Raw genomic sequence first — 142,197 nt, 5'->3', positions numbered from 1 at the left:
AGAGTAATCTAGTAACTTTGGTTGTGATGCACACTGAGGTAATTGTGAAGAAGATATTACAACCAGATAATGTTACAGTGTTTCTGCAACAGCAAAACAAGAGGAATGCTGTCAGAAAACTGGTTATCAAATCACTGCCAGAGTTCGACGACCTTGTGACTCGCTTCAATGGGCACGACCTAGATTTGGTGATAAGTGTGATAGCCAAGTTCTCGACAAATATGATGCTGGACAACTACTGCAAGTAACGCAATGACGCGGCTGCAGTTAGAAAAGCCGAAGCGAAAGCGCGAAAATTGAAGACATTGACTTGGAAGTGAAGTGCAGCCGTTATTGTTATTTATGTAGTGTTCATTTCTCTTGTGTGCTTATTGTCGGTGTATAAATGTAAATAAACTCATGCCACCTAATGTGTGCGGCGAAGCTCTACTGGAATAAAAGCGTGTTTCCTCATTAAGCAGCGCTTGCAACCGGACAAGTAGTGGTACTAATAACAATAATTATTCCTATAAAGACTTCATTAACCGACGCGCAAGCTTTCGACACAGCATAGAGACTTGCTGGGCAGAAAACACGTTCGAAGCGGCGCGGCGGCGTCGGATGCCTGCCGTGACGTGCCTGACGTCATGACACGTGACGCGCAGGCCTGAACAACGTTACTAGATTACGTGGGCACTTTGCAAACTCCGCTGCAGTTCGGCGGCGTAACTTGGCCCTATTCGGCTCCCTTTCGTGAGGTGGCGCTTTCGACGCTGTTGGCCCGCTCCGGCCGGTCTCTCGTCACACGAACTATCGCGATGAGACGAGCGCGCCCTGTTTCACGCTACTTTACGCCGGTAATTCCTGTTTAACGAAGATATTTCCAAAATAGGGCACAAATATTATTCTGAATGTGCAACTACATTGGCATTAAGGCTGCGCGAACGGTCCTGGGCGGCAGAGGAACGATCGGGATGTCTGAATCATTAGATATTTCGATGCGACATCTGGTTCTTGGTCGGCTATAGTTTTTGTTTCATTTACTTCCCTGCAAACTTAATGAAGCTTTGCTTACGGCGAGCGACGACACGGTAAACGAGTCGCATGTTGCCGAAAATACCGAAACCTAAGGCCAAGTACCATCGGTTTGAAGCAAGACAGTCAACGATGCATACGTGCTTTTTAAAGGGAGATGCAGGACTACCACCGTGAAGCTTCGACGTTATTAAGGTCATAAAACGCGAAAAATGACGGCAATAGCACAGGTCAGATTGGAAGAAGTTTATTCAATTCATATAGGAAAAAAACAAACATCTTAATGGGAGCCACTTTTAATGGGCTAAACAGTTACAAGAGACGTGCTTTTACAAGAGACAAGAGACGTGCTAGGGAAAAAGTGCATTCTTGTAGCAATAACAAAATTCAGTATCTGACAAGTGAATCCGACACGTGCTCAGCACAACCCAAGCGAGCAAGGCTGCAGTTCTCTAGCTCTTCCAGCACTTTCCAGAAAATGTTTTCAGCCCTGGCGATGGCCACTGTGAATTGCGGTCGCACATTATGTAGAACGGTTATCTTGCCTTGGTTTGGGAGCATAGAGATCGACAGCTCGGCCGCACCGACTCACGGACGCATAGCTGGGGCGCACCGACGCTGTTGCGCTTCTGTGTTGAGCTGCAGCCGGAGCCAACGCCGCACGAGCTGCGTCGCTCGAAACGTACTTATATAAATCTGGCAAGGAAACAGAGGAGCAGCGATGAACTTGCAGGGAAGTTTAACCCAACAATAATAATTGTGTCAGTTTTGCTTCTGTGCAGTTAAGTGCAAAGGAGCGTCATTTCTTAAAATTAATGCCCCAGTAACGGCTGTTGCTAAATGTTGCCCTTCCACGTGTTTTACTCTGTCTCGATAATGTTTGGGTTTTCTTGTTTATGACGTGGCCTGGTTTCGGCTCGACGGCCTTCACCGCTGTCAAGGAGTATCCAGACGTATCACCGTGGTGTTTGTTTTATGTTTGTTCTTTTTCCACGAGTGCCAGTGATGCATTGCTTAAATTTGGGCGCTTCGCATGCAAAATAAATCAGTTGCAGTACGGCGCTTTGTGGTGTGTGTCTTCTTTCAGTCCTCGTTTCAGTCTCGTGCGTTCGTTAAAATTTTTGAGATTTGTAACCAACTAGCCCGCCAGTTCGTCCTGAGCAAATTCACCAACAAAGAAGCTCCTGGCACAAAAACGCTTCGCTGTAGTCTTCGCTGCCGCGCTTACTGTATCGAGAAGCCGGTCGACGGACGGACGGACGGACGGACGGACGGACGGACGGACGGACGGACGGACGGACGGACGGACGGACGGACGGACGGACGGACGGACGGACGGACGGACGGACGGACGGACGGACGGACGGACGGACGGACGGACGGACGGACGGACGGACGGACGGACGGACGGACGGACGGACGGACGGACGGACGGACGGACGGACGGACGGACGGACGGACGGACGGACGGACGGACGGACGGACGGACGGACGGACGGACGGACGGACGGACGGACGGACGGACGGACGGACGGACGGACGGACGGACGGACGGACGGACGGACGGACGGACGGACGGACGGACGGACGGACGGACGGACGGACGGACGGATGGATGGATGGATGGATGGATGGATGGATGGATGGATGGATGGATGGATGGATGGATGGATGGATGGATGGATGGATGGATGGATGGATGGATGGATGGATGGATGGATGGATGGATGGATGGATGGATGGATGGATGGATGGATGGATGGATGGATGGATGGATGGATGGATGGATGGATGGATGGATGGATGGATGGATGGATGGATGGATGGATGGATGGATGGATGGATGGATGGATGGATGGATGGATGGATGGATGGATGGATGGATGGATGGATGGATGGATGGATGGATGGATGGATGGATGGATGGATGGATGGATGGATGGATGGATGGATGGATGGATGGATGGATGGATGGATGGATGGGAGCGCCCCCTTTGAAACGGGGTGGTGGCAATTGCCACCATGCTCAGCTTATCTTTCTTTATTTTTTAAACGTTGTTGTCAGTTCTCATTAAGATTCGCCATCATCTTTACTACGGTTTCCTACACTTCTAACCTTACGCCACATCCCGGCTTTTCAGCCACCAATCCTCCAATCGCTTTTTTGTAACTTCTACCGCAGATTTATTTACATGACCATTGTTATCTTTGAACCCTAGGGCCTCAGGAAGAGTGACTGTGCCTGCATCGACATCCGGATGGATACCATCACATTTGCGTATGAGGTGTTCAATTGCTTCCACAGATCTACCACACATTGCACATGTGTTATCCTCTTCGTTAAATATCTTTTTGTAGCTGCGCGTTCTAAGACACCCTGACCTAGCTTCATAAAGTAGGGTACTGCCTTTTGAGTTATCATAGAAAAATTCTTTCCTGATCTGCCTTTTCCAGTATCCATATAGTTCTACACTATGATTCTTTTCCATTGAATAAATCCAATTTTTAACTTCCGCGTTTTTAACCTGTCGTTTAATGCTCTTTCTTTCTCCGTCCTCATGACCGGCATACTTACTGGTTAGTTTTCTAGTTCTTTCACGACACAGTGAGTCAACGCTCTTTCTGTATGAATATTTAAGTACCTTAGCTGCCCACCTGTTATCGTCCAATTTCCTCAGGCGTTCTTCATATAGTATTTTACTCTTAGCTTCCCGTGCTTCGAACGATGCCCAGCCCATATACCCTTGTACTGCCTCGTTCGTGGTTTTGCCGTGGGCACCTAGTGCTAATCTTCCAACAGCTCTCTGATTCACGTCTAATCCCGACTGAACTTCTGCCCTTAAAGGTGCACTGAAGAGGATTCTGAACATGTCTTTTTGCCGCGGGAACTTGATGTACACGTTCCCAGCATTCTTAGGAGCTGCGACTTATTGCCCTGTGTGGCCGATTTCCTCAATTAAATCTAATTAACGTCCGGCTCCCGCCTTTTTTTTTTGAATTCGGCCTCATACGATGGGCGGAGTCTACTAACGCGTCGAGTGCCTTTCAGCCAGTTCCGTGGAGGCTTGCCGCTCCGTCATCGGCGGAGTAATACGTAGTAATACGCGGAGTGACTTTTTGAAAATGCGCACGTTGTTGGCCGAACTACGTTCAGCCATTTGTGTTTTTGTAAGCCGATGAGATGGACATCGACGATCTCACAGAGCTTGAAAGAGAGATTCTTCGGCGGACGGCAGATTTAGGCGCCATCTCTTACGATAGTACGCCTTTGCGCGATACGGCCGAAGATAGCAGCAGTGGCCATCCGTCCGGCCGTACCACGGACGAAGACTCGGACGCCGATGGCTCCGAGGACGGCTGGCAACGAGTGGGAAACGTGGACTGGTGAGTGATATGAACTCTATTATGCTCGTGGCACGCATCGCTGACATCCGTTTTCTGCGAAGGTGCCAGTGCGACGGCTGCGCTGCCATGCCGACAGCCATCGAGAACGTCTGCTGCCGGGAATGCCCGGCCGCCGTTAAAAAGCAGCCGGGACACAACTGCATCACAGCGCACCCCGAGTTCGGGTATCTTTGCCTGGACGAGGGTGTGCTGCAGCTTGCATATTTAAACATGCGGCATTACCGGCAGCCAGGCATGGGCGACACCGCGAACGAGTAAGTACAACTGCAAGCTTCACGGATTGCGTAATAACGCTACCGGTGCTAGCTCTTGCAACTACGTTTATTGACCACAGTGCGATCTAAAGCGCATACGCATGCGGTGCTGTTCTATTTAAAAAAAACGACAGAGAATGCCTAAAACTTCGTATACAGTGCGGAATCACGGTGTGCTATGGCCATAACCACTGCAAAAGACTGCAGCTGTCCACTGCGCAAACAAATGGGATCAGGATAGTTTGCACTGACAAAGCCCATTACTGTGCAGGAGACAGACTCATTCTCCTTTCAGGAATTAGATTACGAGCTATATAGCATAAGAAGCATGGAACCTTTTTTTACCTTACATGCTGTCATTTTCAGAAAAAGGAACCTTATTTACAGTTTCAGGAACGGCTGAAAATAAGGCAGACCTTATTGACTGCTAGTCTAATACATGTCCGGGTTCAGGTACGTCGGGATTTTGGCTGGTTTAAATTTATCTTTATTGCAGTTGGCAGCAACTGCTGAGCCAATTCGAAATTTCAAAGGAGATTGTCCTATCAGAAGTGGGCTTCTGGCACCTATATATATAAATTTCCTTAGTTGCAGTGATAACATAAATACTAGTAAGTGTGATGAAAAGTGTGCTTTTGGAGCATTTAGCAGAGTTGTAGAACTTGGTTCCCATATATGGAATTGTACATAGTGTATATTGCCGCCCAACACCTATCCTTTCTTACTATCGCTCCCCCCTTTCTTTCCCTCTCCCTGTCCTTTTATTCTCGCTAGCCGCAGCTCAGGTTTAGATGGCAGATGCCGCGGCTAGCAACATCGTTAGCTTCCATTGTTATTTTTTTTATTATCAATAAAGAGCCACTAGCAACAACAAGGGAGGTCAGCTTGAGACATCTAGAAAAGAGTGAACATCGGGCCTCAACCTTGGTGTGCATGCTTACTCAAGTCACCATTGTTTAGTGTAGTTACAGGAATGATTGTTTTTGGTTCAAATGAGTAAATATGCAGAACAGGCACTCTTCTGGCTGAATTAAAAAAATTAGGAGGCGGCTAGGGGTCAGAACATTCTGTCCCCTCCCGACTTGGATGCGCATCTGATCAACTTCATCCTGTGTACTGCTTGCTACATCTAATCATTGGCATTGTTTCAGGCACTACCGGTTTGCTGCCTACAGGCAGTGTGTGCTCTGGCTGTGGGGGCGGCTTGGGCGCCACAACAGAAGGCCCCTGCCCGCCTGCATGGTGAAGGCAATAAGGGCAAAATATCCTGGTGAAAACCATGTAGGTTTTCAGCTTGCAACTCCTTAAAGCGGGTAGACGACGACGACGACCAAGAGCGTGGGAAGAGTAGAAGACGACAACGAAGTTCGGACTGTGTTCTCGGTGCCGCTAGCAGCTGTTCTTTCCTATTTGTAAATATATTCTTTCCCGCAACATATTTGGTGGAGGTGCGGCTTTCCCCTACGTCTACCAACGGCGGAGCTCCGCAGTGGCCGCCAGTTGCCTTCCCTCATCATGACCCAAGACGCCGCCCAGCAAACCTCAGCCCCGGCCATGACATCACTCGTTCTTTCTCCCCCTTGTGACCCTGGGACATTTTCTGGTACCGACAACACTGACGTCGACGACTGGATCAACATGTACGAGCGAGTGAGTACCTACAACCGCTGGGATCCGACCCTTATGCTCGCAAATGTAATATTCTACCTAAAAGACACTGCCCGGGTCTGGTATGAGACCCACGAAGACCATCTAACCAACTGGGACGTGTGCAAAGAGAAACTCCGCGAATTGTTTGGACCGCCGCTCGGCCGAACACTTGCTGCTAAGAAGGACCTCGCCTCCCGAGCTCAAACATCTACGGAGTCCTATGTGTCGTACATTCAAGATGTGCTGGCCCTCTGTCACAAAGTTGACGCCAACATGCCCGAGTCTGACAAAGTCGGCCACGTGTTGAAGGGAATCGCCGACGATGCCTTCAACTTGCTCGTATACAAGAACTGCACTACAGTCGACGGAATTATTAAGGAATGTCGACGCTTCGAGGAAGCCAAAAGCAGGCGTATTAGCCAGCCGTACACACGCCTCCCCAACACGGCTGCGACTTCTTCATGTGAAGACCTGCGACACAGGGAAACTTCAGCGCCCCCAGAAAATGTGACCCGCATCATCCGACGCGAGCTCGAAGCTATGTCCCCTGCCCCCCTGCATCTACATGATGGCGACAACCGCTTGCCTACCATCTCTCTGGTACAAGCTGTCGTCCGCCAAGAGTTTGCAAACCTTGGTTTCCAGCCCGTCAGCCCTGTACGGTCTTCACCACCACCCGAAATCACTGCGATTGCTCCTGGACGACCTTCGTACTTCACTCCACGTCGCCGAAGCCCTAACGACTGGCGGACAACCGACGACAGGCCCATTTGTTTCCATTGCCACCGCATTGGCCACATCTCCCGCCACTGTCGAAATTATTGGTCCCGTCGCAGCACATACCGTCCTCTCAGCTCCCATCGCGACGACGAACAGCCCAGCCACTACACGCCCCCTCAAGCCCAGCACGGTGCTACAGTCGACGGCCAGATTCCCCGCTCCAGCCGCTCCCCGTCCCCCCTGCGTCGACAGTCTCGTTCGCCCCAATGCCGTCGCTCCTCTCCTGGCCCCTACGGACGCTCGCAAGCGGAAAACTAGACGCTGCAGTGTCTGGAGGTTATGCTGCAGTACAGCCCCAGTCCCAAAATCCTCGATTAGCCCTTCGTGCACACCATAATTTGCTCGCCATTCATGTCGATGGAGTGCCTGTGAGAGCCCTGATCGATACAGGCGCGCACGTATCCGTCATGAGTTCAGCCCTACGACGCCGCCTCCGAAAAGTACTGACCCCTGCACCCAAAGCCGTTCTCCGCGTTGCCGACGGCGGAACGCCTCATGTTGTTGGACTATGCACAGCCCGTGTGACCATATCCGGCCGCCATACATCCATTCTGTTCTCTGTTCTAGACCAGTGCCCTCATGAAGTCATTCTTGGCCTCGACTTCCTGTCTGAGCATTCAGCCCTCATTGACTGCGCCACTAATGTTGTTCAGCTTGACCTTCCTCTTTCTGCTGAGTCGCCGTCCCCAGTTATATAGTCTTTGTGCTGTCGACTTTGTTCGTCTACCGCCTCAAGCCGCAACTTACATTTCTTTCTCATCTGTTCCCCTGTACCTGATGGTCACTACGTAGTCACTGCGGAACTTGACGTCGCCCTGACGCGCAGCATTGCGCTTCCACACATTGTATTTACATTGTCGGCCAACCGCGCGTACCTTCCTGTCCTGAACTTTGGTTCATCCATCCAACCGCTCCCGCAAGGCATCTCACTCGCCACGCTGTGCCCTGCTGCCGAATGTGTGATATCAGTGGTGGACAGCTGCTTGCCTTCCACTCAGCAATGCCGGTTGCCTGCGGCCCCATCAACAGTGAACCCAATGGACGACTACCCTGACATGATCGCTTCTGACCTACCGCCGATGCAAGCTCGCGATATTAGGTGCCTCTTATCATCTTTCCGCGACATCTTCGACTTTGATAGCCGTGTTTTGGCTCGGACCTCTGTGGTGACGCATCACATAAACACCGGTGATTCCGCTCCTCTCCGCAGACGTACGTACCGAGTGTCCAGCGCCGAACGCACCGTCATAAATCAAGAGGTGGACAAGATGCTCGCAAAAGACATCATCGAGCCCTCGTCAAGTCCTTGGGCTTCACCAGTCGTCCTGGTGAAAAAGGACGGCAGCTGGCGCTTCTGCGTTGATTATCGGCACCTCAACCGCATCACAAAAAAAGACGTATATCCACTCCCAAGGATCGATGATGCCTTAGATTGCCTCCACGGCGCCAAATATTTCTCTTCAATTGATCTTCGATCGGGGTACTGGCAAATTGCCGTTGATGAAAAGGACCGCGAGAAGACCGCCTTCGTGATGCCTGATGGCTTATACCAGTTTAAAGTCATGCCGCTCGGCCTCTGTAACGCCCCGGCTACCTTCGAACGAATGATGGACTCCCTTCTTCATGGCTTTAAATGGTCCACCTGCCTCTGTTACCTAGACGATGTTGTGGTTTTCTCGCCTACTTTTTCCACGCACCTCGAGCGCCTCTCCAATATTCTGACAGTGTTTCGTAACGCCAGACTTCAGCTGAACTCATCGAAATGCAAGTTCGGTTGTCGCCAACTCACTATTCTCGGACACCTCGTTGACGCTTCTGGTGTACGCCCAGATCCCATCAAAATTCAAGCTGTGAAGGACTTTCCTCTTCCAAGGTCGTCGAAAGATGTGCGCAGCTTTGTCGGCTTGTGCTCGTATTTTCACCATTTTATCAAAGATTTCGCCGGCATCGCTCGTCCCCTCACCGATCTTCTGAAGAACGACACCCCCTTTACCTGGGGCCCTGCTCAAGAGAACTCATTTTCATCCCTCGTCCATTTGCTGACCACTCCGCCCATCTTAGCACATTTTGACCCGTCGTCTCCCACAGAGGTTCGCACCGACGCCTCCGGATATGGCATCGGCGCCGTCCTAGCCCAACGTCAACAGGGTCAAGATCGAGTCATCGCTTATGCCAGCCGCCTACTTTCAGCCGCAGAGCAAAATTACACCATTACTGAGCGTGAGTGTCTTGCCCTTGTCTGGGCAGTAGCTAAATTCAGACCCTACCTGTTCGGCCCTTCATTCGCTGTTGTCACTGATCGCCATGCTCTCTGTTGGCTGTCTTCACTAAAAGATCCCACCGGTCGCCTTGGTCGCTGGGCATTGCGCCTCCAAGAATACTCATACTCCGTCGTGTACAAGTCAGGGCGCCATCACCAGGACGCTGAATGTTTATCCCGATACCCTGTGGAACCACCTGACCTAGAGGACGCAGAGACCCTGCCCTGCCTCTTAGCTATCTCTGATCTTGCCGATATTGCCAACGAACAGCGCCACGACTCATCTTTACGACCTATCTTTGATGGCATCCGTTCTGCAAACCGATCTCCGTCTCTGAACCTTTATGTGCTCCAGAACGGCATTTTGTATCGCCGAAACCTACGCTCCGATGGCCCTCCGCTCCTGCTCGTGATACCCCAACGTCTACGCTCTTCTGTCCTGGAAGAACTGCACGATCTGCCGACAGCCGGTCACCTTGGCGTGTCCCACACGTACGCTCGGGTGCGGCATCGCTTCTTTTGGCCTGCTCTCTATCGTTCCGTCAAGCGTTACGTGGCCACTTGCGACCTGTGTCAACGTCGGAAAAGGCCCTCCACTTTGCCTGCCGGTCTTCTGCAACCCATCGACATACCTCCGGAACCTTTTCACCGTGTTGGCCTCGACCTTCTTGGCCCTTTTCCAACACGTCCCTCTCCGGCAACAAGTGGATCGCTGTCGCAACTGATTATACGACTCGGTACGCCATCACGCGTGCTTTGCCGTCCAGCTGCGCTACCGATGTCACCGATTTTCTTCTGCAAGACGTCACCCTTCACCACGGCGCCCCTCGTCAACTGCTCACCGACCGCGGTCATTTTCTATCCAGAGTAGTTCACGACATTCTTCGTTCGTGTGACACGCAGCACCAGCTCGCGACAGCTTACCAATGGGCTTACGGAAAGGTTCAACCGCACGCTCACCGACATGTTAGCCATGTACATATCGCCAGACCACCGAGATTGGGACGCAGCCTTGCCTTATGTGACATTTGCATATAACTCTTCCCTTCATGACAGAACAGGCTATTCTCCTTTCTACCTTTTGTTTGGTAGGCATCCCACCTTGCCTTTGGACACACTCATGCCGCCTTCTTCAGCCCCCACCACTGCTTACGCTCGGGACGCCATCTCCCAGGCCACGCTGGCGCGCCAAATAGCACGTAGTAGGCTCCAAGCCTCTCAAGTTTCCCAGAAGTCAGCCTACGACCGCCGTCACCAGGCCGTCGAATTTACCCCAGGATCACTCGTCCTTCTCTGGACGCCCTCTCGCAGCGTCGGTCTCTCCGAGAAGCTCCTTTCGCACTACCGTGGCCCTTACCGTGTCGTGTGCCGTGTTACCGACGTGAACTATGAAATTGCTCCCCTTGAAACCTCGCCATCGTCCTCTGGCGCCACCACCGACATCGTCCACGTCTGTCGCCTTAAACCTTATCACGACGCTCATACGTCGCCGCCCTAACGCCGAGACGGCGTTTCAGCAGCCGGGGGTCCTGAAGTGGGTAGACGACTACCAAGAGCGTGGGAAGAGTAGAAGACGACAACGAAGTTCAGACTGTGTTCTCGGTGCCGCTCGCAGCTGTTCTTCCCTATTTGTAAATATATTGAACCATTGAAATATATTGAAAAATAGTGAACCATTTCGCACCTCATTTTTGCTTCCAATGCGTCACAGCATTTACAGATTGCATGCAGACCATTTTTGGGAATGTGCTTAGTTTATTCAGTGTCTGTGTAGTAGTATAGACAAAGTCTCTGCCTGACAGGCAAGGACAAGCTCGTCCTTGTCATACCTCAGCACCATGAGAGGTTGCTCAACTACACTCACACTCACGGCCACTTGCACTCACTTACACTCATGTCCACTCGCATTCACAAGCACTCATTCACGTCCTCTCACACACTCGCACTAATGTTCACTCACATTCACAACCCGTCACCCAAACTCATGACCACTCACTCAACCGCACAAGCTTCGCTTGTGTGGTTGAAGAGCTAGGCCAAGTAGATCAGGCTCATTGCATGGGTCTGGCCCAATAAAAAAAATTATGGCCCGAGCAGAGCTCTACAGTGCACACGGCCGGCCATAGAAAAAAAAAACGAAGCGTCCACTGCAGTACTCGAGATCCCACCTTACGCTAGTTATTGCTGAGAAGTTGACAGTCGTGGTTTCAGCAGCAAGCATTGGAACTCTGTGTACAGAGCTCGAGCCGTGTAGGAGGCATGTCAACAGACATCTGCCTTTCTAGCTGTGGTAATGCGAAATTCGATAAAAGGATCGGACACAACTCGTATCGGTTCACTGCACCCGCGAACCTGCGCCCATGCCAACGGTGAACTAGTAAGGTGAACAACAACGAAATATTTCCATTCTCGCGCCAGCGTAATCCTCTGCGTCATTCGTAAATAGACACCGGTATGGTGCCTTATGCTACCTCGAGCGCCTTCGGCAGTGAATATGTAATTCCCTCAGCTATCAACAGAAAAAAAATAAGCACATGCAACAAACTTCACTGTCACGCGGCATTTGCCTCCAATCATGACCACTCATGCTCACAGACGCGAGTGAGGTGAGAAGAGTGCACTCACGAGTGAGTGTGCCGACCCACAGTCCTTGTAAATCGTCCAAAGGTAGGCATCCTACGCACCCGAACATGGGATTTCAGCTTTCCACTGGCAGGATAAAGAACTGGATCACCTCATACCACATTTTTGCTTGCAGTGCATCAGAGCTTTTGCACATTGTAATTCATCCAGACCACTTTTTTTTGGAATGTACTAAGCTTATTCAGTCTCCGTGTAGCAAAGACTTATTTGTAATTCAACTGCTCTATAAGAGTTGGTTTAAAAGGCTTACAGAACTGTGGTGGTGGACCAAAACTTTCAGACTTCAACTAACCTGCTGATACATGAACCAACAAGGTGTGAACCTTCCACATCTTCACAAAATTTTGTTCTGCAGCTCATCAAACTGCCATACACAACTGAATCGCAGGAAATGTATTTGCCTAGCAGCGTTTCAAAATCAGTAAGTTAGGTGGCTCCATTGCTCTTTTGCAGCATAATGTATAGCTCTGTATTTCAGCCATGCGGTAAAGTACGAAAAGATGCACAAAGCCACTCAGAATAGCAGTTGTAAAATAGTTTATTGACTTGCTTAGATGTATCTGCAGAATCCTTCCGGCACTTGGTAGGTGGCCGGGATCCTGCTCAAATCTGAATGCCTGTTGGTCCGCGGGTGCAAGCACCACTCTTATCACACTTGCCTCAATTGCTCCTCTGCCAGTCAAGGGGAATGTAACTGCAGGTGCACTGAATCAAAGTTTATTCCTGCTAACAGTGTCTTGCAAGTGACTGCACAAATTGCAGAGGAGAACGGCCAGACTGTGATAAGAGCATCCCTATCCGCCAACTGGGATACGCGCTCTCTAGCAGGCAGGTTCTGCCGAGAGAAAAATCTGTGTGATCTGGCTGAACCAGTCATTTTTCTGCAAAAGATGTTGGTTGCCAAGGTGACCATTCAACAAAGGATACGTGTCTTGGCATGTCCATACAATCTGGGGCCGGGTAGACAGGAACCTGGGAATCTGTAGCTGGTTGGACCTGTATGCAAGAAACTTGTAAAAGTATGTGCTGACAAGACGTTCATGTCGACCTCCGTTACAGTAAAGGGGAAACGCACATCTTGCTGCTCGTCAGACAGTTCAGACTTTCAAACACGCTGGATGTTGTCCCCCTCACCTTGACGAAAGCCGATCGTTGGTGCTGGGAAAGCACTTATGCTGGCTTCTGATGCATCAGAGAAGGATCGCTGACTGTTGGCGCTGCTCATAACTTCCTTCTCAAACTTTCAGGTGCGCTCTGGAAAGGAAATTGGCGCATGATATTGTTCGAAAATACGCCCCGAATGTCATTCATGCAGAAGTTACACATGTTACTCACTGAAAGTTGGAAGTGTTTGCATGGGACACAGTGTGAGTGATGTCATTGGCAGCCATTGGTCCTCATTACACTTGCAAAGTAGGATTCCGAGCCCTGCCACGAAGATGCTATGTCGGCCTCTGGTGCAGCAGAAGGGGGAACACACATCTTGCAGCTCGTCTGACAGTTCAGACTTTCAAACACGCTGGATGTTGTCGCCCTCACCTTGGCGAAAGCCGATCGTTGGTGCTGGGAAAGCACTTATGCTGGCTTCTGATGCATCAGAGAAGGATCGCTGACTCTTGGCGCTGCTCATAACTTCCTTCTCAAACTTTCAGGTGCGCTCTGGAAAGGAAATTGGCGCATGATATTGTTCGAAAATACGCCCCGAATGTCATTCATGCAGAAGTTACACATGTTACTCACTGAAAGTTGGAAGTGTTTGCATGGGACAAAGTGTGAGTGATGTCATTGGCAGCCATTGGTCCTCATTACACTTGCAAAGTAGGATTCCGAGCCCTGCCACGAAGATGCTATGTCGGCCTCTGGTGCAGCAGAAGGGAGAACACACATCTTGCAGCTCATCAGACAGTTCAGACTTTCAAACACGCTGGATGTTGTCGCCCTCACCTTGGCGAAAGCCGATCGTTGGTGCTGGGAAAGCACTTATGCTGGCTTCTGATGCATCAGAGAAGGATCGCTGACTCTTGGCGCTGCTCATAACTTCCTTCTCAAACTTTCAGGTGCGCTCTGGAAGGGAAATTGGAGCATGATATTGTTCGAAAATACGCCCCGAATGTCATTCATGCAGAAGTTACACATGTTACTCACTGAAAGTTGGAAGTGTTTGCATGGGACACAGTGTGAGTGATGTCATTGGCAGCCATTGGTCCTCATTACACTTGCAAAGTAGGATTCCGAGCCCTGCCACGAAGATGCTATGTCGGCCTCTGGTGCAGCAGAAGGGGGAACACGCATCTTGCAGCTCATCAGACAGTTCAGACTTTCAAACACGCTGGATGTTGTCGCCCTCACCTTGGCGAAAGCCGATCGTTGGTGCTGGGAAAGCACTTATGCTGGCTTCTGATGCATCAGAGAAGGATCGCTGACTCTTGGCGCTGCTCATAACTTCCTTCTCAAACTTTCAGGTGCGCTCTGGAAAGGACATTGGCGCATGATATTGTTCGAAAATACGCCCCGAATGTCATTCATGCAGAAGTTACACATGTTACTCACTGAAAGTTGGAAGTGTTTGCATGGGACACAGTGTGAGTGATGTCATTGGCAGCCATTGGTCCTCATTACACTTGCAAAGTAGGATTCCGAGCCCTGCCACGAAGATGCTATGTCGGCCTCTGGTGCAGCAGAAGGGGGAACACACATCTTGCAGCTCATCAGACAGTTCAGACTTTCAAACACGCTGGATGTTGTCGCCCTCACCTTGGCGAAAGCCGATCGTTGGTGCTGGGAAAGCACTTATGCTGGCTTCTGATGCATCAGAGAAGGATCGCTGACTCTTGGCGCTGCTCATAACTTCCTTCTCAAACTTTCAGGTGCGCTCTGGAAGGGAAATTGGAGCATGATATTGTTCGAAAATACGCCCCGAATGTCATTCATGCAGAAGTTACACATGTTACTCACTGAAAGTTGGAAGTGTTTGCATGGGACACAGTGTGAGTGATGTCATTGGCAGCCATTGGTCCTCATTACACTTGCAAAGTAGGATTCCGAGCCCTGCCACGAAGATGCTATGTCGGCCTCTGGTGCAGCAGAAGGGGGAACACACATCTTGCAACTCATCAGACAGTTCAGACTTTCAAACACGCTGGATGTTGTCGCCCTCACCTTGGCGAAAGCCGATCGTTGGTGCTGGGAAAGCACTTATGCTGGCTTCTGATGCATCAGAGAAGGATCGCTGACTCTTGGCGCTGCTCATAACTTCCTTCTCAAACTTTCAGGTGCGCTCTGGAAAGGAAATTGGCGCATGATATTGTTCGAAAATACGCCCCGAATGTCATTCATGCAGAAGTTACACATGTTACTCACTGAAAGTTGGAAGTGTTTGCATGGGACACAGTGTGAGTGATGTCATTGGCAGCCATTGGTCCTCATTACACTTGCAAAGTAGGATTCCGAGCCCTGCCACGAAGATGCTATGTCGGCCTCTGGTGCAGCAGAAGGGGGAACACACATCTTGCAGCTCATCAGACAGTTCAGACTTTCAAACACGCTGGATGTTGTCGCCCTCACCTTGGCGAAAGCCGATCGTTGGTGCTGGGAAAGCACTTATGCTGGCTTCTGATGCATCAGAGAAGGATCGCTGACTCTTGGCGCTGCTCATAACTTCCTTCTCAAACTTTCAGGTGCGCTCTGGAAAGGAAATTGGCGCATGATATTGTTCGAAAATACGCCCCGAATGTCATTCATGCAGAAGTTACACATGTTACTCACTGAAAGTTGGAAGTGTTTGCATGGGACAAAGTGTGAGTGATGTCATTGGCAGCCATTGGTCCTCATTACACTTGCAAAGTAGGATTCCGAGCCCTGCCACGAAGATGCTATGTCGGCCTCTGGTGCAGCAGAAGGGGGAACACGCATCTTGCAGCTCATCAGACAGTTCAGACTTTCAAACACGCTGGATGTTGTCACCCTCACCTTGGCGAAAGCCGATCGTTGGTGCTGGGAAAGCACTTATGCTGGCTTCTGATGCATCAGAGAAGGATCGCTGACTCTTGGCGCTGCTCATAACTTCCTTCTCAAACTTTCAGGTGCGCTCTGGAAGGGAAATTGGAGCATGATATTGTTCGAAAATACGCCCCGAATGTCATTCATGCAGAAGTTACACATGTTACTCACTGAAAGTTGGAAGTGTTTGCATGGGACACAGTGTGAGTGATGTCATTGGCAGCCATTGGTCCTCATTACACTTGCAAAGTAGGATTCCGAGCCCTGCCACGAAGATGCTATGTCGGCCTCTGGTGCAGCAGAAGGGGGAACACGCATCTTGCAGCTCATCAGACAGTTCAGACTTTCAAACACGCTGGATGTTGTCCCCCTCACCTTGGCGAAAGCCGATCGTTGGTGCTGGGAAAGCACTTATGCTGGCTTCTGATGCATCAGAAGGATCGCTGACTCTTGGCGCTGCTCATAACTTCCTTCTCAAACTTTCAGGTGCCCTCTGGAAAGGAAATTGGCGCATGATATTGTTCGAAAATACGCCCCGAATGTCATTCATGCAGAAGTTACACATGTTACTCACTGAAAGTTGGAAGTGTTTGCATGGGACAAAGTGTGAGTGATGTCATTGGCAGCCATTGGTCCTCATTACACTTGCAAAGTAGGATTCCGAGCCCTGCCACGAAGATGCTATGTCGGCCTCTGGTGCAGCAGAAGGGGGAACACACATCTTGCAACTCATCAGACAGTTCAGACTTTCAAACACGCTGGATGTTGTCGCCCTCACCTTGGCGAAAGCCGATCGTTGGTGCTGGGAAAGCACTTATGCTGGCTTCTGATGCATCAGAGAAGGATCGCTGACTCTTGGCGCTGCTCATAACTTCCTTCTCAAACTTTCAGGTGCGCTCTGGAAAGGAAATTGGCGCATGATATTGTTCGAAAATACGCCCCGAATGTCATTCATGCAGAAGTTACACATGTTACTCACTGAAAGTTGGAAGTGTTTGCATGGGACACAGTGTGAGTGATCCCAGTCAAAAATTCCTTCAGCCTATCGGTCTGAAGGCTGAAGGAACCCGTAATTTGGGCTTGTTGGGCCTGTCGGGCTTGTTGGGCCTGTCGGGCCTGTTGGTGATGGCCTGTCGGGCCTGTTGGTGATGGCCTGTCGGGCCTGTTGGTGATGGACCTGATGGTGATGGACCTGATGGTGATGGACCTGTCGGTGTCAGACCTGTTGGTTCTAATGGCGTCGGCCTGTTGGCACAGATCCTGCTTGCAGGTATCGGGATAGTGTTAGGCCTAATGAGGGACGCCAGTCCTAATGGCGCACCATAGATAAGTTTTTTCATCACTCAGAAATGTGTGCTGCACATTGCGCATGATAACATAGCTTCTTCGATTAGTGCATCGCAAGCTGTTGCAAAAAGGCAGCGCCTGCTACTAATAATATTTTCCAATTAAGCTGGCCAAAAGGGTCTGTAATGCCCTACGATATATATACTGACAACCAGATTTAGGGCAAACGAAAGCTTTATTATAAAATAGAAACCTGTAAAGAGGAAGATGATCAGCAGTCAGAGCAGCAGAACCGAGGCGAGGCGCGAGATGAGAAGACGACGATCGGCAGCTGAAGCAGCAGAGCCGACGCGCGGCGCGAGACGAGAGCGTGAACCGTTCCGGGACCGGACCTGTCCTTGCCCGCTCTAACCGGCCTTCACAACTGTCAATAAAGGCCGTTACATCTTGGTGGAGGTGCGGGGTAGCGGAGAGACGTCTTTTCAGGTGATTTTGTTGAGGCGCCAGTAGTCAACGCAAAAGCGGATAGAGCCGTCTTTCTTGGTGACAAGGACGACGGGGGAAGCCCAAGGACTGTGTGATGGTTGTATGACGCCACGCTGCAGCATATCATTGACCTGGGTGTCGATAACCTGCCGTTCGGTGGCCGAGACGCGATATGGGCGTTGGCGCAACGGCGAATGGGCGCCAGTGTCGATCCGATGGGTAACAGCTGAAGTGCGACCAAAACGGTGGTGAGAGAAGTCAAACGATGACCGAAACTTATCTAGCAGGGCCGCAAGCTGGGTCTTCTCCGGTGGCGAAAGATTTGTGTCGATTGAGCCCACAAAGACGGCCTCGGGAACGGGATCAGGAGACGGTGAGGAAGAAGTAAGTGAAGACACTTGCAGGCGGCAGGAGTCGTCCTCAGAAGGGTCCCAGGCGACGACGGAAGCGAAAGGCTGGACACATCCCAAGCATTCACCACGAAGAAGAGTGGAGGGGCACAGGAATGGATTCGTCAGGGGCAAGGCGCTGCAGCCGGCTGAGACGGCAAGCACGGCGAATGGCAGGGGTAGACAGTGGCGAGAAGCAGAGGAGTCGGACGGGATGAAGATGACAGGGCCGTTGGATCCAGAGTCGCAATGAACAGAGGCGAGCACAGCAGAGCACGGCGGGATCATGACGTCATCAGCCACAGTCAGCTTGGAGCACAAGTTAGTGGAAGCGTTCACAGAGTCGTCACCGAAGGGAAGAAGGGCGACTTCGGAATGAGCGCAGTCGATGACAACGTCATGTTGGGAGAGAAAGTCCCAGCCTAAGATGACGTCGTGAGACGGCCATGGGAAGACGATGAATTCAACAATATACAGAACGTCCTGAATAGTAACTCGGGCTGTACATGCCCCCAAAGGCGCAATAAGTTGCGAATTAGCGGCGCGAAGCATAAAACCATATAGCGGAGTCATCACTTTTCGTAACTGGCGGCACAATTTCTCACTTAGTACAGATACAGCAGCACTGGTGTCAACAAGCGCGAAAGCATCGGTGCCCTCCACAGAAACCGCGATCAAATTTGTCGGAGAAAGTCGAGGTCTTGAGCTTGGTGACGAGCAAGCAGTTCTTGCCTCCGGAACTGCGGGCACTAGTTTTCCGAAGGGGAAGAGGGACGACGGCGCATCGGGGAAACCGAGCGACGACGCGGAGATGGAGCACGGCGGCGAATATACGGCCTGAGATCGGAGGAAGCAGTGGTCTCAGAAGGCGAAGTGCGGTGAAAAGGCTGGGGAGGGGCGTAGGCGTAACCTCGAGGGTCAGTATTGGCAGCAGGGGACAACACTTGGCGGCGGCAGGGACGCATCACATGGCCAGGAATGCCGCAGACATAACAAATGGGTAGGTTGTCCGGTGTCCGCCATGGACGGAAACGTTGCGGTGGTGGCCAGGCAGGACGAAATGGTGTCGACTGCGGTGGATGCTGGTACGAAACGAACGTTTCTGGGCGGGGACGCCTGACGGCTTCGGCATAGGTAAGTGGCAAAATAAATTTATACATCATGACCTCCAATTTTTCATTGCACGTCCCCCAGCTTCTGTGAGAGGTGCATGCGCACGGCTTTCAGTCTCTTCTCTGCAAGCTCCTTTGGTATGTCTCCCATGTAGATATGAAACAGAGCTGCACAATAGAACACAAAATAGGCCACATTTGAACACAACTAGATACATGATAAATGCAAAAGTGAGATTCAGAATTACCACTCTCATTGTAAAAACACAGAAACGAATGTTCGCCATTAAAGGGGCCATGAAGCCTACTTTCGTGCATACCCTTGTTGTAGCATTTAATTCCCAACACATTAAATTACAATACCCAAAACTTTCAGTTGATTCCGTGCGGCAGATATCTTTAAAACGATTTTCGTTTCCTTTGCGAACTGACTGCTTGTCTGGCAACCTCTGATTGCTGACGACACATGGGCCTACCCACTCCGCGTCTGCTGTGTGTTGTTGAGAGAGAGAGAAAGGAATTTTAATGAGTTGGATGCATTGAGATGCTTGCATGAAAACCAAAGACAGAGATTACTCGAAACAACAGGCAATGCTATTATACATTCTGTGCAGATATGTCAATTGCACTATCTTTGTCGCAGCAAGATCGGAGAACGCGCACAATGACTTGCCACCAGTCGTTGAGAACGCTAATTTCACAACCAAATAGATAAATCAGGTTACTGGCAGAACGGATCTTAGCGAGAGCCACACAAACAGTGTGGAGATCTCTGAAAGTGCTGTGATAGAGCCTGCATGAAGAAACGTATGGGCATAACACACCTTGCAAAAACTAAACGTCACTTTTGCCCGACTTTGCAGTTTTGGATGCAATAAGGACATTGCAGTTGTTACAAACCTCGGATACAATGAACAGGATCTCCATGACTATCACGCTTTCTGTAAGTGAGCGCGACTGTATTTGGCTGAAGCAAAGTTTGATTGCCTAGGTGTTACTCAAAGCAAAGAAAAAAAAAGCACTAGCACCTTTCAGAGAAGACTTTTTCCGGTGTAAGTGCCGGTTTCGCCTCTGTTCTGCCAAGAGACCGGCACTTATTTGAAAGCACGCCAGTCACGCTGCGGCTCTTCAGCTCATCAGGTGTCCAATACACCTGAGTAGCACCGCGGCAGAACATTGAGTCTGTTGGTGCTCTCAGGAGCATCTGCCAGGCACCAGGCTCCATCCAGAGCCCACTGCCTGCATAGACCTGCAGCAAACGTGGAGAATTTCGCATTTGTACACATTAACAGCAATGACTCAAGGTATTTTAAATATTTCATAACTTAAAACAAACAGCTGAAAAACATAAAAATTATGTAGGCATGAATGCACTCTTTTACAGCGAGCAGTGTCCAAAATCAGTAGATTTTTTATTTCTAGCCTTATAATTCGAAAAAAAAGAAATTGCTTGCGTGCAACATGAAATATATAGCACAATCTTCTGACAGTTCTAGCTTCTCTTCATTCCGAGTCAAATACCGCCAAAAGTTGAAATAATGTTCTCTGCCCCAATTCAAACAAACTTCAGAAATGAGAATAAATTTCACATACCAACAACTAGGCATACCTTACAGAACAAGGCAGCCTCCTCATGATCAAAAATTACTTGTGTACTAAGAATTTCCTCAGGACAAGAATAACTGCAGACCCATTATGGCATCGTCAGGTAATGAAGTACAAAAATGACAAATTAGAAATGCTGACCTGTGCCTTACATGATATTGTCTGAAACCACACATCTATGCTTTGCACACTACCCTTTTCGGCACACTTACTGGGACTAGTATAAGTTTCTACTGTAAGCTAGCATCATCCTCTAAACTGTACCCATTTCACTATGTACCAGCCCCAATTTAATTAAGAATCATTCACTCACTCTACTATGGTATTTGATACACTATATGACTTAAGAACACGCACAATCACCTTTCCATCATCCCTAGCAGAACCTATCACAGTGTCCTGCCCACCAGGCAGCTGGAGCTGGCAGTCCGCGGCGGTCTCCATCTCCTCGGCTGAGCATACTTTTTTGACAAGAAAAGGAAGTACACAAATATCAATGCACCTCAGCAGCACATATAAGCAAAAGCAAACTGAGTTCAGTTTGACATTGTGGGCTATCAAGTAAATGAAAAAAATTAAGTATTTTGCTCTCAAGGTAACAGTGAAAGCTTTGCACAGTAGAACCTCGCTGCTGAGTTGATGGGTGCTGCATTTTCCTGGCTGCTACACATTGTAGTGGTCTAGATCTGGCATGATGATAATAGGGTTCCATGCATTATAAACCCTGCTGTTCGTTGCATTGTAACTTCGGCCACATTCCTACACAGTAATACTTGTGAAATAACACCCCATGCCAGCCTAAATGAGAAACAGTGGCAGTCATATGTTTACTTCTAAAGCGGCTTTACTTGGCCTGGCATGTCTAGCACCACTGCGTTAGGCAGACGGCATTCAGACAGGCTGTGCCATCATCATCCACAGTGGTTGCACTTTTTTGAAGCAGTAGCTTCACTGCTACAGGTGCACGGCTGAGATCGCCATGTACGCAACATGACCTTCAAGTCTGCCACAAATAAAATAAACAAACAAATAAACCTCACAATCAGTGGGATTCAAACTCAGGTCCATTGGGCGAGAGCCAGGTGCGCTAACCACTAAGCTTCAGACCCACGGTGTGACAATTCAATAAAACTGGAGATATACAGGGTGTCCCAGCTAAAAGTAACCAAGCTTGTTAAAAAGAGGATGATCCCTAGCCGAGTGAGACCAACTGAGGGTTGTTGATAGTCGCGTGTCCTAGTCTGCAGTATTTAGCAAAGACTAATTAGCTAACTTTTTAATTATTGCTTTCAGGAAGAAATTGTCAATGCAGGAGTTGTAGATCGCATAGAAAAATAATCGTTTGCCTTGTTTGCAGCTAAGTACCACTGATACAACTTCTTTTATCTGACTTAAAAGAAAGCCCGCGAAATACAAAAAGAACCACGTGATAGGGAAGCAGTTACAGCGCTCCCAAACGAGCGATCAAGCAACGACATCCGCTTATGTTTGCAACGCTGTCCCGTACAGCTTTTGGCGTCTTGAGGAGGTGGCGAGATATGCACCAGGAACTGCTTATGCGTCATGGAAAGTGAGCGGGTGCTGCTTTTCAAGGAAGTGAAGCGCGGCTCGCATGGAGCGCTTTTTCACGCGTAACCTCGCCTCGAGTGATAGGAATGTGGCCGTGCCGCTAACTTGCACCGTCACGCGCTGAAGAAACGGTCGCCCTAGCGCCGATGCGAGAGTTAATTACGTATATCTCGCAACCATCACAAAACGCCGAACCCCGTTCGGGACAACGTTGCAAAGATAAGCGAATGTCTTTGCTTGGCTGGTCGTCTGGGAGCGCTGAAACTGCTTCCCTATCACGTGGCTCTTTTTGCATTTCGCGGGCTTTCTTTTAAGTCAAATAAAAGAAGCTGTATCAGTGGTACTTGGCTGCAAACACGGCAAACGGTTATTTTTCAAAGGGATCTACAACTCCTGCATTGACACTTTCTTCCTGTAGGCAATAATTAAAAAGTTAGCTAATTAGTCTCTGCTAATTAATCATGTTTGCATAATAAAAAAAAAATACTACAGACTAGGACACGCGACTGGCAACAACCCTCAGTTGGTCTCACTCGGCTAGGGATCATCCTCTTTTTTACAAGCTTCGTTACTTTTAGCTGGGACACCCTGTATATGTGCTTCTTGTATACTAACTGCTAGGTTACACAGCCGCTCATGCAATATCATGGTAATTTGTGATTCGAGCGATTCATGATTGATCAGTGACAGGCGATTTCGAGAGGAGTTTGAAGAGGAATAACAAGAGGAAGACGAAGAATACAAAGAGGAAGATTAGCGCTCCACACGCAGAAAATCTAACACCACGGGTATAGGAAAAAAATCAGCTGTGGTTTAGCTTCGGTTAAACCTGGTGAGAAGCAGTAGTTTCACGTAGCTACGTGCGGCAAAGTCCAAAGAAACAACAATCTTTCAACAAGCCGAGAAACTAGAAACAAACAAAGCTTTGCAAAGCGCAGCCACATGAAGCTACCGCTTCTCGCCATGTTTAATCAGAGCTAAACCACAGCTAATTTTTTCTTCACCTATCCTTGTTTCTTTGTAATTGTGCTGCTAGTGTTAGTGTGGCTGGCGCGATTGATTTTGTCCTTCCGCACCTCATCACATCTTTTGTGACTTCTGGATGCACACAGCAGTGGCAACAAAGAGGACGAGGGCTAGCCTCCGCTGGAACCAACCATTATGTTGGCTGTAGCGGCATTAGACATTCTCAGAAAGTATGTTTGCAATAATCGCAACAGCCACATAGCCCCGTAAATTCTGGAGAAATGAGTAGTCCTCACCGGACGTAAGAAAATGCAGCAGACAATGCTGCATGATTTTTTCAAGTGCCAGCACTGCAATAAATGTGTTTAGTTCTTCATTCCTGTCATTTTTAAATTTGTCCTACTTCCTGCCTCTAATGTTTCCTCGCTCTTGCATTTTTTTTTTTGTAGCAAGAGCTATTGGTCGCAAAGTAGCATTTTCACTGCGGCGGTGGTCACACCGTGGTCACACCGCTTCTTGCGCCGCTGCCTAGCAACCGTTGCCAGATGGAGCCGCGCCATCTGGTGCAACGTCAGAGGAGGAGGAGAGCCAGAGATAGCAGTAGGCACAGCAAGAGACCTCCCAAATCTACGTACGCATTCACTGGACACCCAGAAATCACGCACAAGGGACCGGGAACAGGACTGCCCACGAGGCTGCTGGCGCGCAGCTAGAGGAAGACCGTCGGCATTGCCTTAACGTGAGCCGACCAACTCGGACCACCCTTATCGTTCTCCCATCCCGCTCATAATACCTGACTCTATCATCACACGCCTTTAACAAGAGCAGAGGGGTTTGTCGTGGGACTTTGTCCCAGACATTACTCCATCCATTCCTTCTGGACTTTCTCGCCCGGCCCAAGTTCTCGCTCACAAGGTGCGAGCCGGTGCAGCGTACACCCCGGACATCCCGAGTCGATGGCACCGAACCAGGATCGGCTGCCCCGATTGCCCTGCTGACTCTGTTGATTTGCACCACCTGATCTGGACCTGTCCTGGCACTGCGAGCCTCTGCGCCTGCTACACCTCTGCCTACCACATCCAGACATACGATGACTGGACGGCCCCCAGTACCGACGCCAAGCGCAAGCTCAGTGCCCTGCTAGACTTCATGTCAGAGACCGACACCCTCACCTTCACCTAACCAACCCACTTCCCCCTTGGGCCTCAGGTCATCCTTGTGATTAAAGATTTATGAATGAATGAGCAGCGGCCTGTATAAGAGGGCGGTTCGTTGAAGCTGTTGTGGCCAGAGATGGAGAGCGAGTCGGAGAGGCTGAAACAAACCAAGCTTAGCTGTTGGAACGAAACAAGGCAAAGGCGACCAGACCGAGGAAGAACGTGCAGAACGTCTGAATAAGCGACGCCGTGAAGATGCAGCTCGACGAGTTCGCCTAGCCTCTGAAGGTCCATTACCTCTCGCTACGTATGTCTGGCATAGCTGAGCTAAGCCACAGCCAATTTTTTTTAGTCCCGTGAGGAGTACATCAGCAGGGTTATGCTGTATTAAAACTTGTAGAAACATTAATACTATGAGAAACACATCTCAGTGAAGAGTTGATCGGCTGCTACACTAACAGTAGTAAAGCTTTTTGACGGGCTAGTTGGTACATATTCATATTTGAAAGGGTGTGCGCTAAAAAAGACAAACACAGGAAAAAGATAGACGACAGGAAAGAAGCGCAACTTCCAACTTTAATGACGACAAAAGAAGCCAGGCGCACATATATATCCGCTGATAAACAGATATGAGCTGCGTGATGGAGCGTGACCCCATCAACCAAACATAAGACAGCGCAAAAAATGCATATCTAAGTGACATTAAAAGAAACCCAAGAAAGTGAACATATCAAACACCTGCCGAGGTAAGGTAAAAAAGTGGGATTCGTATCGGCTGACAACAATGCATAACAACATGGGAAAACAGAGCTGTATGAAAGATGACACTGAAAAAGAGGATAACACCATAAAAAAGGCTAACAACATGACGAAATTTTTAACAAAGAACAAGTGAAAGATGGAGATAAAAACCGTGTAAAGGGTGGTAAATAAAGGCACATTGGAACATCTAAAAGGACAATAAAACATAGAGAGGCGAACGGGTTAATAGTCTAGATGGACCCATCCAGAAAGGCAAGTTCATTTCTAGACAGGTTAATGGAAGGCGTGCTAACGCACTTGTCTTTCCTGAGGTGAATAAAAAAGGCCTCGATTACTTCTCTTTCTGTCTTGTCCTGAGCCTTAGCTAGAAACTTGGTTTCATTAAACTTGGGGTAGCAGTTCTGGCAACTGCTGCAGTGTAACGGAAGGTTACCTCCAGACCTGTTCTTCATGGTGACGTTGTGCCTGCGGGCGCGCTCATTGAAACATTTCCCGGTTTGACCCACATACACTTTGCCGCACGTCAAGGGAATCTCGTACACAACATTGGCAGTGCATTGTGTGTACACGGTTTGATGCTTGATATTACAGGCCTTCTTAACACGCTTCCTGGTCACCATCGGACATAATTTCACCAGTTTGCAAGTAGCCGAAAAAACTAGCCTAACCCCGTGACGAGACGCAACTTTCTTTAAATTGTGTGAAAGACCATGCAGGTAAGGTATAACCTGCACAGGTTTCCGTTCTGTTTGATGTTTAGCATGCTCCGAGGCGGTCAAAGGAGCTGAGACCGGATGCCTCGAAATATTCTTTTCAGGTAAAACGCATAAGCCTGCTTGTCCACTACGTGCCATTGTGTCTGAAAGGGATACGTGGCAAAACGTTGTGGGTGACTTCCTTCGGTGCCAACTGGACAGAATAGCTGGCGCTTACCCTTACCGCGTTCGAAGCTCAAAGGAAGTGGTGCAGGTACTGGAGGGAGGCAAGGTATCGGCCACAACTGGTTTTTCAATTGACGTTGAGGACTTATTTTACTCTGTGCCTCACGACGGGTTGTTGGATGCTGTTCGTGAACATTTGGAAGAATTTGGCGAAGTCAGGTTTCAAAATTCTGCCGGTGTCACAACTGAAAAATTTCTGGACCTACTATTGTTTTATTTGGATTCCACTGTTATTTGCTTCCAGGATGAGTTTTACTTGCAAAAAGCCGGAATTTGTATAGGTTCCTCAGTCGCACCGGTCTTATGCGGAATTTTTCTGGCGTCATTTGACCGGCGCCTTGAAGCTAGCTTGAAGGACACAGGGATAACATGTATTTTCAGATACGTCGACGATTATCTTGTCCTTCTTAACGCACCTTCATACTGTGCTGCTGATACACTTGTAGTCCAAATTCTCACTACCTTCTGTTCTTCATCGAGGGGTCTAAAATTCACGCATGAACGAGCAGATCATGATCGACTCCAGTTTCTTGACTTACAGCTTATTTTTACAAATGATCATGTGTGTTGGTCTTATCAGCCGCACTCAAAGAAGTCACTTTTGCCCTATGATAGTGCCCACTCCAAGCTGGTAAAGCTTGGCATAGTATCTCTTTGCATGAAATCTGCATTAGAAAAATCCTGCGGCCACAAGATAGGTGAAAGTTTCCAGTGCCAGATCGACCGAATTTCTGCTGCAGGTTACCCTGCAAATCTGGTCACGAACATGTCTGAAAACCTTTTGCAAAAAATTAAAAACTCGGAGCATGCTAAACATCAAACAGAACGGAAACCTGTGCAGGTTATACCTTACCTGCATGGTCTTTCACACAATTTAAAGAAAGTTGCGTCTCGTCACGGGGTTAGGCTGGTTTTTTCGGCTACTTGCAAACTGGCGAAATTATGTCCGATGGTGACCAGGAAGCGTGTTAAGAAGGCCTGTAATATCAAGCATCAAACCGTGTACACACAATGCACTGCCAATGTTGTGTACGAGATTCCCTTGACGTGCGGCAAAGTGTATGTGGGTCAAACCGGGAAATGTTTCAATGAGCGCGCCCGCAGGCACAACGTCACCATGAAGAACAGGTCTGGAGGTAACCTTCCGTTACACTGCAGCAGTTGCCAGAACTGCTACCCCAAGTTTAATGAAACCAAGTTTCTAGCTAAGGCTCAGGACAAGACAGAAAGAGAAGTAATCGAGGCCTTTTTTATTCACCTCAGGAAAGACAAGTGCGTTAGCACGCCTTCCATTAACCTGTCTAGAAATGAACTTGCCTTTCTGGATGGGTACATCTAGACTATTAACCCGTTCGCCTCTCTATGTTTTATTGTCCTTTTAGATGTTCCAATGTGCCTTTATTTACCACCCTTTACACGGTTTTTATCTCCATCTTTCACTTGTTCTTTGTTAAAAATTTCGTCATGTTGTTAGCCTTTTTTATGGTGTTATCCTCTTTTTCAGTGTCATCTTTCATACAGCTCTGTTTTCCCATGTTGTTATGCATTGTTGTCAGACGATACGAATCCCACTTTTTTACCTTACCTCGGCAGGTGTTTGATATGTTCACTTTCTTGGGTTTCTTTTAATGTCACTTAGATATGCATTTTTTGCGCTGTCTTATGTTTGGTTGATGGGGTCACGCTCCATCACGCAGCTCATATCTGTTTATCAGCGGATATATATGTGCGCCTGGCTTCTTTTGTTGTCATTAAAGTTGGAAGTTGCGCTTCTTTCCTGTCGTCTGTATCTTTTCCCTGTGTACGTCTTTTTTAGCGCACACCCTTTTAAACTACACTAACACTGATGGCTAAAAAGATAACTGGTGAAATAATGAGGGCTAAGTGACAAGTGACAACCGTGGCCGCAGTGGCTCAGTGGTTATAACGCTTGGCTGCTGACCCAAATGACGAGAGTTCGATCCAGCTGCGGCAATGGAATTTCGATGGAGGCGAAGTTCCAGGGGCCCGTGTGCTGTGCGATGTCAGTGCACGTTAAAGAACCTCAGCTGGTCGAAATTTCCGGAGCCCTCCACTACCACGTCCCTCATAGCCCGAGTCGCTTTGGGACGCTGAACCCCCATAAACGAGCCTTAAAGACACAGCAGAACACTGCGGAGCGAGAGCAGTTCAGAAAAATCGCATATCCTGCCAAAAATGAAAGGGACAGTACAGCAAGCCTCATAGGCAATGCAAAAAGAAAAAAAAAGACGTCAGGTTCAATTAACTGCGCATCTGCTGAAGGACAGCAGGAACACTGTGCCAGAAAACTTTTCAACCTGTACACGGTACAACGCCTAACAACTTTGAATGTACCAGACGACCAGAATAATGCTAATATATTTTGTTAATTCACAAGAAAGGGGATGTCAATCAATTAAAAAGCTTTTAATTATTAGATAACTATGGGAAAGAAACATGAAGCTTAATGAAAAGGCTTGAAATGCAACTGAAGGCAGGACGACAAGCTATCGAAAGGTATAGATGTAATCACACAGTAGAGTAGGAGAGCGACACAAAGTAGAGATAAAAAGTACAGAAAGAAATGGGGCCTGGGAAGGGTATGTAACCAATTTCAAGAAAGGTCAATGTAGCACATACAGTCAAAGTTAGGGGCACAGCAGAGATGGTGGAAGGATGAGAGTAGAAGTTTCAGGGGATAAGGCGCCCTCAAGTGGCACAAGACAGGATTAACAGGCGCTCATTGGACAAATCCTTTGTTTGCAGTGAACATTTTCTTAGGCCGATTTGATTACGAAAAATAAAAAATGGCATGCATCACAAGAAGGTTCGCTCACCAAACTCGTCTGGCCCACTGCCACTAGCCCCATTGATGGATGTCATTGCTGGGGCCAGTTCTGTGAATTAGGTATAGTTAGAGTTCATGTCCTTACACCAAAATGCACATCAAAGGTACCGTAAAAACCCGCGTATAATACGAGGTTTTTTCCCATAATTAGCGTCCTAAATTTCCGCCTCGTACTATTTGCGGATCCGAACAAAAATTTTCGGAGTTACTCGATGTTTTGGTTTCGTTTTTGCGGCGTGGCTATGGCTTCGCTTCGCTATTGGCGCGTGGCTACGGCTTGGCTTCGTTACTCTCGACAAACGACGTCACGACGTCGTTTCTTTGTTGATCCGTTGGGTGCGCCGGGGGGTCGCGGTGTGCCGTGCGCCTGTTGACAACGCACGTGCTAGCATGTAAGGCACGCTTCGTGAAGTGGATATTGTTTTAGAGAGCACGATGTCACGGTCTCGAAAACAGTACTCGGCTACTTTCAAGCGATTTTGGCTGCGGAGAACATCGGCAACGGTGCGGCCGGGAGGCAGTTTGGTGTCGTCGAAGGAAGCATTCGTGGATGGCCACAACAGAAAGAAGCCCTTTTCGCGTGCAGCGGAATGCGACAAAGCTTTCGCGGCCGTTTGATGGTTGTGTAAACAAACCGTTCAAGGACGCAGTCAGGCGGTGCTACGCAGAGTGGATGCGCTCAGGTGAGCCTGCAGTGACGCCAACCGGGCGGCTGAAGCGGGCTTAAGAAGTGCAGCATCTCGAACGCCCTCGATGGCACGGAAGATGAGTACATTTGGGATGATTTGTCGGACAAAGAAATGTTCGAAGAAAGCGCTACTGAAGAACAAAGTAATTGAAGTGAAGTGCGGGATGCGATTTGAATAAATGTCTTCTATGAGCTTGTGTTACTCGTATTATACGCGGGTGAAACTTTTTTTCCCATTTCGCGTCTCTAAATCTTAGCCCCGTATTATATTCGGGTTCGTATTATACGCGGGTTTTTACGGTATATTCACACAACGGATGAGGTCACAAAAAGATCTCTAGCATCACCTCAAGTAAAGGCAGTGTCCGCATGCTGAAAGCATTCACACATGAGATGAAAACAGCAGATCTTGTCCTAATAGAAAAAAAACGCCCTCCTCTTTCCATCTGCAGACACCAATTGGTTGGCGTCAATTCGTGACGTCAAGCCACATAATGCACAGTTCACCCTCAAGATTTGCAATTCAGTCCACCGTGTGAATTCACCTTAAGATGACTTCCAAGAGCACTTACTTTAAGCTCTAAGATATACATGCATGGTGACACCTACAACATGCAATTTGATGAAGTAGCTTAGCTAAGAAAAAAGGGATGAGCAGCACACATGTGAGCTACTCAGGAACAAGAACCAGAGCTAATGTTTTAAACAGTTACTAGGCACATTACCATAGCATGAAAATGCACACACACCTCTCAACTGGCATGTTAGAAATACAAAACACTTCAGTAAACTATCTACACAACAATAGCACACCTTGCAAACATACACCACCTGGACTTTGTGTTTCCCAAATATAAGACATTCATTTTGTGCACAAAATTGCAACAAATAAACAAAGTAGCAGTGCCACCTAATTGGCCATTTAGAAACAAGGAGCAGAGGTATTATGAACAGCAGAGTTAGTTGTTGGCCTGGTTAGCATCACTGATTTAAGTTCATAGTTTTCCAGCCCTACGGAACACACACACATACATGAGCCGCCACGGCAGTTCAGTGGTTATGGTGCTCGGCTGCTGGCCTGTTAAGACACGGGTTCTATCCTGGCCGCGGTGGTTGCATTTCGATGGAGGCAAAATGCTACAGGCCCGTAAATGCAAACTGCATGCAGGAGATCTAAAGAATGAGGACAGGTTCCAAACTTGTCAAGCACTGCAGTGATTGTACAGAGATTTTCAAGTGTGAAGATCCTTAGCAGAAGCAAGCCACTTGTGAAGGGACAGAGACGCATCATATTAAAAAAGCTGGTTCACAATGTGCGAGCAATACTTCAGTTGTATCATATAACACAGAAATGATGTTTCTTTCATAGTTTTGATGATAAAGGTGTGATAAGTTTGTTTTTTTCCTGCTCCGCTGGTCTGAAGGCATTTAAGCAGTGTCTGCGCCGTTAAATAACCAGTTGTCAGTGAGCGCTGTGTTTTATCCTTCTTCCCAACTTCAGTAAAACGGCAAGTTGAAGAAAACAGCGCAGCAACAGGCACAAGAAAGAAGATGGGACAGGTGCTGACTAGCAACTGAAGGTTTATTGAAAAGGAACACTTAAAATATACTCTCTTCACAACCAAGAGCGTGCATGAGCTGCGCGAACAACACTGATAAGCTATCAACTTCAGTCATGGTGGTCAAGATTCAACAGTTCACAGCCATGAACGGCCATCCGTCCTTGTTAATGATTGTGAACTATTGTATCCTGACCACCATGACTGAAGTTGACAGGTTATCAGTGTTGTTTGCGCAGCTCATGCACGCTCTTGGTTGCGAAGAGAGTATATTTTATGCATTCCTTTTCAATAAACCTTCAGTTGCTAGTCAGCACCTGTCTCATCTTCTCTCTTGTCCCTGTTGCTGCGCTGTTTTCTTCAAGTATTCTTCTTCCCTTCTTTGGTCATGCACCGTTGCACTGGAAAACTACAAATTTAAAGTACTCTCAACATTTGCCTGAACAATTTAGCACGTCTAAAATATGCTTATCTTCTGGTAGCCTCCAGCTGCTCACAATGATGGTCTCTTCTAATTCATGATGTGACAAGCAAAGCTGCATCCCTACAAAAAAAAGAAAGAACCAAAAATTTCCTAATATAAGCATCTTGGTGGGCACACGTCTAATAACAAATCTTTTACAATCCTCAATGAGCACAGACATTGGACAGCTCTGTACAAAGAACTTATGTCCAGTCACTTGGCTCAAACCAAAATAGTGAGAAAAAAATCCGCCCTTCCCTGGCAGCGCGAGCATATTTTAACAGCCTGAGCAACAAATTGTTCTGAAAGTGGCTAAAAATGCATTCATTACAAAAAAGACATCGACTATTCATGCCAACTAAAATTCCTCAAAAGCAAGCAAATAATATACAAACAAAAATTCCCATTCCCGCATCTCACAGCAATGGCCAGTGCTGCTGTCTGGCTTGAATCCTGCCTTACAAGCGGACCTACTGGTGTCAGCCATGGGGACGGCCATTCAATTGCTTAAAACCACAAGGGCGTTTGTAGATGAAGACGCGGCTGGAGGTGGTTGCACATCACTCCCTTTGTCTTCCCTCAATTGTGCCATGGCAGGTGGCCGACAAAGTAAACTGAGCAAAGAGGGCAGGCCCAGCCTATAGTCTTTTTCAGCCTCACTGCTGTGCACAATTTGAAAGGCATAGTTGCTAACGGCCGATTCTTCGTGGGCTACATAAGCTAGATCACAAACTGATGATGGGTGCAGGGGTCAAGTGGATGCAGCTAGCACAGGAAAGGGCTAATTTGGGGAATATGGGAGAGGCTGTCGCCCTGCTGCGAGTATAGTCCGGCTGATGATGATGAAGGATGATTGAATTCCAATGAATATTTCACTTTTCTTACCCTTGGTGCAAATCGCTGCACAGTCCCATAAATGTTGGTTATAAGAGTATACATCTGATTAAGAATGAGAGGGAAAATACTACACTACTGGCACGATGCAGCAGCGTCAGTGTTAAGTGAAAGAATAAATTCTGGTTCCTTGCTTACAATGTCGCTGGATCTATGCTATCTTCCAGTAGAATGCATGAGAACTGGTGTAATGCCCTCGCACAAAGCGCAGACGTTAAGGAACATGCACAACTTGTTCTTCCAGAGAACGAAAAATTCCAAAGTAGTGGTAATGACCATCGCTCATCACTGCTGGATCACTATGCCTCTGCGTCTTTAGTAATTTTCTAGAATCCGTGGGTAACTCTGGATGGTATGGTTTCAGCACTTTAAGCAGGGAATGCAGGTGAGAAGCAGGCAATTGGCTATTAATTGCCCACACGCGCAAGTCGTGCTCTAGACATTGAGTAGCGGAACCAGACTCAGGTGTCATCCTATCTTCATAACCCACCAACTCCTCATTGTCAGAAATTCGCGACAACTCTTACGTTGCACTTTCTATGTCAGGGATGCTGCTAGCGGTGCTAAAATCTGACAAGTGAGAACTGCGGCTTTCAACTGCGTCCTCGACCGGCGCTGATAAAGAGGATAAAATAACATTATGCGATGAAAAGGCATCTTGAAACTGTTCTGCTCCTGTTGCGCACAATCTGCTGCCATGACCATTATCAAGACTGACAACTGCCAAACAGGGTAGCATTTCGTGATGCGTACCCGCAAAAGCCGGCTCTCACCATCGTGGGTACCCTTGACGAAAACAGTTTTCTAGTTCGTCGTGAACAGCCTCTGCTGTTCTTCGGCGTCGTTGCCGAAATGACACCTCGATTAGCGAACACTTCATTCTCTTCATAATACAACGAATGTAGCACTTTATCAAACTATCACGCAGGGCATGGGTAACATATATACACTACTGGCTTTGTGCCAACCAACACAGGTCACAGCACAACAATGCAAGTCTAGAAATCACTCACCATTGAGGTCATCCTCTGGGCAAGCCTTTGTTGTTTCAGCTGAATTCCAGTGAAACCACAACGAAACACAGCAGTGCGGGCACGACGACCGCCAAAAAACTGTACTAGAAGAACAAAAAACGTGAAAATCTTGCCATGACTGCCGCTGACACGCGAGTTCTCGGACCAGCGCACGCCGCAGGATTGGAATTTGTCTCTCGGCGCGGCCGCGAGTAGCCGCGGTTTGGATTTGGACCGTTAGACTGCAGGGCGTCAGTGAAACCAGAACTAAATTTCTTCGGCAGTTTTAATTTTGTCTGCCTGTTTAATTAAAAACAAAGTAATTCCAGCTGTTTAAAAATATTTCAGATAGAAATATATCTTTCTACCTTAGTGTCACCATTTGCATACACACCACATGCAAACTTGCAATCGAAGTAAAAATTAATAAACAAATTAATACTCTCACGGTGAGGGGAAGTGATCTGGTACCGACTTTTCTATTTGGGCTTCAGAAATAGCCAGAGAGGGCAGATTAACCTATAGCATGAATGTTATAGCAATGCCATCGTATGTGGTTCAACATTTATTCATCATTTGACAATATTGCTGCAATGTGAAAAGACCACTTCAGAGCAACGTTATCAGCAAGTTGCTTGGTAACATAGCAGCAACATTATCTAATGTTGAAGAATGTTAGCGCAACATAGTACAACATTGGCAATGTTGTGGCAACGTTGCAGTTACATACTGTGCTACTAGGGATAGCAGCGAGGCTCTATGGTGAGGCAGCTATGACATATAATGTTCACCAGCTGCTGCACCTTTCTAAGGCTACGCGCATGTTTGGCCCATTATGGGGTGTGTCCACGGTTCCTTTTGAAGATGGGATTGGCCGTGCACTGCGGCTTGTGTCAGCAGCCAAGCTGGTGCCTATGCAGGTCGCTGAACGGTGCATAATGCAGCAGTGCTATCGAAGCTCAGAAAGAAATTTGGAGCTCCCAGCTCATTTGGCTTTTGCCAAGAAAAATATTGGCGCTTAGCACACAAACAGCTACCAGACATGTGCTCTAGGTGTGCCACACCCTGTTCCTTCATTTCCCGAGCAGCTAAAAATGATTTTCAATTCACACTTTGGCTGCATTCCTCAGATGTCTAGGTACTTTCGAGCACAAATTGGCAGCATTATTATACACAGTTCGGATTATTTGACTCCAAAAAAGACCAGCTCTTGTTATGTTAAAATGGTAGACGGCTCATATTGTTATGTACTTGGAACTTATGAGATTGCAGGCTGTATATATTTTCACTCCCAAAGGCTTCTTGTTTCACCACTTGTATTTGATGTCCTACATATCATGCAGTGTCAGCACCCACCGGCTGATCAGAATAATTGTTTGCACTCCCTTGATGATGTGTCTCTGCAATGTGTTTTCTTTAGTATTAATAATGTTTCATACTTGTGTGAAGTGCCCAACCAGAAGGAAAGAGATTGATCTGGTAGTCATGTATGATGTGCAGTTCATGAAGGTAGTTTCGGTGTATTTTTATTTTTGTATTCCTTTAAGGTAGCTCTTCAGTGTGTTTAACTTTTTTCAAACTTGTGGCCATGAAATTCATTGCAGTTAGCAGCAATTACACCAATCTTCAGATTGTGACGGGAGGTTGCTCCATATTGTCACATTGTCAAAAGTTCGTCGTCAGTTATAAATTCAGCACGGCCACAAGCGGCAGGCATTGTCTTCGACGACCTCCAAGCACGCTTGTTGCTACACCGCTGCCGAGTCGTTCAGTTCTTTGTGGGTGTGAAACAGCCCAACAGTGTTTCTTTGGAAGCCGTTTTGCTGTCTACCTGACTGCCAAACTGCAGCCATCACAACTACGTGACAATATTACACTAATCTCAAAGTTTCTTTTATTCTTGGAACATTTATGCTTCAAAGTATTTAGTGCAAATAATGCAAGAGAGAACACATTGCCATGTATGCTGACAAAGTCTGTTGATGGGATTTATAAGACATAAGTAGAGGCCGGATTTTTAGGCACCAAGAAGGCATGTTTTAGGCGCCAAAAATAGGTGGTTAAGATTTGATTTTAGGCACCTAAAAAGAAAAATAGGCACTATAAACTGCATCAAAATTGCACTTATCAGATCCGAACATCAGCACGCAATATCTGCCATAAAGTAAAAACAGCCGGAATGATTTGAGATCTTAACCATTGTGTGCGAACCTTAGAAGCACTCTTTTTAAAGCTGTCGTGAAGCTTTTCGTACAACACGCATGCTTCAGCAGAGCAAAAGAGATGGTTACAAAGCCTTTTAAAATGCGTTGGCATACCTGGAAACAAACAATTTGCTTGTCGTGCACAATAGTAAAACAAGAGGCCGTGCATTTAGCAATTGACGCAAATGTGACTTTAAAGCATCCGACATGTGTTCAGAGTCATCCTCATAGGAATTAAACTTATCTATTGCAGGCATGCATGGTGCTTTAACATTAATAAATGTGTCGCCATTTGTGTAAACTGCGTTTTATAGTTAGTGGCTCCAAGTGTCGGAAGTCACGCGGACTTATATGGTGCTTGCTAAAAATGCTAAAAATGCTAAAAATGTTGCCGCTTAGTGCTGGTGATGCTTTATATGCCGAAAATAATTATATAGTTCAGCACGGGCCTACGTACATCCACTGGGGATTCATAATAAATAAACACCGTTCATATAGTAATCACTGCCAAAGTCATGAAAGCAGTAGCACACAAGCAACGTCTCCATGTTGGTGGGCTCAAAATTGTGCCTCTTCTCATTGAGAACAAGCTTGTAAGCTGAAAAGGAACGCTCCACACCAACAGATGTTACAGGAGTGTGCTTGTAGGAAACCATTTCGATTGAAGGGTTGAGATAATATGACATAGGAGTGACGCCAAAAGAGTGATATTCATACAAGCATCAAACATTGTTTGAGTGCATGAATGTGTTCCGTATGCACGCACGACTGGCACGGCTCTCAGCTGTCCAGTGCAGCCTACTCCAAGAAAACTGCCGCCAAAGGCTATTTGATTAGGATGACATGCAGATGAGGCACAAGGAATGATCATAAGGCAGATTACCAATATGGCAAATTTTATCCAGTTAAACTTTATCCAGCCAGCTTATGGAACAATTTGCAGTCAACTCGAACCCACTGGGAATTATGTGGACGAAACTTACGTACTTCATGTACTTTCCAAAATGTAGCACCATCTGGTCAACTACCATTTTAGCGGCCAGAGTTTACAAGCTGTAACTACAAAACGGCAGAAACAGGAAAAAGGTTATTTCGATATTTTTGGCTGATGTGGTTGACATTGTCTACACAGTCGGCGTTGGAGTAGTGTTCACCACACCCAAGTGACGAAGTCATTTAATGTTGCCATGTGTGGGTTCAACTCAAAACCGAAATGGATTCGAAAACAAAGAGAATCTGAAAACAAAACCACAACGTATATCAGGGCCATTTTCTTCAAAATAGGGCATTTTTAGGCACCAACGTTGGAAATCGGCATTTATAGGCGCTGACGCCCAAAATAGGCATTTATGGCACCATCAAATGTGTATTAAACATGTCGTGAACGCCTAATTCATGCTCATATGTAAAAATGGTGGGCCTATGATGCCTTGAAAAAAATAGGCATTTGCCTAAAATCTGGTCTCTAGACATAAGGATATACCTGGCCTTGCAGCCTGATAGTATGATGCTTTGTCATCCTTGTTTTTTCATGTGTTTAAAATGTTTGCTGCTTTTAAGTGTAAAGAATAATGCACGTTCCTGTCCAACATTTATTACTCCCTCTGCTTTGTTGTTGTGGCCTAGTGTGTGTAATAAATCATGTTTGTAGATCACATCACATCACTTTATTTTCCTTAAAGACCCTTTTCCAGGGTGTTACATAAGGGGTGGGGTTTACGAAATGCAGGAATCAACAGTGCTTGAAAATGATGATGAACATGTTATGGCAGTAATATTATGGGGAAGGCCGTTCCAGTCAGCTGCTGCACGAGAAAAAAATGAGTTGGCAAAAACAGTGGTACGGCCACGTGGACGCAAAACTTGGAAGAGAATGATCGACCGATGCGGTGGGACCTACATTGTGGAAGTGCGCAAATGTATGGTTCTTGTTTTAGTGGTGAATAAAAGAACTTGTGAAACAGGACAAGACTGGCTATGCGACGGCGACTAGAAAGATTAGCTAGACCTGACTACGATTTGAGGGATGATATGCTGACATCGTACTAGTATGAGGAGTGCATGAATCTGATAGCCCTGTTTTGAAAAGATTCGATAGCGTGTGTTAAATATTCTTGATAAGGGCTCCAGATGGGTGATGCGTATTCAAGTTTAGTTCTAATGAATGAGATGTACGCTTGTAGTCTTACGTGTTGTGGGGCTTCCCGTAGGTGATGTTTTAAGAAACCTAGTGTTTTATTAGCAGATGATATCAGGTTAGTCACGTGCAAACGCCAAGATAAATCATTAGAAATGGTGACTCCTAAGTATTTATATGACTGGACGAGGTCAACTGGGGAATTGCAGACTGTGTATTTGAAAACAAGAGGATTTCGACGGCGGGGAAAGGACATGCACTTGCATTTGTTAGAGTTGAGCATCATCATCCACTGGTAGCACCAGTCTTGCACATGGCGCAGGTCTGCCTGAAGGGATTCTTGGTCAGAATGGTTAGTCACTGAGCGATAAATGACGCAATCATCGGCGAATAAGCGGATGTGACAAGAGACATGCTGGGGTAAATCATTAATGTATATGAGGAATAACAAAGGACCGAGAACAGAACCCTGTGGGACGCCAGAGGTTACTGGAAGCGGGTTGGAAAGTTGGTTATTAATGACGACGGACTGAGAGTGATGCGTGAGGAAAGCTTTAATCCATGCAATTATGTTCGGATGTATACTTCAACTGGGAGAGTTTAAGAAGCAAGCGTTGATGAGGTACTTTGTCGAATGCCTTAGCGAAATCTAAGAAAATGGAGTCAGTTTGCAGGTTAGTATCAAGGTTGGCGTGAATATCATGTAGAAAAATGGCTAGTTGAGTTTCGCAGGAGAACCCCTTGCGAAATCCATGCTGTGATGGATGGAAGAAATTATTTGAATCCAAAGATTGCATGATTTGAGAGTAAATGACATGTTCCATGATTTTGCACGGTACACTTGTTAATGAAATGGGGCGATAATTAAGAGGTGAATCAGTACTACCTGATTTGTGGACGGGAACGACCTTCCCCACTTCCCAGTCGTCTGGAATGGTACCTTCGGAGAGTGATTGCGAGAACAATCCTCAAAACCTCAAAGCCTCAAAACTGGCTGCACTTATTTTTGATGCAGCGTTACATGTTCCATGGGTGTGTTCCGGGAACCAAAATTCTGTTACTGCTGTCAATTAAGTTGCCGTATACCCTAGTGATACGAAGAATTTTTACGCAAATGCCTTTCAAAGAAGGTCCTCCAGCCAGTGGAGCTGGCCAGTTGGTGTGATGTGATGGTTAATCCCCATTCACTTAGTGTGACATACAGGGGGCTGGGAATTAACTGCATAGAGATCATGAATCCAGCGTCAAGGAATATGTTCACTTGACATCGCGGTGCTAGGTGGGCGAGTTTAATGTTTTCAATGATACACATCGCCAGAGAGAGAGAGACTCTTTAATGAAATACAGAGAATTTAGCCGGTGTTTCAATATCGCTGGCATGCTACTCTGCGTAGGGAGGGGAGTTTGGGAGATAAAGACTGAAGGAGAGCCGCACATGAGTTGTGCGGCTTCTCATGACAACACAGATGCCTCGAGGGGACTTCAGTGTACTCACTGCGCTTGGCTTCAACAGTCAATGCAAGTGCAGGGCGCTTTCCTGCTTGGTGAAAATTATTTAAACAGAAACGTCGCGCCATGGAAAAAAAAAAAATTTGCGCTGTCGTTCAGCGCGAGCAATTCGCTGCACGTCTTTGCCGCGCTTATAGCGCTGTGCGCTGCATTCAGTCACCTTAATCCCCGACTGAAAGGTGCGCTGGCGTATGAATTCCTCGTGACTACGAAAATCGGTGCGGGCGCGCGCTCCCGCGTAGAATATGGGCACTGGTTTCGTTGCCCGATCGAGGAAGCTCTGGACGATCGAGCATGCATGCAGCGTCTCCACCATGCTGAAAGGATGATCGAGGATCGAGGGAAGGCTATGCGTAGTAGAAAAAGTTAATTCCGACTGGCGCAGTTCCTGGCCGGTGTATGCCGCACACAAACATGCGTACGTGTACTGGCTATCAGATAGGCAGATCTGCCCTGATAGCGGGCGGGTTCACTGCACGCGGTGCGCAGCATATGCATAGCGGAAAGGTCGAACATAATCAGTTTTGAGTATGAAGTATGATCGACGTACGTACCGATACCACATTTGCTCTACTTTTTGCGCGCAACGCGCACAAACGCGTTAAGCTAGAATTAATTGTGCAGCACCTTTTAAAAATTCATTCGCCTCAATTGATGGTTCTCCCTAGATTAAAATTAACTGCGCAGCTAACACACATTTTTTTTCACCTGGCCGTAGTTTATGCCGTGCGCCTGGAATCGTCTGCGCCGAGGACGAGTGAAGAAAAGTCAGCAAAGCCGAATAGCGGCCGGCCGTCTTTGCATGCTTCGCACGAAACGCAGAAGTACTTCAGTTATGCGAACCGCTTGGTTGGTACGCATCAGTTGTCAAGTTCACTACGAGACAACGTTTACCGTCCAATATTGATATATGATATGTGTACAGTTTTGCCGAAAATGAGCCAGGATCGAGTGAAGCCGGCCGGATGCATCCTTGAAAGCTAAGCATATGATCGAGAACGCGAGCTCTACAGCGATTCATGGCCTCCGTGCAAAGAATTTTCAGGCACTATCGGAAGGGCGCGCAGCTCATTAATGCGTGCTTGCAAGAATCATGCAATTTGCACGAATATTGTATATGTTTGAGCATACGTACGTGTGTTTCAGATATGTCCCCGCTAATTTCGTAAGCTGCTTTCTGGCCAAATAAATCTCCACCGGTGAGCGGTTGTGCTGGTACTACAAGATGTGTGCTACACAAACCGATTAAAACGTACAATTAAGCTTCTTGCCAGTATTATAACTTTCCCGAAGCGATTCGCAGCTATACCGGTGACGGTCGAAGCTAACGTCGCCCGCAGACAGAGCAGCGCTGCATGTAGATTTCTGCAGGACCGTCAGAGCCACGCCGACCGGTAAACAGAGCTGCTAATGGAGATGCCTTCAGCACCATCAGAGTCGTGCCGGTACAAACAGACGTGCTGACGGAGATCCCTTCAGCACCTTCAGAGACGCGCCGGTGCAAACAGAGCTGCTGACGGAGATGCCTTCAGCACCGTCAGAGTCGTGCCGGTACAAACAGAACTGCTGACGGAGATGCCTTCAGCACCATCAGAGCCGCGCCGGTGCCAACAGAGCTGCTAATGGAGATGCCTTCAGCCCCGTCAGAGTCGCGCCATTGCAAACAGAACATCCATGCAGATTCCTTCAGGTCCTTCAGGTGCATGTAGAGGTGACAGTCAAGAATCCTGTTGGCTCCCTGAAGGAACTTTGAAGGATTTTTTGACCGGGATGTCATTGGCAGCCATTGGTCCTCATTACACTTGCAAAGTAGGATTCCGAGCCCTGCCACGAAGATGCTATGTCGGCCTCTGGTGCAGCAGAAGGGGGAACACACATCTTGCAGCTCATCAGACAGTTCAGACTTTCAAACACGCTGGATGTTGTCGCCCTCACCTTGGCGAAAGCCGATCGTTGGTGCTGGGAAAGCACTTATGCTGGCTTCTGATGCATCAGAGAAGGATCGCTGACTCTTGGCGCTGCTCATAACTTCCTTCTCAAACTTTCAGGTGCGCTCTGGAAAGGAAATTGGCGCATGATATTGTTCGAAAATACGCCCCGAATGTCATTCATGCAGAAGTTACACATGTTACTCACTGAAAGTTGGAAGTGTTTGCATGGGACAAAGTGTGAGTGATGTCATTGGCAGCCATTGGTCCTCATTACACTTGCAAAGTAGGATTCCGAGCCCTGCCACGAAGATGCTATGTCGGCCTCTGGTGCAGCAGAAGGGGGAACACGCATCTTGCAGCTCATCAGACAGTTCAGACTTTCAAACACGCTGGATGTTGTCACCCTCACCTTGGCGAAAGCCGATCGTTGGTGCTGGGAAAGCACTTATGCTGGCTTCTGATGCATCAGAGAAGGATCGCTGACTCTTGGCGCTGCTCATAACTTCCTTCTCAAACTTTCAGGTGCGCTCTGGAAGGGAAATTGGAGCATGATATTGTTCGAAAATACGCCCCGAATGTCATTCATGCAGAAGTTACACATGTTACTCACTGAAAGTTGGAAGTGTTTGCATGGGACACAGTGTGAGTGATGTCATTGGCAGCCATTGGTCCTCATTACACTTGCAAAGTAGGATTCCGAGCCCTGCCACGAAGATGCTATGTCGGCCTCTGGTGCAGCAGAAGGGGGAACACGCATCTTGCAGCTCATCAGACAGTTCAGACTTTCAAACACGCTGGATGTTGTCCCCCTCACCTTGGCGAAAGCCGATCGTTGGTGCTGGGAAAGCACTTATGCTGGCTTCTGATGCATCAGAAGGATCGCTGACTCTTGGCGCTGCTCATAACTTCCTTCTCAAACTTTCAGGTGCGCTCTGGAAAGGAAATTGGCGCATGATATTGTTCGAAAATACGCCCCGAATGTCATTCATGCAGAAGTTACACATGTTACTCACTGAAAGTTGGAAGTGTTTGCATGGGACAAAGTGTGAGTGATGTCATTGGCAGCCATTGGTCCTCATTACACTTGCAAAGTAGGATTCCGAGCCCTGCCACGAAGATGCTATGTCGGCCTCTGGTGCAGCAGAAGGGGGAACACGCATCTTGCAGCTCATCAGACAGTTCAGACTTTCAAACACGCTGGATGTTGTCACCCTCACCTTGGCGAAAGCCGATCGTTGGTGCTGGGAAAGCACTTATGCTGGCTTCTGATGCATCAGAGAAGGATCGCTGACTCTTGGCGCTGCTCATAACTTCCTTCTCAAACTTTCAGGTGCGCTCTGGAAGGGAAATTGGAGCATGATATTGTTCGAAAATACGCCCCGAATGTCATTCATGCAGAAGTTACACATGTTACTCACTGAAAGTTGGAAGTGTTTGCATGGGACACAGTGTGAGTGATGTCATTGGCAGCCATTGGTCCTCATTACACTTGCAAAGTAGGATTCCGAGCCCTGCCACGAAGATGCTATGTCGGCCTCTGGTGCAGCAGAAGGGGGAACACACATCTTGCAGCTCATCAGACAGTTCAGACTTTCAAACACGCTGGATGTTGTCGCCCTCACCTTGTTTGGTCTAGCCTCACTGGGGACCCAGGCTGAAGCGGGACCTCCTTGCTTCCACAAGGTCCTGAAGAGAAGGCCTTGTGAAGGCCGAGGTCATTGGTGCTGGGAAAGTACTTGTGTTGGCCTCTGATGCATCAGAGAGAGATTGCCAGAGCTCGCTGCTGCTGATAACTTCTTTTACAAGCTTTCCGACATACTCTGGAAATGAAATCTTCACATTACTTCATTCCAAAAGGCTCCCCTCAAGTCACTCATTTGGGATGAAGCATAATACTTACTGTAAGTGGTAGCTGTTTTGATGGGGCACACTGTGTGATGGCCTTTTCGCGCCTTGGTAGTCTTCATCATCCAGCGTGAATTGCCTTCCTTTGTCTTCGCCTGGGACCGGTCTGCATTTTCATTGAAGTGGAGGATGGCAAGCTGCGTCCTGTAAGTTGAGGATATCGCATCGGATGGCAATGCTGCCTAATGATCTGGAGTACGTGGATGTGGTTACGTGCTGACTCTTGGAATAAACCAACTGCCTCTAGACAGAGGACAGAACTACAATATAATATTACCTTGCGAGCATCCCTGCTGGAGAAAATGCCATAGACTTTGGCGCGAAGTCAATCAAGATGCTGTGGAATGCCTCCAGAGCAAACGTTTGGCCATGGGGGGACATCTGTGTGATATCCTTGAGGAGACGCTTGTCCTCAGTGATGTGCTTGAATTGCTCGTATGCCTGGGACTCTTGAGGAAAAGGTATGCTTTAAAACAAGTTCTTTAGACAAGGGCAAAAACAACTCACTGGGGTCCATCCAAACTCTTGTCTCCTCTGGCATGTCGCTGTGGAGACACCTTGGGTACAGTCCACCATGTCCAGAGTGCTGGTTGATGACGTGATTTTTCATACTCCGCCAGACGTCGACGACCAGCTCTGCATTGCCCCCTCCAGCGCGGGCTGCCCAGTACATGTGGTTGGTAGTTGACTGAATCCAGAGGTCCAGCTCCTTGCATCCAGCCCGCTTGCTTGCCGCAGCTAGCTTTTTCTTGACACCTTAATTTTAAAAAGGCATATCAGGGAAGCCTGCAGCACATTCTGTGCAAGCAAGCATCTTTTCAATCATGCTCTCAACTTTCTTACCTTTTGAGATGTGCCAAATGTCAAAGTAGTGCTTGATCTTGGGTTCACGGGTCTGCATGTGCTTTCGTATGGCAGGGTGACGGTCAGTTGTGAGAGACCGGATCTTGATACCTGTGTTATGCATTGTCGGTGGGATAACGATAAATTGTCTACCATATAAACCTTTGTGGCATGCCATACATTTCTCCTTGAAGAATTCCAGCTGCTTGATTAGGCCTTCCTTCTCCATGTTCACGCTGGCCATTGCCTGCTCCGACTGCATGAAGACGGGTTTCAAACATTACATTCCTGTATTTCCACTCTACTTACCAACGGCTTACATAAATATTTATCACTGAATTACTGCAACAACTTTCCACAGACGTGTCTACTGACCTCCCCCAGCTGGACCTGGACCGAGTGAAGAATTCTGTTGATCTGCTCAACATGCGTGGTGTATGTCAGGAACTTGGCAGAAAACCCAGGGGAGTCAAATCGTCCATCACCGGTGACATCAACCTCTTGGTTGTTCAACTGGTCCATGAGTTCAGCTTGTTCTTGTAGCCAGATCTGTTCAAATGTTATTCCATTTCTTGACTAGCCCAGTGTAAAATTACAACTTAGTTTGATTGTGCACTACTGCAGCGGTAGTTACTACAAAACAACAAAAACGTGATGTCAGGAGAAGTGTGTTCGTTTAATCTGAACTTCATTTCTGCCTTCTGGCTAACGAGAATTGAACTTTTTTGAAAACATCTGGTCAAGCTGGGGTAAATATATCAGTATGGTTTGTTGGTCACCTTTTCTATCGCAGGAAAAAGGAGGGCATCCTGATAGTTGTAGAAGGTCCGGTCACTTGGGACCTGCACATTCATGTGGCGCAGCATCCTCAGTGTGGAAGCTACATTTGCTCCTGAAAAGAGGAGGTGGCTGGACAGCAGAAGGTTTCCTGCTGCCCTTCCATTGATGACAGGCTGGCTGTTCCACGTCCGGACATGCTCCAGAGGACAGATGCTAATGACATTGATGAAGCTGCCTTTGGTGGTAATGGTGGTTTCACAAGGCCTCGAGCACTCTGGGCATGTCTGGAACAGCTCCCTCAGACAGCTCTCAAAGACCAAGAACTGCCGTTCTTCTTCTGGGGGGGCCGGTGTACTCTCTGCGGATGACTCACTGGAATCAGAATAGTGCCAACTGTTAGGCCCAAAATCCATGCAGCTGTGAAGAGCCCACCTTTCGGTATCGTCATGGTAGGTTGGAGAGTAGCTGGAGTCAGAGTCTAGCCTGTCACCCTGTGGAGATGTGCAGTCAAGTGGATCACTGCTGCATGTGGCCGGGACGAAGGGTGGAAGCAGCAAGGGCTCCTCTGTGACACGGCCAGGAGAAGTCGCAGCTGGCGTCACTGTAGGGAAACAAATATTTATCCACACAGAATGGACGAAATGCAATAAGGACTTACAGACAGCTTCAGATCTAGTGCTGTGTTCGACAGAACCATTGTCCTGGTACGGACCACTGCTGGCTGCAGCTGTTGAAAGCCTTGCCTCAGAGGGATCTGGTTGAAGATCCTTGCTCTGAAAGATGGTTGTACAAAGGCCGATCAGTCACTTCGGTTTACAAAGCTGGAGGTGGTGCAACATAGCATTTCAGGATTGCTCTACATTCCATGCCTTCACTATAAATACACCGATTTGGGAACTTGATTAGTTTCTATCGGGTGCACGGCATCGTGAATCACAGCATTTACAACCAAACGCCATGTCTGCGCGAAATTTGAGCGCGAACAATGCACCGTTTTAGCCGGCGGAAGCATTGTACGGCGCGCGTAAAATTGCCGAACAAGCTGTATATCAAAGTTTCTAAGCTTATTTAGCCGACCCCACACTTACGAACGCGAAGCACGGAACACTGTTACTTCTTTCGCTTCTGCAAATGATGACCATTCGCGTCATGATACAGCCACGTAACTTTTAGAACAAACTATATCTTCAGCCTGACGCATGTTCGAGTCAGCGATCCTACAGAACGACACTGTCGAGCCATGCTAAGAAAATTAATTCATAGAAATACTTACCAGTACTCTTTGGCGCTTCGGGGCTTGTTGCTCGGTTCCATCGACGACGGGAAGTCGAAGCGTGGGCATAGCGTTCCAACGCAGGCGAGAGTGACTCACGTCGGGCCGATGGAAAGCGCTTATCTCGAAGTGTTCAGAGCAGAAGCGGACACACTTTGGTAGCGTCTCGGTGTTATCGAGCCCCGCGCAACGTAGCCATGCACTACGTCGCGGTTCGTCCTTCGGCAAGGCGAACAAACGTAGGCCCTTGTGCCAATTTTTCTTAGTCCGATGAGGGCACAACCTCACCGCACAAACGTCCGGCATCGCGAAAATATCACTCGCGAACCGAACAACACTCGCAACAAAACGCGATGGCGTCCCACAGATCACACGAAAAAGTGTAGATCCAAGGATGTCGCAGGATAGCAAAAGTAGGAAGTGGGGCACACAGGACCTTCTGGGAGTAAGGACCGCGTGCACCAACAACCGACAAGTAAAAGAAGCGAGGCGAGCGCTTCCTCGGAGCAGGCCGAAGCCACCGCGGTAGGGCGCATCACTCCTATGGCAGCAGACGAGGAGAAAACATAGTCCGGCTGCTTCGGGCTTGTTTTTTTTTAGTGATACGCTCTATGAACCACAACTATGTCGCGGATTTATCAAATTATTGTATCCTGCGTGTCCAGAAAGAGTAATAGAAATTAGTTCGATTATTTTCGCGGTTTTCATTTCACTTCAGTCAAGTCATTGGCGAAAGCAAATAGTCCGCGCGTAATTTTATTTCTGTTGGCTTATTTTGCGGCTATATTATCTACGAATGCAACTACTTATTCACGGAAACTTAAAAAACAAAATAAAGCCAAAGCAAAGCCTCCACAGAGCTGACTGAAAGGCACTCGACGCGTTGGTAGACTCCGCCCATCGTATGAGGCCGAATTCAAAAAAGAAGGCGGGAGCCGGACGTTAATTAGATTTAATTGAGGAAATCGGCCACACAGGGCAATAAGTCGCAGCTCCTAAGAATGCTGGGAACGTGTACATCAAGTTCCCGCGGCAAAAAGACATGTTCAGAATCCTCTTCAGTGCACCTTTAAGCACAGAACCGCATTGCCGGAAGCAAGTCCCGGCACCATTATTCCTTTCCAAATACCTCTTAGTACTTCATATTTGTTGTACCCCCATAATGCTCTATGTTTTATTATCCCGGCGTATCTTCGTCCTTTTGCCCTAAGAGCCTGTTCATGGTTTTCCGTGTATATCTGCCCTTTGCTTAGCCATATCCAAAGGTATTTGTTTTCGGCCACTTTGGGTATTTCGTGGCCTTGTATTGTAAGCACCTGATCAGTTGTATCGTTAAAAATCATCACACCTGATTTAGTTGCGCTAAAACTGAATCCTAAAGCGTCTTCTTCGTCTCCACAGCAATTAACCAAAGTTTGTAAATCTTCCAGGCTATCTGCTAACAGTACAATGTCGTCCGCATACATTAAACCCGGGAGTCGCTGCTCAACTACATTTCCGCCTAATCTGTACGACAGATTATAACCTTGATTACTCTCTTCTAGCCTTTTTTCCATATTTATCACGTAAAGCATGAACAGCAAGGGTCATAGAGGACAACCTTGCCTTAATCCTTTGTGCACCGCCACAGCTGTGGCACTTTTTTCGCTTCCCATGTAATTTCAACTTCATTATCTCGGTAGATTTCCTGTAGAAAATCAATTACCTCATGACCGATGCCTGAATATTTTAATATGCTCCACAGGAGTTCCCTGTTCACGTTATCGTATGCACCGCTTATGTCCAGAAAGGCTAAATACAGAGGTCTGTTTTCCGCCTTAGCTATTTCTATGCATTGGGTAAGCACGAACAGGCTACCATCTAAGCGCCTACCCCTTCTGAACCCATTCTGAAGTTCTCCGCGTATCCGATTACCTTCTACCCAGGACTGCATTTTTAATTTCGCCGCCTGCATTGCCAGCCTGTACATAACAGATGTTATCGTAATCGGACGGAAGGATTTTATGTTCATCTTATCTCCTTTCCCTTTATAAATCAAATTCATTTTACTCTGTCTCCAGCTGTGCGGAATTTGCTTATTTGTCATGACTGTCTCCAATGCTTTTATCAGCGCTTCCTTGCTTCTTGGGCCAAGTTCATTAATCAGCTTGATTGGAATTTTGTATATCCCTGCGGATGTGGTTTTAGGAATATTTGCTTCCGCCTTTTCCCAGTTAAGACTAGTCAGATCTAAGCTGCTCTTTATTGTGCTGTCCCGTTGTCACAGAAGTGGCGGCAGCCTCTAAATTTGTTTTGTTTGTATAAAACTGATGCGTCCGCGTTTATTTCTATGTGTCTCGGGAAGAGCAAGAATGCATGCACGTTTTTCAGTTATTTAGACAACCCCTCGCATTGCGAAAGCGGAGGCGGCTCAAAGTCGACCCCGATACTGCCGAAGTCTGGAGCTGACCATTAGCAGGAAAGAAGTTGCGGCGTGCGTGACTGGCTTTTTGGTTGTGTTTTACTTTTTTGCGTTTCCAAGGTCACCGAAGCGGGAGTCGAAGCCTGGGGCTTCTTTTTAGTTGTGCGTTAATTTTTTCCTCCTCCAAGATGACGGCCATGCAGAGTCAAAGTGTAGGTGCCTACGTGCTCTTGTCGCGCTTTTTGGTGTTTTGTTTTTTCGACGCCGACGCTGTGGCGCCGCGAGTGCTCGCCCGCTAGCGCCCGAGGGCTTTAAAAGGTGGCCGTATGGAAACGAACTTCAGTACATGGAGTATCTGATCTCGCTTCGGCGAGCGCGGCTTCGGCCGCTTATCTGATTTTTTCAGCAGCGTCCGCTCCGGCGGACGCAGTTGTTGCTGCGACGCGCGTCTTTTCTTGCCTTTTTCTCTTTCCTCTGATCTCTTACCTCTCCTCTATCTGCATGTTGGCAGCGGTGGTGGCTTGGCTAGAGCCAGTAGCAGGCCCGTGCAATTTCCTTTTCATCCTTCTCTCAGTCACAACAACAACAACAACAACAACTTCAGTCCGCTCGTCGGTGGAAACGCTGCCGCCGCGAACTCCCGGGTCTCTGAGCCGCCGCACCGCATCCTCGAAACCGCAAGCTGCCCTGGACGGACGTCGCCTTCGGGGGCCGCACTGACTGCGTGTTTGTGGATGGACTGCAGCCGCGCTTCCCGGTTGACTGTATGTTTGTTCACCTTCTGATTTCTTGGGACTTTTCACCTCTCAGACGCGTGAGAGCTAACTAGGCCTAACGCCCAGACCTAGCGTAGCTACCCGTGCATCGACGGGAGCCAGCCCCTGGGGTGGCCCCGTGACCACCACGATGATCAACGCCGTCGACGGAGATGAACTGGCGCCCTCGGAATTTGAGAACAGTGAGTGGGAGACCGTTCTCAGCATGCACGACCGCATGATGAAAAAAGGCGGGAAGCCTGGAAACGCCAGCGGAAACGCTGGCACGAACGCCGCCGCGAATTTCGGCGGGAACGCTGGCGATCACGGCGCCGGGGAGAAGAAATCGACTGCCACTCAGAAAAAGAGGCAAGACCCGAACATCCGAAAAAGGGCACCAATGCCGAAGCTCCCGGAGAGCGACTATAAAATAATCTTCAGGCCAAGAGGCTGCAACTTGAACGATTACGTGCCACGTCACCTACTGCAGGCCACCTGCGCGGCCACGCAACTACCATACGGAGATGTCCTGGACGAAGACACTTCAAGAATCAACTCCGTGAACAACACGTACACGATCAGCACACCGAATCCTCAACGCGCGAGCACATACGCGAGGATAAAGACGATAATTATCGGGGAGAAGACCCTCGCTATGGCACCCTACGTCGCGGCTCCCGACGACGCAATAAAAGGCGTGGTATACAACGCCTGTGATATCGGAACACCGGAAGAAGTCCGTCAAGGATTCATCAAACGCAACCCGGAAATCGTAGTACTCAACGCCAGAAGAATTGGCAAGTCGAGATCTATTCTCATCACCTTTGGAGAGAAAAAGCTTCCCAGACAAGTCTTCTACTGGGGATCAGTGTTCATCGTCGACCCGTACCGAGAGCGGGTAGAGACCTGCTACAACTGCAGAAAGGCGGGACACAGGACGGATGTGTGCTATAAGCCATGGGTAAAGCGTTGCCGCAGATGCGGCGAAGACCATCCAGACCCACCGGAGGGAGAACTGCCGACATGCAAGCCCGAATGCATCGTATGCGGGGGGCCACACAACACCGGCAGCCGGAATTGCAAGTATCGGCTGGCAAAGAAAGAACCTTATAAAGCCAAGAACTACCTGGGGCAACTTGACTCCGGACACCAACCAAGACCGAAGACCAGGGACCACAGCGGCACCGGCCAAGGCCACCGGGGGAGAAGCAGATCGAGCTCCTTCCCACCATTACCGGGGACCGGAGGCGCCAGCTCGGGTCCTGACAGAGAGAGCAGCTCGAGCAGAGGAAGAGGCTCAAGCAAGGACAGAGAGCGGGCAAAAAGGTGAGCTGGCCAGATAAGGCCTCTTCTTGGGAAACCGCTCGGGAGAAGGAACTGGTAGAACAGCTCGCTAAGAGAGACAGAGAGCTAGACACCATAAAGAAGGAAATGGCGGAGCTGAGGAAACTCATTAACGCTAACACAAAACAGCCGAAGGTGGTCGAAAAACCTCCTTTGCAACAATCACAAAACGCGAGTCAGGCGCCCCCGCGTGACACATATGAAGGGGGAGACATTCAAAACGCAATGGATACAGACACCAGAGTCCCCTTGAAAAGACCTCTACCCAGAGAGGGAAACACAGACGACAGTACTCCCAAAAAGGCGGCAGAAAGTCCTAACGAGGACGCATCGGCTAAAACCCACATCAAGGTTAGGTCGGACATGAACACACTATTGAAGCGGGTTGACGCTCAAGACGCTAGAATTGATGCCCTTACCGCTAGGGTAGACAAAATAGCCGAACGTGCTGACAATCTGACGGCGGAATTCGTCATGTTCAGGGAACGAACCATGGGTTGCTTCCAGCAAATTCTGGAACAACTAGCAAACATAGAAGCCAGGCTTCCCCCTGTTGCCGGCAACTCCCTCCCCTCGCTGCAACCGCAGCAGCAGCCTCTATAGGACATCATGGCCCCTCGCCAACAAGTTAGAATCTGGCAGTGGAACTGCAGAGGCTTCCAGTCCAAAAGATGGAACCTGCAGGCATACATTCAAAAAAACATAACCACACCGGACGTGATCACGCTGCAGGAGGCAAGCGGCATGGTCAAATTAAATGGCTACGCCGCGTACGCCCCGCTAGAAGTGCAAAAAGAGCACAAACCCAAATCGTTCACGGCCACGCTAGTGCAAAGAAATCTAACGGCAACGCAACACGCACTCGAAAACACAAGCGAGGACTACGCGATGTTAGAAATAATCCCAAACAGAAAAGGGGACAACAGTCTCTTTATTCTGAATATATACAACTCACCGAAAAACCGGGGCACAGGGCTGGCGGACCTATTACGTAAAGCCATTAGATTATCTTATAAGAAGGGATTAGTAATCACGGGGGACTTCAACGCCCCTCATCCGGCATGGGGATATCGGACGGCCTCCCCTAAGGGAAACAAACTATGGACAGAAATCCAAAACTTAAGGCTCACGCTACTAAACAACCCGCAAGACCCCACGAGGATAGGCAATAGCGTCAGCGTAGACACGTCCCCAGACTTGACGCTAGGCAAAGACCTCGAGGGTGAAAGATGGTCAAACACAGGACACACCTTGGCTAGCGATCACTACATCATAGAGATTGAAACACAAACCAGGCCGATGAAGGGGAAGCTGCGCGAAACGAAGCTGACAGACTGGGACACCCTCCGAAAAGTCCGGGACAGAACCGCTCCGAGGGAGATATCGGATCTAAATCAATGGGTTGAGACACTTAAAAGAGACGTAAACAGTCACACTAGACAGACCCCAACCACCGGACATGGCATCACAGACTCGAGGCTGGCCCACATGTGGGAAGTCCACGAGAGCCTCTTGAAGAGGTGGAAAAAACAGAAACACAATAGAAGGCTAAAGAAGAGAATATCGACACTCGAAAAAAACGAGCTTCAGCGTCAACACTGGGGACAAATTTGCGGTGAAATGAATGGAAAGCTAGGGTGCAAGAACACGTGACATCTTCATCGCCACTTACTAGACCCAGGACAAACAAAGTCGGCGGCACAAGGGCAACTTAAACGACTGATTCACAAATACCAGGGAACAGCCGCGGACCTAATAGAGGAACTGAAGAGCAGGTACCTTAACACAGACAAAAGGGGTTCATCTCCAGCTTACCAAGGAGCAGAGAACACACAGCTAGATGAGGACATCTCGATAGCGGAGGTATGGAGAGCAATGAGTCAACTAAGGACCACGTCGGCAGCGGGGGCAGATGGAGTAACCAACAAAATGCTAAGGAACCTAGATCTAGTCTCGGTCACGGCAGTCACAGATTACCTAAATGAGACATGGAAGCGAGGTAGTCTACCTTCACAATGGAAACATGCCAAAGTAATCTTTATTCCAAAACCCGGGAAGAAACTTGAAGTGGGCAACCTCAGGCCGATATCGCTAACGTCCTGCCTGGGGAAGCTGATGGAACATGTCATATTAAACAGGCTACAGGAATACGCAGAGGAAAGGGAGGTATTTCCTGAAACGATGCTAGGCTTCAGGAGCAAGTTGTCCACGCAGGACGTCATGCTCCAGCTCAAAGCAGACATCATAGACCCGCCCAACAAAGGGGGCGTCAAAACTATACTGGGCCTAGACCTACATAAAGCCTTCGATAACGTCAAACACGAGGTCATACTAACTAATCTGGCGGAGATTGCCCCTGGAAAGCGGACCTACGATTACGTAAGGGACTTTCTAACCGGCAGAACCGCAGAAATAAATCTAGGAGACATCCAGTCAGAAACTATTAAGCTGGGAGACAAGGGAACTCCACAGGGCTCAGTGCTCTCTCCTTTCTTATTCAACCTGGTGTTGAAGAACCTACCGCCGCTATTGAAGACTGTCGAAGGTATAAACCATACGCTATATGCGGATGACATAACAATATGGACGCATACAGGAAACGATGGGGAAATAGAACAAAATCTCCAACACGCGATCGATATTGTCCAGGATTACGCGGAATGGGCAGGACTAAAATGCTCGCCAAGCAAATCCGAACTTCTGGTGATCCGGGGGGCTAGGAAACGCGATACCAACGCAGGAGACAATCACGTACTGGTAAATGAGACTCCGGTAGCCAGAGTTGACAAAATAAGGGTCCTAGGACTTATAATACAGGACAATAGAAAGAACACAGAGACAATAAACAGGCTTGACTCCACAATTAACATGACAACCAGGCTCATAAGGCGAATAGCTAACAAAAGACGGGGAGTCAAAGAGAAAGATCTCTGCCGAATGGTTCAGGCTTTCGTGATAAGCAGAATAGTTTACGCCGTTCTCTACCTCAAGCTAGGGCTGGCGGAACAGAACAAAATCGATGGGATCATAAGGCAGGCATATAAAGCAGCATTGGGGCTGCCCCACTGCACTCCTACGGAAAGACTTCTTAAACTGGAGATCTACAACACCACCACGGAACTATGCGAGGCACATATATTTGCGCAATTAAGGAGGCTTGCGACCTCACCCCCGGGGAGAAAGATCCTGAGCAACCTAGGATTACATGATAGAATTCCGGAAAGAAACGCGCAGGCAAAATTACAGACCAAAGTTAGAAAATTACTCACTATTAAACCACTTCCAAAAAACATGCACCCTGCTTTTCACGAAGGCAGGAGGAGAGCCAGAGCAAAGGCCCTTGAAGCGAAGCTCGAAGGCTCGGAATACACAACCTATGTAGACGCGGCGAAATACGAAGGAGGGGACTCCTTTGTGGTCGTGGCCGTGAACGACTCGGGTGAAACATTAACGGCCGGTTCGGTCAAAACAAAAAACTCAGGGAAAGCGGAGAGGGCGGCTATCGCCATGGCAATGGCCAGCACCAAAGCAGTCACCATAATTAGCGACTCAAAGGTGGCTATCAACAATTTTGCGCGGGGTATGATCTCCCAGGAGGCAGAACGAATATTAAGACATAAAGACTGGGACCAAAGAGAGGTGGAACTAATATGGGTGCCGGCACACTCGGGGAACAGGGGAAACGAGTTGGCTCACAGTATAGCTCGAGGTTATGTCAGCCGAGCAGTGAGCCGGGTTGAGTCCCCAAATTTCACGAGAGATGCATTCATATCATTTCACGAATACACCAATCAGTTTAAACTGGAAAGGAGGATATATCCGCCTCCAGACAAAAAGCTCGACAAAAGCCAGGAGGTAACGTGGCGTCGGCTCCAGACGCGAGCCTTCTTTAGCACGTCGAGACTAGCACACATGTATCCAACACAATACAACGCTACTTGCAAACAATGCGGCGAGATAGCAGGATATGACCACATTTTATGGAGCTGCAAAAAGGCGCCGCCACCGGCGGACCTACTACCAGTCCCTTATCTAGAGCGGTGGGAGGCTATACTGGCCAGCTCAGACCCGTTGACGCAAGTCCGGGCCACTGAGTGGGCTCACAAGGTCGCCAAGAGCGATGGGCTCGAAGCCACCTAGTATAATGCCCACTAGGGCTCAGTGCTGACAATAAACGTTTTCCAATCCAATCCAACCTTCTGACTTTTCATCGACTGTATCTAATTGGCCTCTCACTTGTGTTCTGACCTGTGTAGAAATATTCAATGTATAACTTAATTCAGTGTGTTTACTGTTATGTGCTTTCCGCAATTGTTTTGTAGAATGTAAATTAAGAGTCTTTGAAAGCTGCCGCATTGTTCAATCGAAGCTATAAACGTTGTTTTTGTTGTTGTTACCTCTTAACACGCCTCGGTCTCAGTCACTACGTTTGCTTACCGGCTACGCCGGGCATCAAACGGTCACCCCCTCATTGTCCGGAGTCGGTGATGATGTCGCGTAGTCACCGAACCCGTGACAATTAACTGGCGTCCGCGACAGGACGTTTGATGCGAAGAGAACGTGGTGAACCGAGAGGGAGACTTGTTGAGGTGTTAAACTGCCGACTTTAGAGAGGTGTCGTGTATCAACAGGATTTGCTTTGTGCTGAGCTTGTAGCTGTGTTATTGAAAGTATGCTTGGAGATAGAAGCATGGATTTGGAAAGGTTCATAGCTATGGGTCGAAGATAAGCTGCGCGAAGAGGGAAAATGGGTCGAAGATAAGCAGCGCGAAGAGCGTGCGTTTGCCCGAGAGAGAGTGGAGCAGGAGCGCGCGGCCGCGAAGGCAGCTGACGAACGTCAGATAGAGATTATGCGTTTAAAAATAGAGTGTCAGCGACTAGAGAAAGAGACTAGAGAGAAAGAAGGGAGCCAGGACAAAGGTGATTTGAAGTTGAACACAAGTAAACTCCTGATCCCATTTGACGACCGGAAAGATGATTTAGATGCTTATATCAGACGATTTGAAAGCATTGCGAAGAGCCAGAAGTGGCCGGAGAGCCAGTGGTCGACAGAGCTAGCTACTTGTCTGAGTGGGGAAGCGCTGAGTGTTTACAGGCGTTTGCCGCCGGGTGATGCAGCGGATTATACCATGGTGAAAACCGCCCTTTTGAAGAGATTTCGGTTCACCGCGGAAGGATTGCGACAGAAATTCAATACAGGAAAACCGGCGGATGGCGAAACTGCAGCTCAGTTCTCAGCGCGTCTCAGCCACTATTCTGACCGCTGGATCGAGCTTTCAGGCATCAAGACTGAGTTTCAGGAACTCAGAGCTCCTTATTAAGGAAAGGTTCCTACAGGGCTGTCATTCCAACATGGCACTTTACCTGAAGGAGAGGAAAGCAAAATCGCTAGAGAGATGTTGGACATAGCTGATCAGTTTTTAGAAGCGCAAGGAAGCCTGAATCTCTCCAAATCGAAGACAGACAGCCGAGACTATGCCGGGAGGCCCGAAAGTGAAGGAAAGAAAATCAATCAAGGAGCACCGCCTCGCTGTTACCTTTGCAACCGCATTGGGCATCAGGCTTCACAGTGCCGTACCCACACCAGCAACAGTCATAGCGTCACCTGTTTCAAGTGCGGGCAAAAGGGACACAAAGCGGATGCGTGCCGCTCAGCGGTAAAGGATAGGCCACAGGCATCGTGCGTCTACTCACCCGCCAAGAACGTTAATGAGGAGAGCATTCGCGATGGCTACCTGGAGCTCAAAAATGGAGATAAAATTCCCGTCGTGAACGCGGTCATGATGACGCGACCGAAATTCCTCGTCGAAGGACTGCCGGTGGTGGCTGGAACGTTGGGAGGCAAGAGCATATCGGTACTGCGGGATACCGGATGCAATACGGCGATCGTGAGACGAGAACTCATCAACGACGACCAGCTCACAGGAGAGAAGAGGCCAGTATACTTACTAGATGAAACAGCTAAGATGCTGCCTGAGGCGCGGGTTCACATCGACACCCCGTATTTTTCTGGGATTATCTCGGCGCTCTGCATGGAGGAGCCGCTGTATGAATTAATTCTCGGAAACGTAGAAGGCGCAAGAGCTCCAGATGACCCGAAGGAATTGGTTGAGCAACCGGTCAGCATCGAGCTCACTGAAGAGGAAGTTGCAGCGGTTGTAACAAGAGCGAAAGCAAGGGAGCAAAACAAGAAGTTCCAAGCGCTTAAAACCCCTGGCGTCGCAGTGGAGCCACCCAGGAAGAGTTATGCAGAGGAGCAAGCAGAGGACCAGTTGCTCAAGCACTGCTTCTCCCAAATTGGCAAGAAACTGACGTGTAGGGATTCGGAAGGCAAAATAGTATTCCAGAAAGAGGATGAAGTACTGTACCGAATCTACACCGAGAAAACTGGGCGGATCGTGCGGCAGCTCGTCGTTCCAAAGTGTCATCGAGAGGCGGTGCTGAAAACTGCGCACGACGGAATAATGGCCGCACATTTAGGCGCCCAAAAGACGAAGGACCGGATTTTGGAAGATATTTTCTGGCCGGGTATCACCGCGGACGTGAAGCGATTTGTTGCCTCCTGTGACATCTGCCAGAGGACAATCCCGAAGGGCCGGGTCGCCCGGGTACCGCTGGGGAGGACGCCGGTCATCGAAACGCCATTCAAAAGAGTGGCCATAGACATTGTGGGCCCAATCCAGCCCCCTTCCAAACATGGCAACCGGTACATCCTGACCTAATGGATTATGCAACCCGGTACCCAGAGGCCGTAGTGCTGCCGAGCGTGGAAACTGAGAGGGTCGCTGCGGCACTGGTCGAAATGTTTTCTTGATTTGGAGTCCCTAATGAAGTCCTAAGCGACCGGGGCACCAATTTCACTTCCAACTTGATGAACGAGGTGGCCCGACTTCTCTCCATACGCCAGCTGCATACCACGCCGTACCACCCCATGGCGAACGGGATGGTCGAAAAATTCAACGGCACCCTGAAATTAATGTTGAAGAGAATGTGCGCCGAAAAGCCGCGAGACTCGGACCGCTATCTGGCGCCGTTGCTCTTCGCATACAGGGAGGTCCCACAGGCAAGTTTGGGCTTTTCACCCTTCGAACTTTTGTATGGGCGGCATGTGAGGGGACCCCTGGCCATTTTGAAGGAGCTCTGGACAAACCATCACCTCGACGAGGAGGCGAAGACCACATACCAGCACGTCTTTGACCTCCGTAATCGACTGGAAGACACGTGCAAGCTAGCCCACGAGGAGCTCGAAAAGCCGGGGCGCGCTACGCAAAGCTGTACAACCGGAAAACCAGAAAGAGGATGTTTGATCCGGGAGACAGGGTCCTGATTTTGCTGCCTACGGACAACAACAAGCTACTGCTTCAGTGGAAGGGGCCCTTCGAGATCAAGGAGAACAAAGGCGAGGCCGACTACGTTATCGAGACAGCCGGAGGGAGGAAGATTTTTCACGCCAACCTGCTTAAAAAGTACGAAGAGCGGGAAAGCCAGCCAATAGAACGCGTGTGCCACGCGATCTGCGGCGTCACCGAATCGGACAGCGAGGGAGCCATTCCTGTTCCGGCGCTTGAACAGTCAGAGGGCGAGCGAGGTGAAGCTTTCTAATGATTTGACGGCGGATCAACGGAGACAGCTCCGAGAAGTGATTTCAGAACACTCGCATCTTCTCCGACGTCCTGGGCAAGACGGACTGGGCCGAGTGCCGGTTAGAGCTCATTACTCGCACTCCGGTCCACATAAAACAATACCCACTGCCGTTTGCGACGAGAGAAGCCGTAGAAAGAGAGATGCAGCAGATGGAGCGACTGGGAATAATCGAGAAGTCCCAGTCACCCTACAATTCACCGGTCCTCTTGCTGAAGAAACCAGACGGCACGAACCGGCTTTGCATTGATTTCCGACGCCTTAACGACGTCCTGGTTGCCGATTCGGAACCAATGCCCAGAGCGGACGCGGTCTTCGCTGCAGCTGGAGAGAAGAAATACTTCTTAAAGGTATACTTTGCCAAAGGATATTGGCAAATCCCATTGACTGAGGAGTCCAAGCCCAAAACGGCGTTTTCAACGACATCGGGTCTCTTTCAATTTCGTTTTATGCCGTTCGGCATAAAAACTGCCCCGGCAGTATTTTCAAGATTGATGCAACGAGTGGTGGAGGGAATTCCCGGAGTGCAGCACTATTATGATGATGTCCTCGTTGCCAGTGCTACGTGGGAGGAGCATCTTTCTTCGCTGTTTGCGAGAATCGAGATGGCCGGCCTCACAGTACGACCAAGCAAATGCGAATTCGGGATGGAAAGCATCGAGTTCCTTGGGCATCGCATTGGCAGAGGTGAGCTGGCACCACTCGGGAAAACGCTCGACAAGATACAGGCGGCGCCAACTCCTCGAACAAAGCGTCAGGTACGCGCTTTCCTTGGCTTGTCGGCGTATTACCGCGACTTCATCCCCGACTACGCAAGAATAAGCGAGCCCCTCACCCAGCTGACGAGAAAGGGAGAGAGGAACGTCGTAAGGTGGACGCCGGCCCATCAGGAAGCCTTCGAAGAGCTCAAGCGACGGGTCTCAAGCCCTCCGATACTGCGGCTGCCAGACTTCTCTAAACAGTTTGTGCTGCGCACGGATGCCTCTGATACCAGCCTTGGCGCGGTACTAATGCAGAGGCATGACGTAACGCTTCACCCGGTGGCATACGCGAGCAGAAAATTGCTCCCCAGGGAAGCAGCATACAGCACAATCCAGAGGGAGTGCTTAGCGTTAGTTTGGGGAATACAGAAGATTTCCACCTACCTGTATGGGGTACCGTTCTTTATTCAGACGGACCACCAACCACTGAGCTACATCCAAAGAGCGAACCAGCTAAACAGCAGAGTCCTGCGCTGGAGCTTGCTGCTCCAAGAATACCAGTTCATCGTCGAGCGTATAAAGGGCAAGGACAATGTCGGTGCTGATTTTCTTAGCAGGCTGTAGATGTGTCGCGCGCTATTAATTTTCGCCATTAATTTATCCAAGTATTATGGTGCATATATACACGCTGACTTGGAATTGTGTGCTTGTTTTATATAAGTGGTTATGTCACGCGCTGTATATATGTGCACAGGCCTGCTCGCCGACTTCTGTGGGTCTAGAATATTATCGGATAATATTCCGAAAGTGGGGGGCCGTGTCACAGAAGTGGCGGCAGCCTGTAAAATTGTTTTGTTTGTATAAAACTGATGCGTCCGCGTTTCTTTGTATGTGTCTCGTGAAGAGCAAGAATGCATGCACGTTTTTCACTTATTTAGACAACGCCTCGCATTGCGAAAGCGGAGGCGGCTCAAAGTCGACCCCGATACTACTGAAGTCTGGAGCTGACCATTAGCAGGAAAGAAGTTGCGGCGTGCGTGACTGGCTTTTTGGTTGTGTTTTACTTTTTTGCGTTTCCAAGGTCACCGAAACGAGAGTCGAAGCCTGGGGCTTCTTTTTAGTTGTGCGTTAATTTTTTCCTCCTCCAAGATGGCGGCCATGCAGAGTCAAAGTGTAGGTGCCTACGTGCTCTTGTCGCGCTCTTTGGTGTTTTGTTTTTTCGACGCCGACGCTGTGGCGCCGCGAGTGCTCGCCCGCTAGCGCCCGAGGGCTTTAAAAGGGGGCCGTATGGAAACGAACTTCAGTCCGTTCGTCGGTGGAAACGCTGCCGCCGCGAACTCCCGGGTCTCCGAGCCGCCGCACCGCATCCTCGAAACTGCAAGCTGCTCTGGACGGACGTCGCCTTCGGGGGCCGCACTGACTGCGTGTTTGTGGATGGACTGTAGCCGCGCTTCCCGGTTGTCTGTATGTTTGTTCACCTTCTGACTTTTGATCGACTGTATCTAATTGGCCTCTCACTTGTGTTCTCACCTGTCTAGAAATATTCAATGTATAACTTAATTCAGTGTGTTTACTGTTATGTGCTTTCCGCAATTGTTTTGTAGAATGTAAATTAAGAGTCTGTGAAAGCTGCCGCATTGTTCAATCGAAGCTAAAAACGTTCTTTTTGTTGTCACCTCTTAACACGCCTTGGTCTCCGTCACTACGTTTGCTTACCGGCTACGCCGGGCATCAAACGGCCACCCCCTCATTGTCCGGAGTCGGTGATGATGTCGCGTAGTCACCGAACCCGTGACACCCGTGTTGCCACCTCACTTGGGGAGATTACCCTATTGTCGTTGCTAAAAGACGCAGCTATAAATGACGCAATGTAGTTCACGGCATCGTCTCCCTCTAAACATTTTCCCTCAACATCTATAATCTGTTCCTGCGTTCTTTGATTTGTTTTTCCCGACCAACTTATATGGTTCCAGAATTTTCTTGCCCCCCCCCCCTCATTTTCCTCGCGAACTTCAGCCAGCCATTTATCAGAGGATTGCTTCATTTTAGCCTGGACTAGAACCTGAAGTGGCTGTTTCTTTTGTCGATTAGATTCCCATTTTTCGCCTTTTTACTCTTCAGATAACTGCGCTCTCTTTGCTTCTCTGTGTTCCCTTGAAGCCACCCGTCGTTGTTCGATGGCCTCCTTAATTTCCATGTTCCACCAGCTTCGTGACTTCCTCTTTCCTCTCAAGCGGTTTACTCCTTTCACTCGGAGGTCAAACAGCGACGAGAGCGCTACCGCTCGGCGGTACAGGCAAGGGCGACATCCGCGGCGTCGGAGTTTGCAAACTGAAAAAGTAATCTAGTAACGTTGGGCCTGAAACCGGTTTAGGAGGCGTTGCTTCGGGCAGCTGCCGATGTGCCAAGTGCCGCCATATTGTATTTTTGATGGGCATCAGCTATCGCCGTACTTTGCTCTGAACTCTACGGTCAACATTTCCTGCAGAGGAAGCACACGCATGGTCATCACAGGCAGGCCTGAAGCGTTAAAAAAAATGTACTCTTAGTGATGGTGTTCCACACCTCCCTACTGCATGTGAACGTTCCTCATGACAATTTTTAACTAGCCTTCACCGCGTACTTTTAACGCAAAAACATGACTTGCGAACTGTACGCCGTTCATCTTGGGCAGTACTCGGTAAAAAGAAAAGAAAAAAATACGAAGTTTCCAGAAGTAATGAAAATGCTTGAGAGTGTTAAAGAAAACATCAGCTCAGAACAATCAGGAGATAGACGCTGCAGTAAAGGTGACGGTATATTCACCATGACCTCGTAATTTATTCCCACGCGTATACTAGTTTCGCCAGAGGGTATGCTATGAGTACAAAAAGAGAGTTGTAAACAGCATAGTCATTCTGAGAGGGATAAAAAATGAGACCGCAAGGCTGCAACAAAACAAGAAGCTTTTTACCGATCCTTATTATTGTTATCATTTTCTTGTGGATGCGCCTGCCGCGATGTGCGCGCCCCCTTGGTGGCGGGGCGCAGAGCGCGCATCACAGCACCCTAGATGCTGCAGCACTGCAGCGACACACCGGAACTAAATGTATACGATGGAAGCAAGGAACGCTGAACAAAATAAAAAAAATGCATTTGAGATCCCAGGATATGATGGGACATATCTCCGTTAGTAGTATTCGTTATATACAGCCAGGCCTGAATTAAACGCGAAGAGCGGCTTTGAACAAAACAGGTTTTTTTCGGCACCGCAATTTTTCGAAAACATTGTTGTGTAGCCGACACCATGCAGTGTCCAGAGTGGTCCGGAAGCGGAGGTCGTGTCCAGGGACACTACAAAAGCCAGCATTGAAATGCAGTTTATTACACGTTGTAGATAAGGGTCCCCCCAAAAAATTGGCGGCCCCAATGGTACAGACTAGTGCACTGAGGAGAAGAGGGGTTTCCTCAACGCAGCGGTGTCAGGCTTTGGATAGTGGGCTGTAGCATCATTGCCACCAATGTTTTCGAAAAATTGTGGTGCCGAAAAGAGTAAAAAATAAACAAATAAAAAGTTATTGCTTGATATGTTTGGTTACTTTAATGCAGCACTAAATTCGTCTAAACCAACCGAAACAAATACAACAAATAAGGAATGCTTATGACAGTTTTTTTGCTACGTGTAGCGCCCTCTCGGGTGGAACACGGCATTGCCACTCTCGCAAATATAAATATTTTCGTATTTCTTCACATTGTCGGGAGTACAGATTACTGCCTATATAACATAAGATTGTGTTAACGGAATGCTAACTCTTTGTGACCCAATTTTAGCCCAAAATAAATCGGTTACCTATTTGAAGTGTGCATGAGTTAGAGTTTCCCGCGCTTTTGACAGTTTTTTTTTTCATTGTTAGTCACGTACAGCGCCATTTTGTTCGAAACACGCCATGGTACCTACAAGAAACTTAATTATTTTGTTTTTATTGCTGGATCAAAAATAAAAATCCTTGCAAAATATAAAAATATATACGAGCAGAATGCCAATTCTTTTCGACCGCTTTTTGGACTAAGATCGCTGAACTGTTTGAACCTCCAGCGCTTTATAATATCAGACGACGCGCACTTGCTAAGCCTAGTAGCTCTGTCAATACAGAATCAATCTGTAAATCTGCCGTATTTTATGGCTAAAATTTTGTGATGATTGGTAACGGTAAGAAGAGAATTATGCTCAAGTAAAGGCGGCTGCTCGTATAACCGTGCTTTCGTCGTCGTCGTGTTCTACTCTGGCTGGCTCTCGCTCGGGCTCCTCGAGCAGCCTGTCCTCGCGACGATCGACTTCGAACGCAGCTGTGGACGTGCTCAGACGCCTCCATTCTTCCTCCGGAGGGACACTGGCTTTCCTCTGTAGCGTAGAAGCGTCGGTCTTACAGCCTGCTACGTGGAAGTGATCTTCCTCGGCCACCAACACCAACAGCATGTGTCCTCTTCTGGGCATCGAGACTGCAAGAGGCTGCGAGTCCTCGGACGAAGGCTCCATGCCGCCGCGCCCGCGTCGACACGTCCTTGGTAACACGTCACCGTGCGTCGCCATCATCCACGTCGCGCTTCCGCACTTCTGGTCGTAGAACTACGCTGTGTTGTTTTGCTCACGTGCAGGCAGTAGCCAGCCTCAGGCGCACCACATCACGAAGAGTAACGTATCCTGTCGTCTCCTCCCTGCCTTCCGAAGTGGCCGGCCAATCTGGCCACCTTGTACTTCCCCTGCTCAACTTCACGCAGAGGAGCAGCCACGCCAGGAGGTACCAGATGCGCGTTGCGCTTGGAGCGTTGTTCCTGACCTGCGGCTGCCCCGAGTACGCGGTGGGGAAGCTCTGTCGCCACCGCATTGACGCCGACATGCGCCGCTACCATGCAAAGACCAGCTTCTAGGATGGCCAGGAGTCGGTGTTTTCAACCATCAGTATACAACCGGAACCTGCTGCGTGCCCTGAACCAGTGTGAGATTGAGTTTGAGGGCGAGGGTTGGCGCGCATGATGGACACCTGTGGCGCGTACCAATGCGCCTGGTCCCACGAGCTAAACGCGACCGAATAGTATTGGTATGGGTGCTTTTACTGGAGAAATTAAGCCGTTTTTCTAAGCGTACCTTACTGCTGCATTTATGCCTTCGTATCTCATAAATCTCTTGATAACAAACACCTTGTTTATGTTTTCTCTTTTTTCCATGTCCCTGTGTTTTTGCACTTCTTTGCTCACTGAACAACTGTCGCATCCGGTGTTCAACGCCCTGCTCGCGCAAGCGTCCTTGCCTTTATCAGTGCCCTGTCACTTTGTAGAAGGTGTGATTTCACCTTTGAATGGGATTCCTATAGTCGTTCCTTGCCTCACAGGACTGCCATCCTGGCGCAGTTCCGTCCGGGTTGCTTGAACGAATTGAACAGCCAACACACACACACACACACACACACACACACACACACACACACACACACACACACACACACACACACACACACACACACACACACACACAGATATATGTACTACTTTTTTGCAATTGTGTTCCGTCGAAGTGCTGCCGCTACGTCGGGGATCATATTTCGCGAATTTGTGCTCAACAGCCCAATGCTATTTATGCACTCTTTATGCATGATTAGGTGATGTCTCTGTATCTCACGTCTCTGAACCCACTTCCTGCTGTTGCCTCTGTCGCTCTGCCGGGAGTCGAGCACGCGACTCCTTTCCTGACTCTTCGTCAGCCCCCGAGAAAGCCCGGCGGCTAATCGACTATAGGCTAGAGACCGATGCCCGATCATAATAGTGCTGATGCACAGCACAGGCAATTTTGGTCAGTCGCTGCATTCGATTTTGTACCTGTTTGGGGAACTACGCTCAGACGGCACGGGAAAATTACAAGTCGCCACCGACAACATCAGCCATGTTTCACAGGCTACTGAGTTCGGAGTTGCTGAGCGCGCCCGCGTTGTGAAGTTTCTACAGACGGCGGAGAACTTGAAGGCAATGGCGAATTGCGTAGCGGGAACTGAATGCTCCGAAGGCGTGGTTGTGAAGTGTAATCGTCTGTGCTTTACGCATCAATACCTTGCCCGGCACCTCAGGGTACGCGCGCCTTCAAAGAGTGAGGCTGTGCTGCCGAGGAAGCGGGTGATTTCGTTCGTAAGGAGGAAAGAATATTCGTGATCGACGGAAGGGAAGGCTTTTCAAGCGCCTTTGCAGTTATGGCTCCCAGCTGGCTTCCAAACTGCAAACAGTGCTCACTTTTGGACAGTACAATTCGCTACAAAGGGATCAAGCATTACAAAGCGCTTCGTAGAAGCAGCCTGCTTTTGGCCACTCGTCTGTGGGGTTGAGAAAACATTCATAAAAGTTCCGAACGGCAGTTTTCTCAAAGCACTCCCAAATGACCTACGCCAGTGAGCCATGGGTGGAGCCATGGAGCATGCCCTATACGCAAACGCTACGTCACTGGCCGCGACAGTTAGCAGACGGGAATGCGTTTCCTGTCGTTGTTCGGTGCTGCTTTCTTCAAGGAGCTCGCAAAAAAAGTACTTCAGAAGCGCAACATGACAAAATAGTCATGCAATTGACAGTGACATGACGTGTTACGGCCAATTTTCACCTTAATTTCGTCCCTCGTATGCCATTCACGCCTACTTCAAAGGGTACAGTGGTTCTTTTGGAGCACTGTAGTTGGAGATGGTTTTCCTAAGGAGCTATTCGAAAGATAAAACGCCGCGTGGCGTTTTTGAACCCGTCCCTTGTGTGGAGGAGGGGCTTCCACTCCACGGAGTGGAGGTGGAAGGTCGAGTCGAGCCGCCTTTGTGATTTCGGCGGTTACTTTCGAAGGGCATCGCAACTACGCAGTGAAGGCTCCCCTGAAACGCGGATGTCTCGGTAGGGACTGAAACTCGGTCCTAGCAGTGAGCAGATAAGGCTATCCAGTTACCAATAGCGGCCATAAAATTTACGTTCAAGTGACAAATTAGCCGTGTGCTGACAGGGGATACAGAAATAGCTTTCCGGAAGGGGGTGGCATTTAAAGATTTTTAACTCGCCCTCACATAAGTCATGCAAAACTATCTATAGTACCATCGATAGTAATTTCGATAGTTCTATTGATTGTACTATCGATAGCACTCCCGATAGTTCTTTTGATAGTGCTATTGGTAGTGCTATCGATAGCGGTCTCGACACTACTTGCTATATATAGTACTACCGATTCTATAAAAGCAACCACGCTTACCCACTGCATCCTAAACTTGGTTTCCTGAGTGTGCGGTATGGAGGTAACGGTGTGAATAACTGACAGGACTCGCCCGTTTTCGCAGCCTACGCGTCACCGAGGGCTGCAGACATTCCCTACGTAAAGTTACTGGATAATGTGTTAGTGTCGTGAATGTCCTAGTTGCGAAGCATGTGTGCGAAAAACATTTCTGCAGCGGTTACGTCAGCAAGACGACGTCTGCACTGCACTATGGTGTCGTGTTAGCCATCACAAATTGTGCTGTTTATTCTTTCATTAGATGCAGTTCCAGCTATAAAACCGTGAGACCAGTCAGGTATCGCAAAGTTTTTGGCAATATCGCTGGTCAACAAATGCATAATATTGCCGCACTTAGTTTAGACATCACTCTACCGGCGCCCCCGTGCGGTCTACTGCTGCCGAAGGGGCAACACTGAGCCGGCCGCGAGGCACAGTGGCCCTGGAGGGGAGGGACAGCCGCCCAGCACGCTGCGACGGGGGCGGCAGCATGCTCCTGCGTGGAAGGGGTTGTCCCAAAGGCCTGCGTGGAATGGCACCTTGCCCCAGGGTCACAGTGGTGTCCTCCGCCGTTGCTGCTTTAGACGGTGCCTTCCTCGGGACGGCTGCCGTGGGTGGAGCCGTGGGCATGGGCGCTACAGCGAAGGTGGTCTCCGCATTGGGTACAGCCAAGCCCTCTTCATTGACGCACGAGTCCACCGGCACAGCCGGAGAGGCTAGTGATATCAGCCAACTGTCCCCCTCAGTAACAGGGCTCCTGGGTTGCTCTGGAGACTGAAACAGGGCACAGCGGGGTACCGGGTCTGCATCCCCCTCCAACTCGGGGTCTGAGACCCAGCGGTCGACCAGTGTGATCGGGCGTGTGTCGACAAGGGGTGTGGTTGCCAGCTCCTGGAGGACTTGGGCGATGCGCCTCATCTCACGCTCCACCATCGACAGGCTCATGGGCGGCGACTGCACCAGGGACGCAGAGTCCCCATCACCATCAACGCTTGTGGACGGCCATGCCAAGTGTTCTTGCAACCGCACTGGTGTTGAGGAGAGGCGGGTCGCCACTGGGGACTCCACAATCGGCAGCAGCAGAGGCGGTGCAGCACGGCTGGAAGATGCCCCACCGGACGCAGCCGGCCGAGGCAGGCCACCAGCCGCTCTGGTCTTGGGAGGTGGAAGGCGGGAGTGGCCCAGTTGAGGTGCCAAGGCTGCCTTTGGCTTTGGTTGTGGCGCTGGCTGTGAATTGGTGAATACAAGGGGGGTACTGCGCACAAAAAGACAAGGACAAGAAGATAACACAACAAGCGCAGACTCGCGACTAACTTTATTTGAAAACACGACACTCCTTTTATAGTTTCAAAACTGTCACATCACACAGATGATGAAACCAAAAACCTGTCTTCATTGTGATACAGTTTGATAGAAGGGTCACTTACGCAATCTTTATCCTTCTGTTTGATGCAAAACGCCTCCGCCAACTCACGCGCCACCTGGTCACGGCTCCTCCTCAAAACTTTTGTATCTGTCAGCAAAGGCAGGCAAGGGTTATTGCGCGTAGCATCCGAGCATGCGCCACAATGCAGGGGTAAATTCGACCCTGTCCCTGATTTCATGGAAAGCTGGTGTTCTCTTAAGCGCTCATTCAGACATCGGCCTGTCTGACCGTTATATACCCTGCCACAGGTGAGGGGAATCTGGTAAACGACACCCGTCTGGCACCTGACAAAACGAGTGGCATGACGCTTCTCGCAGTCCGCTCTCCTCTTCCCTCCGGACATGACCTGAGGGCACAATGAGGCCAACTTGCATGGGGCGGTAAAAACTACCGGCACGCCGTACCGTTTCGCCACGTTCTTCAAGTTGTGGGAAATTCTGTGAATATACGGTAGAACCGCTGGCCTCATTTCCTTAGAACGGCCACTATCCCGGCACGTCCTATTTTTCAGTTTGCGCAGAAGCTTCTCTGCCACTGCAACAATGATTGAAGCAGGAAAACCAGCCTTCGTCATCCTAATTACCTGATTATTGAGGCTCTCGTGCACCAGGTGAGCGCAAGACTTAGACAAGGCGCCCTGCAGGCAATAGGTTCCGATAGCCCGTTTAACATTCTTGGAATGTGCTGACCTGAACGGCAACAGGTCTTTCCGTGCACGTGGTAAGTACATCCAGCAAACGTGATCTGGTGTTAAAGTCAGGTTAATATCTAAAAACTGTAGCTTGTCATGTTCCGGTAACTCGTGAGTAAAGGTTAGACCCTTCCCATGTCGTCTGAAAATCGATAAAAATTCTTCCACAATCACAGTGTGCGTCGCGCCAGGTCGATCTTTAAGAAACACTAAATAGTCATCAACGTACCTAAATATTTTCAGAGTAGTCTCATCGTCAAAACAGCGCACCAGATCACGGTCAATGCTGGACAAGAAGATGTCAGCTAGTACAGGTGCCACACAGGAACCAATGCAAATTCCTTTGCGCTGAACAAGGATCTGATCGTTAAAAGATACAAAGGTAGAACCAAGATAAAACTCAAGTAAAGACATAAAATTGTTCAGCGTTATACCGCAGGCATTCTGAAAAGCTATTACACCCCTATCTTCAATACAAGACCTGACGGCGCAACAGGGCATCGTGGGGTATTGAAAAGAACAGGTTTTCAACGTCAATTGAAAAGGCGTAGCCTACAGGCGGAGCATCCTGTAGGTAGGCGACAATATCATCCGAGTTCCTAGTTAAGAATGGGTCTTCCACTACCACCAATTTCAGACACTTTTGAATAAATACACTTACTTCACGATGCCAAGTACCTTTTTCACTTACTATGCACCTAAAGGGCTTGTCAACCTTATGTGTTTTTACAGTGAAAAACAGTTCTAAGCTATCGCGCTTGGAGTTAAAAACTGCTCTCGACAATTTATCTAAAGCAAGGTCCTTGCACAGCACAGAAGCTTGGGTCTTTACCTTTGACGGTTTCACCTTCTTCCGAACAAAGTTCTTCTCGACTGCTTGAGTAGCTTTTTCACCAAACATCCCCGAAGGCAGGACGACGAAGCCTCCCTCTTTATCAGCTTGCAGAAGGGCCAAGCCGTTGTCTTTGAAGAAAGAGACAACTTCTTTTACTGATGTCTTGAGGCGTGAAGTGCTCCCACTCGCAGACCTCCGAGGCATAGCAGCAGTCCGTAGAAGGCTGTCAACACCATCTAGTAGGCACCGCTCCTGGTCCTCATCAGATGCCTTCCGCGCCAGCTGCCGGTTCAATGAAAGAAGCTCGTGCGCAGGCACACTAGGCTCAGTGCTAAACTTCGGTCCTTTCTTCAGCACCTCAACAATTCCACTCGGTAACTCGGCATCGCCCAGTACTGACACGGAACCACCGTTATCCTTGGATCTTGGCCTATCTTTGGGAAGACGTAGTAGGAGACATTTCCACCAGAAATCCACTGCCTGGGCTGTCTGACGTCGTAAGGCCCGTAGCCTTACTTCTCCTACCCATTCGGGGTTTGTCCGGAACGCGAGCAGACGCAACCAGTCGTATAGGAGTCTGATCTGACGCCAAAGTTCAGATCTTAGAATTTTGCACACGCGTCTAACATGTCCCGCAGACGGCACCATGTACCCGAACAGAGCGATGAATTCCGAAGGCACCAGGCCTCTCTTCAGACAGAAACCTAAAAACCTTGTGCGACAGGTCGCAGCTACAATGGCGCTAATCACAGTTGAAACATGACAGTTTGAAGGAGAAACACAAAGAAAGGGCCCACGGTAGAAGAAACATAGTTTAAAAGCGTACGTTGTTGGGCTAGTCGGTCAATCATGGCGAATACAAGGGGGGGGGGGGAGTACTGTGCACAAAAAGACAAGGACAAGAAGATAACACAACAAGCGCAGACTCGCGACTAACTTTATTTGAAAACACGACACTCCTTTTATAGTTTCAAAACTGTCACATCACACACATGATGAAACCAAAAACCTGTCTTCATTGTGATACAGTTTGATAGAAGGGTCACTTACGCAATCTTTATCCTTCTGTTTGATGCAAAACGCTCCGCCAACTCACGCGCCACCTGGTCACGGCTCCTCCTCAAAACTTTTGTATCTGTCAGCAAAGGCAGGCAAGGGTTATTGCGCGTAGCATCCGGGCATGCGCCACAATGCAGGGGTAAATTCGACCCTGTCCCTGATTTCATGGAAAGCTGGTGTTCTCTTAACCGCTCATTCAGACATCGGCCTGTCTGTTCACAGAATTTCCCACAACTTGAAGAACGTGGCGAAACGGTACGGCGTGCCGGTAGTTTTTACCGCCCCATGCAAGTTGGCCTCATTGTGCCCTCAGGTCATGTCCGGAGGGAAGAGGAGAGCGGACTGCGAGAAGCGTCATACCACTCGTTTTATCAGGTGCCAGACGGGTGTCGTTTACCAGATTCCCCTCACCTGTGGCAGGGTATACATCGGTCAGACAGGCCGATGTCTGAATGAGCGCTTAAGAGAACACCAGCTTTCCATGAAATCAGGGACAGGGTCGAAATTACCCCTGCATTGTGGCGCATGCCCGGATGCTACACGCAATAACCCTTGCCTGCATTTGCTGACAGATACAAAAGTTTTGAGGAGGAGCCGTGACCAGGTGGCGCGTGAGTTGGCGGAGGCGTTTTGCATCAAACAGAAGGATAAAGATTGCGTAAGTGACCCCTCTATCAAACTGTATCACAATGAAGACAGGTTTTTGGTTTCATCATGTGTGTGATGTGATAGTTTTGAAACTATAAAAGGAGTGTCGTGTTTTCAAATAAGGTTAGTCGCGAGTCTGCGCTTGTTGTGTTATCTTCTTGTCCTTGTCTTTTTGTGCGCAGTACCCCCTTGTATTCACCATAATTGACCGACTAGCCCAACAACGTACGCTTTTAAACTGTGAATTGGGCTTGGGTGCTTGCCTTGCCATCTGTGCTGTGAGTTGGCCAGCTGGTGTCTGCGCTTTCTGTGGTACGGCCAAAGATGTCCTTGGGCCAGCTGCAGCTGTCTTAGCCGGTGGCCTCAGCGATGTTCGTGAAGCAGCTGCTGTCGCGGGCACCACCGACATCCTGGGTGCTGGGCCCCGCTTGGCAACGCCACTCGCCAGTGCACCACTCGCTGGCGCTTGGAGGCTCCTCCCGGAAGCCTGCACCAACAGAGGGTCCTGCCACGGACCTCCTCAGGGAGGGCACCCTGGGGCCAGGTACGGCAGGTTGAGACAAAGCTGCTGTCTGCCGCTGGCTGAGCTGCTGCGGGGCGCTTGTGAGTGCAGACAGCCGTCCTTCTCGTTTGGCCCTGTTCACCCCGAAGGTGGTGTCTGCTGCTGCCGAAGGGGCAGCCACGGGAATCGGTGGGACGGCGCGGTAGGGGCAGGAGCGTAGAACGCCGGCGGTGGTGGCGCCGGACTTCGTCCTCTTATGCTCGCTGCTGGGCCTGCCAGCTGCGCTCTGCCCTGTGTGCTCGCCAGGTACTGTTCTGCCACTGATAGAACGTTCTACCGGCGTCCGTGACATTTTTTGTGCAGCTTCTGGGTACGATCTATGTACGAAGAGGTGCCAGGAACCTCCAGCGCTCCGTCACACCCCCTGGACACAACACCTGTCCACAAGTCAAGCCGCCGTTTGAAAGGCTTAGCCCCCGAGTACAATCCCCTCACCGCGCCATCCCGCAAGATGACCTCTACGGTGGCCAGCCAGACCTTCCAGCAATCTGTGAGTTCGCCACCGCTGCTTCTTCATACGCCTCGTACGCCCGCGTCGTTTCATGGTGACAAGTTTGAGGATGTGGAGGACTGGTTGGACGGGTATGACAGGGTCGCTGAATTTAATCTGTGGGACGAGGACCGCAAGCTTCGGAACGTCTACTTTGCCCTCCAGGACGCCGCCAAGACGTGGTTCGAAAATCACGAGTCCGCCATCCGCACCTGGCAAGACTTCCGGCGGCAGTTGCTGGATACGTTCAGCAGCAACGAACGGAGGGAGAGTGCTGAATTGGCCCTGCAATCGAGAGCCCGGAGCTGGTCATCACAGGCAGGCCTGAAGCGTTAAAAAAAATGTACTCTTAGTGATGGTGTGCCACACCTCCCTACTGCATGTGAACGTTCCTCATGACAATTTTAACTAGCCTTCACCGCGTACTTTTAACGCAAAAACATGACTTGCGAACTGTACGCCGTTCATCTTGGGCAGTACTCGGTAAAAAGAAAAGAAAAAATACGAAGTTTCCAGAAGTAATGAAAACGCTTGAGAGTGTTAAAAAAAACATCAGCTCAGAACAATCAGGAGATAGACGCTGCACTAAAGGTGACGGTATATTCACCATGACCTCGTAATTTATTCCCACGCGTATCCTAGTTTCGCCAGAGGGTATGCCATGAGTACAAAAAGAGAGTTGGAAACAGCATAGCCATTCTGAGAGGAATAAAAAATGAGACCGCAAGGCTGCAACAAAACAAGAAGCTTTTTACCGATCTGCCGCCGCGGTGGCTCAGTGGCTATGGTGCTCGGCTGCTGACCCAAAAGACGCGGGTTCGATCCCGGCCGCGGCGGCTAGAATTTCTTTGGAGGAGAAATTCTAGAGGCCCCCGTGTACTGTGCGATGTCAGTGCACGTTAAAGAACCCCAGGTGGTCGAAATTTCCGGAGCCCTTCACTGCGGCGTCTCTCACAGCCTTAGTCGCTTTGGGACGTTAAACCGCACCGAACCTTTTTACCGATCTTTATTATTGTTATCATTTTCTTGTGGATGTGCCTGCCGCGATGTGCGCGCCCCCTTGGTGGCGGGGCGCAGAGCGCGCATCACAGCACCGTAGATGCTGCAGCACTGCAGCGACACAGCGGAACTAAATGTATACGATGGAAGCAAGGAACGCTTAACAAAATAAAAAAATGCATTTGAGATCCCAGGATATGATGGGACATATCTCCGTTAGTAGTATTCGTTATATACAGCCAGGCCTGAATTAAACGCGAAGAGCGGCTTTGAACAAAACAGGTTTTTTTCGGCAGCGCAATTTTTCGAAAACATTGTTGTGTAGCCGACACCATGCAGTGTCCAGAGTGGTCCGGAAGCGGAGGTCGTGTCCAGGGACACTACAAAAGCCAGCATTGAAATGCAGTTTATTACACGTTGTAGATAAGGGTCCCCCCAAAAAATTGCCGGCCCCAATGGTACAGACTAGTGCACTGAGGAGAAGAGGGGTTTCCTCAACGCAGCGGTGTCAGGCTTTGGATAGTGGGCTGCAGCATCTTTGCCACCAATGTTTTCGAAAAATTGTGGTGCCGAAAAGAGTAAAAAATAAACAAATAAAAAGTTATTGCTTGATATGTTTGGTTACTTTAATGCAGCACTAAATTCGTCTAAACCAACCGAAACAAATACAACAAATAAGGAATGCTTTTGACAGTTTTTTTGCTACGTGTAGCGGCCTCTCGGGTGGAACACGGCATTGCCACTCTCGGAAATGTAAATATTTTCGTATTTGTTCACATTGTCGGGAGTACAGATTACTGCCTATATAACATAAGATTGTGTTAACGGAATGCTAACTCTTTGTGACCCAATTTTAGCCCAAAATAAATCGGTTACCTATTTGAAGTGTGCATGAGTTTGAGTTTCCCGCGCTTTTCACAGTTTTTTTTTTCATTGTTAGTCACGTACAGCGCCATTTTGTTCGAAACACGCTATGGTACCTACAAGAAACTTAATTATTTTGTTTTTATTACTGGATCAAAAATAAAAATCCTTGCAAAATATAAAAATATATACGAGCAGAATGCCAATTCTTTGCGAGCGCTTTTTGGACTAAGATCGCTGAACTGTTCGAACCTCCAGCGCTTTATAATATCAGACGACGCGCACTTGCTAAGCCTAGTAGCTCTGTCAATACAAAATCAATCTGTAAATCTGCCGTATTTTATGGCTAAAATTTTGTGATGATTGGTAACGGTAAGCAGAGAATTATGCTCAAGTAAAGGCGGCTGCTCGTATAACCGTGCTTTCGTCGTCGTCGTGTTCTACTCAGGCTGGCTCTCGGTCGGGCTCCTCGAGCAGCCTGTCCTCGCGACGATCGACTTCGAACGCAGCTGTGGACGTGCTCAGACGCCTCCATTCTTCCTCCGGAGGGACACGGGCTTTCCTCTGTAGCGTAGAAGCGTCGGTCTTAACAGCCTGCTACGTGGAAGTGATCTTCCTCGGCCACCAACACCAACAGCATGCGTCCTCTTCTGGGCATCAAGACTGCAAGAGGCTGCGAGTCCTCGGACGAAGGCTCCATGCCGCCGCAGCCGCGTCGACAAGTCCTTGGTAACACGTCACCGTGCGTCGCCATCATCCACGTCGAGCTTCCGCACTTCTGGTCGTGGAACTACGCTGTGTGGTTTGCTCACGTGCAGGCAGTAGCCAGCCTCAGGCGCACCAAATCACGAAGAGTAACGTATCCTGTCGTCTCCTCCCTGCCTTCCGAAGTGGCCGGCCAATCTGGCCACCTTGTACTTCCCCTGCTCAACTTCACGCAGAGGAGCAGCCACGCCAGGAGGTACTAGATGCGCGTTGCGCTTGGAGCGTTGTTCCTGACCTGCCGCTGCCCCGAGTACGCGGTGGGGAAGCTCTGTCGCCACCGCATTGACGCCGACATGCGCCGCTACCATGCAAAGACCAGCTTCTAGGATGGCCAGGAGTCGGTGTTTTCAACCATCAGTATACAACCGGAACCTGCTGCGTGCCCTGAACCAGTGTGAGATTGAGTTTGAGGGCGAGGGTTGGCGCGCATGATGGACACCTGTGGCGCGTACCAATGCGCCTGGTCCCACGAGCTAAACGCGACCGAATAGTATTGGTATGGGTGCTTTTACTGGAGAAATTATGCCGTTTTTCTACGCGTACCTTACTGCTGCATTTATGCCTTCGTATCTCATAAATCTCTTGATAACAAACACCTTGTATATGTTTTCTCTTTTTTCCATGTCCCTGTGTATTTGCACTTCTTTGCTCACTGAACAACTGTCGCATCCGGTGTTCAACGCCCTGCTCGCGCAAGCGTCCTTGCCTTTATCAGTGCCCTGTCACTTTGTAGAAGGTGTGATTTCACCTTCGAATGGGATTCCTACAGTCGTTCCTTTTCTCACAGGACTGCCATCCTGGCGCAGTTCCGTCCGGGTTGCTTGAACGAATTGAACAGCCAACACACACACACACACACGCGCACGCACGCGCACGCACGCACGCACGCACGCGCACGCACACACACACACAGATATATGTACTACTTTTTTGCAGTTGTGTTCCGTCGAAGTGCTGCCGCTACGTCTGGGATCATATTTCGCGAATTTGTGCTCAACAGCCCAATGATATTTATGCACTCGTTATGCATGATTCGGTGATGTCTCTGCATCTCACGTCTCTGAACCCACTTCCTGCTGTCGCGTCTGTCGCTCTGCCGGGAGTCGAGCACGCGACTCCTTTCCTGACTCTTCGTCAGCCCCCGAGAAAGCCCGCCGGCTAATCGACTATAGGCTAGAGACCGATGCCCGATCATGATAGTGCTGATGCACAGCACAGGCAATTTTGGTCAGTCGCTGCATTCGATTTTGTACCTGTTTGGGGAACCACGCTTAGACGGCACGGGAAAATTACAAGTCGCCACCGACAACATCAGCCATGTTTCACAGGCTACTGAGTTCGGAGTTGCTGAGCGCGCCCGCGTTGTGAAGTTTCTACAGACGGCGGAGAACTTGAAGGCAATGGCGAATTGCATGCTCCGAAGGCGTGGTTGTGAAGTGCAATCGTCTGTGCTTTACGCATCAATACCTTGCCCGGCACCTCAGGGTACGCGCGCCTTCAAAGAGTGAGGCTGTGCTGCCGAGGAAGCGGGTGATTTCGTTCGTAAGGAGGAAAGAATATTCGTGATCGACGGAAGGGAAGGCTTTTCAAGCGCCTTTGCAGTTATGGCTCCCAGCTGGCTTCCAAACTGCAAACAGTGCTCGCTTTTGGACAGTACAATTGGCTACAAAGGGATCAAGCATTACAAAGCGCTGCGTAGAAGCAGCCTGCTTTTGGCCACTCGTCTGTGGGGTTGAGAAAACATTCATAAAACTTCCGAACGGCAGTTTTCTCACAGCACTCCCAAATGACCTACGCCAGTGTGCCATGGGTAGAGCCATGGAGCATGCCCTATACGCAAACGCTACGTCACTGGCCGCGACAGTTACCAGACGGGAATGCGTTTCCTGTCGTTGTTCGGTGCTGCTTTCTTCAAGGAGCTCGCAAAAAAAGTACTTCAGACGCGCAACATGACAAAACAGTCATGCAATTGACAGTGACATGACGTGTTACGGCCAATTTTCACCTTAATTTCGTCCCTCGTACGCCATTCACGCCTACTTCAAAGGGTACAGTGGTTCTTTTGGAGCACTGTAGTTGGAGATGGTTTTCCTAAGGAGCTACTCGAAAGATAAAACGCCGCGTGCCGTTTTTGAACCCGTCCCTTGTGTGGAGGAGGGGCTTCCACTCCACGGAGTGGAGGTGGAAGGTCGAGTCGGGCCGCCTTTGTGATTTCGGCGGTTACTTTCGAAGGACATCGCAACTACGCAGTGAAGGCTCCCCTGAAACGCGGATGTCTCGGTAGGGACTGAAACTCGGTCCTAGCAGTGAGCAGATAAGGCTATCCAGTTACCAATAGCGGCCATAAAATTTACGTTCAAGTGACAAAGTAGCCGTGTGCTGACAGGGGATACAGAAATAGCTTTCCGGAAGGGGGTGGCATTTGGAGATTTTTAACTCGCCCTCACATAAGTGATGCAAAACTATCTATAGTACCATCGATAGTAATTTCGATAGTTCTATTGATTGTACTATCGATAGCACTCCCGATAGTTCTTTTGATAGTGCTATTGATAGTGCTATCGATAGCGGTATCGACACTACTTGCTTATATAGTACTACCGATTCTATAAAATCAACCACGCTTACCCACTCCATCCTAAACTTGGTTTCCTGAGTGTGTGGTATGGAGGTAACGGTGTGAATAACTGACAGGACTCGCCCGTTTTCGCAGCCTACGCGTCACCGAGCGCTGCAGACATTCCCTACGTAAAGTGACTGGATAATGTGTTAGTGTCGTGAATGTCCTAGTTGCGAAGCATGTGTGCGAAAAACATTTCTGCAGCGGTTACGTCAGCAAGACGACGTCTGCACTGCACTATGGTGTCGTGTTAGCCAGCACAAATTGTGCTGTTTATTCTTTCATTAGATGCAGTTCCAGCTATAAAACCGCGAGACCAGTCAGGTATCGCAAAGTTTTTGGCAATATCCCTGGTCAACAAATGCATAATATTGCCGCACTTAGTTTAGACATCACCCTACCGGCGCCCCCGTGCGGTCTGCTGCTGCCGAAGCGGCAACACTGAGCAGGCCGCGAGACACAGTGGCCCTGGAGGGGACGGACAGCCGCCCAGCACGCTGCGACGGGGGCGGCAGCATGCTCCTGCGTGGAAGGGGTTGTCCCAAAGGCCTGCGTGGAATGGCACCTTGCCCCAGGGTCACAGTGGTGTCCTCCGCCGTTGCTGCTTTAGACGGTGCCTTCCTCGGGACAGCTGCCGTGGATGGAGCCGTGGGCATGGGCGCTACAGCGAAGGTGGTCTCCGCATTGGGTACAGCCAAGCCCTCTTCATTGACGCACGAGTTCACCGGCACAGCCTCTTCACTGGTGGTCAAGGGCCGTGGTGGGGCAAATGCTGCTGTTGTCTGCTTCAACCAAGGACGGCTGTTCGGACGTGTCACGCTTGGTCTCACCCAGAAGTGGTGGAGAGCCAAGCAAGTCTGTCAGTGCTACCGGGTCCTTCAGCACTGCTTCCTGGTTTGTGATGGGCAGAGCGACACCAGCCTTGACCCCTGCCAGCGGGGCCGGAGAGGCTAGTGATATCAGCCAACTGTCCCCCTCAGTAACAGCGCTCCTGGGTTGCTCTGGAGACTGAAACAGGGCACAGCGGGGTACCGGGTCTGCATCCCCCTCCAACTCGGGTTCTGAGACCGAGAGGTCGACCAGTGTGATCGGGCGTGTGTCGACAAGGGGTGTGGTTGCCAGCTCCTGGAGGACTTGGGCGATGCGCCTCATCTCACGCTCCACCATCGACAGGCTCATGGGCGGCGACTGCACCAGGGACGCAGAGTCCCCATCACCATCAACGCTTGTGGACGGCCATGCCAAGTGTTCTTGCAACCGCACTGGTGTTGAGGAGAGGCGGGTCGCCACTGGGGACTCCACAATCGGCAGCAACAGAGGCGGTGCAGCACGGCTGGAAGATGCCCCACTGGACGCAGCCGGCCGAGGCAGGCCACCAGCCGCTCTGGTCTTGGGAGGTGGAAGGCGGGAGTGGCCCAGTTGAGGTGCCAAGGCTGCCTTTGGCTTTGGTTGTGGCGCTGGCTGTGAATTGGGCTTGGGTGCTTGCCTTGCGATCTGTGCTGTGAGTTGGCCAGCTGGTGTCTGCGCTTTCTGTGGTACGGCCAAAGATGTCCTTGGGCCAGCTGCAGCTGTCTTAACCGGTGGCCTCAGCGATGTTCGTGAAGCAGCTGCTGTCGCGGACACCACCGACAGCCTGGGTGCTGGGCCCCGCTTGGCAACGCCACTCCCCAGTGCACCACTCGCTGGCGCTTGGAGGCTCCTCCCGGAAGCTGCACCAACAGAGGGTCCTGCCACGGACCTCCTCAGGGAGGGCACCCTGGGGCCAGGTACGGCAGGTTGAGACAAAGCTGCTGTCTGCCGCTGGCTGGGCTGCTGCGGGGCGCTTGTGGGTGCAGACAGCCGTCCCTCTCGTTTGGCCCTGTTCACCCCGAAGGTGGTGTCTGCTGCTGCCGAAGGGGCAGCCACGGGAATCGGTGGGACGGCGCGGTAGGGGCAGGAGCGTAGAACGTCGGCGGTGGTGGCGCCGGACTTCGTCCTCTTCTGCTCGTGCTAGGGCCTGCCGGCTGCGCTCTGCCCTGTGTGCTCGCCAGGTACTGTTCTGCCACTGATAGAACGTTCTACCGGCGTCCGTGACATTTTTGGTGCAGCTGCTGGGTACGATCTATGTACGAAGAGGTGCCGGAACCTCCAGCGCTCCGTCACACCCCCTGGACACAACAAGCGCTCATAGCGTATACCAACTGCCAAAGTCGCACCTGGGTCGTTACGGCCAGAAGTAGTGCTGGAAGGAACAGCTCAAAACGCCATTTAAAAAACCCGATTGGACCGCTATATACTCTTCCTAATTCCTAGAAGCCGGCTTTGCGAGATTCTGGAGCCTCGTAAACATGACGCCGCTGCCACGGCGCATTGTATCGCGTTACTCGACGGAAACGAAATGAGGCTCATGGCGTCGGCGACAAGGAAACATGTTTGGTCCGGCTCCACCGTATATGCGGCACGTCTGCAAACAAATAGGCGAACCGTGGCTCCGGCGCCATCCGAACAAATCTGCACTGAGTGGTGCACCGCGGGCAGGTAGCAAACCTGAGCTCATGAGAAAGCGCACAAATAAGGGCACGGGGCACGGGGCGAGTGGAAGCTGTCTCTTTTTATGCGAAGCATATTTCTAGAGGTACACTACAGCCCTTCGCCGTGGTTACGCGCCGTGCACACCACGTGGTACAGTGACGTCACACCACGTGACACATGACGTCACGACAGAGGAAGACGGAGGTCCACCTCGCGCCGTCGTTGTGGTTGCACGCCGTGCACACCACGTGGTACAGTGACGTCACACCATGTGACATACCACGTGACACATGACGCCACGACAGAGGAAGACGGGGTCCACCTCGCGCCGTCGCTGTGGTTGCACGCAGTGCAGACCACGTGGTACAGTGACGTCACACCGCGTGACATACCACGTGACACATGACGTCACGACAGATCGCCGTCACGCGCTGGGAGAGGGAGAGCGATGCCATCGCACAGACACCGGAATGTCCTCGAGCGGCATAGACCTCTTGCATTGCCCAGGGGGCGCTGCGAAAATGGTGCTAAAGAGCGCCCTCTGCCCTCGGCTGGGTAGTACCGGGCTCTGGCGTCTGCTTCGGAAAGCACGTTGGCAGTATGAACCCGCGACTTTCGCTTGTGCTGTGCCATGGCCTACAGCGAATATCGGGTGCCGAAGATTTTTTCAGGGCTGGCGCGCTGTGTAAAGGGAAGAAATTATGCGACGCCAAGTACGTGTACTCTGTTCAAGAAATAAGCAGCTAAGTTTCAGCGCGGTGTCATTCGCAAGAGAAGAGAGTCGCGTACGAAGTTGAACTTCAGATAAGGTCTGCACGCTTCGAGATTTAAGCGCACCAACGCGATGAAATACTTGCAATATATGAATTCGCAGCAGCGCTAAACAGACATGTATACGGGACTGCTCGAGCGCACGACGGTACACGCCGCGCCAGCAGCGGTCTTTCAGCATGCCACGAAACGGTGGGCCTCCTGCAGTCTTTTTTCACTGCATCTCGCTGAACAAATAGTCATGCCTGCTTTGTAGTAGCCGCCATCTGTTCCTTCAGCAAATGCTAACATGATGCAATGCATATATGAGCTCGCAGCCGAATAACGCTGCAGCGCGAGCTCGTGCGCTGCGCGCTTCATGTCGCTTTCTTGATGTAGCTTTTCATCCTTAAAACGACATCGCTCGAACACGTTCGCTGTTATCTGTGATGCCGCGCTGCCACATACGTACTGGTTTGAGGTCGACAATGTGCAGATTTCACTCTCGACGCTGGGCTAGCTGCTCGTACTGCGCAGCGAATTCGTACCTAATCAACCCCCCCATTTGTGGTCATTTGCACGCACCTGGCCACCTCACCACGTTGCACCGGTCGAATTGTCAATTGTCTCAGTGGCCGGGTCTCTAATCGTGAACCACCAGCCATGCCTGCTGATATGTCGATTTTGCCTTAATAGTGATTATCTGAAGCGAGATGTTGACATGACATATGAATTATACCATGCATTTTTTTGTGCTCTTTGCTGTGTTGTGCATTCCCTTGATATGATCTCTGAATTATGCTGTTCGTTTCTCGCCTTTTGCTGCTGGCTCTGTTGCGCATTCCCTACTGTTAGTTGATTGTCATGGTACACTTTTTGCTGCTTGCTTGGTCCAACTGCCTATGTAGAGATGTATTAAGCAAGTTGTGTTGTAGAATGCATAAATTCTCATTCGACGCCTGCATTTGCGGCTGCTCCCTACATATACATTTTTTGAGAGAGGTAGGCGCCAAAAGAAGACGAACACAAGGAGGATGAGACCGGCTGTAGACCGCGTGGAAGATTGTATGTACATATGAGGGATGACTGGCATTGTTTTGCTCGTTACCCACAAAGTGGCGACTGCATAACCTGGTGTTCGGCACTGCATCCCACGCTTTGCCGTCCGGACTGCATGTGCAAAAAGAACGAATTTCAGCAACGCGGATAACCAAACAAACATCAAGGGAGGCGAAGCAGCCAGCACAACGCGAAGGTTCGCTTACTCAGTGCGTCGAACTGCAGCTATCCAGCGCGCCCGGCGCTCGGCTTCGTGAGACCTTGAAGGAAAACGGTAGAATTTGATATTGGGATTCAGACCTTCTTGCTCGTGGCAGCCCACGACACAGCAGTAACGACGGTGACGCTTTTTCGAGACTGAGCGAAGTCTCTCGGGCGGATCGGCGTCGCAGATTCCTTCTGCTGCCTGCATTTCGTCCTAAGGCGCACGGAGCGTCGGTTTTCTAAAAACAAAGCCACGGCCAGGCCGCGGCGTGGTTGGTCACAAGTGACGAGCCTCGTCGCACTCACAACAGTACAGAAAAACGTGCGAATCGACGCAAAACGCAGGCTAGAAAGGTACGCCGCCACAACCAGCGCTCACTACTACCCAACCTGGTACTACCCAGCCAGCTTTTCCTTGCTGCCACCAGGCGCCGCCACGTTACCTCAAACTCCAGCGCAAGAGCCCTATTACCGCGCATTTCGAACGCGCGTTCACACTCGGTGTAGGTGAAACGCTCGCTCCACCGGGCAGGCAGACGCGGCTTCCCTGGCAATTCAGGCGCTCACCCAACTCGCGTCTCGGGGTTAGTCGGCGTTCCACTGTAGCCATGCCGTTGTCTTCCCCCACGACGAAGGCTTCTAGTGGTTGTATTAAAATGACCAAGTATTCAAACAAGGAAAGCAATGTATTACCAAGCCTAGCCACCAATATGCTTCGAATCTGACTAGGCTTAACCTTAGCTAAGCCTCGGCCATTTTTCCCCCCCTGTCTCCCTCAATGCCTTTCGCACAGTGCAGGGCAGCACACCGAGCATCTTCTCCTGGTTATCGTCTACAACTCTCCATCTGCTCTCTCTCTCCGATACACACAGACACACACACACACACACAGATATGTACTACTTGTTTGCAATTGTGTTCCGTCGATGTGCTGCCGCTACGTCTGGGATCATATTTCGCGAATTTGTGCTCAACAGCCCAATGATATTTATGCACTCGTTATGCATGATTCGGTGATGTCTCTGCATCTCACGTCTCTGAACCCACTTCCTGCTGTCGCGTCTGTCGCTCTGCCGGGAGTCGAGCACGCGACTCCTTTCCTGACTCTTCGTCAGCCCCCGAGAAAGCCCGGCGGCTAATCGACTATAGGCTAGAGACCGATGCCCAATCATGATAGTGCTGATGCACAGCACAGGCAATTTTGGTCAGTCGCTGCATTCGATTTTGCACCTGTTTGGGGAACCACGCTTAGACGGCACGGGAAAATTACAAGTCGCCACCGACAACATCAGCCATGTTTCACAGGCTACTGAGTTCGGAGTTGCTGAGCGCGCCCGCGTTGTGAAGTTTCTACAGACGGCGGAGAACTTGAAGGCAATGGCGAATTGCATAGCGGGAACTGAATGCTCCGAAGGCGTGGTTGTGAAGTGCAATCGTCTGTGCTTTACGCATCAATACCTTGCCCGGCACCTCAGGGTACGCGCGCCTTCAAAGAGTGAGGCTTTGCTGCCGAGGAAGCGGGTGATTTCGTTCGTAAGGAGGTAAAAATATTCGTGATCGACGGAAGGGAAGGCTTTTCAAGCGCCTTTGCAGTTATGGCTCCTAGCTGGCTTCCAAACTGCAAACAGTGCTCGCTTTTGGACAGTACAATTGGCTACAAAGGGATCAAGCATTACAAAGCGCTGCGTAGAAGCAGCCTGCTTTTGGCCACTCGTCTGTGGGGTTGAGAAAACATTCATAAAACTTCCGAACGGCAGTTTTATCACAGCACTCCCAAATGACCTACGCCAGTGTGCCATGGGTGGAGCCATGGAGCATGCCCTATACGCAAACGCTACGTCACTGGCCGCGACAGTTACCAGACGGGAATGCGTTTCCTGTCGTTGTTCGGTGCTGCTTTCTTCAAGCAGCTCGCAAAAAAAGTACTTCAGACGCGCAACATGACAAAACAGTCATGCAATTGACAGTGACATGACGTGTTACGGCCAATTTTCACCTTAATTTCGTCCCTCGTACGCCATTCACGCCTACTTCAAAGGGTACAGTGGTTCTTTTGGAGCACTGTAGTTGGAGATGGTTTTCCTAAGGAGCTACTCGAAAGATAAAACGCCGCGTGGCGTTTTTGAACCCGTCCCTTGTGTGGAGGAGGGGCTTCCACTCCACGGAGTGGAGGTGGAAGGTCGAGTCGAGCCGCCTTTGTGATTTCGGCGGTTACTTTCGAAGGACATCGCAACTACGCAGTGAAGGCTCCCCTGAAACGCGGATGTCTCGGTAGGGACTGAAACTCGGTCCTAGCAGTGAGCAGATAAGGCTATCCAGTTACCAATAGCGGCCATAAAATTTACGTTCAAGTGCCAAAGTAGCCGTGTGCTGACAGGGGATACAGAAATAGCTTTCCGGAAGGGGGTGGCATTTGGAGATTTTTAACTCGCCCTCACATAAGTGATGCAAAACTATCTATAGTACCATCGATAGTAATTTCGATAGTTCTATTGATTGTACTATCGATAGCACTCTCGATAGTTCTTTTGATAGTGCTATTGATAGTGCTATCGATAGCGGTATCGACACTACTTGCTTATATAGTACTACCGATTCTATAAAATCAACCACGCTTACCCACTGCATCCTAAACTTGGTTTCCTGAGAGTGTGGTATCGAGGTAACGGTATGAATAACTGACAGGACTCGCCCGTTTTCGCAGCCTACGCGTCACCGAGCGCTGCAGACATTCCCTACGTAAAGTTACTGGATAATGTGTTAGTGTCGTGAATGTCCTAGTTGCGAAGCATGTGTGCGAAAAACATTTCTGCAGCGGTTACGTCAGCAAGACGACGTCTGCATTGCACTATGGTGTCCTGTTAGCCAGCACACATTGTGCTGTTTATTCTTTCATTAGATGCAGTTCCAGCTATAAAACCGCGAGACCAGTCAGGTATCGCAAAGTTTTTGGCAATATCGCTGGTCAACAAATGCATATATTGCCGCACTTAGTTTAGACTGTGAGCACGGATGTATTTATTCTACCGTCGAACAGTTACAAACAAAAGGCTTCAAATACAGACGGCAGCGTCTCCGCTCGCGGCTGAAGGCTCTCTCCCCGACCCGGCACTTCGAGAGGGAACGCGCGGAGACAGTCAGGGTTGCCAGGCCACTTATGAGTTTGGCTGTTCTAGGCGGTGAGTGGCTTGCACCTCACATCCCACCCCGCCTGCAAGTCCAAGTCCTCTTGGACAGGAACATTAGTCTACTTTGGCAAAGTCGTAGTCAAGCAGTCGCCTGGGTGGTGCACGGTGACGCTGAGGTCGCTGACTCGCTGAACCAGTTGGCTGATCCGGCTCATTGGTCATAGGTGGCATTTGCTCGGCATTGTCTTCGTCAGGACTCGGGATAGGTTGCACGGCTTCGCATGTGGGCTCCACTAGCACTGGGTCGAGTTTGGAGACCCACAGTGCCTGATCATTGTTGCACAGTTTTCGGAGGACGGTCACAAGTGTGGCATTGGCACGTTCCACCAGTCTGTTGCTAGCTGCCCTGTAAGCTACTGCGAAGTGTATGTTCACACCATGCGTATGCATGAAGTTCTTGAGCAGGTGTGATTCAAATGACTTGGCATGGTCACACAAACAATGGTCAGGAGCACCGAACCTGTAAAACACTGAGTGGAGATGTTTCAAGGCATCTTTTGTAGAGGTTATAGGCACAGCCGTTTCATTGTGGAAGTGTCCCAGTATAGGTGCTGTTGTAAGTGCGGCACGAAAGGCTTCAAAGGCTTGTTGACACTCAACTGTCCACTCGAAGTCAGCCTTTCGGATGACAGCTTGCAGAGGTGCGGCAACTTTCGAGAAATTCGGGATGAAGCGCCTGTAAAAGTTAGCTGTCTGAAGCCAAGATAACAGGTGCTTTGACGAGCGTGGCGTGGGCATGCACATGATTGCGGCAATCTTTGATGGGTCTGGCTGTTTCCCTTGTTCCGAGATCATAAATCCCAGAAACTTCACACTGGGGACAGCAAACTTGCATTTGTTCAAAGAAACTTTGAAGCCGGCTTGTAGAAGGAGAGTGAGGGTCTCGTCTAGGAGATCGAGAAACTCTGGAAAGTTATCACCGAACACGATGATGTCGTCAAGATATGTGCGTACACCACATCTTGACTGTCGGGCTTTGAGTCGAAAAAATATTTGATGCATCGCTTTCTGGAAGGTAGCTGGTGCATTTTTCAACCCAAATGGCATTCTTGTCCACTTGAAAGTTCCCTGGTGCGTGATGAAGGTGGTTTTTTCTTGGTCTTCATCTTTTACTTTAATCTGCCAATAAGCGCAGCAGAGGTCAAGGATTGCAAAGAGAGAACTTCCTGCAAGGTCGTCAAAAATGTCGTCGGCGCGAGGCAGTGGTTGGAGCACATTTATGGTCATCCTGTTAAGAGGTATGTAGTTAACACATAGCCTCTTTTTGTCTTTCTGCGTCACGACGATGGCAGGAAATCCCCAAGGTCCAGATGAAGGACGGATGATGTCATTTTGAAGAAGAGATGCTGTTTGGGTTTCGAGGAACTTCCGATCACTGGCTGTGTAGCGGTATGGTTGCCGTCCATAAGGCTTTGCATCCGGCAGTAAGTTGATCTCGTGCTCGATGCCTTCATAAAGGCCAATGTCATCAGGACTGGTAGCGAAGAGACGTGAGTGGCGGTGCACTATTTGCTTCACTGCTGGCTGTTCTTCGGGCTTGAGTTGGGTCCCGATGATGATATCAGGGAAACTGTTGGGCGTGGATGAACATGGCTCAGAAGGAAATACGCTGCATGAGGCTGGCTGGGCTGGGCTCTTGTAGTCTGCTGGCTGAGTTTGAGACTGGGCTGCCTTGTTGAGCTTGCTCCACACGGGCTCGTGTTCGTCTGGTTCAAAATCCATTTGTAGGGGTTCGCTGGTGGTATGCGGTGGGTCAAAGCGAGACAAAGTTGATGTTTTAAGTATCACTGCATTGGACATACGCGGTAACAGTTCCTCTTTGCACAGCACGACAGTGTTTGTAGAGGGCTGGCAGATAACAGGAAGGTGTGGTGGTCTGAAATGAAGTTCCGCTTGAGCAGCATAAAACCAGTCCTCTCCCAGGATAAGGGGAAGGGCATTTCTCTGAAGGACTGCTGCTTCCACAATTGCAGAGAGGGGGCCTACGCTGATTTGCAAGAAGACAGATCCCTGAGGCGCGACGGAGGCTCCTCCTACGACGAGAAGGGGTGGCTTTGTCCACGGCTCTACGCTGAGGTTTTCAGCTAGGCTGGCAGCGAGGATAGTGACGTTGGAACCACTGTCTGGGAAGGCATTGATCTCTCCAAGGCCCTTGACGTGAGCAGTGATAACCGCACACTTGAGCATGGATCCAAGCAAAGGGTCCTCAGTGCGGCCAACACAAGCTGTTGGCGTTTTAGGGATTGTTTGCGTGTTGTCTCGGGAGGGCTGTCCTTTCTCAGTGCAGTTGCTAGCCAGATGGCCCTTTTTCTTGCAGCTATAACATACTGCTTCGCTTAGGTCTTGCCCTCGTCTGTAGGCAGGTGCACCATACTTGGAAGAGATTGCCTCGTACCGATGTTCTTGGTCAGCAGGTGGCAGGTTGGATATTCTTGAGGGCGGCAGCCTTGCACGGTTTGGTTGCTGGTAGGTGCTATTTATAGGTTGGGAAGGCTGGCGGATGTCTGCAGTGCTCTCGGTCGTGGCTGTAGCACTGGAGGTGACAGGACGCGGCTGTCGACTTGAAATTGGCGCGGATGGCTTTGTCAGTCTAGTCATGCGAGAGTGGTCCATGGCACGATCAACTTCTGAAGCGATGCTTACGAAATCCTGGACAGTCTTCGGGCGTTGAACGACGATCGCTGTAGCCACTTGCTCATCACGGATGCCCTGAATTAAATATTCGATGCGCTCTTTGTCAGTCAATGAAAGTGGGCACCTTCCAATTATCTTGAGCTTGGCGAAAGTATAGGTAACCAGGCTCTCACCGGGGCTTTGCTCACGCGCACCGACAAGTTCCTGCCACTGTATAAGCGACAGTCGCTCGCCGAACTGCGCTATAAGCGCTTCCTTCCACTCTGACCAAGTTTTTAGCTGGTGGCCAGTGATTTCCTTCCAGTCAGCGGCTGGGCCACGAAGTTTTGAGAGGGCGATGGCTAGCAGGGTAGCGGGTTCCCAAGAGGCAAGCTGTTGGGTGCGCTCGAGATCGTCTATCCATCGGGTTACGGATAACCCTCCGTCGCCACTGAATGTCGGAAGCGTTGATGACAAGTCCGGCAAAGTTGTTACGTGCACTGCTCTCGTAGAGGCTTGTGACAGTGACAAAGCTAGTTGATTTTGAAGGTAGGCGGTCAAAATCTGCATATTCTGTACGGGGTCGGCGCTGAACACTGGCATAGGCTGGAAAAACTGGTCACCTTGAGTTGGAGCGGGCTGCGTCTCGGTGACTGATCCAGTTGTTTCCGGTAGCAGGACTCGTTTTGCGGCAGTGTCAGCAAGGATGCGAGAAATAAGTTCGTCCTTGGAACCAGTATTGTCCAAATTGCGTTGCGATAGTTCATCTCGCAAGAAGTCCATTCTAAAACCAGCGAGGTCCGAGGCGGTGGCTTCCTCCCAGTTTATGAGCGGCATGGCGGCGGCGGCGGCGGTGAGACGGGCGTTGGGCTTTGGCTGCTGGTGCTCGACACACGTTGACTCTGGCTTTCGGTGAAGTGGCTTGCGGCTTCGAATGGGCGGGCTACACCGAGGTTCGGGACGTCGACTGCGCCATATGTGAGCACGGATGTATTTATTCTACCGTCGAACAGTTACAAACAAAAGGCTTCAAATACAGACGGCAGCGTCTCCGCTCGCGGCTGAAGGCTCTCTCCCCGACCCGGCACTTCGAGAGGGAACGCGCGGAGACAGTCAGGGTTGCCAGGCCACTTATGAGTTTGGCTGTTCTAGGCGGTGAGTGGCTTGCACCTCACAAGACATCACTCTACCTGCGCCCCCGTGCGGTCTGCTGCTGCCGAAGGGGCAACACTGAGCCGGCCGCGAGGCACAGTGGCGCTGGAGGGGACGGACAGCCGCCCAGCACGCTGCGACGGGGGCGGCAGCATGCTCCTGCGTGGAAGGGGTTGTCCCAAAGGCCTGCGTGGAATGACACCTTGCCCCAGGGTCACAGTGGTGTCCTCCGCCGTTGCTGCTTTAGACGGTGCCTTCCTCGGGACAGCTGCCGTGGGTGGAGGCGTGGGCATGGGCGCTACAGCGAAGGTGGTCTCTGCATTGGGTACATCCAAGCCCTCTTCATTGACGCACGAGTCCACCGGCACAGCCTCTTCACTGGTGGTCAAGGGCCGTGGTGGGGCAAATGCTGCTGCTGTCTGCTTCAACCAAGGACGGCTGTTCGGACGTGTCACGCTTGGTCTCACCCAGAAGTGGTGGAGAGCCAAGCAAGTCTGTCAGTGCTACCGGGTCCTTCAGCACTCCTTCCTGGTCTGTGATGGGCAGAGCGACACCAGCCTTGGCCTCTGCCAGCGGGGCCGGAGAGGCTAGTGATATCAGCCAACTGTCCCCCTCAGTAACAGCGCTCCTGGGTTGCTCTGGAGACTGAAACAGGGCACAGCGGGGTACCGGGTCTGCATCCCCCTCCAACTCGGGGTCTGAGACCGAGAGGTCGACCAGTGTGATCGGGCGTGTGTCGACAAGGGGTGTGGCTGCCAGCTCCTGGAGGACTTGGGCGATGCGCCTCATCTCACGCTCCACCATCGACAGGCTCATGGGCGGCGACTGCACCAGGGACGCAGAGTCCCCATCACCATCAACGCTTGTGGACGGCCATGCCAAGTGTTCTTGCAACCGCACTGGTGTTGAGGAGAGGCGGGTCGCCACTGGGGACTCCACAATCTGCAGCAGCAGAGGCGGTGCAGCACGGCTGGAAGATGCCCCACTGGACGCAGCCGGCCGAGGCAGGCCACCAGCCGCTCTGGTCTTGGGAGGTGGAAGGCGGGAGTGGCCCAGTTGAGGTGCCAAGGCTGCCTTTGGCTTTGGTTGTGGCGCTGGCTGTGAATTGGGCTTGCGTGCTTGCCTTGCCACCTGTGCTGTGAGTTGGCCGGCTGGTGTCTGCGCTTTCTGTGGTACGGCCAAAGATGTCCTTGGGCCAGCTGCAGCTGTCTTAGCCGGTGGCCTCAGCGATGTTCGTGAAGCAGCTTCTGTCGCGGGCACCACCGACAGCCTGGGTGCTGGGCCCCGCTTGGCAACGCCACTCGCCAGTGCACCACTCGCTGGCGCTTGGAGGCTCCTCCCGGAAGCTGCACCAACAGAGGGTCCTGCCACGGACCTCCTCAGGGAGGGCACCCTGGGGCCAGGTACGGCAGGTTCAGACAAAGCTGCTGTCTGCCGCTGGCTGGGCTGCTGCAGGGCGCTTGTGGGTGCAGACAGCCGTCCTTCTCGTTTGGCCCTGTTCACCCCAAAGGTGGTGTCTGCTGCTGCCGAAGGGGCAGCCACGGGAATCGGTGGGACGGCGCGGTAGGGGCAGGAGCGTAGAACGTCGGCGGTGGTGGCGCCGGACTTCGTCCTCTTCTGCTCGTGCTAGGGCCTGCCGGCTGCGCTCTGCCCTGTGTGCTCGCAAGGTACTGTTCTGCCACTGATAGAACGTTCTACCGGCGTCCGTGACATTTTTGGTGCAGCTGTTGGGTACGATCTATGTACGAAGAGGTGCCGGAACCTCCAGCGCTCCGTCACACCCCCTGGACACAACAAGCGCTCATAGCGTATACCAACTGCCAAAGTCGCACCTGGGTCGTTACGGCCAGAAGTAGTGCTGGAAGGAACAGCTCAAAACGCCATTTAAAAAACCCGATTGGACCGCTATCTACTCTTCCTAATTCCTAGAAGCCGGCTTTGCGAGATTCTGGAGCCTCGTAAACATGACGCCGCTGCCACGGCGCATTGTATCGCGTTACTCGACGGAAACGAAATGAGGCTCATGGCGTCGGCGACAAGGAAACATGTTTGGTCCGGCTCCACCGTATGTGCGGCACGTCTGCAAACAAATAGGCGAACCGTGGCTCCGGCGCCATCCGAACAAATCTGCACTGAGTGGGGCACCGCGGGCAGGTAGCAAAGCTGAGCTCATGAGAAAGCGCCCAAATAAGGGCACGGGGCGAGTGGAAGCTGTCTCTTTTTATGCGAAGCATATTTCTAGAGTTACACTACAGCCCTTCGCCGTGGTTACGCGCCGTGCACACCACGTGGTATAGTGACGTCACACCACGTGACACATGACGTCACGACAGAGGAAGACGGAGGTCCACCTCGCGCCGTCGCTGTGCTTGCACGCCGTGCAGACCACGTGGTACAGTGACGTCAGACCACGTGACATACCACGTGACACATGACGTCACGACAGAGGAAGACGGGGGTCCACCTCGCGCCGTCGCTGTGGTTGCACGCCGTGCACACCACGTGGTACAGTGACGTCACACCATGTGACGTACCACGTGACACATGACGTCACGACAGAGGAAGACGGGGTCCACCTCGCGCCGTCGCTGTGGTTGCACGCAGTGCAGACCACGTGGTACAGTGACATCACACCACGTGACATACCACGTGACACATGACGTCACGACAGATCGCCGTCACGCGCTGGGAGAGGGAGAACGATGCCATCGCACAGACGCCGGAATGTCCTCGAGCGGCATTCCCGCGCATTTCGAACGCGCGTTCACACTCGGTGTAGGTGAAACGCTCGCTCCACCGGGCAGGCAGACGCAGCTTCCATGGCAATCCAGGCGCTCACCCAACGCGCGTCTCGGGGTTAGTCGGCGTTCCACTGTAGCCATGCCGTTGTCTTCCCCCACGACGAAGGCTTCTAGTCCGGATTAACATTGAAAGCAGTGAAGTGCCACTTTGCCTATGAACAGCTGCTCTTTCTAGGCCCCATAGTAAGGAAGGAGGGAGTGCGCCAGACCCGCTGAAAACTACTGCTATCGCACTATTTCCGCCGCCGGCCGATAAGAAAGCTGTGCGCAGATTCCTCAGACTGCGCACTTATTACCGACGATTTGTCAAGAACTTTTCGCGCATCGCCGAGATTCTGACCCGCCTGAAAAATGCATATGTGGCATTTAAAGGGAAGCGCTGCAAATAGAAATCTTCGAGGAACTTCAGCGTCGTTTATTGGCCCCACCAATCCTCGCGCGCTTGGCTGAAAACGCCCAGACTGAAATTCTTGCCGGCGCAACCAGCGTGGGCCTAGACGTTGTCTTCGTTCAAAAAACTGACGGACTGGAAGACGTAAACGCGTCGTTAGCCGTTCCCTGTCCGAGACAGATGCTAACTAGTCGACAACTGAGAAGGAGTGTCTTGCCATTATTTGGGCTAGATCGAAATTCCGCCCCTACCTGTATGGACGACCCTTCAAGGTGGTCAGGGATCACCACGCACTGTGCTGGCTTGCCAGTTTGAAGGACCCCTCCGTGCGCCTCGATCAGTGCAGCCTGCGCCTCCAGGGGTTCGGATGCAAGTCCGGATGCAATACTATGACGTCAACTGCCTCTCACGTGCCCCTGCAGATGCATCGCCGCCTGAAGACCATGAGGACGCTTTCCGGGGACCCATCAGCTCCAGCACAGCAGCAGCGCTTGGACCATGACTTAAAATGTCAAATTGAGCACTTGGAAGGCAAGGTTCCTTGACTCCCTGCCTCATTCAGGCGAGGATTTTCTTCGTTCTGTGTACAGAATGATGTCTTCGTGAAGAACATTGCAGCGAACAAAACTTCACAGGTCAGGTTTCACACGACGAGCCGACAGCTGGCCATCTCGTTGTTTCTCGCACCCTCCGCCGCATTCAAGACAAGTATTACTGGCCCCGACTGTCTGCCGATGTCTCATATTATGTGAAAAGCTGCCGAGATTGTCAAAGACGAAAGACCCCTCCAACCTGACCAGCAGGATCTTTGAACCCCACTGAAATCCCATCAAGGCCCTTTAAGCAGATCGGCATGCACTTTCTTGGCCCCTTTCCGAAGTAAACGTCTGGAAATAAGTGGGTTATTATAACGACCGACTACCTGACCCGCTACGCCAAGGCAAAAGCCCTATAGAATGGATCAGCAGCTGAAGTCGCCAGATTTTTTGTACAGTGCATTCTTTTGTGACACGGCGCCCCCGATTTGCTCATCACGGGCAGAGGAGCAGCATTCACGGCGGAACGGACGTAAGTCATCGTTCTTTACAGCCAAACCAGCCACCTGAGGACAACTGCATGCCATCCTCAGACCAACGGAATGACCGAGCGCCTGAACAAAGCAATCGCTGATATGCCCGCTACGTATGTCGATGCCGAACACAAGACCTGGGACGTCATTCTGCCTTACATTGTCTCCGCCTACAACACCGGAGTGCAGGAGACCACCCAGATGACTCCTTTTCGGCTCCTCCATGGCAGGGAGGTCCCAACCACGCACGACGCCATGCTGCCCAACGTTACCGAAGAAGATAACGACGTCGTCGCCGCCTGCCTTCAACGCGCAGAAGCCCGAAGACTTGCCGATTACGGACCAAAGACCAGCAGCAGACCGACTCCAGACGCTACAACCTGCGAAGACACAATGCAGAATACAAGCCAGGAGACCGAGTCTTGGTTTGGACGCCCATTAGCCAGCGCGGATTGAGTGAAAAACTTTTGCGCCGCTATTTCGGCCCGCACAGGCTTCATCGCCAGCTATGGGAACTGGACTATCAGGTCGGTGCTTTCCAAGTTTTATCTCGGAAGTTCGCTATCAGCTTTAAAGAGAGCACGGCGGAGAGTGTCGGGCATTCTGTTCGACGACCATCGAGCACGTTTGTTGCTACGCCACCACCGAGTGATTCAGTTCTATGAGGGCGCAAGTCAGCCCAAATAGAAAGTTTCGTTTAGAAGCCATTCTCGCTGTTTTCCTGTTCGCCGGACTTTAGTCACCATTATGTGACAATATAGCAAATGTTACGCTGTCATTTCTGGAGGAGGGGAAGGAGGATCAGAAAGGTTGATCAAAAACTATACTGCGCTTGTCCGCTTGAGTGCAGCCCTCAGTCAAGGGTTATGTGTGCTGCCACGATCTCACGGTCCCGCCGGAACAGCTTCGCTGGCCTTGCGGATTCATACCGGTCACGCAGGTCTCAAGAAGGCCTCTCAGCCGACGCGGTTAGCCACCGCTGTTTTCTTGACAGGCTTGATGAGCCGGTGCTGCTCGGTTGGCTGCGTGCCTGACAGGGCATCGTGCCAAGGGGAAGTGGCTGAGGTTGTGGGTGGGACACCGCGGGGTGGCGACGTGCAGGCCCAAATCTAATAGTGTAGGTCGGCAGTGTAGGTCGGTGTTTTTGGCAGCCTGTGCATTTGTCCGTTTGAGGGTGGGGAAGAACAAGTGTTTGTGATATAGGTTAGGATACGTGTTATTATAAAGTTGACGCCATGCCACTGCTTCGACCTTAGTCAGTTTTGGGTGCTATGGCGGCAGTGTTGCTGTTTCTGTGCAGTATTATTCTGTGATGTCAGTGCAAGTGTGCAGAGCTGCGAACGTACCCTCTTTGGCTACTCCCTCCTCCTCGACAGCGCCTGGAAGGTTGCTGCTTGGGCGAGCGCGTGGGTCTTGCCGTTCGCGGAAAGAGAGGCGTGACCAGCTGTTTAATTTGTGCGCATGGTGAGCAATATATCGGGATTGACTGGTGAAAGCGCGCCAAGCCAGCAAAAATAGAATACTCTTCGAGAAGGCGCGGCACACAGCCTGGAGCTGAACTGCGCGCCGAGGTTCGGCCTAGTGCCTCCGATGAGATGCTGGCGACGGTATCCTCGCTGGCACCGCTTGGTTCAATGGCATTCCCGGCTGTAGAACTACCTCCTGATCATGGGCCAGACTTCCGAAATTGTGCTCTTGTTTGATAAGCTGCGGCGCCTGCGCCTGCCCTCCGTTCTCTTTCGTCTGCATTGCTTTCTTGCTCTCACGAGGGAAGCATTCCTGCCTAACACTAGACCGCCCAGTTGTGTCTGCCCACTGCTCGGCGAGCTACAAAGCGACTGTCAATCTTTGGCAACGAGGAGCCATATAGATATTCCGAACAGGATTCTGCATTCGAACCTGGATGCGTGTTTCGGAACGAAAGGCGTTCGCGGCTTTACGGCCAGAAGGAAGTCCAGCATCACTGCTTTGTGGCTCCTGAACTTCCCTGCGTTGAAACGTTCGCGAACTCTACAGTGCAGTACAATTACCAGCGAAGTCTTTTTGCCGGTGCAGGTATACGTGGTTAACGGATACGACTTACAACTTTGTATTGTCAGCAATGCCGTATTAACGAGGAACAGCCCACCCTTCAGCGTGAGCTTTACGGTGCCACCCGCCAAGTGATCCAAGCACGCTATAGGGGAAATGGGCGTTCTCTCATCGTCATGTTGCAGGGTCCACCAACACCATCAGCCTGGTTGTACTACTATGGGAGCATTTTAGAGGCTTGGCCATATAAACGCACTGTACTCTGTTGCTACAGTTGCTTCCGACCTGGCCACATGCGTAGATCATGCCCTTTGACAACTCAACAGGAACCTGCATCTGGAGTGGCAGCGGCTTACCGATGTGGCATCTGCGGAACTGACGACCACGGCATCTTCCACTTGCCCAACGCAGGAGAAGGCAACAGCAAATATTCGACGTAGGAACTCTAAGCAGTTTACTCAGGATGTGAATACCACGACCCCCTCTATAAACTTCCGACCTGCTCACTGACGCCACCCCTACGGCGGCGCGCGGACCTAAAAACTGTTGTGTAGGGACCGAAGTTACCGCCAGGTGTCGCCTGGACTAACCCCCACAGCAGACGATGCGATGTCGTGCGCGACGGTCCTGGCTGGTCCTGACGCACTACAGTGTGCGCTCTTCTGTTTGTTTTTCGTGTTCCTAGCGCGTGGATTGACTGATTCATGGGGTTCAACGTCTCAAAGCAGCACTCGGGCCATGAGAAGCACCGTAGCGGAGGGTTCCGAAATACGATTGACTACCTGATCCAAGCGCACGAGCGATTTTGCCGTCGGAACGCATATATGTATGAAAAACAAACAACAGTATTATACAGCGCATGGCCTGGAAAATGCAAGTCTTATATTCCTTTCCTTGCTTCATTTTGTGCAGCAACGCTTCGCTGTCTGGTGCAAAAGTAATTCGTGCATGGGTAGTCAATACATTGATCTTGAAAACCATGCAAGTTCCTGCAGCGCGAAAAAAAATACAATTGGCGTACACTGTCACCCGTATAAGTCGGTTACCTTTACGACCTGCTCATTCCAGGTTCCGTAAACTTTACCTTTATCATCCTGTCCAGAAGGGAGGATAATAGAGAACGGTAGGGGCGCCCGCGTTTTATGCGTTGGGGTCTAGTAATAGCGACCTTCTAACAACGAAAGCAACACAAGTCGGCGTGCCGCTACGTGCTACAGCGACTATTCGCGCCTACAGTATCCTGAAAATGACCCCTAACAGCGTTAATTCTCGCGGTTATGGCCACTGTTTGAGCGTCGGTGGAGCTTCGCTGGCATTACTGCCGCGTATCTCGATCGCATCGGAGGTGCCCCGAGCTTTCATTACTGCGGCTACATAAAGCGTTAGGAGGCAAACTGGACTTCATTCAGCAACTCTTGTGAGCGCTTCTCATCCATAGGAATGTTCCAAGCTTTATGTAGTATAACCAACTTTAATAATCTATGAAAATCTTGTTCTGAGAAACTTTATTTCCATAGGATTTTCAACTTGAAAAAGGACATGTGTTCTGGTTGAACACTTTTAGACATCCTGTTGTTTGCAATACTAGATGAACCTGGGTGGTTAATCTTGATAACCACCTATTAACATTAGATCCACCTTAAAAGCCTCTGCAGAATGAAACTCAGGAACGATATTCTGCTGCAGCGAATGCATTACTTCTCAAAGTGAAATGCTTAGCGGTTAAATCTCGTTATGACTGCGACAAATTTTCACGATTTTCATGCTCAGTACTAATAGACAAAAATTTGGAATTCCATGCAAGTTCCATGCTGCAAACCTTTTGCACGCGGCTGTATGTAGTAGTTTTGCACTGCACGAAATAGAGGTAAAAAGCAAGCTCACAGTTCAAGCAAAGTTTTATTCCCTGAACATATGGTACATTCTAGCACCAGTACTTGTAGTGACCATTTCTGTTCACATTTGCAGACATTGCTTTTGAAGCATCACAAATGCAGGAAAATCAGTAATCCGAAACTGAAATGTTCCGACCAGCAGAACATATTTTATTAATGTACCATCATTAACACTGCCAAGTACAACCAGTATGCTACCAGTTAAAATTAGGCTGTATGACTAAGGACCTAATCGAATATATACAAGCTCCAACTACCTAGCCCCCAGCAATTTACCGACAGCCCACCAACATAACATCGGAAGCAAGTATACAGGCATCAGTTCCCCACTTCCTCTGGCAGAATAAAATCAACCCTGCTCTAGCGGCTACAACATACTGACCTAGGACGACAAATTCGCAAATGAGACCACACAGAATAATAATAGCTCCTTTAATTTTCATCATAAAGGTGAGGGAGGCACGGAGAAAAAGCTGAGAAGCATCCTGACCAGCTCCGGCTTCCCAGAAATACACACGATCATCTCCGAATGTCACAAAAGCAGACACCTGCGGCACGCAACAACAAGCGGAGCACGCGGAGACAGCCGTGCGGAGAGCGGAGAGCAAAGCCGGCAAGGGGGTAAGTTGCAGCGCCACTGCTTGCGGCGGCAGTTTGGCGAACTAAAAAAAAACTAGACAAGCAAAAGCAAATCTGGCGACAGGGGGAGCGTCAGCATGAACAGGTCGGAAGTTTATAGAGGAGGTCGTGGTGAATACATCCTCTCTGCCGACCCCCAACCAGTTTTCTGCTCTCCAATGAGATTATGACGAGTGTCCCCAACTTCCCTTGCCGCACAAGCATGAAACTGCTACCCAATAGACTTATAGCAATGAAGAGCGTAAGGACCACCGGCGTCACCAGGCTACGAAATAGCGTAGCATCCCGGAACCTCGCAACGATGACATGGCAGTAGTTTATGACTAAATTGCACACGTTTTGGCAAAAGTCTCAACGTTCTGGCAACACCATGAACTGCTTGCACGCCGTAGACTTGACTGAGGGCTGCACTCAAGCGGACAAGCGCAGTATAGTTTTTGATCAACCTTTTTCATCCTCCTTCCCCTCCTCCAGAAATGACAGCGTAACATTTGCTATATTGTCACATAATGGTGACTAAAGTCCGGCGAACAGGAAAACAGCGAGAATGGCTTCTAAACGAGCATGTGCGCGAACAACCGACTCGCTGAAAAATGACAGAATTGGATGAACTCCAACAGTTCTTCATTACTGCTGCTATCGTGCAGGTTTAAATACTTCATCGCGTACTGGACATCTGTGTGAAGTAGGAACTGCACTACATGCTATCAATATTCCTTCGTTCCCAAAACATCAGCAGAGTGTAATTTCCCACCTGCTACACATGCAACTGAAGTAAACTCGAGTGACATTACGTGCGAACCCTTCTAACTCCTAAACGGTTCAATGAACGAGCCAACGAGGGGCAAATATACCGCCTGTTCCGTATTTATCTGTCCGTGTTAGAAAAAATTCTCATGCGCAAACTACTGGACTATATGGGCTCAAACGCCGACTACAAGGTAGCTTATGATGGTCTTCGTCTTTCGATGTGTAATTTAACATCTAAACTTGCCTGCATTTTCAGGAATCGGCGAAAAACTGCATTCGGCTGCGGCAGAACTTTTCGTCCAGGAGAGCAAAGAAGCCACTTTGACAGGCTGCGCCATCTGGCAAGCGGTGAGGCAACCGATATCACGGCTTGGGGCGAGAATGCGCACCTCGCGCGGTTTCTTCGGATGTGCGTGTCGTCTGCTCCTTGAAATTAACACCGCTCGCCAGATGGCGCAGTCTGTCACACTCGCTTCTTTGGTCGCCCGCCTGGACGAAAGTTCTGCCGCAGCTGAATGCAGTTTTTCGCCGATGCCTGAAAATGCAGGCAATTTTAGATGTTAAATTACTCATCGAAACACGAAGACCATCAAAAGGTACCTTGTAGTCGGCGTTTTCAGCCCATATAGTTCAGTAGACTGCGCAGCGGAGTTTTTCGTAACAGGGACAGATAAATACGGAACACGCGGTACTAACCCGGACAATCTGTTGGTTCTCCTTGGGAAGCACGTACTCTTCGAAAACCTCCTTGGTCACGTGCTTGATCTTGGTTGTCTGCGACATGCTGCTTGGATTTGCCACTCAGGAGACGTAAGGAATGCAAACTCTGGCTCTCCTTGTCTGTGGGACGAGTACATGGTAGTCACAGCGCTTGGTCGAGGACTGCTGATGTGGGCCACGTTGATCAAGGTGTCACCAAGCGCGGGGTTGCGACCGGTTGAAATTAGGCCGGAATGCGCACCGTTGACGGGTCTGGACCGCTTGTACTCAATCAGAACGATCACCCGCAAACACGAGATCAGACAGGAAAAGGGGCGAGACTCCTACGTGCATAGCTCAAAGGAGAAATGTGTGTGTCTTGGTAGAGTGTACTAGACAACTCTAGTCTTGGGAGGTTGCGGTTTTTCCAACCGCGCACATGCAGTCCGCCATCGTGACTGTTTGTGAATGAGCGCGCGTCAACGAGAGTAAGAAGAAGAAATGCACTTTATTAAGTGCCGCATCCCACCGTTTCTTATTGTTTTTTAATTAAAATATTTTAATTATGTATTTAAATAAAACAGGTTTTAAATAGTTGTATCATTAGAAGTTGATTGAACTTTAATGCATTGCTATCGAGAGTTTCAGATTCGCATCTTTGGCTGCTGATTTCATCTGTTGATGTATTCAAAAACGTTTTGAATTGCTTTGATTCACTTCCGGGTAGCCCAGCCCGGTGCTACTGGTGAAAGGCGTTGCGTGTGTGCGTCCGCTAAAAACTGCTGAGAGGACATCCCAAAGTTTTTCAGACTTCGGGACCAGACAGGTTGTAGAAACTCTAACATCGGCGGATGTAATTTTGCCTACGGGCAACCATGAACATTCCGAATCCATATCGGGCAATCGCAATGCAATAAACATCAGTCTTCTGTTCACTTCCTAACGTGGTGCGTGTCGTTATTTTCGCTCCCCTAAGTTTCTATATTTTGGTGCCGAATACCCGGGATGAGTCGATCCAGTTTATCAGCAATGGACTTGTGAACCGCAAAGAAACGCGACCCACCATAATCACCAACGAAGCAGCCACCGCAGACGTGCGAAACAGCGCACGCCCAGCAACTGCGCAGCGAGGCCCAGCGGCGCTTCTCCGCCACGAAACCTGAGACGCAGTTATGAAGCGGCTCAGCCCGAAGAGGGCAGCGCTGAGAACGCAGGTGACGACGCTGCTCGCTGCCATAGACTCGTCGCTCGAGAGCGAGGCAGACGAGAAGAGCTTCACTGTTTTGTTGGCAAGGTTAAACGCCTTGCAGAAAAAACTAACGGAAGTGGATGCAGCCATAGAGAAGGTCGTACCAGACAGCGACGCGGAAGACGACTACATGCGCACCGTCGAGTTAAACGACCAGATCGTCACATACATGGCAAAGCTGGACCAGGAAGTGAAGGAGGCACAACAAAAGAGATCGGTGGCCGAAAGATCGACATGCCCCCAAAAGGAAGAAGGAATAGGCGTTGCATCAAAAGTGAAACTACCGAAATTGGAGTTACAACGATATGGAGGCGCCACAACAGAATGGCAGCCGTTCTAGCAACAGTTTCGGCACGCCGTTCACGACAACACTGCACTCACCAACTCCGAGAAGTTTCTCTACCTGCGATCAACGCTTACAGGCAAGGCATTGTCAGCTGTGGCATGCATTCAGGCGACAGGAGAAAATTACGACGCCGCCATCGACCTCCTCAAAGAACGCTTCGGTCGGCCTGATGTCCTGATTCAAGAACATCTGACGCAGCTGCTCGACTTACCACCGGTACGAAATGCAAACGAGGTGAGCACTTTACGACGACTATACGATCACCTACAGCGTAATATGGCCGCACTAACGACTCTAGGCGTGCAGAGTAGCAGTTACGAAGCTATGTTGTGCTCTGCACTGCTTAGGATGCTACCAGTTGGCCTCGTCGTGGAGTATCACAAGTGCCGCTCTTCAGATAAAGCGAATGACAATCTGAAGATAGAGAAATTGCTAGAGTTCCTGAAGTTGGAAGTCGAGAGTAGAGAGAAAGCACTTCAAGTTGGCCAATGGGAAAACAATGACGACAGTCACAAAACCTTAATACAGAAGGAAAGGGCCAGAACTCCCAAATGGTCAGCCACTCTCAGGGGCTCAGCAGCATCTCTCTTAACTAGCCAACCCAAACAGACTGAGGCCTGTGCATTTTGTGCTTCGAAGGGTCACGTTGCACGGGAGTGCCAGGCATCACTGTCTTTGGAAGAAAAGAGAAACAAGTTGCGTAAAGCAGGTCGGTGTTATCGGTGCGCAATCAGAGGACATACTTCTAAGGAGTGTCGCAACAAAAGAGTGAAATGTGAAAATTGTGGAAGAAGACACATCACTCAGATGTGCGACCCAACCTGGAAGAGATCAGATAACACGGCGACTGAGTTGCACTCTGCGACACACAATAAGGCACAAATGACGTCCGCCGTGCTGCTCCAGACAGCTCAGGTCTGGGCGGAGGGTAGCCAACGAAGAGTCCTTAGCCGTGCACTTTTTGATGGAGGAAGTCAAAGAACCTTTGTAACAGAGGAACTTTCACGCCAGCTACATCTAGAGGTACTGGGTGAGGAAGATATTACCATCTATCCTTTCGGTGGAACAGGCAATATTATCAAAGAAAAGCGCAGACGAGTGCGAATTTGGTTAAGGAGCCAGTACGACCGAGGGGATCATTGTTTGGAAGCCTTGGAGATACCTGAAATCTGTACTGACGAGCTTATGATCCCTGAGGATGTGGTACAAGAAGTCAGAATTAAAGTGACTGAGCTTGCTGATGTTACCTTGCCACCTGCACAATTGACAAGCAATGGCATTGGTATTCTGATCGGTGCTGACTATTATTGGACTCTAGTGACCGGCGAAGTACAGAAGATGCAGGGTGGTCTGGTGGCTATTAGGACACACTTCGGGTGGACACTTCAGGGAGCCATTCCCCACAGCAACGGCAGTGCAACCGTAGCTGTCCTTCGAGCCAGTGTAAGGGAAAACACCAGTGCACTGGCCACCGAGCTCAGGTCATTCTGGGAGCTGGAAAGCATGGGTATTTCCGAACCCCCTCCACATAAGCAAGAACATGAAGAAGTTCATAAGGCTTTTGAATCCTCCATTAAACATATCGATGGGAGGTACGAAGTGGCTCTTCCATGGAAGCCAGTGAATTTTCATCTTGCCGACAACGCAGCAGTCGCGAGGAAACGCTTGGCTAGTCTCACGAAGAAACTATTGAAAGATGAGACAATGCTGAATAAGTACGATGAGGCCATACGTCAGTACCTCGAACACGGATTCGCTGAGAAGCTTCCAAAGAACGAAGTCACCCAGACGGAGAATAGAGTGTATTATATGCCTCACCGGGCGGTGCTACGACCTGACAGCCTGTCAACTAAGGTCAGAGTCGTGTTCGATGCGTCATCGAGTGATGCGGGTTGCGTGGCACTCAACGAAGCACTAGATTCGGGACCGAACTTAAACCCGGACCTCTTGAAAATGGTGCTGAATCTCAGAACGCACCGCATCGGACTCAGTGCAGATATCGAAAAGGCATTTCTGCAAATCTCACTGAGAAAAGACTATCGTAACGCTGTACGCTTCTTCTGGTATGAGCAGGTACCCACAAAGAAAAGCCCGAACCCCCCGCTAGAAGTCTGGAGAATGGCAAGGGTCCCGTTCGGAGTAACCAGCAGTCCATTCCTACTTGCCGCGACAATACGCCACCATCTAAGTACGATTAACGACTGTTCTGGCACAGCAACCACGCTTGAAGAGAGCTTCTACGTCGACGACCTCATCACAGGCACAGACACAGAAGAAGAAGCTGAAGAATTCTATCGACAGGCAGTGCGCATAATGAAAGAGGCAAGCATGACTCTTCGAAAGTGGAATTCAAATTCCAAAAGACTACAGGAGATTTTTGAGAAGGAAAAAACTGGGTGTCCGACAAGCCAAGTTGAATGTCCCACAGCCAACACCACGCGCGTGTTAGGACTTGTATGGGATAAAGAAGAAGATCTCTTGGCCTTTTCAATGGACCCTGTCTTGGAATTTCTAGACCGGAACTGCAACACAAAAAGATTTATCCTTCAGGCATCGGCGCGCATTTACAATCCCCTCGGGTTGATCTCCCCGGTCACTGTGACAGCTAAGTTGATGTTCCAGACGCTGTGGGAACTAGGCGTTGACTGGGATGCACCGTTGCCTGAAGAGGTACAAATAGCGTGGACGCAGTGGCACACAGCGCTGCATAACTTAACAGCAATAACTGTTCCAAGATGGTGCCTCAGTGCTGCCGATGACGAATTGCAGATCCATATCTTTACGGATGCAAGCCCCAAGGCATACGGAGCCGTTGCCTACTTGCGCGCATGTCGACAAGGCAGGCCGACAGTAACCTTGCTCTTGGCGAAATCGAGAGTGGCCCCGCTGAAGAAGCTTTCTCTCCCAAGACTTGAACTGATGGGAATGCTAATGGGCGCCAAGCTAAAAGACTACCTGACTCGATCGCTAAGTCTCCAAGTGGAAGAGTGGTTTCTGTGGACAGATTCGACAATCGCGCTTCACTGGGTGAGGGGTTCTGCTCAACAGTGGAAACCATTCGTCGCCAACCGCGTGCTGGAAATACAGCAACTGACTGATCCAGACATCTGGAACTACTGCCCAGGAAAGGAAAACTCGGCTGACCTCCTTACCCGAGGAGTTTCCCCTGAGGTGCTCACGTCAACCAGGATTTGGTGGCAAGGACCTTCTTGGCTCACCGAACCCCGCGCTAACTGGCCACGCAGCGAGATCGTCTCTGGAGATACAACTGGCGATGAAGAAGGAAGCCAGTTCATGTTCACAGTGTGACACAAGGAGTGGAAGAATCTGTTCTACCTTTTAAACGCTACAGTTCAGTGTTTAAGCTGGTGAGAGTTGTCGCCTGGATGCAACGATATCTGTATAACTCAAAACATCCCACCGAGAGGCGGAATGGATATCTGACAGCAGAAGACACGAACAGCGCTCAAATTTGCCTGATCAAAGAGGTACAACGCGAAGCTTTTCCCGAAGAGCTCCAGTGCATTCGTCGCTCAGCGCGAATACCGAACGCGTCTCCAATACGTGACCTCAATGTCTTCTTAGACGATCACGGAATATTAAGAGTTGGGGGACGCCTGAAGTATGCCGAGCTTTCCTACAATGCCAAGCATCCTATTGTTCTCCCAGCGAGCCATCGCTTCATCGAGCTGTTAGTTCACGGAACGCACAGGCGCCTTTTACATGCTGGACCACTTGAAACGCTCACAGAACTGAGAGAGCAGTTCTGGATAATGAAGGGAAGACAAGTGGTAAAAAGGGTGCTGAAGAAATGCGTGACCTGCGACCGCCTCAACAGCCGAGCAGCCACTGAAGCAGTGGCTCCCTTGCCTCCTGAAAGGGTAACACAAGCGTTGCCTTTTGAAGTGACAGGCATAGATTTTGCCGGTCCGCTCAACACCAAAGATCAAGGCAAAAACAAGAAGTCTTACATTCTCCTTTTCACATGTGCTGTCACACGAGCGATACATCTTGAATTGGTGACAGACATGTCTGCCTCCAGCTTCTTTAAGGCGTTCAGAAGATTTGTGGCAAGAAGAGGAGTGTGTCGAGTTATTTTCTCGGACAACGCAAAAACATTCCAACGTGCGTCACGGGATCTAAGAAAGATGTGGAAAACCATTCGTAGAGAAGAGCTGCAAAGATATTTTGCGGACCATCGGATCCAATGGAACTTCATCGCTGAAAGAGCTCCTTGGTGGGGCGGCTTTTGGGAGAGATTGGTACGATCTGTGAAGTCTTCACTCAAAAAAGTGTTGGGGAACAGCTACTGCAATTTTGAGGAGCTTGCAACAGTCCTCACAGAAATTGAGGCAGTCATCAACTCCAGACCCCTCACATACGTGTACGCAGAAGCAACTGAACCGGAACCTCTCACTCCGTCGCATTTTCTGGTGGGAAAGCGTCTGACCTCCCTACCCGCCGTTTCTAGTTCCGCATCAGAGCCGCCGCGGTCAGACAACCTTGACAGCAGTTGGAGATATCGTCAAAGGATGGCTGACCACTTCTGGCGTAGGTGGCAGAAGGAGTACTTGAACAGTCTGCGCACTGCACATTTCAACATGCCGACAGCATCGAACGCCATCAAGAAAGGAACCTTGGTACTAGTATACGAGCATCTTCTACCACGGCAACTCTGGAAGATGGGAGAAGTCATCGAGGTGTTAGTCGGACGTGACGGACGGACCCGGGCCTGCATGGTGCGCCTACCGAGTGGAACTGTGGTTCGAAGACCAGTGCAACTGTTGTACCCCCTCGAATCCCTCTACGAATGAGCTAAGGCTCATTGGGGGGGAGTATGTAGAAACTCTAACATCGGCGGATGTAATTTTGCCTACGGGCAACCATGGACATTCCGAATCCATATCGGGCAATCGCAATGCAATAAACATCAGTCTTCTGTTCACTTCCTAACGTGGTGCGTGTCGTTATTTTCGCTCCCCTAAGTTTCTATACAGGTAAGGCGTGTACACTGCGGTTACTGGCTTGCTTTGTTTGCTACGCATGCATCCCGGCTAATGATGTTCTGCGGTTGTCCGGTAGTAACGGTTTTTCAACTTAGTGAACGGTCGACTTTGAACTTTTGTCAGCGTCTGGTCATTTGTTACGCTACTTCGGATAAATATACAACGTTTAGAAGTAGAATAGCCCTTTCGTCGTGGTAAAAGAGGTCTCGCAACGTGTGTGTGTGTGTCAGTTCCTCGGCCATGCACAGGAATTTCTGATTGTATTGTCATTGCGTTACATCGAGAGTTGGCGGTTCACAATATTGTACAAGTCCGGCCGTAAGCACAATGACGCCGATTGTTTGTCACGTGCACCTGCCGACGATGCTCCGGCCGAAACGGAGGACGACTTCCCGTTTCTTGCTCTCGTCACGTCGTCCGATATGGCCCGGCGTCAACGGGCTGACTCAGAGTTGCGTCCGCTCATCGAGCATCTGGAGGGCCTTAACGTCGCTGTTCCGCGGCTTTTCGTTCGGGGTTTGGGTTTCTACAGTCTCCGAGATGGCGTCCTTTACAAGAGGAACTTCGCGCATAACACTGAAACCTTTCTTCTGGTTGTGCCATCCGAACTCCGTCCAGAAATCTTGCACACCTGCCACGACGAGCCATCAGCTGGTCATTTGGGTGTTACGCGGACGTTTGCCCGCATTCGTGCGAAGTATTACTGGCCAAAGTTGCTCTCATCAGTTCAGCAATATGTGAGGACCTGCCGTGACTGCCAGCGACGAAAGACACCACCAGTTAAACCCGCAGGGCTTCTCCAGCCCATCCCACCGCCTACAACACCTTTCCAACAAGTGGGCATGGACTTGCTGGGCCCATTCCCATTGTCTTCTTCTGGAAACAAATGGATTGTTGTGGTGACGGACTACTTAACGCGGTACGCCGAGACACAGGCGCTCCCCCACGCTAGTGCTGCAGAAGTGGCTCAGTTTTTTATGACATCCATCGTCTTGCGTCACGGTGCGCCATCAGTCATCATCACAGACCGTGGAACCGCCTTTACGGCGGCATTAATGCAATCTCTCTTCGAACTTACCCACACCAGTCACCGGAAGACAACAGCCTATCATCCCCAAACAAACGGCTTGACTGAACGCCTTAACCGGACGCTTGCAGATATGCTTGCTATGTATGTCGACGTCGAGCATCGCACGTGGGACGAAGTTCTTCCTTATGCAACCTTCGCCTACAATACGGCAGAGCAGGAGACCACCCGTCTTACACCTTTCCAGCTGGTCTACGGACGGTGTGTCACTACCATGCTGGGTGCTATGCTCCCCGCTGCTCACAACGACAGAGACATCGGCCCCTACGCTGATGTTGACACATTCGTCCAGCGGGCTGAAGAAACCCGCCAACTCGCAAGGTGCCGGATTCGACATCAGTAACAACTCGACGCTGGTCGCTACAACCTCCGACACCGATACGTTCGGTACGAGCCCGGCGATTCTGTGTGGGTATGGACACCTGTGCGCCGCCGCGGACTCTCCGAAAAGATCCTCCGACGCTACTTCGGTCCGTACGAGGTGGTCCGTCGTGTAAGTGATGTCACATACGAAGTTGTTCCGCGGGACACAACCTCCTTACCACGTCGGCGCCATCCGACTGAGACTGTCCACGTGGTGCGCATGAAGCCCTACCATGACAGGCTGCAACCCGCCGCTTTACCAGCTTAACAGCTCTCTGTGTTCTCTGCCCTCCACCATCTATACCGAACATTACCTTTGCCGTCCGTGTTCGTTTCCGGCGTCGGGACGCCGCCTTGATGGAGGGGGTAATGGCGCGTGCTCATGGGAGCGCGCCGACGATGAAGACGAAGTGTGCATGTGTCGGTGGACGAAGACGAAGTCTGTGTGTGTGTGTGTGGTTCGGACAGCCATCTTGTGAGTTCTCTGCTGTGAGCTGAACTTCGCTGAAACTGTGGTCTGTGCCGGTCCTGTCCTCGTTACAATATTGAGAATTACGAACGGTCACATGCGTGATGTTGTCTGAACTTGTTTGAATGGGCGGGCCGTGCTGAAGCCGTTGCTGCCCCCATGCTTGAAAGTAAATGACCGATATACGATGCCGCCTAATATGGGAAAGAAAAACATTTGCCGAGCTGGTCGAAATGGGCGACAGGTGTGTCTTTGACGGCGTGACGTGCACGACTGCTACGGCGTGTGAACGGCACCGAGTGTATTAAAACGAGTACGTTGTTGATAGTTTGCAATGTTACGGGGCAAACATGAATAACTCACGAACAAAATGATTCATAGCTGTCCCGAACCGCTCCTGCGACTCCTAAAGCGAATCAGCTGCATCTGGACTTCATGACCAGAAATCGTGATGTCAGTAAGGTTATTTCCTCAAAAGACACACATTTTAAGTTCTCTTTCACCACTGCACGTAATTTTGTGTGTAAAAACTGGTGTACAAAATGCTGCTGGCAAAATTGCGTCGATGCAATCATTAAAGAATTAATAATTGCATGAAATCAGTGAATAAGCAACTGGCTGTTAGCGTCTACTTCAAAATTAGTTTTAAGAACAGACTGTCTCCAAATCTTGCACATTTGGTGACCTCATCTCTGCATGAAATCATACTGGCTGTCTCACTTTGTTATCCATTAGAATCGTAAACCTTAAAGGAGTCTAGCCCATCGTAGTGCTTTGTAGCCGCACTGGTCTCGCAAGAAAATGACATTTGCTTTTTCTTTTTTTATTCATGCAGAACATCCAGCCATGTCGTCCACATCCCAAAAGCACCGAAATTTCGCCTCTGAGCCAATAGGAGAAAAGGCAGTCACCGACCTTGCTGGGATCGGACAGGTCCTTGGCAAGCGTCTAGAACAGAACGGCTTTGATAAAGTGAGACATCTACTTCTGTGGCACTTCTGTACAGTTTGTCCACCGCGTTGGCTCGGTGGTTAAGGTCCTCAACTGCTGACCTGAAGGACGTGGGTTCGATCCCGACCGCGGCGGTTGAATTTCGATGGAGGCGAAACTCTAGAGGCCTGTGTTCTGTGCGATGTCAGTGCATGTTTAAGAACCCGTGGTCTAAATTTCCGGAGCCCTTCACTACAACTTCGATGTCTCTTATAGCCTGAGTCGCTTTGAGACATCAAACCCCATAAACCAACTGCTGTACAGTTTTGCAGTTAAGGGTTCAAATTTTGCCTCGGGGTAAGTAGGAGCCTGGGGCTTCATTTGCACATTTTTCGCAGTGTGGTGCGTTTTCTGCAACAAGGATCTCACACTCATATTGTTCTTCTGGTGGCTTTATCACTTCTTGTTGCTTGGCAGAGTTCGATTGCTCTTTCAACAGTAGGATTGGGAAACTCTGCTGGTTGTGGCAGCGCATTTGCAGCGTGTTGCGTTCGTCAGTTGGGGGCTGTGTATAAGTACTTTCAGTTCTCAGCGAGTTAATTCTTGGAGATTTTCTTGCCGAGTGCGCTGCCTGTGGCTTAGTGTCAAGTCTTTTCTGGTTTCTTGTTAAAGAAAGCTCAGGATCAGGCTGGTTCGTGTTCTTCAATATCTTGGGGGTTGCTTTAAAGCTAGAGAAGGCTATAGTCAGACGCAACTCAAGAAAGAAGCGGCAGGTACCTCGCAATGGAAACCCTGCAGCTAATGGCGTCAATCCGATTTTCATGACGCCAGGGTTATTCCCCATTCATCTGCCACCCCCTGAGATTTCACTCTAGCAAGTCTAAGGGGATCGGTCAGTCGAGAAAAGGTAGAATCACCACGTCATTAGCTGGAGAAATTCCTTTAACTCTTCAATTACTGCGGAAAAAATGCACGATTTGGAGTGTGTTGAAACAATTTTTTTTCGCAAGAAGTGACTAACCCAGTGCATATTGCAATGCATGAAACTGTAGCTTATTAGTTGTGTGTGCAAAGGTACTTGAACATTTATTTGTCAGATATGCCAAAAATGTGAAAAACGTGCAGCAAAAAAAAAATTACTGGCTGCACTAAGCCAGAACTTGATTAGAGGAAAACAGGAATATAAAAACTGTTGCATATGTTTGTAGCTGTCATTCTTCCAAGTTTCAGCTCTGAGGAAAAATTATTGCACTTTCCATGGTCGGTGAAGTCAGGGGTTATCACTGGAAAAGCAGTCAGGTGAAGATGTGAAGCAGAAATAGACATGACAGGCACTCCACATAACGTTTGATCTTTGTTCTCTGATAGCAGAGCTTGCAGTTCCTTTTTCAATTTTTTTCTTCTCGTTGGTGACGAATGGATTCTATGGGAGGATTGGGGGCGTGGGCTTCTTTTACCTTATCATACCCGAAGATTTGTTGAATGAGCTGCTCCCTGAAAGCCAGCTGATCAAATTTGGCGTTTTGTCTTGAGCAGTATGATTTGAAATTTTCCTGTTTCCTGGCCTCGATTGAAGTGATTTGGACAGCCTTGGATATGTTTATATTGGGTATATTTGCTCTGCATTTGGTGAAGCAACAATTTCGAGCTTGTTTTTAACGTGGCAGCGTTGGAGCAAGTGTTCGGAGCAAAAGCTGCATGCGTTGTCACACTAATACACTAATTCAGGATTGGTTGAGAGGGTTGCGACATCACACATTAAGCTGTACAATGAAAATGATTAAAACTGGAGTTTAATTTATTATAAGGTTGTAGAACAACTGAAATAAGGATATAAAGTAAATTGTGCTGAAAAGAAAATTGGGGTTGCGAGCTGGGTTGTGAGTCACACTACCCCTAGGCCAAGGAGCCGCATTCATTCGATTTGGTTGAAGGGAGACCTCTTGTCTCATTTGGTGTATCGCATGGTCCAGTATGCCTACTGATGAATGCTAATGAGTGTAATTGGAAGGAGGTACTAAAAGAACCATTCACACTGTCATGTCATAACCTCAAGCCAAAGCTTAAGTGTCCCTGTAATTTTTGGTCATTTCAGAAAAATAATTAATGGAGCACTCATTTACAGTCACTACTTTTGCTGCTCAACGTGCACACGAAAAGTACTTGGGACATTATTTGTTGGTCTGTCGGAACATCTTTATTTTGGTCAAAACGAAATTTTCGTTTCCTGATATTTGGCTTTTTTTTGGTCATTATTTCATAAAACTTTATTGCAGCGGGTAGGGGGTAGGGGTCCGAGAAATATAATGCGATCGTAAACTGAAAATGCCCTAAGTTCCCCTGTAGTCACCCTTTAATGGGAAAGTTTTTCAGGCACTGCTGTTAAAGCCACAGTATCCCAACTAATAGAAGTGCCATTACCACCATTGCTGTTTCAGGCCTATGTTGTCCTCGGTAAGTTCCTGGTCCTGAAGAAGAACAAGGACATCTTCGTCGACTGGATGAAGGACATTTGTGGCGCTAACAACGGGCAGGCAACTGAATGCTACCAGTGTTTATACGACTGGTGTGATGAATTCCTGTGAACTTTACTAGATGCATTCAGCAGTGAGCTGGACTTGTAAATACCAAGAGGACTTTCTTGGTCGGTTGAAAATTCAGCCTGCCTCCCTCATTTATGGCGTCTTAATTTCTGCAGGTGTTTTTATCTTGCGCGCTTTTTATTTCTGCAATAAACATTTTATGTCTTTTTCCATTGAGATGTGCATCTTTCCTTCAGATCCACACACTTCCTTGTGCGAGCATCTTTTGCAGAAAGCAGCACAGTTCACGTAAGTTCCTTACATTAACCCAGTAATTATTAAACAAATAGCCAAACGTATGGTTGCTGGTACCAGTGAGTGTCTTGCATTTCAAAGTGCACTTCGCACTCGAGCAAAGGAATAACACAATAGACTGTACGAATCATTGCGAAACCCCATGCCAGTAATCAATGAGTGGGGCACACTGCGCATGGCGCCGTAGGTTCAAACGTTTTGACGGAATGTACAGTCTTGACATGCGCTGCGTATAAATGTGGCGGCTCTCTTCAAAGTCCAGCAACCTCACCTTTTACTGCTGAGTGCCTCAAATCCCTGATGCCATTGGCACACTGCATACTATTTAACATGTAGAGCTTGGATGCTAAGTTCAGTGTCGACATATTCTCAGCAGCCAGCGCTTTCCCGGGCAGAATGTTCGTAGTCTCTGAGTCATCCTCCTGAAGAGAAAAAACCTAAGGGACACTCTGTTATGTGTGGTAATGAGAAGCTGTAGAGCACTGTTGTACCTTCCATCCTCGATGCACTCGGAAACATGCGACGGGTTTGCCTCCGGCTCTATGCCTATGGCTAACTGTACTGAAATGCAGACATTCGTTCAGCCTCGTCCCAGGTCTGGTCTGGTGACGTCACAGCTTTAGCAGAGGGCATTCGCCGGTCTGGTCACCTTACGTCCCTCCAGCCAATCGGATTTCTCCCGCTCTGGTGACGTCTCTGAGTAACAACGCCGGTTGCCCAGTTTTCGCTTCAACGAGACTTCTTAGCACGCTTCCGCACAACAATTCACGGGCGATTGATGCGGAGGGGACTGCGTTAGCGTGTGGGCTCCGATTTCGTGAGCGCACCGACTAATGGCATCCTCTCTGCGCAGCGCACGCTGGCGCTGAAGTCACGGATTTGTGGCGTCCTTTGTGTGCAGCTGCGTAAACTGTAGTGCTTGCTGAGCACAGTGCGAGGAGCTGGCAGTTCGACATGCGGGGAGAAAGGCTGCGGCGTTGAAAGACATCTCGAACATTCCGGGAGGCACACACATGCATCAAGATACGCGGTGAAATGTGGGGTCGTGGCGGGCTCGTATTATGCAGCCCGACTACTTCAGGCAGGAGTTTGATCGAGTTTTTCCTTTTTCAACAATTTTTCCATGCAATAAAGAAAAAAACTGCTGAAAAAGCAAAAACTCCAACACAAAGCTGCGGCGTTGGCCGAGTGATGGCCGAGATCAGCTGCAAGCGAAGCTGATCTAAAAAATTATTCACTGTCTTTGCGCCTTCGGCAAAATTCACGCTTGATGCGGCTATCTTAGTTGAGGATTCGACGGAAACCCGTCCGGCGAGGGAAATTCAGCATATTGAAGAAAACAGCACTCGCCGAGCGAGGTCACAGAGGAAAAGAAAAACAAAAAAAAACAAACACATTGACGTTTCGGCACCATTATGGGTGCCTTGTTCACAATGAAAATGAAACGAGATGGGCCGTTGCTTCCCATCTCCTTTCATTTCCATTGTGAACAAGGCACCTGTAGTGGTGCCGAAACGTCAATGTGTTTGTTTTTTATGTGTGCTGTTTTCTTCAATATGCGGCTATATTAGTCAATGTGGAGGTCTGAATTTTTGTCTGATTCCTTCATAATTTTGGCTAATGCCTCCTATTATAGGGCATTAAAGGGTTCAATAACGTTCGATTAGAAATACAGAGTTCAAGTTCCGTGCTGCTAAGTACAGCTGCCGAGAAACGAAAGTGAAACAATGTTGTGACCACGACAGAGTCGATGCCAAGCCAAGCAGAGACTGATTGGCCTGGTCGGTTCGCTGCAAATGCTAAACGCTAAACAAAGCGTACCGGAACTTGCTGTAGGACGTATTGCACTTACGTCAATAAACGTGCAAAAATCGAGGACAGCGTGTTGTGTCGTGCTCATCAGAAAATGTTCAACCTCTCAAGTTGACCGGGATTAGCTTCTGTCGGGCTGTCCACTTCGCCGTCGAAGATGAACAGCGACCGGGCTGGGAACACGCCCGTCTTCTGTCTTCAGGATACGTGGTCTCTGGTGATGTCACTTGAGTGTTTAGACAACCGAAAAGTTTTAACGACATGATCTTATTGCTCTTACCTTTCGAACTTCAATGACGCACCAGCAGTGATATCGCATTGCAAACGACATGTTCGCACGGTGGAAAGGTGGAACTGCTGACGATCTGAAACTGATCATTGCCGTTCTCACCAAATTCACGTTAGCGTAATTTTTTTGAAAAACGCGATAGGAAAATGGTTTCTGTGACATGAACCGTTTTAGCCCTGTTTTGTTTTAGCATTAGTGCATGGCTAATAGCTGTTTTGCTCGCAGTGTGATTAACGGTAATCGCGTAAACGAAACTGCAGCGAGAAGCGGCTCGGCTAGCTGCCAGCACAAGTCAAGCAAGACGCAGACTTTGGCCCTGATCCTTTTTTCAAGTCATCCACTACTGACGACTGCCTAGAACAGATACTGCAGCCTAAAAATAAGTAAGTTTTATTTTGCAACGATTTTCAATGGTCTCCCACTAAACACTGTTCCCATCAATGCACGAAAGAATCAAGCGCCGATGATGACTACTGGACCAATCCGAGCATGTCGCCTTCAACTTCGAAGATGACGTGGTAAGTATAGGTTGTCTGGAGCATAATATGCTCGAGCCTTGCCCCCTAGACTTGCTAATCTTGCCTTGCAACTATGCAGGAAGACGATGGCAGAAGGAACGTACAGTTCAACAAGAAGCCACAGTCTTTAAGCAACGAACAGAGGAAATTCGGTTTTGATGAACTGAACCGAGTCACAGCAGAAGTTTGTGGTATGAGAACGCAGCCTTCAAGTGTGCATAGTACGCAGCAAAAAAAACTTTATTTAAAGTCTACGCCTTTAATTATTAGGTATTGCTCCACTTGCATCTGGCTCGAATCTGAGGAATACAGACTTGGGAAACATACAAAAGCATGCTGAAAGACTGAAGATTGGACATGATGTAAGTATTTATGCGACTGTTTGGATAGTGCAAGTCATTTTTTGCATTCGTTATGCCTCAACATTGTAATTTTCTGTGCAGGTTCCCACGAAGGGTCTGAAAAGCGTGAACACTCCTGAGGAAACTGTAAGGAACATTGTAATAGGCCAGGTAATGAGTTCTTTGGGTTCTGATGTTGGTTTAGATGAAACTGGGGACGACTCCATCCCATTTTTGTTCATAGTAAAAATCGACTCTGTGACTCGGTGGTTGATGGTTGCTCGGCAGCAAAAGACGCATTTATTGCTGAGACAATTAGCTTTAAAGATTTTCCTACAATTCATTTCAAATTAACTAATAACATTAAGACCAGAAAAAGGACTCTGTCATTGTTGTTTTGAAGTGAATGGCTGTATAACCTAGACTTTGGGATCCACGTGCAAAATATTTTTGACCCACCGCACTTTGCTTATGAAATCGGTTGGGCTTGGCACCATCTTTATTTAACTTTTTGGCCTTTTGAAGGTTATAAAGCCTTCGTTTTCAGTGAAAATAGCATTTTTTAGTTAGAGTGCGATAGTCTATTGTACAGACCAACTTCAGTTAGTCCTCAGTGTCTTTTTAAGAGGGGACGCGGCTTTGAAATTCCAATAAATAGCGAAATATTTGATTTTTAATAAAACTGCGGTATCAGCGTGAATGCATCTTTTTTTTATGCTGTCCCAAATTTTCATTCCTCAAATTGAATGGGACATACCCTAAAAAATTTTTTCGCTGAACCTCAGCAGCTGTGTGGGGAAACGCTCGAACAGTGGGCGTTTTCCTCCGTTATGGTTTTCTACCTAGATATTCACCTTGTGGAGCAGATCTCATCATGGCTGTTTTTATTTATTTTGACCCCGTTTGTTTTATTGTACTCTGAAGACCATAGTGTAGGTCAACATTCTTCTAGTTTTTGAACTTTAAATTTCTTCTATGAAATTTTCTTCTCACTCGATATGTCTACAGACACTTAATCACAGAAATGTAAGGCCTAAATTTATGCTTTGCAAAAAAATTGAAAGGATGTCTTAATCTGTAGCATGTCTACAGGAATGCAATGAATGTTGAACCAGCCTTCTGTCACATTTTCTTAAATCTGCAGCTTTTTAACAATATTCAGAGAAAAAACAAATATAAAATTTTTTGTGGAGATATAAGAGTGAAATTTTGTGAGGGTAGTCATAAATTCATTTTTATTATATAAAAAATTGCATAAATATATCAAACAATACCCCCCCCCCCAAGGAGCATAGACACCAAATTTTAGTTGTGTTGTTTTCATTTCTGTAATAATGTGCAAGACATTAGTTAACATGGGTACCTTATTCACATGGATAGTATGGTATTCACGTACGAGAGGTAAATAATTTATAATTGAATTTTTTCTCATGCTGTTTTGGTTTTCAACATCCAAGCAATGGCTTTGACATGGAAGTTCAGTATATGCCATAGGAGGCATGAAAAAACTCTGGTGTAGGCACTGCATCTTCATTTGTTGTCATTCTGGATTTGAGGCAGGCTGGCTTTAGCATTGTAATGAATTAAAACAGCAAAGTACCGTATATTTTACATACCTTACATGATCTATACTGAACTTCGATGTCAGAGCCATCGTTTGGCTAATGAAGCCGAATCTGAAATAGCATGAGAGAAGAAACTCATTTGTAAATTCTTTACCTCTTTTAGGTGGATACCACATGCTGACCAATGAATGTATTACGGATAATTACAAAGAAGAAAACACACAACCGAAATCTAGCGCCTTTGCTCGTTTAACAGTGTCAAACTGTCAAATGCAAGAAGTGGAACACATTGGGCAGACGGCTTGAGGATTGCCGGTGATGTACCATGAATGTATTTCACAGATGCCTCACATTACATGTGAAGCGGCTGCCCCGGTAACAGTTTCAGCAACGTCTTACCTTGTGTGAGTTCTTACAGATCGTGCCCTCACAGTATTCACAAAGCTCCCTCTGTGAAAAAATTTCTTAAAACAAGTGGCGTTGAGCTCAACATTTGAAACATTGTGTGACTACATTGAGTACTCCATGTGGTCCGAACAGGCACACAGATTAGAGTTACATTAAAGGGCTTGAGAGCAGCGAACAATATATAATGGATATCCACCAGTGACAGGTATAAATTTATGTCCAAGCTACCTGCATAATATAAGCTCGAGTAGTGTGCAATAGTCATGTAAGGCCCTTCCTGTGTTTATGTGAAATGTAAATTTCAAATGAATGTAAATAAATGTGTTTATAAATAAATTCACATAAATAAATGTTAAGTTTAGTTTATGGGGGTTTAAAATCCCAAAACAACTCAGGCTATGACGGACGCTGAAGTGAAGAGCTCCGGAAATTTCAACCGCCTGAGGTTTTTAACTTGCACCGACACAGCACAATATAAATGAATGTGTCTATGTGAGAATGTTGCTCAGATAAGTGTACAAGACCGTGTTTTTTTTTAATTTTCATAATTCGTTACGGCAGTGTATTAGGTATTGGTTCATAATTCAAGATGTCTCTTTGTATTCTGCTATGGATACTATGCTTGAATTTAAGCCAGAGGTCATTGACTGATATATCCATACTATGAAATCACACCGTAATGTCAATGAATGAGCCTAAATAACTGTCACGGCATAGAGTAGTACCATAGCAATTTCTAGCAACGTTGTTAATGGTTCTCTTCTTTTTTATTTTTCTTCCACACAGCCGTATTTCCTTGGGAAGCATCGTTCTAAAGAGGACAAAATTGCACTTTTGAATGAGGCTGTGCGCATCCAAGATGGAAATGCCATAATTGCTGTGAGTCATTCTGAGTTAAACACGGTGGTTCTGTGGGGTAGCTATAGTTCGGTACAACTCAAGGCTGATGCCGTTGGTAAGAGGGCTTTTTTTGAGAGGAATTTGCAGCTTCATTCTCGAGTTGCAGTGCAGCGGACTTTAGTGGTTGCAACTTCTTCGGGTCAGAAGATAAATCGATGTTGGTTACCTGTAGTTTAGCATTACCAGCCGACATCACTTATTTCATGATTTCATCAGTTTTGTGATTGCAGGTTACTTGTGCAGAAAAGCAGCTCAGCTTTTTTATTTTTTATGTTTGTAAAATTAGGCAGGAAATGTCAAAAATGGTTTTCTTAAGAGCTGGCCTGAATCTCTCGACTAAATAGTGCATCGAGAATTTTTTTCCTCACAGCAGTGTATATGCACCTTATTTGAAACTGCAAGTCCATTAAAAACTTAAGAGTCCATTAATTGTTGTGCAGGTTCTGCTTTTTCTGAAACAAACGCTGAAGCCATCCCTTTTCAACCAAGAGCTGATGCAGAGGCCAAAGGCCGTGTCTCACTATCTCAGTCATCTGCGTGCAGTGCATATGACAACAGTCAGCTGATGGACATTCTTGGGTGAGAATGTGTGCTGGCGTCTTATACACAGTGGTTGAAGCGTTTCGAGTAAGCTCATTGAGCGATTGCAGATTGGCTTGAATTTTCACTGTGCTGAACCCAGAACTATTGTAGAAGCCGGAACCAGCTTACATTATGTGTTTATATTTTTTTTCAGACTTTGAACTTGTATTTTTGAATTCGAAGGCATCTTTAAGATAAACACCTAAGGCCTGGAATGAGGATATCAAAGTTGCCCATGCATCTTTAGGCAGCAGTTGACAGGGCCATGTGTATGACAACATTTTTTTTATTTTAGTCATAAATGCATCATATTTTTATATTCTTTTCTTTTATTTCTCTGCTTTGAACCTGTGAAAGAATGTCCCAAATCATGTAACAGTGGCAATTGTAAGGCCTGTGTCGAATGTCGATGTGTAATTTTGGGCATCTTTTGCTACATTTACACACTGTCAAGTTTTCTCCTGGAGCCCATCTTATAAAGAGTGCTTCATTGCCTGCGTTGTCTTTCCTTTTTTTTTCCCCCACCAGTAAGCTTGACAGAACTGAAGATGCTGTGGTATGTAGTTTACTCATTCCACAAAGCCCTTCTCAATGTTTTGTTGAAATGGAGGCGCTTAAAGCCAACCTCTGTTCTTCGATGGTCAAGTACAGGCTTGCGGTTGAAACACCAGAGGCTGCAACGAAACTTCGAAACCTACAGTCTTGCTACAAGCAGGTACAGGCCACTGTTCGATACTATTTAGTTCACCTATTAGCAGATTGTTGGCTGAGGGGCTGATTCTCTGCAGATCCCACTTCCAGTCCGACCCTTCACTGGAAATGCAGGCAGAAGTTGTGAGGGAAGAACTGAAGCTTCTTGAAATGCAGCTCATCATACAGGTAAGCAATACCTGTGCACTAACTACTGTTGTGTACTTTGAGCAGTATTCCCAACTAAAATCAAGATGCCTTTTTTTTTTACCAACGTTTAGCAATACTGTGCCCTGGAGTATTACGTGGAAAAACTAATCACAGACATGAAAAGGTATATGTTTTATTCCTTATTACATGAGAAACATTTCTTTAAGAAAAAAAAATGCATTGGAGGTGTTTTAGGGTACTACATGTGTGCGTCTACCATTCCTTGAGAACAGCCGAGACTGCCTGTAAAATTCTTATGTTCATACACGCATAGTATAGCTGAACTTTTACTTATGCCCTTTGTTGTAGGAGGAAGACTCAAAAGCTGAAAACGAAGGTCTTAACATACTGATGCAAGAATTTCCTTGCAAAGCACCCGTTGTTGGGACACCCCTGGTGACAACTCTTTACTACATCTGTCTCTACCATTACAATGTCTCAAATGTAAGTTACCCATTTTTCAGGGGCAGTTTAGGTGTTTTCTACATATTTGAACCTTATGCATTAAAAGCCTGTTTAAAACTGAAAGCCTGCATTACATCTTAGAGTAGCTAAGCTAACTCTTCGAAACCTGTTCAGCGATGCGCACTTAGTGCTGAAACAGAGCAAAACAAATCCCATAGCACACTGCCATGAAAGCATTGTCTGTAAATACTGATGTGTCTACTATATAATAGCAGCCACTTGCATTGCAGAGCGTCATATTTTGTTATGGGAATGTACGTCTAAATGAGATGTTTTTGACTTTACAGCTCTGTGCAGTCAGTGATAACAAGTAGCAATACAAACTGAACTATTCAATGTAGGCTTCAGTTATGCACAGTAGTTTGTCTGGAATTTGTAGTTGACTGCTCAATAAGCCTTGGTCCTTTCGTGTCATGTTGCTGGAGCTGAGAGTGCTTGTAATTCTCAGAGCGGTCACTCGCTTTTTTGTTGACCATCTCAGAGTTGCGAAACTGGCAGGTACACTCACATGTAGGTAAACATGAGGAGAAAACTAGACCTGATTAGCAGTTTTTAGTTAGCTGACTCTTCTCTCAAATGTGATGTTTGTCATGACATTGCAGAGCCACATTGCAAGCCCGACCCAGATGAAGGCTTTGTTTAATGTGAGTATATCCTTTCCCCATTTGGGGCGCAGTTTTTTGTTGCTACATCGGCATGTCCCATCTGCAGCCACATTTGACACGATTACTTTCATTTGCGCATTTGCCTCATGCGACGCCCAACACAGTGCCTTACAGCATGGCACAGAACGTTTGTGTGTGAAAAGTTCATGTTTGTTAGTGTTCATCCTAATGCAGCTCCTTTGTCCTTTCTGTTACAGCTGACTGAAAAACAGTTTGTATGGACTGCACTGACAGCTTTGGCACAGATCAAACACTGGAAAGAAATTGACAACCTTTTCAGGGAAAGGTGAGAATAGTATTAACTGTGCTTATCGTGTGACAAAGTATATTTAGCGTCCATGGTAGAGAGAGGGTGTGGTAGATGGTCCTTGGCGATCACAAAATGAACAAGGTAGGGGAAAACCTCAGGTTGCTTGAGCCAACGTTTCGACAAGGGGACTTGTCTTCATCTGGGCAAAGCGTTCATCATTGGCAGGGATTAAATAGGGCCTTCGCTCCGAGGAGGAAGGCCCCGGGTGGGGGAAGGAAAGTGGTGTGAGAGGGGATGCGTGTCAGGAAGGGGAGGGAGGTGAATCTTGATTCGTTAAGCTGCAATACTGGAAAAACTTATATCCGGGGGGTGTGTAATGAACAAAGGCTTTGAAGGGGCTGCGACGGGGAGGAGGTGCTGGGTGGACCTGTAAAGCTCAGATAAGAGGATTAGTCAGCGTGGCACAGGGAAATGAGAAGAAGGCAAACAAAATAGGCTGGCACTGGAAGGAGGGGCATTTCCAAGGAAGGACAAGGCAGGGGGGGGGAAATGGCTCGAGTTCAGAGAAAGCCAAAAGGTGGGGGCGGAGAGGATAACAGGAATGTCATGGTTTCCGAGAACTGATAGTAGGGGATTAGGAGAAAAAAAAAGGAAAACGTGAACAAAGGGAGAGGATGAGAAGGCCGGAAATGTGGTGGAAGACATGACGTGGGAAGGGTGCAAAGAGCGATAATTTACTTATGCGAGGTTCTAGGAAATGGTCTGACCACGTGCAAGACATTCGTTAATTTAAAATTATGCTAACCCTGGAATGTACCTGAGAGATTCCAGGTTTCCTCTGGACACGTTAATCCCTGTTGGTTGCAGTGTTTTAAATTTGTGGATTAGGAATGCTTCTCTGTATTTTCTGTCCCTATATGACAACCTTTATATGACAACGGGACAATTGTTGTCCCTCTTGCTTAAAGTGCTAGGAAAAGGACATTGGCACATCTGGGTGCCGTATTTTTGTATGCTCAATACTGCCTAACTCTCAAACAAATCATTCAGTGTGTTTTTATCTTTTGCTAATTGGCCTACTTGGTGTTCTGTGCGTTTTTAACAAGAGAAGGTGTGCAGTTCTATGCGGGCGATGCTGGTGAGAAAAATACATCGACTGACTCACTATACCTCTTGAAACAGTTTTCAGTTCTAATGTGTTGTCTTACAAGTCGATGAGACTGAGGTACGAATACGCATCACATTTGAGGTATTTTTATGAAGTCTTCAGTACAAACGTGTGCCCCCATTTTTTATAAAACCAGTGGTAGAAACGACTTACAAGGTTTCATTCAATTTCTATAGTCATTCCAAGTACAATTTTACAATTTTTATGCATACAATATGCATAAAATTTGCACCTTATAAAGGGTTAAAGGAGTGCAAGTGACCTGAGAATGTTATTGAAATATTTTTTATATTTTTTGTTCCTTTGCAGTCCTGGCTTGGCAAGTCAAAAATGCGTTGCTGCATTGGTTTTGACAGAGCTGTTGAAATCCTGGCCAAGGCACATGCACCACCTGAGGTGGGCTTGTCATCTTCCAAATGTTGGAGAAACTTGTCACGTGCAGTATTGAAACGGTCACAGCCTTGCTCAAAAGTTCAGGGAGACTGAAATAGCTTGAGAAAAAAAAAGAAAAGTGATAAAAGAGAAAGAACTTAACGTTTTGAGGCGCACGTGTTGTGAACAGCAGATCGCACTGTGGCATTGAAACAAAGCTTGGATTTGAGACCCAAATGTTGCGACTTTCGCACAACAATGCATACTAAATGTGTGATGGTGGCCCCACATTTTGGCATTGCAGCTTGTCTTAGAGGACTGAAATTCACTCATGTCTAAAAATTCGTCCAGCATGAAGCGCTTTTAGCTTTCACTGCCAGCATTCTTTGAACTCTCTCTTCGCTCCAAGCCTTTCACAAGAGCTTCAACAAAGCTCCTTTGTATGGCTGGTTCCTTGGGCGGCTTGGAGCACTTACAAGACCTTGTAACCATGTGCGCCCTGTAAAGTGCAGTGAAATTTAGAAGCAATTCAGAACCCTTTTCCTTCCATTCGCTCTCACCTTTCTCTTTCTTATCAGGTATTCGAGAAGTACCTCCAAATGGTTGACGACGCAGAGAAACGATTAACACTGGCAAAATTGCATAAGTGCCACAGTGTTGCCATTGAGGTGAGTTTTGGCCACCAATTCTAGATTTCAGCTTCAAAAGGCTGTCTTTAGGTTGGCAACTGTGTGTGTGTATGTGCCTAACACAAGTGGTGAACCAAAGTTTGACTTGCAGAACCAGGAAACCACCGAAGGCTAGAGGAGCGAAATAAGCGAAAAGCAGCGCTATGCTGTTAAAAAGTGCGATTTTTATCCGTTGCGTTGTTGTGTATGTTGGAATAACGCATCCAAAGATAGGACGATTTGCGTGTAACATGATCGCTTCAACTCGCTAAACCAGTAAATTCACAGTGCTGTTTGGAAATTCCTGGCATAGGGGCCCAACAGCTTAAATAATTAAGTCAATCCACTGCTGTGGTATTGAGAGGTTTAGGAAAGCTATTTTTTTAGCGAGTTAGCATGCATGCGCTTTAGCGTTGCGCGTGTTATGTGCAAAACGGCATCACACAGTCTATAATTAAAACTGCATTAGTGTTATAGACTCTCTGCACTTCATCAGGAGTTTGACATCGATGACACCTGTTGTGTGCACTTTTCTTTGCAGATATTAGTTTACCTTAGAGACCGGCAGCAGTTACTTAGGTACAAGAGTGAGTTACCACCACATTCCATTCCATACTTTGAGATTGAAAGGCTCCTTAATGGCACGGTAAGCTTACCTCTAGCATGTGATGTTTTCAAAAGGAAAACAGTTGACAGAGGACTCTCTTCTTGGGAAAGTAAATTTAACTGAAAAAAGAATGCCAATTACGGCGCATTCAGCAAACGTGGAGGGATGTTAACGGCTCCCTCGGAACACTTCCCTCCCTCTTTCTACACTCACAGTTAACGTTTAGTGACCCGGCGGTTGATTATGCGTGGGCTTAAAAAGCCAAGCTGCAATTCACCCATAGTCACACCTATTGAATGAACTGTGTAGTTTCCGAAACGTGTTATCTCAACTTGGTTGGCATTCTTTCCTCACTTAAATGTGTTTTGTTTCACAAGCATAAGTTGCCCTCATATTAGCGTGATCATTTTCTTGTGATGGTTGAAACCCCCCAGCTTTCCTGTTTGGGTTCCTGTTGGTAATGCGATGCCACTGTCACTATACAAAATTCTGATGTGATACACAACAGAATGTTGGGCGTGTGCAATTGCTTTGCTTTAATGTGTGACCTTGAACAAGTATAAAGGTTATAAAGAAAATGGCAGTAAAGGATGAAACAATACCATTCATGTTGTAGTGCATTGCAGTTCGGCAGTCATGCTTGTATTTTTAGAAGGTACTCTCAGTGATGTGCTCAATCTCTTTTTTTCTTCTTTCAGGCCGTCAAGTGGAAGAACTGAAACAATTGATTTGCTTAATAATGTGTAAATAAAAATGGAGTAAGTATTTCACATGACATGCTGAAAAAAAAATAAATTTATCCTATTTTACAAGGTTTCCCTTGTCACTTCATGTGTTACTTAAGTTAATGACCAATGCAAGTTTTGAAGGCTCAGATAATTTATTAAAGACCAACTGCACCCTCAGCAGACTAACACTACATATAATAAAAGCACTGTTAAATCTGTGTCGTGACTCAATCAAACAACCTTGGCAAAGAAATCTGAAAAGGTTGGACACTTCTCTGTGCGTACTGACTGAAGGTTCCCCACTAAGTTTAGTACTTGATACTACAAAAGTAGGCATACCTTATTTTTCAGTTTTTGCTTTGGAATGATGCCTGAGACATTCGTGAGGGTGGATCTCAACATGAACTTTGCTGGCACTCTGTGAATGATTCATCATTGTTCTTTTTATTTGTAGTTTCAGTTTCAGCAATTAAATGCCAGTTGTGATGTCATAAATATGAGATCACATGGAGCATACATTTATAATGGCAGTTCGCTCACCTGTTGTCATTCCGGCTTCTGCAGCGGGCTAGCATAAGAGTGGGAGCGAATTGAAAGAAATGACAAAGCAGCAGATATATAATGGTTTTTGTTCGTTCTACATGACCTCGCACTTACGTATTTGTGACATCACTACCACTGTTTGGCGACTGAAACTGAAAACTAAATCAGAGAAGAAATTCAAGTACTATTTACTGAGACACGAATTAAGCGCAGTGATCGATGTTTATTATCCCAAAGCAAAAACACAGTAAAAAAATTAGGGGGCTCTACCCCTTTAAACCCCACATACTACCCTGCAATAAGTGTTAAATATTACTGCACGACAGTGCAGTGGAAATATAAATATATTACATTAAGTTACAATATTTAACAAGGGCTAAACTCTACAGCAGATCAACAAAACAGCACTGGCTAACAGACACACTAGACTCCATTACACGTAATGGTGTCTAGTGTGTCTGTTGTCACAAGCATAAAAATAATCTGCTGAATCAGAGTAGTGGTAACATATCCATCCGTAATATATACATGAGAAGTCTGGTATTGCCTTTTTGCACAAACACAAAACCACGGTCTTGTTGGTTAAAATGCAACAACCATACTTTAGCGCACAGAGATAATTTTCAGGTTACAGAGTAATGCAACTGGAAACGATCCAACCCCACAAAAAGCACTGAATATGCACACACAGCTGCATGAACAGACCTTTAGAATCACTTTTCCGCTCCTTGCTGCTGGCAGTGCTTCCAGCAAAAAATAGAATGTATGCGGACTGAGTTGTGTTCTTGTAAAACTATACCATTTCAACATGGAGAGTTGTAATGCCATCAAAGGTTACCGTATTTTCCGGTGTATAAGACGGGGCTTTTTTTTCAAAAATCATGCTGAAGCGTCCTATACAAGGGTGCGTCTTATACACTAATTTTTCGTTTTTATTTTTTTCGAGTTCAGAAATTACTCAGGTTCATGTTCAATGGGCTTGTATGATAGCCTGCTGTTCCTGCTTACCGAAGGCATAGATATAGCTAAGACAGAAAACAGACCTGTGTAGTCAGCCTTTTTGGACATAAGCAGTGCATACGACAATGTGAGCAGAGAACTCCGCTGAAACGTGTTAAAAAATGAAGGTATCAGTAACGAGGCAGCTGATTTCCTGCAGGAAATACAGCGAGATAATAAAATTGTAATTATAGGGAAAGGGATAAAAGAACAACTGTTGAGGTACATAAATAATTAAGGCAAGGTTGTGCTCTATCATTGCTAATGATTATGGTCTATGCGAAAAATATAAAAAGAATGCTACAAGAAAGTAATCTAGGTTATAATCTGGCGCACAGATTAGGCGAAGAGGTACTTGAGCAACCTCTCCATGATATTCTACTGTTAGCAGATAGCCACAAAGATTTCCAAACTCTGGTTTGTTGTTGTGAGGTCAAAAGAGGCAGTCTCCTCATCTAGTTTGCTGTGCCCCTGACATTTGAAGTGAGGGAGAAGGTGTAGGTTTACTACGTAGGTAACCTCCAATATTGTAGTCATAGGCAATCATGGTTTTTCTTCCTTTTTTTGCAAAACATTAAAATGGTTGTAAGCACACACCGAGCTTTATTTATTATTTTTATGTTGCCAGACTTTTAGATTGTCCCAGGGTGGCCAGTATTTTCTGAAAACAAACAAAAATTGTGATGTTAAGCTTTGGATCATATTTTGCTTATTTTGCAGTAAAACATTAAAGGCATTTTGTTTTCTTTACAAATTGTTGCAAATATTTAGAAATTAGTGGAATTAGTTCTTGTTGCCAGATGTTTATATCAAATTTAGCACAGTTTACTAAGCTTGCAGTAAATGTTGAATGCTTATTAAGACACTTTATTGTAAATCTCAAAAGTGCAGTGCATAGATGATCCAAATAGGTTGTGTTTAGATTTACGCTAGTTTATGCTCCGGATTGTCTGGTTTAAGGTGCCGCTTCAGAATGGACCTTCAAGCGTCGGCTGTATTAACTGTAGCAGAGTGAGCACAATTTTGCATGTGAGAACTGTGGACTCGAAGGACACATGAACTAGTAGCGCGGTGGCTGTGGAGCAAATAGTGAACGCCAACTGGCACGCACCGTAGCAGCAGTGGCAGACAGCACCTTCTCGACGTGACGGTTTCTGAGACGTGTCAAGGAAGGGACTTGAGCTGACATTGTAACTTGAAAATTAAAATGGCTTATTTTCATGGCCACTTGTTTCTGATGTTGCTGGACATTCTTGTTGTGCAACATGTCATCTCATTTGCTGAACTGTGTGTTTGAAATGATGTGCTTGTAATGGATAATTAATTCTATATCAAATTAAAAATGATAATAATACAGGTACACAAAGCACTAAACATGACATGTGAGAGCATATTTATTGCAGGAATTAACCTGTAAATATGATGACTTTTTGCCAGCCAGCTGAAGGGAATATGGCAAATTCTGAAAATGCAAAAACTTTTCAGAAAAACTCAATTCTGGCAGAACCTTTTCTCCCTGCTACTAAACTTAAATTGGGTGACACAAATGAAATATATGACACCAGTTTCCTAGGAGCTTCAAAACCAATTGGTGTGCCCAATTGGACATTGCAAAGCCATTTGGAATATCCATTTGGGTGGCGACATCCCATTGGAATCTCGGGAACAAATGGGTAATCCAATTGGCCCACCCAATTGAAGTCCTGCGTCCAATTGGAACCAGTTGGCTGTCCAATTGGTTCCACATGGGATCAGTTGCTTCCTGTTGGAACCAATTGGAATTACCAATTGGTTCCAATGGTTTTTTTCACTGGGATCGATGTACAACAAATATAGTACTAAGATGTATGCATTTGGAAAGGAATAATGGCACAGGGTCTTCCTTTCGGAAATGTGATTCTGTGCTTAAGGGGAGAAGTTAAGTCAAGATTAGACTCAAATCAGAGAGCTGTTCTGTTGGAAGATTAGCACTAGGTGCCCACGAAAGAAACACTCATGAAGCAGTACAGGGGATATGGGTTGGACATCACTCAAAGCACAGAAGCTCAAAGTCAAATATTATATGAAGAACACTTGAGAAAATTAGTCCACCGAAGGTGCAGAGCTCTATATATATTTAATTCCTTATATAGGAGGGTTGCCTTTCCAAGGCAAAAAACAACAAGGAACCTAACCGATAAGTATGCAGAACAGAACGATGCCGAAAGAAACAGCATTAAACAACAGGCAAAAAACCACAGAATGTAAAAACTAGATTAATTCAATGGAGAAGAAGAAGAGCGTAGAACTACATCGATACTGGAAAAGGCAGATCAGGAAGGAATCGTTCCATGATAATTCAAGAAGCAGTTCTCTACTGTTTGAAGGGTGTCTTAAAACGAGCACCTACAAAATGAAATATAATGAAAAAGGTAACATGTGCTGCGCACGGTAAAGCAGCGCAGTTTTTTGCCAGATTCCAACTGTCCCGGAGCATATTATGGGGAACTTTTGAGGAGTTATTACGTTTGTTGGTTTATGCTTATCGGCATGTAATAAAACCTGGGAAGAACCTCGAACAGAAGTCCAAGTTGACGCCAAGGCACTCAGCCATTTGTGATACTGTACAGAAATGCAGGATCATGAAAACAGTACGGAGGGCATAAGGGATGGCTTAAAGTGATGTTTGGAGAAGGGTAAGCACAGCTTCCATTGGAAGGCAGCCTCACTTCAAAACAAAAAACAGAAACCAAGCGAAAGCTCGCACAGAAGCAAAAACAAAGCTAATTGGTCATTTATGCACGATTTGTGTACTGCTGCTCTATGGTGAATTCTTACCAACTCTCCTAGCTTCTTTTCTTAATCAGCGAGGACCTTTCTTGATGTCTACATCCAGGGTGAAATATTTGTGTATCAAATACGGTGCGCAATGTAAAAGAGAATTTAATTGAATCGAACAAAGCCTTCACACTGCTGTAATGTCTACCGCTGCTGGATATCCTCCAACGATGGAAATAGACTCAGTAAAAATGAAGAGGGGGAGGGAGGAGGGCTACATAGAAATATCTGTGGCGTAGCCCGCGCTGTTTCAGCTTCCTCTGTGTGCTGTGGGGACGCCTCCGTCCCCTGCGTTCGCTTTCCCTCAACGCACTAGTTCCCTGTAGTTAGCTCCCACGAAACGCGCTCTTCTCAGTTTGGTTACTTTAACTAACAGGGAAGGGCGCTCGCGTCACAGCGACACCAGCGCCAAGGATGGCGTTTTGCTGCGCGCTCGAGGGGAGCGACGGGGTCTCTTCTCCCTGGGACCGGCAAGCAAGCGGACGTTTCGCTCGCAGCTTCGCTCTTCGTCAACGGGCGCCTCTTGGTTGGAACTTGCTCCTGCCGAGCCCGTCCTGCTCGGCCTCGGAGTTTATCCCTTTGCCCTAGCGTGGGCGAACGTTCGCTCGTAACCGTGCTGGTGAGTCGGACATCCTCGATTCCTCAGTGTATTTTGTTGGTTGCTAGCTGGCGTTATTGTTGTTATAGCAATAAATGCCTTGTTTGTGTCAGCCAGTGTGTCGTTCCTTTGTTCCCACAGAGCAAGGCCCGCCGTGGTCGGCGAGCGCTCGGTAGCGTACACGACCACGGGGTGGGGTCCGCGCGGTTTTGAACTATGTCAGCCGCGGTTAAACGGGGAATACGTGTTTATCTCCCCTACTTTAAACCCCACAGTGCTTCTACATTTTCTATAGATAATAATGGAGAGGGTTACACAAGACGCTCGCTACAAGTGCCACCGATAACCGCCATGTCGTCCGAGGCAATTAGGTGCACTGCATTTTGAAGAACATGAGAATAAGAACCTCTTTTGCTGTTTCACACATCTGATATCTTTTGATGTGCCTACTAAAATTATTATTGTAGTTGCTTCAGAAAGAGCAAATCATTTAATTTTCGCAGATGTATGCTAGCAAAAAAATGGGGTAGCATATATGTCTATAACACCTGTCTTGCTGGCAGTTAAAATAGAGAGCCTTCTTAATCGTTTTCCTCTGACGACAAGTGTAGAACAGCTATGAATGCTAGTGCAATTTTTTCGTTCTCTCAAAGAACATCAAACTTTATGTGCAAAGCAGTAGCTATTCTGCCTCTTGGCCAATAACCTTGTGTTTTTGCTAAAATTCTCAAAATAATTATGAAATAATTCTTTACAGTTGACTTCCACACGACCTTATCGAGAAACATATTAATGAACGTCTCTTAGAAAAGACACATCTTAACAATCATCACTGCGAGTACCCGAGTAAAGTCACAACTGCCCGATTCTTAGGTTGAAGCAATTGTCATGCTTGGTTTACGAGCCGAACCCTCCACCACTTCCAGTCGAAAACTAACTGAAATAGGCTTGATTTGTTTCCTGCGTGCTTCCTAGCTTTCAGCAGCACCGAACCAGAAGTCATATTTCATCCTCCCCCATCCGCTTGATTAAGAAAATGTAAAAGAAATACACACTGGCAAACAACGAAACTACCGTTATACGTTGCCAAATATAGCACCTAGACACAAAATGATAAGTTCGGATCGTAACTGGCTCCCTTAGATGTATAGGCTGTCGCATTCATACAAGTGACAATAATACGAAGGAAACAAAAGTGATAACGAAATCAGACAATTACTTCATAATTATGCTAACTTTCAAAGGGGCTAGAATGATTAAAAAATTTGCAAAAAGACTTTGACACGATATTATTTTCACTAGTTCCAGGAGAGCACTATTTAGAGCCGCAAATCGGCAAGGCATATGACTGGTTGAACGAAACAAACGGAGAGGAGAGTAGCATTTCGCATTAGAGCGTCCATTCCTCTGGATCCCCCACATAAATGACAGAATATATACTACTATTTCAAACATACAGATTTTTACATCTGAAAACATGCACCAACCGTGCACAGGCAGACACATGACATGTCTTAGAAATAGTCAAGTGAAGGAGTATGGTGCTGTCTGCCACTGCTGCTACGGGGAGTGCCAGTTGGCATTGACATTTTGCTCCACAACCACCGCACTTCTAGCTGAGGTCTCCTTCGAGTCCGGAGTTCTCGCAAGCAAGACTGTGCTCACGTTGCTACAGTTACTACAGTCGACGCTTGATGGTCCGGGCTGCAGCACCACCTTGAATGCACAATCCGTAGAATAAACTGCTTCTCGAAGGAAACAGCGCACAAGATTTGATTGGAATTTTACAGCTATTCAGGGCTAGAATGGCTCTAGTATTTTGCAGATGTTATCTTCGATGCCTGATCTATGCAGTGGGCTTGTTTTTCTAAAATTTCCAGAAAGCAGATTTCGTTTTCTGAAACCAAAGTGCAAGGTACGTGGTCGAAATCCAGTCATCCACTACTGTGTATATTTTTCTTACTTTCTTTCACTCCCTCCTCCATCGCTTCCCTCACGGCGTGGTTGAGCCAGTTGAGGTTTCTTCTGGGAGATTCCCTTCCAACTCGGCTCAAAATTTTTTCTCTCAATCTCTCTACTGAGAATGCATTTTTCTTGTAATTACAACCAGTTGTTACATTTCAGTTGACTTCTTCTGCCAATATTTACCCGTTCTGTATATAGTACAGTTTGTTTTTCTCCTCATCTAGTTTGTGGTGCCCCTGACATTTGAAGTGAGGGAGAAGTTGTAGGTTTACTCCGTAGGTAACCTCCAATATTGTAGTCGTAGGCAATCGTGGTTTTTTCTTCCTTTTTTTTTACAAAACATTAAAATGGTTGTAAGCACACACCGAGCTTTATTTATTATTTTTATGTTGCCAGACTTTTAGATTGTCACAGGGTGGCCACTATTTTCTGAAAACGAACAAAAATTGTGATGTAAGCTTTGGATCATATTTTGCTTATTTTGCAGTAAAAAACTAGAAGCATTTTGTTGTCTTTAAAAATTGTTGCAAATATTTAGAAATTAGTGACCAAAGGCTCTTGTTGCCAGATGTTTATATCAAATTTAGCACAGTTTCCTGAGCTTGCAATAAATGTTGAATGTGTTGAATGCTTATTAGGACACTTTATTGCAAATCTCAAAGTGTACTGCATAGATGATCCAAATAGGTTGTGTTTAGATTTACGCTAGTTTATGCTCCGGATTGTCTGGTTTAAGGTGCCGCTGCAGAATGGACCATCAAGCGTCGACTGTATTAACTGTAGCAGAGTGAGCACAATTTTGCATGTAAGAACTGTGGAGTCGAAGGACACACAAGCTAGAAGCGCAGTGCCTGTGGAACAAATAGTCAATGCCAACTGGCATGCACCGTAGCAGCAGTGGCAGACAGCATCTTCTTGACGCGACTGTTTCTTAGACGTGTCATGTGTCTGCACGCAGAGGAGTGGTGGGCGTTTTCTCAAGTAAAAAATCTGGATGTTTGAAAAAATGGTATATACTGTCATTCATGTAGGGGATCCAGATGAATGGGCAGTCTATTGTGAAACACTATTCTCGACTCTGTTTGCGTTGTTCAGCCATTCGTCTACTTTGCTGATTTATGGCTCTAAATAGTGCTCTTCGGGCACAAATGAAAATATTATTCTGTGAAAATAATTTTGGCAAATTTTTTTATTGTTTCAGCTCCTTCTAAAGTCAGCCTAATTATGATCTAATTACCTAATATTTTTATCATTTTTTTTCCTTCATACTATTGTCATTTATATAAATGCGACAGCTTATACATCTAAGAGAGCCAGTTGCAAACCAAACTTACCATTTTTTTAGGTGCTATTTTTGGCAGTATTTTGCGGTAGTTGTTTTGTTGTTTGCCAGTTTGCATTTCTGTTAAATAATTTTAGACATGCCGACGGGGTGAAAGAAATATTCCTTTTGGTTTGGTGCAGCTGAAAAGCTAGGACACACAGGGGAAACAAATCTAGCTTGCTTCACTTAGTCCCAGATTGGAAGTGGTGGAGGGTTCGGCTCATTAACCAAGAGTGACAATTGCTTCAACCTAGGATTCGGGCAGTTCTGACTTTACTAGGGTACTCACAGTGATGATTGTTATGATGTGTTTTTTCTGAGACACGTTCATTAATATGTTTCTCGACAAGGGCTACGTCATGCGGAAGTCAACCGTCAAAAATTATTTCATCTACATTTTTTGAATTTGAGCCAAAATGGAAGTTTGGCAAGGTTGCAGATCAGCTACTGCTTTGCACATAACGTTTGAAGTTCACTGAAACAACAAAAAATGGGGCTAACATTCAGAGCTATTCTACACTTACCAGATAAAAATGATTAAGGAGGCTGTTAATTATATCTCCCAGCAAGACAGGTGTTACAAAAATATGCACCACGCACATATTTTCACTAGCATGCATCTTTGAAAATTAAATGAGTTGCTCTTTCCTTTAAGCAAATATAATATTCCTTTTAGTAGTCACGTCAAAAAATATCTCACCCGTGAAACAGCAAAAGAAGTTCTTATTCTCATGTAATTGAAAACACACTGCACTTATGTTCCTCAGACGACATGGCGATCATCCGTGGCACCTGTAGTAAGCGTATTGTGTTACCCACTCCGCAATTATATATATATGAAAAAGTAGAAGCACACAGAGGAAGCTGAAACAGAATGTGAGCTACGTCAGCGAATCTACAGCTCGGAATCTATAGCAAGCTTGGAAAATGGAAATTGACGAAGAGGGGAATATACTTTGAGGAAATGATCTTACGTGTATTAGTCTGCAGTTGGGAGATCTGTTCAAAAGAGAAATGCAGAAAAGACAAAATAAATGACAAACAAATAGCACTAATAGCAGCAGGCAGAGAAGAAGCAATTGAGAAATGTGTCATGAAAAAGTGGGATTATAATCAGTTAAAACTACTCATCAGTACTATAAGGAAACAAGTAAAAGCGGCAAACCACAGGAGAGGGAAGAGGAAGCTACAAACAGGTATATAAGGAAATTAAAGACGCCCTTGAACATTGATGGGTGGCTTCAAGGGAAGACAGCAAAGCACAGAAGGCACAGTTATCTCAAGAGGAACTACACAAAAATGGGAATCTCGTCAACAAAAAAAAACAGAAAGCGTAGGTCGTTGTCTAGGCTAAAATAAAGCAGTCCACTGACCGCTGGCTGGCTGATGTGCATGATGCAACTAAACAGGCGACAAGAAAATTCTGGAACCACATCAGCTGACTCTATAAAGAGAATCAAAGAAGGCAGGAACAGATTCAGGATGCTGAGGGAAATTTCTGAGAGGAAGACAACGCTGCGAGCTACATTACATCATTTATAGTTGAGTCATTTTGGAGCGATGATAGTGTAATCTCCCCAAATGAGAGAGGAACACAGGACAGCATAACAGAAAGCAGCTTAGAACTGACCAGTCTTAATAGGAATAAGGTGGAAGCAAATATTCCTAAATGCATATCCAAAGGAGGATACGAAATCCCAATCAAGCTTAATGAGTTTGGCACTAGAGGCAAGGAAACATATTTAAAAGCATTGGAGACTATCCCAACAAATAATCAAAGTCCACACAGCTGGCGACAGGAAAAATGAATGTTATTTATAAAAGAAAAGGAGATAGGATGCGCATAAAATATTTCACATCGATTATAACAGAATGTTATTTATAAAGGAAAAGGATATAGGATGCACATAAAATATTTCACACTGATTACGATATCATCCGTAGTATACGAGATGGCAACCAGGCGGTGAAATTAAATATGCACTCATGGGTAGAAAGTCATAAGATACTAGGAGAACCTCAGAACAGGTTCAGAAGGAAAAGGCACTTGTATGATAGCCTGCTGTTCCTGCTTACTGAAGGCATAGATATAGCTAAGACAGAAAGCAGACCAATGTAATCAGCATTTTGGACATAAGCAGTGCGTACGACCATGTGAGCAGAGAACTCCACTGGAACGTGTTAAAAAATAAAGGTATCAGTAATGAGGCAGCTGATTTCCTGCAGGAAATATAGCGAGATAATAAAGTTCAAGATACAAGGAAAGGGATAAAAGAACAACTGTTGAGGTACATAAATAATTAAGGCAAGGTTGTGCTCCATCATTGCTAATGGTTATGCCTTATGTGAAAAATATGGAAAGAATATGCTACAAGAGAGTAATGTGTTGCACAGATTAGGCGAACAGGTTCTTGAGCAACCTCTCCATGATATTCTACTGTTAGCAGATAGCCAGGAAGATTTCCAAACTTTGGTTAGTTGCTGTGAGGACAAAAGAGGCACAGTTTCTGTTTTGGCGCAAGAAAGTCAGGTGTGGCGCTTTCCTTTGAATGATCAGGCATTTACAACCCAGTCAAAAACAATCATTGGGTCCAATTGAGATTTCTAATTCGGCGCAAGTGGACCCAATTGGACTGAGGAAGACCACTTTGGGAATCCAACCAGTTTCCCTAATTCCGATTGGACAGCCCAATTCGCCTCTGAACTTGCAATTGGACTCGGGAATCCAACTGGGGAGTCCATCTGGTTTCTGAACTTTCAACTGGACAGAGGAATCCAATTGGGGAGTCCAATTGGTTTCTGAACTTCCAGTTGGAAGAACTTGTTGTTGGGCTAGTTGGTAGTTATTCATAATTAAATTCAAAGGCGCCATTCCAGCGGATTCCAGTTGGACTCGGGAATCCAATTGGAGAGTCAAACTGGTTTCTGAGCTTTAGCTGGACTCGGGAATCCAATTGGGAAGTCCAATTGGTTTCCCTAATTTCAACTGACCAGTCCAATTTGGTGTCTCTGCTTTCAATTAGCTTTGCCATTTAAGCTGAATTATCCAACTGGTCCCCGGGACTCCATTAGTTTCATTACTTTCGGTTGGACTGCTCAGATGGTCCCCTAGCTGTGTTCCAAACTAATGGTCAAATTGTATAAAGGCAGAGTTGATTCCTATATTACCAGGTGGCTGTAGTCCACTAGCCAGGTAATAGAGTTAGTGCCTTGCTCCAAATGAACAGTCCATAGCATATTGCTAGTGAGCCGAGCAAGAAGGTCCAACTCGGTGCTCCAGTTTGTTAAAGATGCACGACTGGAAAATTTCCAATTGGAAAAAACCAATTGGAAGCCAATGATTGCCTTGATTGGGATCAGAATATTGCTCTCTCTGAACACAAAACTGGGAAATAATGAGGTCTTAGTAAAAAGATGTGAGCTGCTTTGTCTACTCAATTAATTTAATCATTTCAATTGTCACTGCAGACATGAATTAATGAAATAACTTTGCTCAATGGACAAGCGTCACTGGCTCCAGCAGCAGTGTCTCATGAATGGGGTATATAAGTTGGAACAAAATCATGCTCTATGCATATATAAACTGTTTCTGTACTCATTCCATGTGATATTGCAGGAATTTCAATTCCCATGTAAAAATGTTAGCACTAAACGCACAGCGTCTTAAACTACAGGGAGAAAATCCACTTTGTTCTATACCATTCGAATCAAACTGCAACTGAATGTGAAATGAATTGACTCGTTGCTTTTAACCAAACCGCGTGCGGTGATGACGTAGGCTGAGAAATGTCTACTGAATCAGACCAAATGAGGCCTTTCAATTGGTGTGGATCCCTTGGTGCCTTCCCAATTGGAGCTGACCATTTGGTGTCGTCCAATTGGAGTGGTCCAAATGGTATTTTCCAATTGGTATTCTCCAATGGTGTTGAAAACATTTGTAAATATCCAGTTGGTTCCAATTGGACATGGCCAATTGGTACCCCATGGTTTTTTTCGACTGGGATGAGCTTTCAGTCTGCTCTGCCAATTCAGCTGAATTATCCAACTGGTCCCCAGGACTCCATTGGCTTCATCACTTTCGGCTTGACTGCCCAGTTGGTCCCCTAGCTGTGTTCCAAACTAAAGGTCAAATTGTGTAAAGGAGTTGATTCCTCAATTACCCATCGGCTAGTTCACTAGCCGGGTAGTAGAATTAGTGCTTTGTGCTAAATGAACAGTGCATAGCTTATATATACTGCTAATGAGCCAAGCAGGAAGGTCCAACTCGGTGCTCCAGTTGGTTGAAGATACACGGCTGGAAAATTTCCAGTTGAAAAAAAAAACAATTGGAAACCAATGATTGTCTTGATTGGGATCAGAATATTCCTCTCTATGAACACAAAACTGGGAAGTAATGAGGTCTCAGTAAAAAGATGTGAGCTGCTTTATCTACTGCATTAATTTAACAATTTGAACTGTCACTGCGGGCACTAATCAATGAAATAACTGCTCAATGGACAAGCGCCACTGGCTCCAGGAGCAGTGCCTCATAAATGGGGTATTTAAGTTGGAGCAAAAGTATGCCTTATGCATATATACTGACTGTGTCTCTGTTCCTTCTATGTGATATCGCAGGCTCATTTGTCTTCAGTTCCCTAAAGGCTTGGAGTAATCACAATTTCAATTGCCATGTAAAAATGTTAGCACAAAACGCACATCGCCTTAAACTCCTGGGAGAAAATCCACCTAGTTCTATACCATTCGAATAAAACTGGCCGAGAAATGTCTACTGGATCAGACCAAATGAGGTCTTTCAATTGGGGTGGAGCCCTTGGTGCCTGCCCAATTGGAGCTGACCATTTGGTGTCGGCCAATTGGAGTGGTACAAATGGTATTTTCCAATTGGTATTCCCCAATGGTGTTGAAAACACATTTTAAAATATCCAATTGGTTCCAATTGGCAATCTGCAATTGGAACCCAATGGTTTTTTTCGACTGTGTTAAGACAAGGCCATAAAGTACACTGAGCATCCTGACACAAATATATTGGGATATGGATAAACAAAGGACAGATATGCACAGAAAAGCACGAACAGTCTCTTAGGGCTAAAGACTTAAGGGATGCCGAGATAATGAAAGATACAACATTATGGATGTACAACAAACATAGTACTAAGAGGTATGCATTTGGAAAGGAATAATGGCGCCAGGTCTTCCTTTCGGAAATGTGATTTTGTGCTTAAGGGGAGAAGTTAAGTCGAGATTAGACGCAAATCAGATATTTTGGAAGATTAACGCTAGGTGCCCATGGCACAAACACTAATGAAGCAGTACGTGGGATACGTGCTGGACATCATTCGAGGCACGGAAAGCTCAAAGTAAAATATTATATGAAGAACACCTGAGAAAATTAAACAACAGAAGGTGCAGAGCTATATATGTATTTAAATACTTATAAAGGAGGGTTGACTTACCAAGGCTTTAGAAAAGAACAGGGAACCTAACCGGTTAGTATGCAGGACAGAATGATGCCGAAAGAAACAGCATTAAACAAAAGGTAAAAAACCACGGAATAAAAAATCTAGATTAATTCAATGGAGAAGAAGAATAGCGTAGAACTAGATCGATACTGGAAAAGGCAGATCAGGAAGGAATCATTCCATGGTAATTCAAGAGGAAGTTCTCTATTCTTTGAAGGCTGTCTTAAAACGAGCACCTACAAAAAGAAATATAATGAAGAAGGTAACATGTGCTGCCCACGGTAAAGCAGAGCAGTTGTTTGCGAGATTCCAACTGTCCCGGAGCATATTATGGGGAACTTTTGAGGAGTTATTACGTTTGTTGGTTTATGCTTATCGGCATGTAATAAAACCTGGGAAGAACCTCGAACAGATGTCCAAGTTGACGCCAAGGCGCTCAGCCATTTGGGATTCTGTACTGAAATGCAGTATCATGAAAACGGTGCGGAGGGCATAATGGATGGCTTAAAGTGATGTTTGGAGAAGGGCAAGTGCGCCTCTCATGGGCAGACAGCTTCACTTCAAAACAAGAAACAGAAACCAAGCGAAAGCTCGCACAGAAGGAAAAACAAAGCTATTTGGTCATTTATGCATGATTTCTGTACTGCTGCTCTATGGTGAATTACTACCAACTCTCCTAGCTTCATTTCTTAATCAGCGAAGACCTTTCTGGATGTCTACATCAAGGGTGAAATATTTGTGTATCAACCCAACAAACACAAAACCTCCTCAGAAACTCCAAAAAAGGATGGAATGTCCCAGTCCCAGTACAACGTTTATCAAATGTTTCTAGACCATAGAGGCACGACATAGAAACACAAGCAAAAAGGCAGTGCTCCCACTAAAGGTCTAGAAACGTTTTTTCTGGAGTGTTAAGCAGCAACAAAAGCGAGTTAATGCATTTTCGTCCCAGAAATGTAACTGGGCATAACGTTTTGGGACCAATGATTTTCAACAAGAAATAAAAATCGACTGCTCGCGCTCTCTTTTCTCTCTCCTTCGCGCCACAAGCTGCGGGGAGAGAAGGTTTTTCTCTTGCACTCGTCGTTTTGAGAGATGAAACGGCAGTTTCATTCGAACAGACGAAGGAAGCAGTTAACCCCGCATCTCTCTCGGTGCATGCGTTTCTCGCACGTGGGCCGTCGGCTCCATGCTGGAGGTAGGCGGCGGCGGTCTGCATTTTCATCGCGCCGCCGGCAGCGGCTGTCAACATCTTTCCCGTCTTCTAGCGTTTTCCCAGCTTGCGCCCAACTTCAAAATTGTGTGGTGGTCCCTCCAGGCGTCTCCGACTATCGGCACTCCTCGCTGCGCCGCTGTCTAGCAGAAGTGCGGTAATGGCCTCCCGTCGCTCGCCCGGCTTCCTCGCTGGACGGACGCCATTTTGCGCACGCTTATTCGCGCTGCCCCAGATGTTCGAGCACAAGCCCCAGCGCGCGGTAGTTCTTGCTCTCGTCACTGCGCCAACTGGGCTGTCGTGGACTTCGTAGCTACGGATTCACGGAAGTTTTCCCGCGCACCTCGGCGTGCCCACACCATTCCTTTTGGAACTGATGCCGCGGCTGCGCATCGCAAGTCCTTTGCGCAGCTCCACGGCCCTACTGATGCCGCGGTTCGAGGCGGCGTTCGTGGCAGCGGAGTTCGTGGCAATAGGTGACTCCTCGCACGCACCCTGCATTCCTCAGCGCCTCCGACGACTGCAGCACGTTGGTGGTGGCAGCGTGGCCGTCTACTACGGTCTGAGGCGGGAAGGACCTTCCGAGACCCACCACTCTCTTTCTGCGAGTGCCCATGGATTAGCCTGCTCTACCAACTTTGCCACCGCGCAGCCATCCTGCCGCAGCGGTATAGTTTGTGCAGTGTTCGCGTGGTTATATTGACTCTCTCCCACTGGATTAATCATGCCTTGATCTCGACTCCCACGCTGGACTGTGCCGCATGCGCGGTCTGCCGCACGTGGATGCAGCGCGCCATCGCACTACCTGAGCACGTTCACCTTCCCGCCTGGCTCCAAGCAGTCTTATCCCCACACTTAGTCGCAAGAAAATAAAACTCCCAGGATCGTTACGAGGGTGTAACGCGTAGTTTGAGCGCTCGCTGTGCTGTGAGAAGGTGCAGGACAGAAGCCTGCGTTTAATTTATGGTTTCAGCTGTTGCAGCCTTGTATTTCATCCCTGGGTTTCCGTAGGCAACGTCGTCAAGGTATGTTGGTTTATTTTAATTATTTATTTAATTTATTTATTTAAGCATACTGCAGGCCCTTTTCGCATTTTTTTTATTTTCGCTTAGTAGAACTAATATTTTTTTTCTGTTTTGATAACACGTCGCTGAAGCTTGCTCTGAGTCTCTAAGCATGAGGGGGGTTTCAACTTGAAGAAAATCCGTGACCTGAAACTGCGTGTCTGCAGCTTACGCCCATCTCGTCTTTTCTTTTGTCACCGAAGTTGCTCTTTACATACGTTTGCTTTTGCATGTGCATATCTGCTTTTGAAGCCCTTAGAATGCTCTTTAATGTGCATCAACTTTCAGCCTGTATTCTGTTTTACTTGCTTCATATTGCAGATTTCTCAGGGCTGGAGAAAAAAGTGGCCATCATATGCATGGCGCCGTAGTGTTATGTACACTGTGTATTAAATGGTGCATACGTTTGCGTCTGCTGTTTGTATTCATTCAGATTTGCGCCGTTGAACGTAAGTTTTTCGGCACGGACTTTCAATTCGGTCTGTATTGTTTTTCTTTGACTGAAACATGAATGCATTTTGATTGTGGTGGTGTATGGTGCGGTCGCCGGCATGGACGACAGGATGCAATTCGTGCTAAGAGCACACCTAGTAAACTGAAATTACTTCTGTATGGTGCTGCTATTTGCTCTTATATGAGCCAAATCGGGTGACTTTTTGAGTTCATATTTCCTTTGTGTGCAAAATGCTAGGACATTTCACGTAAACGGATAAGTGCAGGACGGCCGAGCCAGCACGCATTCAGACGAGTGGAAAGGTGGATTACACCACCTGTAACGTAAATATGCACCTGAAATTTGGCACATATGTGCGCTTGGATGCCTGCAGGCTGCACGAAAAATGAGGAATAATTTTATTGAACCAGAGCCGAGAAATCGAGCATTAACCTTTTGGGGCTTTCCATGGGACGCACAACTTTTTGGACATTGCTAGTTGTGGGGACGTTTTTTAGATGTGTTCGGGAAAAATGAGCACCTCCTGGGGAGATTCCAGATGTCCCGATGGGTCATTTTTGGGAGATTTTGAGGAGGTTTTGTGTTTGTTGGGAAATACGGTGCTCAATGTAAAAGAGCATTTAATTTTATCGAACAAAGCCTTCACACTGCTGTAATGTCTACCGCTGCTGGATATCCTTCAACGATGGAAGTACACTCAGTAAAAATGATGAGGGGGAGGGGGGAGGGCTGCATAGAAAATTCAGTGGCGTAGCCCGCGCTATGTTTCTGCTTCCTGTGTGTGCTTCTACATTTTCTATAGATAATAATGGAAAGGGTAACACAAGACGCTCACTACAAGTGCCACCGATAACCGCCATGTCGTCCGAGGCACTTAAGCACACAGCATTTTGAAGAACATGAGAATAAGAACTTGTTTTGCTGTTTAACAGATCTGATATGATTTGATGTGCCTACTAAAATGATTATTATAGTTGCTTCAGAAAGAGCAACTCATGCAATTTTCACAGATCCATGCTAGCAAAAAAAACGGGGTAGCATATATGTCTTTAACACATGTCTTGCTGGCACTTACAATAGAGAGCCTTCTTAATCGTTTTCCTCTGACAAGAAGTGCAGGATAGCTATGAATGTTAGCGCAATTTTTTCGTTCTTTCCGAGAACATCAAACTTTATGTGCACACCCGTAGCTTCTCTGGAACTTTGGCAATAACCTTGTGTTTTGGGTAAAATTCTGAAAATAATTATGAAATAATTCTTTGACTTCCACATGTCTTTGACTTCCACATGGCTTTATCGAGAAACATATTAATGAACGTCTCTTAGAAAAGACACATCATAACAATCATCACTGTGAGTACCCGAGTAAAGTCACAACTGCCCGATTCTTAGGTTGAAGCAATTGTCACTCTTGGTTAATGAGCCGAACCCTCCACCATTTCCAATCTGAAACTAACTGAAATAGGCTAGATTTGTTTCCTGCATGCTTCCTAGCTTTCAGCTGCACCAAACCAGAAGTCATATTTCATCCTCCCCCATCCGCTTGATTAAGAAAATGTAAAAGAAATACACACTGGCAAACAACGAAACTACCGTTATACCTTGCCAAAAATAGCACCTAGACACAAAATGATAAGTTTGGCTCGTAACTGGCTCCCTTAGATGTATAGGCTGTCGCATTCATACAAGTGACAATAATACGAAGGAAACAAAAACAAAAAATGATAACGAGACCAGATAATTACTTGATAATTAGGCTGACTTTCAAAGGTGCTAGAACAATTTAAAAATTTGCCAAAAAGATATTGGCACGATAATATTTTCACTAGTTCCAGGAGAGCACTATTTAGAGCCGTAAATCAGCAAGGCAGATGACTGGTTGAACAACACAAACAGAGACGAGAGTAGCATTTTGCATTAGACCATCCATTCATCTGGATCCCCCACATTAATGACAGAATATACTACTATTTCAAACATCCAGATTTTTACTTGAGAAAACGCCCACCACTCGTGCACAGGCAGACGCATGACATGTCTGACAAATAGCCAGATGAAGGAGTATGGTGCTGTCTGCCACTGCTGCTACGAGGAGT

At 48.1% G+C, this 142,197-nt stretch overlaps 4 protein-coding genes, 4 long non-coding RNA genes and 2 pseudogenes across 11 annotated transcripts; 3 read left to right on the top strand and 7 right to left on the bottom strand.

Annotated features, from left to right (window-relative positions):
- The first annotated feature begins 3,873 nt into the window (after positions 1–3,873).
- Positions 3,874–6,145, top strand: LOC149356220 (uncharacterized). The gene is made up of 3 exons (XM_089584146.1): positions 3,874–4,398; positions 4,461–4,673; positions 5,825–6,145. The coding sequence occupies exons 1-3, from the start codon at positions 4,196–4,198 to the stop codon at positions 5,979–5,981; spliced, it is 573 nt and encodes a 190-aa protein (XP_089440272.1). The 5' UTR covers positions 3,874–4,195; the 3' UTR covers positions 5,982–6,145.
- Positions 6,146–12,526: 6,381 nt separating this feature from the next.
- LOC149356219 (uncharacterized) lies at positions 12,527–13,659 on the bottom strand. Its single transcript, XR_016291625.1, has 2 exons — positions 13,546–13,659; positions 12,527–13,002 (listed from the first exon to the last, which is right to left on the bottom strand). It is a non-coding gene; the product is annotated as an uncharacterized LOC149356219 (long non-coding RNA).
- Positions 13,660–13,751: 92 nt separating this feature from the next.
- LOC149356218 (uncharacterized) lies at positions 13,752–15,684 on the bottom strand. Its single transcript, XR_016289802.1, has 10 exons — positions 15,571–15,684; positions 15,367–15,485; positions 15,166–15,285; positions 14,962–15,080; positions 14,761–14,880; positions 14,557–14,675; positions 14,356–14,475; positions 14,152–14,270; positions 13,951–14,070; positions 13,752–13,865 (listed from the first exon to the last, which is right to left on the bottom strand). It is a non-coding gene; the product is annotated as an uncharacterized LOC149356218 (long non-coding RNA).
- A 92-nt stretch (positions 15,685–15,776) lies between these two features.
- Positions 15,777–16,438, bottom strand: LOC149356217 (uncharacterized). The gene is made up of 4 exons (XR_016289801.1): positions 16,381–16,438; positions 16,177–16,295; positions 15,976–16,095; positions 15,777–15,890 (listed from the first exon to the last, which is right to left on the bottom strand). It is a non-coding gene; the product is annotated as an uncharacterized LOC149356217 (long non-coding RNA).
- Positions 16,439–17,508: 1,070 nt separating this feature from the next.
- Positions 17,509–31,318, bottom strand: LOC149356216 (uncharacterized). The gene is made up of 4 exons (XM_089584145.1): positions 29,117–31,318; positions 21,248–21,345; positions 20,308–20,528; positions 17,509–19,447 (listed from the first exon to the last, which is right to left on the bottom strand). The coding sequence occupies exons 1-4, from the start codon at positions 29,160–29,162 to the stop codon at positions 19,327–19,329; spliced, it is 486 nt and encodes a 161-aa protein (XP_089440271.1). The 5' UTR covers positions 29,163–31,318; the 3' UTR covers positions 17,509–19,326.
- Positions 31,319–41,735: 10,417 nt separating this feature from the next.
- LOC149356215 (uncharacterized) lies at positions 41,736–42,397 on the bottom strand. The gene is made up of 4 exons (XR_016289800.1): positions 42,340–42,397; positions 42,136–42,254; positions 41,935–42,054; positions 41,736–41,849 (listed from the first exon to the last, which is right to left on the bottom strand). It is a non-coding gene; the product is annotated as an uncharacterized LOC149356215 (long non-coding RNA).
- Positions 42,398–42,543: 146 nt separating this feature from the next.
- LOC149356214 (uncharacterized) lies at positions 42,544–47,257 on the bottom strand. Of its 3 annotated transcripts, XM_089584143.1 has the most exons (14): positions 46,327–47,255; positions 45,712–45,826; positions 45,486–45,654; positions 45,053–45,425; positions 44,649–44,822; positions 44,454–44,529; positions 44,274–44,384; positions 43,938–44,186; positions 43,708–43,879; positions 43,426–43,574; positions 43,148–43,345; positions 42,944–43,062; positions 42,743–42,862; positions 42,551–42,657 (listed from the first exon to the last, which is right to left on the bottom strand). In XM_089584143.1, exons 1-11 carry the CDS (start codon positions 46,630–46,632, stop codon positions 43,164–43,166), a joined length of 2,076 nt encoding a protein of 691 aa, XP_089440269.1. In that variant the 5' UTR covers positions 46,633–47,255; the 3' UTR covers positions 42,551–42,657; positions 42,743–42,862; positions 42,944–43,062; positions 43,148–43,163. The 3 variants fall into 3 exon arrangements, with proteins under 3 accessions (XP_089440268.1, XP_089440269.1, XP_089440270.1); XM_089584142.1 differs by having other exon boundaries at positions 42,544–42,657; positions 44,274–44,529; positions 46,327–47,257; XM_089584144.1 differs by lacking the exons at positions 42,551–42,657; positions 42,743–42,862; positions 42,944–43,062 and having other exon boundaries at positions 43,151–43,358; positions 44,274–44,529; positions 46,327–47,256.
- Positions 47,258–61,605: 14,348 nt separating this feature from the next.
- Positions 61,606–99,224, bottom strand: LOC149356213 (uncharacterized; annotated as a pseudogene).
- A 9,154-nt stretch (positions 99,225–108,378) lies between these two features.
- LOC149356212 (barrier-to-autointegration factor-like) lies at positions 108,379–111,288 on the top strand. The gene is made up of 2 exons (XM_089577758.1): positions 108,379–108,632; positions 111,029–111,288. Exons 1-2 carry the CDS (start codon positions 108,462–108,464, stop codon positions 111,173–111,175), a joined length of 318 nt encoding a protein of 105 aa, XP_089433884.1. The 5' UTR covers positions 108,379–108,461; the 3' UTR covers positions 111,176–111,288.
- Positions 111,289–111,470: 182 nt separating this feature from the next.
- Positions 111,471–123,727, top strand: LOC149356211 (spermatogenesis-defective protein 39 homolog; annotated as a pseudogene). Its single transcript, XR_016289364.1, has 18 exons — positions 111,471–111,486; positions 113,980–114,046; positions 114,126–114,237; positions 114,317–114,408; positions 114,490–114,558; positions 117,147–117,239; positions 117,701–117,839; positions 118,371–118,395; positions 118,453–118,553; positions 118,631–118,721; positions 119,052–119,186; positions 119,810–119,851; positions 120,070–120,158; positions 121,242–121,260; positions 121,600–121,686; positions 122,241–122,330; positions 122,872–122,976; positions 123,636–123,727. The product of XR_016289364.1 is annotated as a spermatogenesis-defective protein 39 homolog (transcript).
- Positions 123,728–142,197: the final 18,470 nt, after the last annotated feature.

This window comes from Amblyomma mixtum, chromosome 3 (genome assembly GCF_055824585.1).
Source record: "Amblyomma mixtum isolate Tamu chromosome 3, ASM5582458v1, whole genome shotgun sequence".
In the NCBI taxonomy this organism is placed as follows: Eukaryota; Metazoa; Arthropoda; class Arachnida; order Ixodida; family Ixodidae; genus Amblyomma; species Amblyomma mixtum.
This window is presented reverse-complemented; position numbering and strand designations above follow the sequence as displayed.

Bases quoted from the DNA above. Each gene is read 5' to 3' on its own strand.
- LOC149356220 (XM_089584146.1), top strand. From the start codon at position 4,196: ATGGACATCGACGATCTCACAGAGCTTGAAAGAGAGATTCTTCGGCGG. The intron at 4,399-4,460 runs GTGAGTGATATG...TTTTCTGCGAAG, and splicing joins CGAGTGGGAAACGTGGACTG to GTGCCAGTGCGACGGCTGCG. The intron at 4,674-5,824 runs GTAAGTACAACT...GCATTGTTTCAG, and splicing joins ATGGGCGACACCGCGAACGA to GCACTACCGGTTTGCTGCCT.
- LOC149356216 (XM_089584145.1), bottom strand. From the start codon at position 29,162: ATGACATCCATCAATGGGGCTAGTGGCAGTGGGCCAGACGAGTTTG. The intron at 21,346-29,116 runs GTGAGCGAACCT...TTGTCAAAAAAG, and splicing joins CAGTGGGCCAGACGAGTTTG to TATGCTCAGCCGAGGAGATG. The intron at 19,448-20,307 runs GTGCTAGTGCTT...TCTATTGTGCAG, and splicing joins GAAAAAGTCTTCTCTGAAAG to CTCTGTTTCATATCTACATG.
- LOC149356214 (XM_089584142.1), bottom strand. From the start codon at position 46,632: ATGCCGGACGTTTGTGCGGTGAGGTTGTGCCCTCATCGGACTAAGAAA. The intron at 44,823-45,052 runs GTGACCAACAAA...ACATTTGAACAG, and splicing joins TTTTTCCTGCGATAGAAAAG to ATCTGGCTACAAGAACAAGC. The intron at 43,575-43,707 runs GTAATATTATAT...CTCAACTTACAG, and splicing joins CCAGCAGGGATGCTCGCAAG to GACGCAGCTTGCCATCCTCC.
- LOC149356212 (XM_089577758.1), top strand. From the start codon at position 108,462: ATGACATTTGCTTTTTCTTTTTTTATTCATGCAGAACATCCAGCCATG. The intron at 108,633-111,028 runs GTGAGACATCTA...TTGCTGTTTCAG, and splicing joins AACAGAACGGCTTTGATAAA to GCCTATGTTGTCCTCGGTAA.